The 134,712-nt window shown below is 46.9% G+C and overlaps 2 protein-coding genes across 3 annotated transcripts; both read left to right on the top strand.

Moving 5' to 3' along the window:
* Positions 1-17,021: 17,021 nt before the first annotated feature.
* Positions 17,022-111,354, top strand: dhrsx (dehydrogenase/reductase (SDR family) X-linked). Its single transcript, NM_001292561.1, is given in 7 exon segments — positions 17,022-17,176; positions 55,704-55,811; positions 61,874-61,942; positions 85,329-85,430; positions 89,096-89,303; positions 107,395-107,602; positions 110,346-111,354. Coding segments are annotated over 7 exon segments (1,026 nt in total). The 5' UTR covers positions 17,022-17,070; the 3' UTR covers positions 110,571-111,354.
* Positions 17,115-41,383, top strand: LOC103177088 (E3 SUMO-protein ligase ZBED1). 2 transcript variants are annotated; one of them, XM_042334133.1, is made up of 3 exons: positions 17,115-17,176; positions 19,756-19,803; positions 39,186-41,383. In XM_042334133.1, the coding sequence occupies exon 3, from the start codon at positions 39,224-39,226 to the stop codon at positions 41,201-41,203; it is 1,980 nt and encodes a 659-aa protein (XP_042190067.1). In that variant the 5' UTR covers positions 17,115-17,176; positions 19,756-19,803; positions 39,186-39,223; the 3' UTR covers positions 41,204-41,383. The 2 variants fall into 2 exon arrangements, with proteins under 2 accessions (XP_042190067.1, XP_042190068.1); XM_042334134.1 differs by lacking the exon at positions 19,756-19,803 and having other exon boundaries at positions 17,124-17,176.
* Positions 111,355-134,712: the final 23,358 nt, after the last annotated feature.

The raw sequence follows: 134,712 nt of genomic DNA, 5'->3' as shown, positions 1-134,712 counted from the left end.
CACAGTGCCTCCCCCCAGACTCTACCCCTCCCCCCCCCGCAGTCTCTACTCCCACCCTGTCCCCTCCTGACTCCAAGCCTACAAAGTCTGTACCCTCTCCCTCCCCCCCCCACACACAGTCTCCCCCCCCCCCCAAACACAACAACTTGCCTTTATGTCGCGCCCTTCACGCAGGTTAGCGCCCCAGAGCGCTTTAACTAATCCCCGGAGGATAGAGTTCAGAGCCCTCGCCTTGAAGGCCCTCCCTGGCTCCTGCCCCTCTGCCCCCAGTCTCTGACCCCTCCCCCCCCCCCCCCGAGGGCCCTTCCCCTTTGACCTCTGGGGTCCTGCCGCTGCCCTGCGCTCCCCGTCCGGGTTCTGGCGTATGAGGGGTTTTGTGTGAGTTGTGGATGTTATGTTGAAGAGATAACTAACTGCACTTATATACACTGAGAGATCTTAGTTACTCTCATCGATCAGGACATTGAGGTCTTTACCCAAGTGTCTGTCTGTACACGTTCCAACACGATTGGGGGCTGAATGGCCCGTTTCCATGATGTATAGCGTATATAAATCTTCTTATATATATATATATATATATATTCGGTCTGAAATTCAACCTCATCTCGACCTGTAAATCTATAGTATTTTATGAACAATTTCCGATTGTGCTGAATTGTGAACGTTCTTTAAAGTCTTAATACGGAAACCGATTTTCCTCACTGAGGGGTTTTTCTGTGCTGTAGTGTTCTTTGTGAGCTGGACAAATGGATTGAGTTTTGCTCCTCGGGGCTGTACAGCAATAGTAATACTCCTCGCATTTGATGCAGCGATTTATCGCGTCTTCGGGCGTCTCAGAGCGCTTCACAGAATATGCTGCAAAATGAATCGACTTGGACGTGTTGCCGGCGAACAGCGGCAGCGAATTGCGCACGGCAGCGTCCCACAAACGGTCGTGGATTGAGTGACCAAGTTATTCTTTTTAAAAGTTTCCTCAAAGTTTCAAATGGAAAAGGATCAATACGAGGGGGAGGTTCACGGGGGGTACTTTAGTCCTATATTTAATGGGGGTCCTGTCGCACAATGGTTGGAGCACTCGCTAGGCGAGAGACCTGGGCTCGATTCCTGGCAGGGAGAAACGTTGGACAAGTTTCCTTACTCCAACGCCTCTGCTTACCTCGAGGTAAGTGGGAAACCCGGCCGTGAGTCGATTGGCGTACACTTTTCCGGGGGTGATAATTCCTTCAAAAGAAACTTCAATCCACGACTGTTTGTGAGACACTGCTGAGCGCAGTTGGCCGCCGGTTTCACCCGTTAAAAAAAATACAGTCAATTCACTTTGCAGTGTATCCTGCGAAGCGCTTTGAGACGTCTTGAAGATGTGATAAGGCCCTGTATCAAATGTAAGGATTATTATTACTGTTATTTAGTCTTGAAAAGCAGTGTCTCAGGTGGGACCTTACAGAGGCATATACACATTTGAGTGGTATTTAAGAAGTCAGTAGAACAATATATCAGATGCACCAAGAAAGTAGAACAAGAGGATGTAGGTTTAGAGTTGCAAAGTGCAATTTCCGGACAGACACCAGGAAGTATTACCCCGAGGATAATTAACCACTGGATCAGGTTACCAGGAAGCATGGTTGAGGCCAAGACACTGAACTCATTTTAAAAATCCGGTTTGTTGCTGTGATGGAAAGACGATGGTTGGGTATTCTGGAAGATGAGATCAAATGGGCCAATGGCCTTCTTCATCTGAACTAATCTTGTGATCAGTGATCTTATATTCGCAGAGAGAAAGGACTACAGTACTTTACAGCTCAAGGGTAAAGTGCCAGTGTTAATGTTAGTGTTAGAAAAGTACGTAGTTGTGCTATTGTAGTTTGAGTTTTTCGTGCATTATGTTGGTGCAGTACTAATTATTTGTTCCACCAACCACAGTTCTTTCCCAACGCCTCAGAACGTTGTCCTGACGTGAAAGATACAAATGTAAGTTGTTGTTGCTTCTATGCACTCTTGATTTGCAAGCGAGAGACCTGAGTTCAATTCCAGGCAGAGGGCGAAACCTTGGGCAAGTTTCCTTACTCCACACAGAGCCTAATAATAATCCCTCCAAAACCAAAAACAATAATAAATTGGTCATTTTCAATCTACGACTGTTTGTGGACATTGCTGTGCGCAATTGGCTGCCGCGTTCGCCCACAAATATACAGTCAATTCACTTACAGTATATTCTGTGAAGCGCTTTGGCACGTCGAGAAGATGTGAAAAGCGCTATATCAAATGCAAGGATTATTATTATTAGTTGTACTTGTAGCTAAATGGTTATGAAGAGCATGGAGTGCTCTACCTCAGAAAAGCTGGAGGTGGGGATATTTAAACCACATTTGTATAGTGACTTTCGTGCCTTGGGACGTCCCAGCGATAGGCAGAGATATTAAGGGGAAATGGTGAAAGAGCAAAGCAAAGATTAATTTCTGTTGGTCTGACACCTGCAAAATCCATCACCACGCATAAGAGTATCCAAACCAGGTGCATACCTGGAGCACTGAAGTTTCGTATATGTGGAGATTTCTCTGTCTGAAATAAAGTGTGCCCTTATTTTCTGGAGTTACACCCTCCGCTTACCTAATTTCGGAGAGTACGCTTAAACCCCGCCTCGTCGGACTAACGGGGGAGCGGGGAAGATCTGATCCAACGAGTCGGAATTTCATTTATCGGCATTTTTCAGTGCCGAAATTATTGCCAGTACCAGCCTTGTTACTGTTTGAATCCCGCGAGCAGAAGATAGTGAATAAAATGTCTTCCGCTGGTGGGATTCAAACAATGTGAGTCAAAGGGGCAATCCGTGACCACTGCCAGCCATTCCAGTGGTTACACTGCACAAGCAGAGTTGGGAGTGAGGAGTCTACATACAGCCTTGCGGAATTTTTTAAAAACATTATCCGGCTAGGTTGGAATTCCAGACACCCGGACCCCGGTAAGCCAGGGAATGGACCAGGTTAGGTGTAGGTTGGCTTGGGAACCACAGTTTGTGTGGGATAGCGCTCCGGGACCCAACCCGGCGTGAAGGGCATTATATAACTATAAGTTGTTGCTGTTTTTGCAGCAGGTTAACCTGCTAAGATCTAATAAATCGGTGGTTCAGTCTCGATCGGCTGAATAGCTCCCTCCTTCCTATTCCCGTTTTCATATGCACCTAGGAACATTTAAGGACGGTTTGCGGGACTCTGCTGTCGCAATTGGTTGCTGCGTTTCGCCCACAAAATATAGTCAATTTGCTTTACAGTGTATCCTGTGAAGCGCTTTGAGATGTCTGAATGACGTGATAGGGCGCTACATCAAATGCAAGGATTATTATTTTTTTTAATGTTGACTTAACATGCTTGCTTGGTATCAACCTGTCGCTGTTGATGTCACTCTCAGGCCTCTAGGTCTGAGGGTTGTGAGCTTTGAGCTCGTAATCCACCTGACCCTTCAGTGCTGTGTAGTGCTGCGCTGCACTGTCAGAGGTTCGGATGAGGCATTAAACCAGGATCTTTCTGTCTCCCTATTCTTCAGGTGGATGTGAGAGATCCGATGACACTATACTTTGGCCATTCACCACATAGTTGTTGAATACTTTACTGTGAACAAAATTGGCCTGTTTGCCAACATGTCACAGCAATTACTGTGCTGTACTGTTCAGCAATATTACAGCAAATTTTATTCATTTCTTACCCAATCCACTTTGTGAACAACAAAGAATTTGCTGGTTGCTTGACAAAGAGGAAGTTCTAGGAGGCGAGCAGGCTTTAGATTACGTGGCTCGTGTGCAGAAAAACACCAGCCAAATGGTATGTAAGGATAAGGATTTATGTGCAGGGCAGATTCACATTAATTTTGTGCCCCAATGTAACTTATGAGGTTCTGCAATAAGAGCCAGGAAGGAACCTTGCATTTTATAACGTCTTTTCACATACAAACCTCTCAACCACTTTACGGTAAGCACTTTAAGCACTCCATGATGTGTAAGACGCTATATGTATATATAATAATATATATAATAGCAAGTTGTTGTTATGTCAAGTACAGTGACTGTTTGGAGGCAAATGCAGCAGTCATTTCACGCACTGCCTGTGTCCACAAACCAGCAAGAAGGGAACGATTAATTTAATCTGTGGGGAATGGTTGGCCAGGACACAAGGAGAAACTCCTTTCCCTTTTTCAAGTAGAATCAAGGGATGTTTAATGTCCACCTGAACAGGCAGATGGGATCCAGGACTCACGTCTCATCCAAAAGACGGCACCTCTTGACAATTCAGCGCTTTTCCCCTCTCTTTGCCTCCCCCACACACAGTGTGCGGTTGTTTAGCCTGATCTATCAGCTTAAGCCTAGATGGCGCGGAGCTTCAATTCACAACCTCTCCACCGATTGTATAGCGCCTTTCACATGGGAGGACGTCCCAAGGCGCTGGACGACAGAGGTTACGGACCCGAGCTGGGGGTCGGGGTGGGGGAGGGGAGGGCGGGGGGAAGCAGGGAGATGAAAGCACGGTCGAAGAGGAGGGTCTTGAGCTGGGTTTGAAGGTGGCGAGGGAGGGGGCGAGGGAGGGACTGCGGGATGGAGTTCCAGAGAGTGGGGGCAGATGGCGGAAGGCCCCCCAGCCAATAGTGGGGCGCCAGGCGGGGGACGTGAAGCAGGCCAGAGCCCGCTGAGCAGAGGGAGGCAGGACGGTAGGGGTTAGGAGGTCGGTGAGGTAAGGGGGAGCAAGACCATGGAGGGCTTTGAAGGTGAGGACCAGGATCTTGAACTGTGATCCAGAGGCAAGACCCCTCCCCTCCATGTCACGCTGACGTGCGAGTGTTTGAAGGAGCGAAGCCTTGACAGTTATCTAGGCCATGAGATTAAAGGCTGGATCTGATTGATGACTTTTCGATTGTGGAACTCACTGCCGGAATCTAAGCAAATTTAAGAGGAAATTTGATTGATGCAAAATCTTCATCCCCGCCTGAAAGCCCACCACGACCTTGCTCCTCCCTACCTACCTCTGTGACCTGCTAACTCCATACAGACCTGTCCGCTCCCTCCCTTAGCAGGCTGTGGCCCGCTATATGTCCCCCGCCCAGCCCACCCCACATCAGTAATGGGGTCTTCAGCCTCCCTGTCCCCACCCTTTGGAACTCCATCCCACACTGTTCGCCTTGCTTCCTCTCCTACCTACTTCAATGCACGTCTCAAGACCCTTCTCTTCAACCGGGTCTTCGGCCACTCTCCTGCCCCTATGCTGCACCCCTTTGATCCCAACCCCCAGCTCGGGTCCAAATATAGGAGTGTCCAACAACAACAACAGCAACAAAATTACATGTGTAAAGCGCCTTTCATGTCGTGGAGGACCTCCCAAGGTGCTGGACAGACAGAGTTAAGGACCCGAGCTGGGGGAAGGGGAGGGTGGACGGAAGGGAGAAGCAGGGAGATCGAAAGCACGGTCGGAGAGTGGGTCTTGAAGGCGCCGAAGGAGTGGGTGAGACGAAGGGACTGTGGATGGACTTCCAGAGGGTGGGTGCAGAGTGGCGGAAGTTCCACTGCCGATAGTGGGACGCGCGAGGTGGGGAATGTGAAGCAGGCCGGAGCCCGCTGAGCGGAGGGAGCGAACAGGGTGGTAGGGGGTTATGAGGTCAGAGAGGTATATGAGGGGGGCAAGAGTGTGGAGGGCTTTGAAGGTGAGGACCAGAATCTTGAACTGTATCCCCTGTGTGATGGGAAGCCAGTGGAGTTGGGCGAGGATAGGGTTGATAGGGTCGCGGAGCCTGGTGCGGGAGAGGACACGGGCTGCAGAGTTAGTTCTGGATGATCTGCAGCCTGTGGAGGGAGGAGTTGGTGAGGCCGACAAGCAATGAGTTTGCATAGTCGAGCCTCGATGTAATGAAGGCGTGTATGAGGGTTTTGGCGGCCTGTGGTGTGAGACAGTGGGTCATGGTACAGATTTGGGGTGGAAAGGATAGTTGAGGGTCAAACAAGACCCCAAGGTTCCGGACTGGCTCAGTGAGGGGGAGTGAGCCCCATGGACGGTGATGCTGTCAGCGCCTGAGGTGAGGAGGCGCTGACGGGAGTCAATCAGGATAGCCTCGGTCTTGTTGATGTTCAACTGAAGAAAGTTACCTCTCATCCAGGACTTGATGTCTGACAGACATTCTGTCAGGACAGCAGTGAGTCCTGGAGTCAAGGCTGGAGGCAGAGAGATAGAGTTGGGTGTCATGTGGAAGTTGACCCCATGTCTGCGGATGATGTCACCAAGAGGGAGATATAGATATTGAAGAGGAGGGGACCAAGGACAGAGTCCTGAGGGATGCCGCACGAGACGGTCCGGGGGCGAGAGGAGAAGCCGCTTGTGGAGATGAAGTGCAAGTGGTGTGAGAGGTACGATCTGAACTAATGAAGGACAGCGCTGTGGAGGTGGAGGTGAGAGGAGAGGCAGTGGAGGAGGATAGAGTGGTCGACAGTGTCGAATGCAACAGGGAGGTCAAGGAGGACGAGGAGGCAGAGGGAGCCCTGGTCGCAGATGGACAGAACGTCATTTGCCACTTTGACCAGGGCAGTTTCTGTGTTGTGGACTACACGGAAGCCCAATTGGAGGAGATCGAGAAGGGAGTGGCGGGAGAGGAAGGAGCGAGGCTGAGAAGCAACAACTTGTCCAGAATCTTGGGACATCATTCCGGCATGAAAGGCGCTATAGAAATGTAATCTGCTGTTGTTATTGCATACATGAAGGAGAAGGGAATAGAGGGATGGAGGCTCATGTGGGTTACAAAAATTGGTTCGGAGTAGGTGTGCCCCAATGGCCTGTTTCCATGCCTTTAACCTTGTGTAATTGTGTGCGGCACAAAGTGGTGCTGATCACGATCTGAGCCTGGCAGTGGTTGTGTAGCTCCTGCACCTGATCTCGATTAAGTGTGACTCTCCTGGGAGGAACAAGTGTGAAAAACAGTAAAAGCTGTTTAATTTGTATGCGGAGGAGGTGGGTTTGTAAATGATTTTCCGCGTGTGAGGCCAGTAACTGTAGGTCTGTTATTACTGCTCTGCCCCCGTACCATTTAATGTTGATTGTTCACCAGAGCATATTAATGCTGTTTGACTTCATTATTGCCTGTTTGTCAAGGGATAATCTACTGTTCATCGCAGGAAGGGGATCTTGTGTTAAGTATAATAATACTGTAGTTGTAATAATAATCATTGTTGATGGTAATATAGTAATAATAACCTTTAGTTGTAGTAATAATAATCCTTGCATTTGATATAGCGCCTTATCACATCTTCAAGACGTCTCAAAGCACTTCACTGAACATACTGTAAAATGAATTGACTGTGTATTTTGTGGGCGAAAAATAATATAGTAATAAAAATAATTGTGGTCACTCAATCCAAGATTGTTTGTGGGACACTGCTTGTGCAATTGGCTGCCGCATTTCGCCCACAAAATACAGCGGAATCCATTTACAATATATTCTGTGAAGCACTTTGAGACTTCAACTGACATGATAAGGTGCGCTATATCAAATGTGCAAGGATTATTATTCGTATTATAATAACCTTGCGTTTGGAATAGCACTTTTAATGGTGAATGACTTCACAACTAATTGCTGTCAAGTGTAGTGACTGTTTTTGTAAGCACACGTAAGTTAGTTTATCCCCAGCAAAGTCTAACATACAGCCGTGAGGCGAATGATCAGTTTATCTGGAAAATTGTTGGGGAGCTCCTGGAGAAAGCCAATTCTCTTTTCACTTAGTATCGCAAGTTATTTCACTTGATCAGGCAGACGGAGCTTTAGATTAATACCTCGTGTGAGGGTGTTTTTAACGGTGTCCACTCATTTCTTTTCGTGTTTGGACTTGCTACTCATGGAGTCTTTGTGCTGTCCATAATTAGTCACTTACCTTGCCAGCCAATTTACTCATGAAGTACTTTGAGAAGCACTTTTGACGTTAATAGGGCTGTGCGTTATTCTTGTGCGATGCTCTTGCTTGTGCATGCACTGCGGGTATTGATAGGAAAGCCATTTTCTTTGTGATACTTTTATTTAATGGTCCTTGAAATGGAAAAAAATCACCTTGCTCGGTGCATATTGTAAAGTTGCCAATAATTTTACTAACCTCATTTCGATGCAAGTCTGTCATCAGGTATCACTGTGGCAAGGTTCTCCTCTGTTGTGTGGAAGGCCACAGAAAGCTTTGCTGCTTACTTTGTTTAACGTATGTCTTTTACTGAGTTTTTACTTGGGTGAAAGCCTTGGTAGCATTCTTGCCTCTGGGGCGGAACATTGAGCTGATAGTCTGGGGGAGCACCGCACAGTCAGAGGTGCTGTGCTTCAAGCGAGACGTTAAGCCAAGATCCCGTTGTCTTATTAAAGTGGACATTAAAAATCGTATGGCACAATTTGAAAAGAAGAGGGAGTTTCTCCCAACATCCTGGCCTGGATAAAATTGATCACTCACTTCATGGCTCAGTGGTGAAGTGGCTTCATGGCCCGGAGTCCTGCAGCTCAGTGGTAAGTGCACTCGCCTCGCAAGCGAGAGACCTGGGTTCGAATCCTGGCAGGTCAGGGCGAAACCTTGGGCAAGTTTCCTTACTCCACACGACTGATAATAATCCCTAAGAATAAATAAAATAACAGTTTGGTCACTCAATCCACGACTGTTTGTGGGACGCTGCTGTGCGCAATTGGCTGCTGCATTTCACCCACAAATATGCCGTCCATTCGCTTTACAGAATATTCTGTGAAGCGCTTTTTGATGTCTGGAAGACGTGAAAAGCGCTATATCAAATGCAAACATTATTATTATGGCTGTTTGTGGGATGTTGCTGTGTACAGATGGGAGACGCAGTGGATTGGGGTTTGGTTTTAAAATTGCTTTTCTGGGGGTAATGATCCCTTTGTAAAAAAGAAATTTGGTCTTTCAATCCACGGCTGTCTATGGGACACTGCTGTATGGTATTGGCTGCCGCGTTTCGCTCACAAAGTACACAGTAAAATTCACTTTACAGTATATTGTGTGCGGCGCTTTGAGATGTCTCGATGTGATAAGGCACTGCATGAAATGGAAGGATTATTAACATTATAAAGTCAAATGCTAGGCATTCAAAATTAAATATTGGTCGTTGGCCAAAGCCAATGAGGTCGTTGGGAACACAATGTGTCCTGGATCAATGCAACACTTCTGGACATCTGTTCTACTGCGCTATCTGTGAAATTAGGCATGTGTGAGCCTTTCATAACCCAGGCCTGGCACTGTTATTCCCTCCCTCTCCTCACACAGATTTTAAAGCTGCTGAGATGATCTTGCACAAGTGAAATGCAGGAGATAAGATAACGGTGAGGGGTCTATTTGTGGACACTTTAACTTTCAACACTAGTCATTGGCAAGGTTCAGGCTATATCGCGTGGAACAATAATAATAAAATAATAATCCTTGCATTTCACGTCTTTGAGACGTCTCAAAGCGCTTCACAGAATATACTGCAAAGTGAATTGACTGTGTAAGCCAACAAACGTGGGTGGGGTGGGGGGGGAGTGGGTTGTCGGAAGTGCTGTTTTTCGGATGAGATATTAAACCAGATCCCGTCTGTACCTATTCAGATGGATATTAAAGAGCCAATGTTATTTAAATTAATAAATAATAATAATTTGGTCACTCAATCCACGACTGTTTGTGGGACACTGCTGTGCGCAGTTGGCTGCTGAGTTTTTACACACAAAATGTACACAAGCAACTTTATAAAGTGCCGCGGAGGTATTTACCAAGCTTTACATGACCATTTCCCAGGGAACAATAACAACAAAATTACATGTGTAAAGCGCCTTTCACATGGGAGGACGTCCCAAGGCGCTGGACAGACAGAGTTACGGACCCGAGCTGAGGGTCGGGGTGGGGGAGGGGAGAGGGCGGGGGGGGGAAGCAGGGAGATTGAAAGCACGGTCGAAGAGGAGGGTCTTGAGCTGGGTATTGAAGGTGGCGAGGGAGGGGGCGAGGCGGAGGGACTGCGGGATGGAGTTCCAGAGAGTGGGGGCAGAATGGCGGAAGGCCCGCCAGCCGATAGTGGGGCAAGCGAGGCGAGGAAATAAGATAAATTAAGAACTGGAAGAAAGAACTTGCTTTTTCATTGTGCCTCATTATGTTAAAGTGCTTCACAAGCAATTACTGTCAAGTGCACCGACTGATTTTACAGCTAAACCAGATATATTAACGTCATCGGTATTCCTAAAGCTTCCTTAGGAAGCTAGGGCACATCATGGCTGAACGTTTGACTTTATTCCTGTTCCAAGCTAGTTGATAGAGTGTCTTTCGCACGTTTCTCGTGCATCAGCCCCCTAACAACCCATCCACACCCTCCACTCCGGCCTGCTTCACGTCCCCCGCCTGGCCTGCCCCACCATTGGCGGGCGGTCCTTCAGCCTCTCTACCCCACCTTCTGGAAATCCATCCCACAATCCCTCCGCCTCGCTCCCTCCCTTGCCTCCTTCAAGACCCTTCTCTTCAACAGAGCCTTTGGTAACCCTCCTATCCCTACCATCCGACCTCCACCCCTCCTGATCCCAACCCCCAGCTCGGGTGCGGATCCCTGACTATCCAGCGCCTTGGGATGTCCTCCTGACGTGAAAGACGCTGCATAAATGTAATTTGTTGTTGTTGTTGGTGCATCTGTTTCATGAATTCCTGATAGAATTATTATTATTATTATTATTATAGAATTGCAGTGATTCTTTTTCTTAAAAGTTGAAGATATCTAAGAATTCTGGGAAGCTCCTCGAATACTGTCTTAATTTTGAAACCGTTTTTCCTCAGTTCTTAAAAAAAATGCCTTCCAAATGAGGAATTTTCCACAATTTTGCACCTTCTTAACCTTTAAGACAAAATGACTTTAAAGACTAAAAAAATCAGTGGCAAGCTACACGATTTTACCTGATTCGACTGGAGCAGTTACCCCAATGCACACTCTGGGGTCCCCAAGCCTTGGCTCTTGCCAACTTGCGCCTAATACTCTCAGGAATTAGGTAAGCAAGAGGTGTCCCTCCAGGGAGAGAGAGAGAGAGAGTGCATTCCATCCCGACAATCTATCTCTGGGATTTTTTGCGTGTAGGTGGGATGCATGGAATTCTCAGTTTGGTTTCGAGACTCTTAAGCGACGGTGATGGGTTTCCGCAATGGGAGCACGTCTCAAAGCGTTTCACAGGGTTTACTTGAAATGTAATGACTTTTTTGTTTTGTCGATGAACGCGGCAGCCAATTTGCACACAGCAATGTCCCCATCAACAGCTGTGAAGTGAACGACCAATTTCTATTCGGGGATTCAGAGACAGTGCCACAGTATTGGAGGAGAGGGGAGAGAAATTGGATAAGAATAAACCGAGAGGAGGTACTAAAAAGGCTGCCGGTGCTCAAGGGTAGATAAGTCACCCGGTCTGGACGGGATACATCCTGAGGGTTACTGAGGGAAGTACGGGTGGAAATAACGGAGGCTCTGGCCACAATCTTTCAATCCTCCTTGGACACCGGGGCGGTGCCAGAGGGCTGGAGGGCTGCAAATGTTACTCCCTGTACAAAAAAGGGCAGAAGGATAAACCCGGAACTACAGCCCAACATCAGTACTGGGGAAACTTCTAGAGACTATAATTCAGGACAAAATAAATTGTCACTTAGAAAAATATGGGTTAATAAAGGACAGTCAACACGGGTTTGTTAAAGGCAAATCATGTCTAACAAACCTGATAGAGATTTTTGATGCAGTAACGGAGAGGGTGGATGAAGGGAGTGCAGTTAATGTAGTTTATATGGATTTTCAAAAGGCATTTAATAAAGTGCCACATAAGAGACTTGTAAACAAAATAGAAGCCCCCGGTATCAAAGGGACAGTGACAGCAGATACAGAACTGTCTGCGAGACAGAAAGCAGAGAGTAATGATGAACGGATGTTTTCCTGACATAGACAGACTGGTAACATGGGCAGACACGGGGCAGATGAAGTTTAATGTGGAGAAATGCAAAGTGATGCATTTTGGCAGGAAGAATGAGGAGAGGTAATATAAACTGATGGGACAATCTTAAAGGAACAGAGAGACCTGTGGGTTCATATCAGTAAATCTTTGAAGGTGGCAGGACAGGGAGATAAAGCTGTTTAAAAAAGCATATGAAATACTAGGCTTTATAATAACAATTATTATAATAATAATCCTTACATTTGATATAGCACATTATCATGTCTACTAGACGACTCAAAGCACTTCACAGAATACACTGTAGAGTGAATTGACTGTACATTTTGTGGACGAAACGCAGCAGCCAATTGCACACAGCAATATACAAATTATTATTGTTTTTTCAAGGGATTATGATTAAAAGCGATCCGCCAATTGACTAACAACTGGGTTCCTACTTACTGCTGGTAAACAGAGGCGTGTGGAGTAAGAAAACTTGCCGAACTTTTCACCCTGCCGGGAATCATACCCAGGTCTCTCACTTGCAAGGCGAGTGCTATAACCACTGAGCTACAGGACTCCAAGAATAGATCTGATTTGACCATTAAAAAATATTACAAACTCCCCCATTTCTTGTCAATGATTTCACAGGGTGCAGAGAAGGGCATGAAGTGGAGTTAACCAAGCGGGTGCAACAGATATTGGGTACAAACAAATAAATGTATAAATAAGGGCATTTGATACAAAAATCAGAAGTTATGATGAACCTTTATATAAAACACTGGTGAGGCCTCAGCGAGAGACTGTGTTCAGTTCTGGGCCCCACACTTTAGGAAGGATGTCAAGGCATTGGAGAGGGTGTAAAGGAGATTGACCAGAATGGTACCAGGAATGAGGGACTTCAGGTATCAGGAGAGGTAGAGAAGCGAGGATTGTCCTCCTTGGACCAGAGAAGGTTAAGAGGAGACTTAATAGAAGTTTTCAAAATGATGAGGGGATTCAATAGGATGAACAAGGAGACACTATTCCCACTGGCGGGTGGGTCGGTAACCAGAGGGCACTGATTTAAAAGAGTTGTTAAAAGAAACAGAGGGGAGGGGAGGAGAAATAATAATAATAATAATCCTTGCATTTGATATAGCGCTTTTCACGTCGGGAGGACGTCCCAAAGCGCTTCACAGAACACACTGTAAAGTGAATTGACTATATTTGTGGGCAACGCGGCAGCCAATTGCACACAGCGAGTAGTTGGGATCTGGAATGGATTGTCTGAAAGGCCGGTGGGAACCGATTCCATAACAACTTGTAAGAGAGAAATAGATAATTATTTGGAGAGGACTAGTTTGCAGAGCTATGGGGAGAGAGCGGGGGAGTGGGGTTGATCAGGGCTATGGGGAGAGCGCGGGGGAGTGGGGTTGATCAGGGCTATGGGGAGAGCGCGGGGGAGTGGGGTTGATCAGGGCTATGGGGAGAGAGCGGGGGAGTGGGGTTGATCAGGGCTATGGTGAGAGAGCGGGGGAGTGGGGTTGATCAGGGCTATGGGGAGAGAGCGGGGGAGTGCGGTTGATCAGGGCTACGGGGAGAGAGCGGGGGAGTGGGGGTGAATTGGAAGCTCTTTTCAAAGAATCGACATGGACAGAATGGGCTGAATGGCCTCCTTCTGTGCTGTATAATTCTATGATTGTTGGCCAGGACATTCAAGATTGAGAGACCACAGTCAGCGCTTGATAGTAAATCCTGTGAAACACTACCAACTGATCCAAGGGCAGCCTGTCCAGGCTAAAGTGTCCTCTCTTCAAGGTCCCGGCAAAGTACAGCACTTATGGTGTTGCTTAAGTGCCAACTGCGTATTTGATTTCATTAAATTCAACAGACCACCACATTGAAGGTCAATATCACCACTGACAACAGAGGCATTTAACAAATTGGTCGCTGTTTCCTAGAATTCAATACCAAAGTGAGTGACTTTGTGACTATCCTCTTTTGGTTGAGGTAAGTGGGGTCTCCTTGAAGCTGAACTGGCCCCAAGGCGACATGTCTGACAACAGAATGTCAGAATCAAGCCCACCCTCTGTGGCTCTACAGTACTCCATGGCACTGCTGATGACAGGGCACAACTTGGTTCATCAGGCAGACCAGTCACTGGGGGCAGGGACTCTCCCCCTCAGCTCCTGTTAACCCTGCAAGCCAAAGTGCTAATGGGGAGGGTGGTCCTCGGTGGACAAGCAGCAGGAAAGCTTGCCAGACAGTGATATCAATGGCAAGCTATGTGGTTTTAGCTGGTTAGACTTCAGCAGTTACCCCAACGCACATTCTGGGCTCCCCAAGCCTTGGCTCTTGCCAACTTGTGCCCAATACTTTCCTAATAAAAGAGGGAGAGCGCGTATTTCATTCCACCAATCTATCTCTGGGATTTCTGTGTGTAGATGGGATGTATGGAATCTCAGCTTGGTTTGGAGACTCTTGAGCAACCGTGATGGGTTTCCGCACGTGGTCAGACACCCGGCTGACCCCAAAAAAGCAAGTCTCAGAACTATCTAGACTCAATATTGATATGATGGGTCGAATGGTCTCCTTCTGTACCATGTTTCTATGGTTCTTTAGAAAATATGTGTATAAATTGGCCATTGTCAGTTTGGTTGAGCAACTCTCGCCAACAAAATACACAGTCACTACACTTTTGCTCTACTTGCTGACCTCCAACTGTTGTCTACACAAGCAGCAGACTATCCAGAATTCTGTAGCCATGTCCTCTCCTACATTTGGCTCCTTGAGCCTATCACCCCCCATCCTCGCTCAGCTCCATTCGCTCCCCAACCTCCCGTGGGGATTGAGTTCAAGATCATCGTTCTGAAGTTAACATTTTAGTTCAACTTCTCTGACCTCCTTCAACCACCTGCTGCTTCATGTCCATCAACATATCCACCCCACTATTAGCAAGTGAGCTTTCAACCATGTTGCCTTCACTCTCTAGAAGTTCTTCTGACTGCCCCCCCACCCTACTTTCAAAGCCCACCTCAAAATTTTGACTGTAAATTGGGTCATCTTCCCCCCCGCCCCAACTCCCATCACGCACCCCCCCCCCCATGCACACATACAACTGTGTAAAGTGCTTGGAGATGATCTCCCAGGTGAAATATGCAAGGATTATTTGATATTATAACTCTCTCCTCCAAGTCAGATGAGATGTGAGGCCGCAAGGGGAATTTTTGGAGTTAATTATATGTGTTGGGGTTCTGCTAATCAACCGTTGTTGGCCTGTTCCAATCTCCGTCTTTTAGCTGTGGGTTTAAACTTGTGTCCTCTCCAGGTGTCAGCCTGGCTCAGTTGGTAGCACCTGTTGCCTACGAGTCAGAAGGCTGTGATCCCAACGTCAGGACTTTGAGCTCAGTCCAGGCTGACACTCCAGCGCAGTACTGGTGGGAGCACTCCATTTTCACGGATCCTGTGGCACTGTTTGAAAAGAGAAGGGAGTTTCTCTCTCCCAGTGTCCGTTTGACAAACCCCCGGATTAAATTGGTCATTTAGTTCACGGCTGTTGGCAGGATGTTGCTGTGCACAAATTTCCCCCACAAAATACACCGCCAATTCACCTTACAATATATATTGTGTGAAGTCTTTGCTGAGAGAGAGGAATAATTTTGCAATGCAATCATATTTGGATCATGGTCTCTGCGTAATCTGTAAACTGCACCGGACGGAGCAACAGAGAAATGGAAACTCTCGCTCTCTCATGTACAAGCCCGTGACTAGCAGCGGGCCCCAGTATAATAATAACTTGGCAAAACAACACACTAAACTGTCAGCTTAGCTCACTTGGTAGCACTCCCACCTCTATGTCACGTCAGGACTTTGAACTCAGTCTTGCTTGACGTTCAGCACCTTGGGAATGTCCTCCAGACGTGAAATGCGCTACACAAATGTAACTTGTTGTTGTTGTGTTGTCCTACTGGGGATGTCGGAGATGCCGTCCTTCAAATGAGACTTTAAATTGAGATCCTGTCTGTCAGGTGAATGTTAAAGGTCCTGTGGCACTGTTGGAAAAGAGGAGAGATTTTTCCCGCGTGTGTGTGGTGGGTGGGGGAAGGGGTCAGTGTGTGTTGGGTGGGTGGAGGGGGTCTGTGTGTGGGTGGGGGGGGGGGCAGGGATTGGGGTTTGTGTGTGTGTGCGTGTGGTGGAGGTGGATTGTCCGTCTGGCGCAGTGATTGTACTCTTACCGCTGAGTCAGAAGGTTGTGGGTTCAAGCCCCACGCTGGAACTTGGAATTACGCAGCAGTCTAAACTCACGGTCCGGAGCAGTGCGGGGGGCGGGGGGGGGGGGGGGCGGGGTGGGGTTAGGGGGTGTTACATTGTCGGAGGCGCCATCCTTCGGATAAGATGTTGAACCGAGGTCCCGTCTGCCTGTTCAGGTGGACGTTAAAGATCCCGCGGCGCCATTTGAAAAGCGCAAGGAGTCCTGGCCAACAATCCCCCCAAACAAAAGCTTGTGACTGTTTGGAAGGCATTTCTGTGCGCAAACCAACCTCTGCCTTTCGCCCACAAAATACACAGTGACCCCCCCCCACCCCCCACCCCCACTTTACAGTAAAATCCTGTGAAGCGCTTCGAGACGTCTCGACGACGCTATACATTGCTGTATCAATTCCAAGGATTATTATTAGTATTATTAGTATTATTATTATCATTATATACTGTATTATTATTGGGAGTGGTTTTGGTTGCAGCTGAATATGACCCAAAACAGTCTAATTACATCTTTTTTCAAATTATTTTTTTGCAAAACGTTTCGTTTCCAACCCCCCCCCCCCCCACCCCCAAAAGTATTTTTTTTTTAAAAAAAAACTTTCATCAAAAACTCCCCTGAACTGTGCCACTTGACACCCAAAAAAAAAAAAAAAAAACCCCCCCCCATCACAGGGAGAAGACGAGGGGGGAATATTGGGCTATGTTTGGGCTACATGTGGGGCTACTTTGTGCTCGTGAGCGGGGCGACTTCTGCGCGCGCGTGTCCGGGCCCTTTGGGCGTGGGGTTGGGCTATTTTTGGGCGGGTGCTCGGGCTATTCGGGCTACTTGGGCCGGTGTTTGGGCTATTCGGGGCTCCAGCCGCTGTTGGCGCCTCTGCCCCTCCCGCGGCACTGATGGCCGCCGTGTCGGTGGCGGTGGCGGCGCTGCGGGTCTACGCGGCGGGTCTGCGGCTTCTCTTCCTGCAGCTTCTCCCCCGCAACCGGAGCCCGGGCTCCGCAGGTCAGACCGCGCACCCCCCCCCCCCTCACCTCACCCCCGGCTCCTGCAGCTCCGGCCGCGGCCTCTCTCACAACTCCAGGCCCAGGCCTCACCCTCAGCCTCACCCTCGGCCCTCGGCCTCGGCCTCGGCCACGGCCACGGCCCGCGCTGCTCAGGCGGCACCGCCCCACACAGTGCCCCCACAGTGCCCCCCCACACAGTGCCCCCCCCCACACAGTGCCCCCCCCCCACAGAGTGCCCCCCCCCACACAGTGCCCCCCCCCACACAGTGCCCCCCCACACACACAGTGCCCCCCCCACACACAGTGCCCCCCACACACAGTGCCCCCCCCGTCCACACACAGTGCCCCCCCCCCACACAGTGCCCCCCCCCACACAGTGCCCCCCCCACACAGTGCCCCCCCACACAGTGCCCCCCCCCCCCACACAGTGCCCCCCCACACAGTGCCCCCACAGTGCCCCCCCCCACAGTGCCCCCCCACACAGTGCCCCCCCCACACAGTGCCCCCCACCACACACAGTGCCCCCCCCCACAGTGCCCCCCACAGTGCCCCCCCCACAGTGCCCCCCCCACACAGTGCCCCCACACACAGTGCCCCCCCCCACAGTGCCCCCACACAGTGCCCCCCCCACACAGTGCCTCCCCCCCACAGACTCTACCCCCTCCCCCCCCCCGCAGTCTCTACTCCCACCCTGTCCCCTCCTGACTCCAAGCCTACAAACAGTCTGTACCCTCCTCCCTCCCCCCTCCCCCACACACAGTCTCCCCCCCCCCCCAACAACAACAACAACTTGCCTTTATGTCGCGCCCTTCACGCAGGTTAGCGCCCCAGAGCGCTTTACTAATCCCCGGAGGATAGAGTTCAGAGCCCTCGCCTTGAAGGCCCCTCCCTGGCTCCTGCCCCTCTGCCCCCAGTCTCTGACCCCCCCCCCCCCCCCCCCCGAGGGCCCTTCCCCTTTGACCTCTGGGGTCCTGCCGCTGCCCTGCGCTCCCCGTCCGGGTTCTGGCGTATGAGGGGTTTTGTGTGAGTTGTGGATGTTATGTTGAAGAGATAACTAACGCACTTATATACACTGAGAGATCTTAGTTACTCCTCATCGATCAGGACATTGAGGTCTTTACCCCAAGTGTCTGTCTGTACACGTTCCCAACACGATTGGGGGCTGAATGGCCCGTTTCCATGATGTATAGCGTATATAAATCTACTTATATATATATATATATATATATTCGGTCTGAAATTCAACCTCATCTCGACCTGTAAATCTATAGTATTTTATGAACAATTTCCGATTGTGCTGAATTGTGAACGTTCTTTAAAGTCTTAATACGGAAACCGATTTTCCTCACTGAGGGGTTTTTCTGTGCTGTAGTGTTCTTTGTGAGCTGGACAAATGGATTGAGTTTTGCTCCTCGGGGCTGTACAGCAATAGTAATACTCCTCGCATTTGATGCAGCGATTTATCGCGTCTTCGGGACGTCTCAGAGCGCTTCACAGAATATGCTGCAAAATGAATCGACTTGGACGTGTTGCCGGCGAACAGCGGCAGCGAATTGCGCACGGCAGCGTCCCACAAACGGTCGTGGATTGAGTGACCCAAGTTATTCTTTTTAAAAGTTTCCTCAAAGTTTCAAATGGAAAAGGATCAATACGAGGGGGAGGTTCACGGGGGGTACTTTAGTCCTATATTTAATGGGGGTCCTGTCGCACAATGGTTGGAGCACTCGCCTCGCAGGCGAGAGACCTGGGCTCGATTCCTGGCAGGGAGAAACGTTGGACAAGTTTCCTTACTCCAACGCCTCTGCTTACCTCGAGGTAAGTGGGAAACCCGGCCGTGAGTCGATTGGCGTACACTTTTCCGGGGGTGATAATTCCTTCAAAAGAAACTTCAATCCATCACTGTTTGTGAGACACTGCTGAGCGCAGTTGGCCGCCGCGTTTCACCCGTTAAAAAAAATACAGTCAATTCACTTTGCAGTGTATCCTGCGAAGCGCTTTGAGACGTCTTGAAGATGTGATAAGGCCCTGTATCAAATGTAAGGATTATTATTACTGTTATTTAGTCTTGAAAAGCAGTGTCTCAGGTGGGACCTTACAGAGGCATATACACATTTGAGTGGTATTTAAGAAGTCAGTAGAACAATATTATCAGATGCACCAAGAAAGTAGAACAAGAGGATGTAGGTTTAGAGTTGCAAAGTGCAATTTCCGGACAGACACCAGGAAGTATTACCCCGAGGATAATTAACCACTGGATCAGGTTACCAGGAAGCATGGTTGAGGCCAAGACACTGAACTCATTTTAAAAATCCGGTTTGTTGCTGTGATGGAAAGACGATGGTCGGGTATTCTGGAAAATGAGATCAAATGGGCCAATGGCCTTCTTCATCTGAACTAATCTTGTGATCAGTGATCTTATATTCGCAGAGAGAAAGGACTACAGTACTTTACAGCTCAAGGGTAAAGTGCCAGTGTTAATGTTAGTGTTAGAAAAGTACGTAGTTGTGCTATTGTAGTTTGAGTTTTTCGTGCATTATGTTGGTGCAGTACTAATTATTTGTTCCACCAACTCCACAGTTCTTTCCCAACGCCTCAGAACGTTGTCCTGACGTGAAAGATACAAATGTAAGTTGTTGTTGCTTCTATGCACTCTTGATTTGCAAGCGAGAGACCTGAGTTCAATTCCAGGCAGAGGGCGAAACCTTGGGCAAGTTTCCTTACTCCACACAGAGCCTAATAATAATCCCTCCAAAACCAAAAACAATAATAAATTGGTCATTTTCAATCTACGACTGTTTGTGGGACATTGCTGTGCGCAATTGGCTGCCGCGTTCGCCCACAAATATACAGTCAATTCACTTCACAGTATATTCTGTGAAGCGCTTTGGCACGTCGAGAAGATGTGAAAAGCGCTATATCAAATGCAAGGATTATTATTATTATAGTTGTACTTGTAGCTAAATGGTTATGAAGAGCATGGAGTGCTCTACCTCAGAAAGCTGGAGGTGGGGATATTTAAACCACATTTGTATAGTGACTTTCGTGCCTTGGGACGTCCCAAGCGATAGGCAGAGATATTAAGGGGAAATGGTGAAAGAGCAAAGCAAAGATTAATTTCTGTTGGTCTGACACCTGCAAAAATCCATCACCACGCATAAGAGTATCCAAACCAGGTGCATACCTGGAGCACTGAAGTTTCGTATATGTGGAGATTTCTCTGTCTGAAATAAAGTGTGCCCTTATTTTCTGGAGTTACACCCTCCGCTTACCTAATTTCGGAGAGTACGCTTAAACCCCGCCTCGTCGGACTAACGGGGGAGCGGGGGAAGATCTGATCCAACGAGTCGGAATTTCATTTATCGGCATTTTTCAGTGCCGAAAATTATTGCCAGTACCAGCCTTGTTACTGTTTGAATCCCGCGAGCAGAAGATAGTGAATAAAATGTCTTCCGCTGGTGGGATTCAAACAATGTGAGTCAAAGGGGCAATCCGTGACCACTGCCAGCCATTCCAGTGGTACACACAAGCAGAGTTGGGAGTGAGGAGTCTACATACAGCCTTGCGGAATTTTTTAAAAACATTATCCGGCTAGGTTGGAATTCCAGACACCCGGACCCCGGTAAGCCAGGGAATGGACCAGGTTAGGTGTAGGTTGGCTTGGGAACCACAGTTTGTGTTGGGATAGCGCTCCGGGACCCAACCCGGCGTGAAGGGCATTATATAACTATAAGTTGTTGCTGTTTTTGCAGCAGGTTAACCTGCTAAGATCTAATAAATCGGTGGTTCAGTCTCGATCGGCTGAATAGCTCCCTCCTTCCTATTCCCGTTTTCATATGCACCTAGGAACATTTAAGGACGGTTTGCGGGACTCTGCTGTCGCAATTGGTTGCTGCGTTTCGCCCACAAAATATAGTCAATTTGCTTTACAGTGTATCCTGTGAAGCGCTTTGAGATGTCTGAATGACGTGATAGGGCGCTACATCAAATGCAAGGATTATTATTTTTTTTAATGTTGACTTAACATGCTTGCTTGGTATCAACCTGTCGCTGTTGATGTCACTCTCAGGCCTCTAGGTCTGAGGGTTGTGAGCTTTGAGCTCGTAATCCACCTGACCCTTCAGTGCTGTGTAGTGCTGCGCTGCACTGTCAGAGGTTCGGATGAGGCATTAAACCAGGATCTTTCTGTCTCCCTATTCTTCAGGTGGATGTGAGAGATCCGATGACACTATACTTTGGCCATTCACCACATAGTTGTTGAATACTTTACTGTGAACAAAATTGGCCTGTTTGCCAACATGTCACAGCAATTACTGTGCTGTACTGTTCAGCAATATTACAGCAAATTTTATTCATTTCTTACCCAATCCACTTTGTGAACAACAAAGAATTTGCTGGTTGCTTGACAAAGAGGAAGTTCTAGGAGGCGAGCAGGCTTTAGATTACGTGGCTCGTGTGCAGAAAAACACCAGCCAAATGGCATGTAAGGATAAGGATTTATGTGCAGGGCAGATTCACATTAATTTTGTGCCCCAATGTAACTTATGAGGTTCTGCAATAAGAGCCAGGCAGGAACAAAGAACCTTGCATTTTATAACGTCTTTTCACATACAAACCTCTCAACCACTTTACGGTAAGCACTTTAAGCACTCCATGATGTGTAAGACGCTATATGTATATATAATAATATATATAATAGCAAGTTGTTGTTATGTCAAGTACAGTGACTGTTTGGAGGCAAATGCAGCAGTCATTTCACGCACTGCCTGTGTCCACAAACCAGCAAGAAGGGAACGATTAATTTAATCTGTGGGGAATGGTTGGCCAGGACACAAGGAGAAACTCCTTTCCCTTTTTCAAGTAGAATCAAGGGATGTTTAATGTCCACCTGAACAGGCAGATGGGATCCAGGACTCACGTCTCATCCAAAAGACGGCACCTCTTGACAATTCAGCGCTTTTCCCCCTCTTTGCCTCCCCCCACACACAGTGTGCGGTTGTTTAGCCTGATCTATCAGCTTAAGCCTAGATGGCGCGGAGCTTCAATTCACAACCTCTCCACCGCATTTGTATAGCGCCTTTCATGTCGCGAGGACATCCCAAGGCTCTGGACGGACAGGGTTACGGACCCGGGGTGGGGGTCGGGGTGGGGGAGGTTGGAGGGCAAGGGGGAAGCAGGGAGATCGAAAGCACGGTCGAAGAGGAGGGTTTTGAGAGTGGGTCTTGAAGGTGGCGAGTGAGAGGGCGAGTTGGAGGGACTGCGGGATGGAGTTCCAGAGAGTGGGGGCAGAGTGGCGGAAGGCCCACCCGCCAATAGTGGGGCGACCAAGGCGGGGGACATGCAGCAGGCCGGAGTCCGCTGAGCAGAGAGAGAGCAGGATGGTAGGGGGTTAGGAGGTCGGAGACGTAGGGGGGAGCAAGACCGTAGAGAGCTTTGAAGGTGGGGACCAGGATCTTGAACTGTGATCCAGAGGCAAGACCCCTCCCCTCCATGTCACGCTGACGTGCGAGTGTTTGAAGGAGCGAAGCCTTGACAGTTATCTAGGCCATGAGATTAAAGGCTGGATCTGATTGATGACTTTTCGATTGTGGAACTCACTGCCGGAATCTAAGCAAATTTAAGAGGAAATTTGATTGATGCAAAATCTTCATCCCCGCCCTGAAAGCCCACCACGACCTTGCTCCTCCCTACCTACCTCTGTGACCTGCTAACTCCATACAGACCTGTCCGCTCCCTCCCTTAGCAGGCTGTGGCCCGCTATATGTCCCCCGCCCAGCCCACCCCACATCAGTAATGGGGTCTTCAGCCTCCCTGTCCCCACCCTTTGGAACTCCATCCCACACTGTTCGCCTTGCTTCCTCTCCTACCTACTTCAATGCACGTCTCAAGACCCTTCTCTTCAACCGGGTCTTCGGCCACTCTCCTGCCCCTATGCTGCACCCCTCTTGATCCCAACCCCCAGCTCGGGTCCAAATATAGGAGTGTCCAACAACAACAACAGCAACAAAATTACATGTGTAAAGCGCCTTTCATGTCGTGGAGGACCTCCCAAGGTGCTGGACAGACAGAGTTAAGGACCCGAGCTGGGGGAAGGGGAGGGTGGACGGAAGGGGAGAAGCAGGGAGATCGAAAGCACGGTCGGAGAGTGGGTCTTGAAGGCGCCGAAGGAGTGGGTGAGACGAAGGGACTGTGGATGGACTTCCAGAGGGTGGGTGCAGAGTGGCGGAAGTTCCACTGCCGATAGTGGGACGCGCGAGGTGGGGAATGTGAAGCAGGCCGGAGCCCGCTGAGCGGAGGGAGCGAACAGGGTGGTAGGGGGTTATGAGGTCAGAGAGGTATATGAGGGGGGCAAGAGTGTGGAGGGCTTTGAAGGTGAGGACCAGAATCTTGAACTGTATCCCCTGTGTGATGGGAAGCCAGCGGAGTTGGGTGAGGATGGGGGTGATAGGGTCGCGGAGCCTGGTGCGGGAGAGGACACGGGCTGCAGAGTTAGTTCTGGATGATCTGCAGCCTGTGGAGGGAGGAGTTGGGAGGCCGACAAGCAATGAGTTTGCATAGTCGAGCCTCGATGTAATGAAGGCGTGTATGAGGGTTTTGGCGGCCTGTGGTGTGAGACAGTGGGTCATGGTACAGATTTGGGGTGGAAAGGATAGTTGAGGGTCAAACAAGACCCCAAGGTTCCGGACTGGCTCAGTGAGGGGGAGTGAGCCCCATGGACGGTGATGCTGTCAGCGCCTGAGGTGAGGAGGCGCTGACGGGAGTCAATCAGGATAGCCTCGGTCTTGTTGATGTTCAACTGAAGAAAGTTACCTCTCATCCAGGACTTGATGTCTGACAGACATTCTGTCAGGACAGCAGTGAGTCCTGGAGTCAAGGCTGGAGGCAGAGAGATAGAGTTGGGTGTCATGTGGAAGTTGACCCCATGTCTGCGGATGATGTCACCAAGAGGGAGATATAGATATTGAAGAGGAGGGGACCAAGGACAGAGTCCTGAGGGATGCCGCACGAGACGGTCCGGGGGCGAGAGGAGAAGCCGCTTGTGGAGATGAAGTGCAAGTGGTGTGAGAGGTACGATCTGAACTAATGAAGGACAGCGCTGTGGAGGTGGAGGTGAGAGGAGAGGCAGTGGAGGAGGATAGAGTGGTCGACAGTGTCGAATGCAACAGGGAGGTCAAGGAGGACGAGGAGGCAGAGGGAGCCCTGGTCGCAGATGGACAGAACGTCATTTGCCACTTTGACCAGGGCAGTTTCTGTGTTGTGGACTACACGGAAGCCCAATTGGAGGAGATCGAGAAGGGAGTGGCGGGAGAGGAAGGAGCGAGGCTGAGAAGCAACAACTTGTCCAGAATCTTGGGACATCATTCCGGCATGAAAGGCGCTATAGAAATGTAATCTGCTGTTGTTATTGCATACATGAAGGAGAAGGGAATAGAGGGATGGAGGCTCATGTGGGTTACAAAAATTGGTTCGGAGTAGGTGTGCCCCAATGGCCTGTTTCCATGCCTTTAACCTTGTGTAATTGTGTGCGGCACAAAGTGGTGCTGATCACGATCTGAGCCTGGCAGTGGTTGTGTAGCTCCTGCACCTGATCTCGATTAAGTGTGACTCTCCTGGGAGGAACAAGTGTGAAAAACAGTAAAAGCTGTTTAATTTGTATGCGGAGGAGGTGGGTTTGTAAATGATTTTCCGCGTGTGAGGCCAGTAACTGTAGGTCTGTTATTACTGCTCTGCCCCCGTACCATTTAATGTTGATTGTTCACCAGAGCATATTAATGCTGTTTGACTTCATTATTGCCTGTTTGTCAAGGGATAATCTACTGTTCATCGCAGGAAGGGGATCTTGTGTTAAGTATAATAATACTGTAGTTGTAATAATAATCATTGTTGATGGTAATATAGTAATAATAACCTTTAGTTGTAGTAATAATAATCCTTGCATTTGATATAGCGCCTTATCACATCTTCAAGACGTCTCAAAGCACTTCACTGAACATACTGTAAAATGAATTGACTGTGTATTTTGTGGGCGAAAAATAATATAGTAATAAAATAACTGTGGTCACTCAATCCAAGACTGTTTGTGGGACACTGCTCTGTGCAATTGGCTGCCGCGTTTCGCCCACAAAATACAGGGAATCCATATTACAATATATTCTGTGAAGCACTTTGAGACGTCTCAATGACATGATAATGCGCTATATCAATTGCAAGGATTATTATTCGTATTATAATAACCTTGCGTTTGGAATAGCACTTTTAATGGTGAATGACTTCACAACTAATTGCTGTCAAGTGTAGTGACTGTTTTTGTAAGCACACGTAAGTTAGTTTATCCCCAGCAAAGTCTAACATACAGCCGTGAGGCGAATGATCAGTTTATCTGGAAAATTGTTGGGGAGCTCCTGGAGAAAGCCAATTCTCTTTTCACTTAGTATCGCAAGTTATTTCACTTGATCAGGCAGACGGAGCTTTAGATTAATACCTCGTGTGAGGGTGTTTTTTAACGGTGTCCACTCATTTCTTTTCGTGTTTGGACTTGCTACTCATGGAGTCTTTGTGCTGTCCATAATTAGTCACTTACCTTGCCAGCCAATTTACTCATGAAGTACTTTGAGAAGCACTTTTGACGTTAATAGGGCTGTGCGTTATTCTTGTGCGATGCTCTTGCTTGTGCATGCACTGCGGGTATTGATAGGAAAGCCATTTTCTTTGTGATACTTTTATTTAATGGTCCTTGAAATGGAAAAAAATCACCTTGCTCGGTGCATATTGTAAAGTTGCCAATAATTTTACTAACCTCATTTCGATGCAAGTCTGTCATCAGGTATCACTGTGGCAAGGTTCTCCTCTGTTGTGTGGAAGGCCACAGAAAGCTTTGCTGCTTACTTTGTTTAACGTATGTCTTTTACTGAGTTTTTACTTGGGTGAAAGCCTTGGTAGCATTCTTGCCTCTGGGGCGGAACATTGAGCTGATAGTCTGGGGGAGCACCGCACAGTCAGAGGTGCTGTGCTTCAAGCGAGACGTTAAGCCAAGATCCCGTTGTCTTATTAAAGTGGACATTAAAAATCGTATGGCACAATTTGAAAAGAAGAGGGAGTTTCTCCCAACATCCTGGCCTGGATAAAATTGATCACTCACTTCATGGCTCAGTGGTGAAGTGGCTTCATGGCCCGGAGTCCTGCAGCTCAGTGGTAAGTGCACTCGCCTCGCAAGCGAGAGACCTGGGTTCGAATCCTGGCAGGTCAGGGCGAAACCTTGGGCAAGTTTCCTTACTCCACACGACTGATAATAATCCCTAAGAATAAATAAAATAACAGTTTGGTCACTCAATCCACGACTGTTTGTGGGACGCTGCTGTGCGCAATTGGCTGCTGCATTTCACCCACAAATATGCCGTCCATTCGCTTTACAGAATATTCTGTGAAGCGCTTTTTGATGTCTGGAAGACGTGAAAAGCGCTATATCAAATGCAAACATTATTATTATGGCTGTTTGTGGGATGTTGCTGTGTACAGATTGATTGCCAAAGTCACCTATGGTCACTACACTTTTAGAAGTGGAAGGCAAAGGGAGAGATTTCAGGAGACCGGTGAGAGATTTTATTTGGGACAACAATTCTCCAAATAAAATTTGTTTAATTCGTTTCATTTTAGTTTCATTGGGGGGATTGGTTCTGTGGCTGTTTGTGGGACATGGCTTGTGCACAATTGGGCTGCTGCCACAATTGGGATGTGAGCTCAAAGTCTCGATCTGGGACTAGAACCCAAAGCCTTACAACTTTTGCCTTTAAAATGAAAACCCGTTACCCTAAATAATAATCCTTGCATTTAGTAAAGCGCTTTATCGCTCTTCAAGACGTCTCAAAGCGCTTCACAGTATATGCTGTAAAGTGCATTGACTGTATATTTTGTGGACGAAACGCGGAAGCGAATTGCACAGCAGTGTCCCACAGGCAGTCGTTGATTGAAGTGACCAATTCATTATTATTATTTTTTTGAAAGAATTATTACCCCCAGAAAAGCGATCCGCCAGTCGACTAATAACCAAGTTCTTACTGCTCGGTGAACAGAGGCGCGTGGAGTAAGGAAACTTGCCCAACATTTCGACCCTGCCGGGAACCTAACCCAGGTCTCTCGCTTGCGAGGCGAGTGCTGTAACCACTACAGGACTCCAACTAAAATAAGGTACTTATGTCAAGTACCCAGCGATTGCCAAATGCATCTTGATGTATTGCAATATTGTAATCTAACTGTGTGGTTCAGAACATGTCTTAAATGAGAATATTGTCTCTTTGCCTCACAGAGGTTTTCTGACTCTGTGCCTTTGAAGTCTCTACCATACCACGCTGATGTTTTTGTAAAATGCAGGCTTTGATTAACGGTTTGTGAAATGCAGTCTTTAATTAATGGCACTTTTCTGATCATTTCATTGTGCGGTGTGGCACAGGCGTTCAACAGTTGTAACAAACAGACATTTATAAATTGAAACCAGACATTGATCTGATTGCTCCACTCCCTGTCAGCTAAGCAGTCGTGAGATCAGTCAGCGTGTGGGTGTTGATGGACAACAAAGACAGGACATGGTGGAGAATTAGTGTGGATTGCTGGAGCGTAGCCTGGGGCCCAGATGCCATTCACCACAGCTTCAGTCAGAGAAGACGGTAGTTGTTTCTCCGCTCTTCCTCTGATCAAACGGAAGGTTTTTTCTCGATGAGGATACTTGATCATGTGGTAATTGGCGTTTGCTGGGCCATTGTAATCAGTGCCGCGATATCCCTTTAAAAACCGTCTTTCTAACAAGCAAGAGAACCTGGGTTCGATTCCCGGGCAGGGCGAAACCGTAGGCAAGTTTCCTTACTCCACACACCTCTGTTTACCTAGCAGTAAGTAGGAACCCAGCTATTAGTCGATTGGTAGGTAATAATCCCTTCAAAAAATATAAATAAAATATTACTAATTTGATCACTCAGTCCACGACTGTTTGTGGGACACTGCTGTTCGCAATTGACTGCTGAGTTTTGCCCCAAAATACACAGTCATTTCACTTTACAGTATATTCTGCAAATCGCTTTGAAGCGTCCAGATGTGTTAGATTCCAAGTCCCAACGTGGGCCTTGGAACCACAAGCTTCTGACTTGGAGTTGAGAGTGACACCACTGGACTTAGTTCACTGGGTAAGGGGATGGCCAGCAGCAGTCAGTCACAACAAAAGTGGAGGCGATTGCAATGTCTATCTTTGTTGTGAACAGTGTCCTTCACATATGGAGATGGAGACTCAAGAGGGTAGAGTTCTGTGCACAGGGAGAGAGTGCGGGCAGATTAGAAGAGAGATGCGAGAAGGGAGACTGGAAGGAGGACTGCTGTAGAGCCACACCGAGAGGCTTCAGACTCTTCGAAGTATAGGAGTGAACTAAGAGCCCAAGTAAGGGGCATTGCCTTTCTTTCAAACACTTGTGTCGAAGACATACTTTAAATCTGCCATCTCTGTGAGTATCTGTGAACTCTGTTAATTACAATTCAGTGGAAAAACGCTGATCGCTTCAATCTTCGTAGTTCCAATCGCCTCTGAGTTAGACTGGAACTGTGACTTCTCTCTGAGAAGGTGCTCAATCCTGTAACTTTAATATCGTCCATCCATACACACGCCTGAGCTGAGCAAGACAAGTCAGGTAGAACCACACCAGGGGACTGAGTTTGTGGCAACAGTACGAGTTTTATGATCTATTACTGGGCTATTTTGGTCAGTGCCGGAATTAATGATCCGGTAAACAATCCTGATAGCTATTGACTCAGTCAGCTAATTTATATTGATTGTATTTGGAGGTTAAGGTGCTAAACTGTTAACCTGGGTGCTACAGTGTGATATGTATCCATATTCTAGAGGCTTTCAAGAAGAACTTCACATGAGGGAGAGGGGAATAGAGGGGTAGAAGGGAGTAAGGAATAGGTGGAGACTCATGTGAAGTATAAATATCGGTATGGACGGTTGGGCCGAGTGGTTGGTTTCCATGCTGTAGATTCTTTGTGAATAATCCCTGCATTTGACATAGCGTCTATAACATTGAGAATGTCTCAAAGTGCTTCTCAGTGTTTTTCCCTAAAGTGCATTGACTGCAGCAATGTCCACACACAAGGCCATGGCCAATTTTAACTGAAGGATTGTTGGCCTGGATACTTGGAGAAGTTCCTTTCTCTTTATGAACAGTGCTGTGCGATCTTCCGCATCCACCTGAACAGGGAGACTGGTCCTCAGTTTAACACAATAATAATAATTCATACATTCACTTAATAAGCTGAAAGTTTCATACTTTGAATTAAATGTTAGACTGAAGTCCCATCCAGCAGTTCAGTTAGACTTTTAAGATCCTGTGACGTTATTTGAAAAGAGAAGGGAGTTTCTGGAGTCGTGTAGCATGGTTGACACACTCGCCTCGCAAGTGAGAGGACCCGGGTTCGATTCCCAGGCAGGGCAAAACCTTAGACAAGTTTCCTTACTCTACTCGCCTCTGTTTACTTAGCAGTAAGTAGGAAACTGGTTGCTAGTCGATTGGCAGATCACTTTCAGGGGGTAATAATCCCCTTAAAAAAATAAAATAAGAATAATTTGGTCACTCAATCCGGAACTGTTTGTGGGACATTCTGTGTAAAATTGTCTGCTGTATTTCACCCACAGAATATACAGTCAATTCACTTTACAGTATATTCTGTGAAGTACTTTGAGACGTCTCAAAGTGATGTGATAAGGCAATATATCAAATGCAAGGATTATTATTATTAAAATCTGGCAATCCTCCTCCTTGCGTTAAAATCTCATTTCTTTTTGTGGAGTTTTGAAGAAAAATCCAGACTTAGTGAAACTGCATGCACTGGGCTCCAAGTTGCTTTCAGCTTATTAAGTGAATTTATGAATTGCTATTTCACTGACTGCAATCAATTTGGATTTCCTGACAATCATTTATTTGGGTTAAATAAATTTATTGGATCGTTGAGTTTGGAAATTGAAAGTTAATGTACTGTGGTCTCTTGTTTTCTTTGATATGTAGACAGTGCAAATGTTGCACAATTTATCCGTAGCATTAAAGTTGAGTTAAGTGAAAAATTGGACTGTATGTGTGCTGTCTGTCAGGGTGCACTACATGTATGTGCCAGGTTGTCTGATGTGGAAGGCGCTATACAAATGTAATTTGGTGTTCATTTCGTCAGTACCAACCTTACAATCTTGTCTATGACTTGTACTTGGCCTGGCTCAGTTCTCAGCACACTCGCCTCTCAATCAGACGGTTATGGGTTCAAGCCCCACTTCAGGACGTTTCGTTCGTGTAGCTGACACTCCCGTGCAGTTCTGGAGGTGTGCTGCACTGATATCGAACCGAGGTCCCCAGGCAGATGCTAAAGATCTCGTGGCACTATTTGAAAAGAGAAAGGAATTTCTTCAACAAACCTCCAAATAAACTTGGGTCATTCACATCACGGTTGCGGGATATTGCTGTGCGCAAATTGACTGTCAAATCCCCGTACGTTACGGTAAATCCTTAAAGGACTTTGAGACGTCTTCCCATTTTGAAGGATGTTATATCATAAGCAAAGGTTTCTTATTTATTATAAGTTGACGCATCACGATCTTGAATGCGTGTGGTTTATGGCTGCTTCTCTGAGTCAGATTCCTTTATAGATGAGTGCGTTGTACTGTCTTTACTGTAAAAATGGTTGATTATTCTCCACTTACCTGTAAGTGAACAGCGAGTTCCCTTTGACTATAACTCTACTGACTTTTGGCAGCGGAGCCTTATTGTCCTCTTACCCCATGCTCTCTCTTCACCCCCCCCCCCCCACCACCGCCGTTTAGGCACCAGACCATAATATCTGTTCATGGCTGATGGTTGGTAAATTTTTACTGGCATTAAAACTGCTATGACTCACTCCTTAAGATATCATTGTGGAGAAGGGCATCAGGCAAGTTGCATTCAGTGCAGTAATCTGTGGTACAAGAAGCCTTGGCACGTGAATGCTTGTCCTTTTATTTTCCGTGAGAACCAATGCTTTCGTGTGTTTGAAACGTAGACATTTTCAGTGTAGAAAGGAAGCCATTAGATGTGTCCATTGTGTCTGTGCCACTGTTTTTCCAAATCACCTTTTTGTTGTTATTTATCATGCTTTTACTCCATTGCCCCTCAATTTGGTGAATTAGTTGTCAGCTTGGCTCTGTCGGTAGCACTCTCGCTTCTGAGTCAGAAGATTGTGAGTTCAAGCCCCACATGTTGGGACTTTGAACTCACAATCTAGGCTGACGTTCCAATACAGTGTTGGTTGTTGGGGGGGGAAACAGATGCATGGTCGGAGGTGCCATCCTTCGGATGAGACATTAAACCAACGTCTCGTTTGTGCCTGTTCAGGTGGATGTTAAAGATCCTTTATTGAAAAGAGAGAGTTTTTTCCCCAGGGTCCAGGCCGACATTTCCCCAAATAAATAAAATTGGCCATTCACTTCATGACTGTTCGTGGAATATTGTTGCATGAAAATTGGTTGCCTTGTTTGCCCTCAAAGTACAGTCACTACAATTTTACATCCCGGGAACTGCTTTAATATGACTTCTCAGTCTATACTGTGTCAGCCTGGCTCAGTAGCAGTAGTCTTGCCTCTGATTTACAAGGTTGTGAGACTTGGAATCATATAGTCTAAGGTGACATTCCAGTGCAGTGCTGGGGAGGGGGGTGTTACATTATCAGAGGTGCCGTCTTTCGGTTGTGATGTTAAACCAAGGTCACATCTGTCTCTTCAATGGATGATAAAAATCCCGTGGCGCTATTCAAAAAAAAAGAAGGGAATTTCTCCCAGTTTCCTGGCTGCTGTGTTCACCCACACAAAATACACAGTCAAAACAATAAGAACTTGCATTTAAATAGCGCCACTCACGCAGGGTAGCGTCTCAGAGCTCTTCAGACCACTTTATGGTATATCCTGTGAAGTGCTTTGAGACTTCTCAATGATCTGACAAGGCAATATGTCAGTTGCAGGGATTATTATTATGATATCAAATGTAAGGATTATTTTTGCCCCTCAATTTCTTTATTTAAAGTGTGAAACTAACTGCATTTCAGAACTACAACAACAAAATGACATTTTTGTTGAGTGCCTTTCCCTTCGGGAGGACGTCCCAAGGCGCTGAAAAGTCAGGGATCAGGACCCGAGCGTGGGGGCAGGGTTGGGATGAGGGAGGGCAGAGGGGGTAGGAGGGCGGCTGAAGGCACGGTCAAAAATGAGGGTCTTGAGTCGTGCCTTGAAGGAGGCGAGAGAGGGAGCGAGGGGAAGAGATTGTGAGATGGAGTTCCAAAGAGTGGGGCCAGAGAGGCTGAAAGCCTGAACAGCGATGCTAGGGCGGGTCGGGCGGGAGACCTGGAGCAGGCCGGAGCCTGCTGGGCGGAGGGAGCGGACAGCCTGATAGGGGATCAATAGGTCAGAGATGTAGGAGGGGGCAACGCCGTGGAGGGCCTTGAAAGTGAGTGAGGATTTTGAATTCTATCCTCTGAGGGATGGGGAGCCAGTGGAGTCGGGCAAGCATGGGGGGTGATGGGGTCACAGAGCCTGGTGCGGAGAAAACACGAGCTGCTGATTTCTGGATGATCTGCAGCTTGTGGAGGGAAGAGTTGGGGAGGCCGACAAGGGGGGAGTTTCCGTATTTGAGCCTTGAGGTGATGAATGCGTGTGTGAGGGTTTTGGTGGCCTGAAGGGTAAGGCAGTGGCGGAGTCAGGCAATGTTCCGGAGATGGGGGAAGGCAGAGCATGGCATGGATACGGGGGAGAAAGGACAGTTGAAGATCGAACAAGACTCCAGGTTCCTAACTGACTGGTGAGGTGGAATGTGCAACCATGGATGCTGATGCTGCCAGTGCCTGAGGTGTGGAGGCGCTGGCGCGAGCCAATCAGGGGTGCGGGGGTCTTGCTGACATTCAGCTGTAGATAGTTGGCTCTCATCCGGGACTTGACGTCAGACAGACAGTTGTCCAGGAATCGAGGGTGGAGACAGAGAGATAGAGTTGGGTGTCATCCGCGTACATGTGGAAGTTGACCTCATGTCTGCGGATGATGTTACCAAGAGGGAACATGTAGAGGTTGAAGAGGAGGGGACCAAGGACAGAGCCCCGAGGAACAACACACGACTTTGCGGCAGCTGGAAAAGAAACTGTTGGCTGAGACAAATTGGAGACAGTGTGAGAGATAAGATCTGAACCATTCAAGGATAGAATCTTGAAGGTTGAGGTGAGAGGAGAGGTGGTGAAGGAGGATGGAGTGGTCCACGGTATCGAAGGCAGCAGAGAGGTCGAGGAGGCAGAGCGAGCCCTGGTTACAGATGGACAAAATGTTGTTCGTCACCTTGACCAGAGCAATTTCCGGGCTGTGAAGCGGAAACCCGATTGGAGGTGGCTCCTGAAGGGAGTGGTAGGAGAGGAATGAGCGAAGCTGGGAAGCAACGACTCTTTCAACTAGTATAGTATAGTCTAAGCATCTAATCTAATTCTAATCAGTAAAAGTTGACATTTATCTTTTTTCAATTTTCTTTGAATCAAGGGAAATTAATTCCTGTCGTTAAACATTGTTTTTATAAAAATGTTATTAATCATGTTTTGAACAAAAAAAATTGAATTCCCGGATATAAGGTCACTTCCTGCACAATATTAAATCGAGGTAAAATAAACGTTGATATAATCCATCTAATGTCGATGTAATCCATCTATCTAAAAAATCAGGCCAATCTATTCATAAAGCTTTGGACAGGATAAATATTCCATTTGGCAGGTTACCCAACTGCAAATTTCTTATTGTTTGATAGTTAACAAAATCGACTTATTCTAATAATAATAATAATAATAATCCTTGCATCTGATATAGCACCTTGTCATGTCATCGACATCTAATAAAGCGCTTCACGGGATATACTTTACAGTGTAGTAACTGTATTTTATGAGTGAACACGGCAGCCAATGGGCGAGTAGCACTGTCATAAAATAGTCATGGGTTCAGTATTTTTTTGGTGGGGGTGTGGGGGGGTAATTGTTGGGCAGGAGACTGGGAAAACCTCTGCTGTGGCATCTTCAACGTGCTGGTAGGCAGCGGAACCTCGGTTGAACGTCTCATCCGAAGGACGGCAGAGCAACAATAACTTGTTGGAAGGTGCACTCTCTCTCCCTGAGGCGTTATATCCTGCTTCCCTAATTCCATATTCTGAATCAGAATCAGCTGGGGCTTGAAGGGATTGTCCAAGCCAGATCTTTCTTCATTTAAAGGGTAAAATTTGTGGTCTTTAGTAACTGCACTTGCTGGTTTCCAATTCTAGATTCTTCCAACAAAAGTCTAGACGTCACATTAACATGCCACCCTCCTGATCTGTTTTGATTTCCTCTTCGTGGGCTCAGTTCAGGCATCCTCGCACACCCATCCGAAGCAGAGTATCCGAAGCAGACTGAGAGTTCCCAAACAATAACCGAGAGAGCTGGGAAAACTCAGCAGGTCAGACAGCATCTATGGAGACAGGAAAGTGAGTCAACGTTTCGGGTCCACAACCCTTCGTCAGAACTGAGAGTTCCATGTGTATGCCACCCACACATGAACTCTTTCCTGGTTCCTTACTTCCCTATTCTGAGAGCATTAGGCGCAGGTGGGCAAGAGCTCAAGGTTGGGGACCCGACCGTGTGTGTTGGCGTGACTGCTGGGGTTTAACCAGCACTGGCAGCACTGTCTGGCAAGCGTCCCACTGCTTGTGAATATAGGGCTTTGGTTTGCAGGGTTAATAGGGGCTGAAGAATCCCTGCCTCAGTGGCTGTCTGTCGCACCAATAGCCAGGCTGGGCTGTGCTGTCATCGGCAGTGCCTGGGGAATGCTATGGGGCCGCCACAGAGAATTGACTCAATTCCGACATTTCATTGCCAAATACGTCACCTTGGGGGCCTGTTCAGCACCATGGAGACCCCGCTTACCCCCTCTGCGCCCCCCGTGCCTCCACAGGAAAAAAACTGATGTGGTTGATATGGTTACTCAGTGTAGGGTTAATCTTCGAAATGTAAGATATTAGCTGCGTTTCAGAATCTGTTCATTGCATTAGACAACGCTGTGATTTTGCCCTAAACCCTTGGGTGTCGTCCAGTTTGTGTCTCTTGATTGTTCTTCAGAGGTCAGCGACTGAGGTACAAATCTGGGTAACTAATCCAATGCTCAGTGGAGTGTAGGCTCTTAAAGAAAAACGAGATGACAAATTGCGTTTCCGATCCATCGTTTGCTAACTGCACCAAACGAGGCCATTAAGAGTCGGTGCAAATGTGGCAACAGCACAACTACGATGGAGGGAAAAGGCACACTGAGACTGTGTCACAGAAGAGAAAGATAAGGGAAGAGGGAAAGATTTAGAAGCTCAGGACATTTTTTAAGCCACAGCATTTAATTTAAAAGCGATCTTTATTCATTAAGTACACTTACAGTACACATTAGCATTCGCAATTTACACAGCGCCTTTCATATTGAGAAGACATCACAAAGCGTTTGAGAATCCTGGCTGGGCACCTGAGCTTTGGGGGTGTGGGGGAAGTGCTGATGAAGATGGGATGGGGTAAAGACAACTAAAAGTACAGACGAAGAGGTAATAATAATATACTGTAAAATGGATTGACTGTATTTTGTGGGGAAAACGCAGCAGTAAATTGTGCACTGCAGTGTCCAATTATTATTTTTAGGGAGTTTATTACCCCTGGAAACCGATCTGACAATCGACTAACAACCAGGTTCCCAATTACTGCTCGGTAAACAGGCACGTGGAGTAAAGAAACTTGCCTGAAGTGTTGTCCCGCCTGGGAATCGAACCCGGGTTCTCTCGCATGAGAGGCGAGTGCTCTAACCAAAATGCTACAGGTCTCCACATACGTCGTTTATCCTGTGTATGTGCTGCTATACGGCGCTCTGACACACTACCTCTTGTGAAGGATGCTGTATAAAGCCAAGTTGTTTTTGTAACACACAGTGAGCGAGAGTGTGTACATGACTTATCTTGAGTTGACTTATCTTGAGAGACCATACAAGTGAATGCTGAGTGTTCACAGACTCCACAGCAAGAGCTCGCAGAAGCATGTGTGTGGGAGAGGTCACTGGCTGTGGGTTCTGGATCTCATATTGTGTGTATCAAGAATTCTTGGACTTCCAAATCCTCTATGGCTTCTGCTTTTGTCTGCGTCCTCCTCCGCCCCCCACCCCACCCATGGCGGAACTGACACAGGGAGTTACTGAGCCTGACAACGTGAGTGGGAGGAGAACAAATCTGTCAAGATAACCGTAATTAATGTAGTGCTTTAGAGATCTTGGCGCTTTGCCTGTGTTTGATGACAATTTATCTCACCCTCACTGATGGACTCAGCAACTCCTTCCGGCCAGTGGTATCGTTAGGACTCACTCGCTGTTTCAAAGACAAACACTACAAAATATGAAATAAACTGGTGTGGATGTTTCTGAGGGGATCTTTGAAATGCTCTGAATTTAAAGATGTCATGGCATTATTGGAAAACAGAAGGGAGTTTCTTTCTCCCGGTGTCCTGGCCGACATTCCCCGATCCCCCATCGCAGTACATAAATTGGCTGCCTCGTTTGGCTGCAAATACACAGACATAATCCAGGTGTTCAAAATGATAAGCTTGATAAGGGTTGATTAAAATGATAAGGCTTTGATTAGCTTAACAATAAATAGGCCGTTTCCGCTTATCCTAATCACAAGTATACACAAGTATAAGATAGCGACTAGGATCTAAAAGAGAAATTAGGAGGAACCACTTCACATAGAGTAGAGTGAGATTGTGGAACTCACTGTCTGAAGTGGTGGTTGAATCAAAAGGTGTAGATACATTCAAAAGGAAGCTGGACCTTCGCATGGGGGAGAGGGGAATAGAAGGAGGTGGGCGGCTGTAAGAAATGGGTGAGGACTTTTGCGGAGTAAAAACACCGACAGGGACTGGTTGGACCGAGTGTCCTGTTTCCGTGTGGTATGTGAACTTTTTTGAAAAAAGCACTTAATTTAAACGTTGCTCCAAAACGATAAGGCAATGGTCTGAAGGCTAAAATCTCCGGGGAGTTCAGGACGCTGAGTCTCCTTGCTCTCTGTGGCACCGTTTCACAGTGGGTCATTGAAACCTGGCCACTGAGGGACGCCTGTCCTATTTAATTTTGTTTGCTGGTGCAGTTCGTTGACAAGGAGCTTCTGCAAGGAATGCTGCCATCGCTAGGCTGATAAAAACATTGCCCCATAACATTGGGTGCAGAAGCGTACGACCTTTAAAGGGACAGCTGTTGGTTAAATAAACAGATGCGGTCTATTTGACAATAGCAGCATCTTTACAAAGATATTTTAAATATCCTCGCACTTGGTGTAGCGCCTATGTTGTCAAAATGTCTCAAAAGTAATTGACAGGTAATTGTCGTCGAGCGCGGTGACTGTGTATTCTGTCGGCAGATGCAACAGCCTGCAACAGCTCACAGCAATGTCCCACAAACAGCCGCGAAGTGAATGGTCAATTTTAACCAGGGATTGTGGGCCAGGATACCGGAGGAGAAACCCTCTTCTCTTTATAATATATAATATTCCTTGCATTTGATACCGCGTCTTATCACGTCTTCGAGATGCTTCAAAGTGCTTCACAGAATATACTGTAAAGTGTATTGACTGCATATTTTGTGGGTGAAACGCCAATTGCACACAGCAGTGTCCCACAAACAGTCGTGGATTGAGTGACTATATTTTTTGAGGGATTATTACCCCGGGAAAAGTGATCCGCCAATTGACTAACAACCGGGTTTCTATTTACTGCTAGGTAAACAGAGGCGTGTGGAGTAAAGAAACTTGCCCAGGAAACAAACCCAGGTCCTCTCGCCTGTGAGGCACTCTATAAATATAATTTTGTATTTTGTTGTTGTTGTACTCAAAAACTGGATCAAGGAGACATAGGCAAGTTATCTAAAAAATAATAATCCTTGCATTTGATATAGTGCCTTATCGCGTCATTGAGACGTCTCAAAAGCGCTTCGCAGAATATCCTGTAATGTGGATTGATGGCGTATTTTGTGGGTGAAACACGGCAGCCAATCGCGCACGGTGGCATCCCACAAACTGTTGTTTTAAAACCGATCATTTTTATCTTCCTTTCTTTTTTGAAAGGGACACCTGTGGATTTGAAAGCTGCGTTCTTGACCAGATTTGTGGAGTCCTGTAGCTCAGTGGTTAGAGCACTCGCTTTGCAATTGAGAGACCCGGAGTTCAATTCCAGGCAGAGGGCGAAACCTCGGGCAAGTTTCCTTACTCCACACAGAGCCTAATAATAATCCCTCCAAAACAAAACAATAATAAATTGGTCATTTTCAATCTACGGCTGTTTGTGGGACATTGCTGTGCGCAATTGGCTGCCGCGTTCGCCCACAAATATACAGTCAATTCACTTTACAGTGTGTTCTGTGAAGCGCTTTGGGACGTCCTCCCGACGTGAAAAGCGCTATATCAAATGCAAGGATTATTATTATTATCGGTCATGAGTTAAGATATTGAGAGATTTTGTTTTCTTCAAGCGTGGAGACCAGCGGTGGCAGTCTTAGCATCTTGTTGCGGGAGAGGTTAGCAATGACTGTCAATATGGAAACCACACACAGCCCCAGCCCCCTTTACCCCCCCCATCTCCCTCACCCTTGCCCATGTGCTAACATGTCAGGTTTCGTATTGTGAGGCTGTCTAGATACATCAGTCTCTGAGCTTGTCTGACAAATGCGATTTCCCCATCAGCTCGGCAAGTCCTTTTATCAATTTGCTCCCCGTCTTGTGTTTGTGGTAGAATTTTATTTCTGTTGACGTGTGCGTAAAGATTCACCAGGGAGGTTAAGGACGCACAGCCCGGCCTCTATGTTCTTGAAATTAAGCCAAACGGTGTCTTTTTTTGAGGAAAGGAACCAATTTCTCTCTGTCTGTCTGTCTCTCTCTCTTTGTGTTTGGCAGCTGTGTGCCAATGGACAGAGACCAGTGAGTGAGGAACCATGGAGTTCAGGAGCCCAGAGAGTTCCACCTCGGACCTCAAGCTGGTCTGCCACCCGAGAGCCAAGAGCAAAGTGTGGAAGTACTTTGGCTTCGACACGGACGCTGAGGGCTGCATCCTGCAGTGGAAAAAGATCTACTGCCGGGTTTGCAGGGCTCAGATCGCCTATTCGGGGAACACGTCCAACTTGTCCTACCATCTGGAGAAGAACCATCCCAGTGAGTTCCATGAGGTGGTGAGGAGCAACACCGAGCCCTCCCGGGAGCCCTTCCCCTCCTCCCTCCTGAAGCTGGAACTCGACAGTCCTCACCCGAGCGCCCAGTCTAGTTACGGCCAGGACAGCAGGCGGCACCAGGAGCTGACCCTGGCCATCACGGCCTTCATCTGCGACGGGCTTCACCCGGCCGGCCTGGTGGAGGAGCCCACCTTCAGGAAGCTGCTCCGGGCGGCCGACCCCCGGTTCGAGCTGCCCGGGCGGAGGTACTTCATGGCCAGAGCCATCCCCGAGCGCTACCACTCCACGCGAGCAGCCGTGGAGAAGGAGCTGGCCGCCGCGGCCTGGTGCGGGCTGACCGCCGAACTCTGGACCTCGCACAGTAGGGGCCGGCGCTATACCTCTCTGACCGCCCACTTCCTGGGGGGGAGAGGGGGAGGCGGCGGCCCGACCAGCTTCGTCTCCAAGTGCCTCAGCACCTTCGAGGTGGCAGAGGACGGCACCCCGGAGAACCTGGCGCACAGCCTGGCCGAGCAGCTCCGCGAGTGGGGCGTCAGCCAGAAGGCACTGGGTGCCACCACCGTCGGGGGCAGCGAGGGCGTGGCGGGCGCCTGCTCCCTCCTCAGCCTGCCCGTCCACCTGCCCTGCCTTGGGCACGTCCTGAACACTGCCCTGGGCCTGGCGCTCCAGCTGCCCAAGCTCTGCTCCCTCCTGCTCAGGTTCGGCAGGCTGGCTGGGCACCTGAAGTGGGAGCCCAGGGCAATGTGCCCGCTGGGCGGGGAGAAGCCGAGGCCGCGGGGGCCGGTCAGCGACTGGACCACCTGGGGTGGGGCCGTGGCCATGCTGCGGGGGCTGGGCGAGCAGCGCCTGTCCATCGCCCACACGCTCGCTGAGGACCCACTTCACGGACACCTGGTGCCGGATCCCAGCGACTGGATCTCCGCCGATGCGCTCGTGTCGCTGCTGGAGCCGTTCGAGCAGGCGGCCGAGATGCTGGCGGGGTCGGGGAGCAAGTACCCGATGCTCAGCGCGGTCCGGCCTCTCCTCCACGTCCTGCTCGGGTCCACGCTGCGGCCGGAGGACTCGGACTCGCCGCTGCTGGGCGCCGTCAAGGAGACCGTCGCCGCGCGGCTGTCCGAGGCTTACCGCCTGCCCCAGGAGCTGGAGCTGTTCCTGGACGCAGCCACGTTCCTGGACCCCCGGTACAAGAAGGTGCCGTTCCTCTCGCCCGCCCGCCAACAGCAATTGGAGACCCGGCTCCTGGAGGAGGCCTTGACGCTCTCGGAGAAGGCGAGCCGTGAGGGGGACTGGGCGCCCGAGGAACCCCCGCTCAAAAAGATGGCCCCGGCCCCCAGCCCCCGCCCCTGGGCCCGCTGCAAGGCGGGGAACATTGGCTTGTTGTTGGCTGAGATGTTCGGGCAGGCGGCCGGGGCAGGGGGCGATGAGGACGAGGATGCCCAGGACGGCTGGCACGCCCGGGTGGTGGAGGAGCTGAACAATTACAAGTGGCAGAAGGTGCCCGACCTGAGCCAGGACCCGCTCCGGTGGTGGTGGGACCGGGCCGCGCTTTTCCCCACCCTGAGCCGCCTGCTGCCGCGCTACTGGTGCGTGCCAGCCACCAGCGTCCCCGCCGAGCGGCTCTTCACTGGGGCCGGAGAGCTGCTGGACGCCAAGAGGAATCAGCTGGTGCCGGCGGAGGTGGACCAGCTGCTGTTCCTGTACGAGAACAGCCGGGCAGACAGGGAGGCCACGGGCGAGGATGAGTAGCGGCGACAGCAGACGCACAACGACCGACAGGCCTTCACTGTGGAGGCGCCCTGAGGCTCGTGTGTTGAACCCCAGCGACCAAAGCCACGGGAGGGAGAGACACTGACTCCGGATAAAGCGCTTTGAGTCACGGGCTTCCGCAACTGGCGCCATCTCCGTTACCGCAACTCTTCTTTTCTTCCCCGCCCCCCCCCCCCAAAAAAAAACCCCTGCAAGGAATCGCGCCTTCCTACTGCGTCCCAGGCCGCTTGGTGTTTGGTGTTTTGTGTCTGTCTGTGTTTGTGTTAAATTCCTCTTCCCAGAGAACAGACCCGAGGGATTGATGCCAGTCCGCGACTCTGCTGTGTGGGGGTGGGGTGGGGGGGGTTGGGGGGGACAGGGGCTCTGGACCTGAGAGCCAACCGGGCATTTCACCAACTAATCCAGCAGTAGGTTGGTACCACATGTAGGAGGAGGCCGTTTGGCTGACTGCTTCACGTTGGTATTTGTTCCTCTTGGAAGCCATCCATCCTCACCACCCCAATTCCATACTATTTCCCTGTGTTCTTTTGCAAATACCCCCCCCACCACCCATTCTTTCTTAAAATGCCCAATACTTTGGATAACCTTAATTATCCTTATTATATGATCTAACAGCATGGCGAGACAGACTTGAGGGGCTGAATGGCCTACTTCTCGTCCTATGTTCCTGTATATTAAGCACTCTGATGGGTTTCCACATGTGTCAAGGCACCAGACTGACAGAACCCTCCCCCACCGAAAGAGTGAAGATCAGAAGGGATGGTCAGATCAAGAAGGTCCTTTGGCCCATTTGACCTGTTCCTTCCACAATCCCCATTCTGCCGTCCTCCCATCACAGCATCGAGGTGTTATTTAGAAGCGTTCCAGTGTCCTGGCCCCAGCCCCCCTGCTGGTGACTAACCTCGTTCCACTTGCTGTTTATTCTCTGGGTAAAATAAATGTTTCCTCGTATCTCCTGAAATTGCCCTTCGCAGCTCTGTACCTGTGCCCTCTTGTGCTGCAAATATAGTGTTCTGGGTTTACTTTCTCAGTCCTGTTAGTCTCTTACATACAGTACCTCTATAAGGTCCCCTCTGAGATGTTTTTTCTTCAAGGCTGAAGAGCTCCAACTTGTCTAATCGTTGCTCCTGGCTCATTCCTCTTAACACTGAGGATCATCCTCATTGCTCTCTTCTACGCTGCGTCTAAGTTTCCCCCTCCCCCACTGTTGTATAATAATCGCACTGATTCATAAAAATTGCCTTTTTTAAAAAAAACTGAGAATCATAAGAATAATCGTCTTTTGACTGAAATGATCGTTTTGTTGGAGTTGCCCTTTGTGATGGGAGCGAGTTGTGTGTTGCATTCCTGAAAGAGATTCCCAAATAAGATTGTGAATTTAAAATGCGTAGACAGTATTGAGAACGTATAATCTTATTTTTTGAGGGGAGGGGAGGGGTGTGTGTGGTGGGCGGGGGGGTGGGAGTCTGGGAAAGAAGAGAGAAGTTACTGTATATCAGATACACAGATATTTTGCCCGTAAGGTATACAGGCGATTCACTTTACAGGATATTCTGTGAAGCGCTTTGAGACGTCTTGAAGACGCAGTGGGGCACTATATCAAATGCAAGGATTATTATTATTAAAAACAGATGACCAGCTGTACACTGTAAAGTCAGAAACTCGTTAAAGTAACCGGGTGTTTAATTTTTAACGTTGCCGTAATTCATACCTTTGACTTTGTAAAAAAAAATACAGATTATAACGTGGCTGTGTGTAGCCCCGAAGTGAAAGTGTTTCAAAAACGTTTATATTTCTAGTTCCTAGGGTAAGGGTGAGTTATTGAGTGTTCCTTAGGTGTTCGCTAACCGCACTCATGTGCTCAAGGGTTTGTTCATAGCAGGACAGGGATGGGGTGGGGGAGAGAGGGGACAAAAAANTAAATTGTTCCAAACAATGTGTGACGGACTATATGCCTTTACTGATGAGAGGTGCCAAGGTGCCGATCACTTTAAAGAGCGAGTTGAGATATCCAAGCAGAAAAAACAACTAAGGTGGCTTGGTTGAAGCCGTAATCCGTCAAATACTGTACACAATAAAGTCTTCTAAAAATGATCATTGTTTGTTTGCGGTGTTGCATTATTTAAAGACGAGAAGGGGAGTTGGGAGGGAGGGTGTGGGGGGCAGGAAAAGGGAGGAGGAGGGTTTCGACCGCTCTGGTTTATTTAAAATGGTCTCTTAAGGGTGGTGTTTCCACATGCTGTGGGATGTCCAACTTGTGTCTGTTCTTGAGACGGACAGAGGAAGAAACGGTAGAATGTTAATTGAGTGGAGATCCGAGCAGATCCACAGTACTCCAGGGCACTGCTGATGGCTCATCAGTAGAACTTGAAGGCAGACCAGTCACTGGGAGAAGGGATTCTTCCCACTCATCCCCAGATAAGCTTTCATTCCTAAACCATAATGGGCGGGTGGTCAGTGGTGGACAAACAGGAGGAAGCTTACTCGTGCTTGGCGATTGTAGGCTACAGGGTTAAACTCCAGTAGTATTCCAGTTCGCACTCCGGCCCCAAATCTTGCCAACCTGCGTCTAAACGCTCTTGAATTAGGTAATCAGAGCGCGTCCCTCTGGGAGAGAGACTGCACTGTGTACCGGAAAAATGTGAAACTTGAATATGTCAAATTGGGGAGGCGTTGTGTTGGCGTAGATACTGTCTTACAATATTGTCTGTCTATTCAGATGGATGTTAAAGATCCTGTGACATTATTAGAAAAGAGAGTTTCTCATGGTATCCTGCCCTGACAATTTTCCCGATGAAATTGGTTATCCACAAGTTGACGGCTGTGTTTACTGCAAAAACAGTCATCATCACTTGATGGTAATTACCTGTGAAGCTTTTTGACATGTCTCAAATATGCTGTGGAGTTTTGTAGCATATTGGTTAGAGCACTTGCCTCGCAAGCGAGAGAGAGGACTTGGGTTTGATTCCTGGGCAGGGCGAAACGTTAGGCAAGTTTCCTTACTCCACACTCGGTTTACCTAGTAATAATAATAATAATAGCAATAAGTAGGAAACCGATTTTTAATCGATTGGCGGATCCCTTTTCCGGTTGTAACGATCCCTTTAAAAAACAAATACTAATTTTGTAACTCAACCCACGGCTGTTTGTGGGACAGACGCCGCTGTGCGCAATTGGCTGTGGCATTTCGTCCACAAAATATACAGTCAATTCACTTTACAGTGTATCCTGTGAAGCGCTTTGAGACGTCTCAAGGACATAATAAGGCGCTATGTCAAATGCCAGGATTATTATAAATGCGAGGATTATTGTTAAAAGTGGAAGTCCTGTTTATAAGGTGGTTGTTGAGGAATGGGGAGGGAATCCATGAAATTCCAACCTGCATTGTAATGGGATGCGACGAAGAGCTGCTGTTGGCCGTCTGGCTTCCTGCGTTAAAGGATGGCCAATTTCTGGGTAATCGATTCACGCCGGGAACACTTCCTGTTCACTGGCACATACCCTCTACGCAGGAAGCAAAAATCATGATATCTTCTAATTAGCGCAAACAGCAGGTGTTGGTCGAGAGTCAATAACAGATGGTTACTGATGCAGTACTTGGGACATTAGTTTAGAATCAGGGCTGTGGAAATCAACTAAATGTGTGCAACTTAAGTGGCAATCGTGAATGAGTGAGTGCCATTTGGAGGCACTTAAGACTGCACGTTGTACGCCAGGAGCTTCTGTTGCTGTTACCTTTCAAGCTGTTAGGAACAGCAATGGGACCAACGTTGGGCAACATGGTGCTTGCACCACCCTGTAAATGTGCAAACATCATTGCTCCCTGATCGTCCTTTCTGCACCTTTGCATTTGAGAGGACTTGAATTCAGTGCTTCTCCTCCAGCACAACAACAACAACAACAAGATTCCATTTATAGAGCGCCTTTCACGTCAGGAGGACGTCCCAAGGCGCTGCACAGTTGGGTCATGACCCGAGCAGGGGGGAAATGGTCAGGGTGAGGGGAGGGAAGGGAGGGAGCGAGGAGGGGGGAAATGGTCAGGGTGAGGGGAGGGATGGGAGGGAGCGAGGAGGGAGAAGAGAGTCGAGAGGGGAGCTGAAGGCTCGGTCAAAGAGAAAGGTTTTGAGACCGGCCTTGAAGGAGGAAAGGGAGGAGGCGGCGAAGGCACTGGGGGATGGAGTTCCAGAGCCTCGGGGCTGAGAGGCTGAAGGCCCGACCACCGATGGTAGGGCGGTTGGGGCGGGGGACGTGGAGCAGACCGAGCCAGAGGAACGGAGGGTACGGGCAGGTAGGGAGGGGGATAGTAGGTCAGAGAGGTAGGAGGGAGCGAGGCCGTGAATGGCCTTGTAGGTGAGGATGAGGATCTTGAAATCAATCCTCTGGGTGATGGGGAGCCAGTGGAGGGGAGCGAGGGTGGGAGTGATGTGGCCCGAAGCCTGGTGCGGGACAGTACACGAGCTGCAGAGTGTAGGTAGTGGTTTGTCCTGTATTCTGTGCCTTTGTGTGTTATTCGGCTTTAGACTAAGTAATTATGGGTTCAAACCCCATGTCAGGGCTTTGACATTGTATAGTTTAGGCTGGTGCTCCAACGGAGTGTTGGGGGAGTGCTGCACTGATGTAGGTCCTGTCTGCCTGTTCAGGTGGACGTTAAAGATCCCATGGCACTATTCGAAAAGGAAAGGGAGTCTCTCTCTCTCCCCCGTGTCCTGGCTGACAATCCCCCAAATAAAATACTCACTTTATGTCTGTTTGTGAGGCTTTGCCGTGCACAAATTGGTGCTGTGTTCGCCTACAAAATAAGTCGCCACACTTTACAGCGTGTGAAGCACTTCGAGACATCCTTTCGATGTGACAGGTAAAAATTATACCAAATGCAAGGATTGTTACTTATTATTGTTTACTTCTGTACTACCTGTATTTTTGAGGAGTCCTGGATCATATTGGTTAGGCACTCACCTCACAAGCGAGAGGACTTAGGTTTGATTCCCGGGCAGGACAAAATGTTAGGCAAGTTTCCTTACTCCACACGCCTCTGTTTACTCAGCATTAAGTAGGAACCCGGTTGTTAGTCGATTGGCGGATCGCGTTCCGGGGGTAATAATCCCTTTTAAAAAAAAATTGATTTGGTCACTCAATCCACGACTGTTTGTGGGACGCTGCTGTGCGCAATTGGCTGCCGCGTTTCGCCCACAAAATGTACAGTCAATTCATTTTGCAGTAATATTCTGTGAAGCGCTTTGAGACTTCTTGAAGACGCGATAAGGCGCTGGATCAAATGCAAGGATTATTATTATCTTATTGTGAAAGTATTCTCAGTCGGTCATATTGTTTGCTGATGCAGTGCCATTGGTTTATCTTGAAGAGATTTTTTGTTCTACACTGACCAAGTCTAGGAAAATGTTAACAGTAAAAAGGTCAATGCAAATAGGCGCACAGTACAGAAATGTGTTTGTGGAAATCTGTCCTGTGTCTTCACTGAGCAGTAAATGCCAGATTTTATATTAGATTTATCAATGAAAGCTAAACGTTTTCTTATTCCTTTTTCATATCTTCATGACTGTTTGGAACTCCACTCCATCTGCTTCGCGCCCCCCCACCCTCTCCAACCCCCACCCACACTTGCCTCCTTCAAGCCCATCTCAAGACCCTCCTCTTCAACCGCGCCTTCAGTGCCTACCCTCCCCGCCTTCCAAATCCCCCTGACCCCAACCCTCAGTCCAAATCCCTGACTGTCCAAGGCCTTGGGACATCCTCCCGACATGCCGTGTAAATATCATTTGTTGTTGTTTGTGGGACTTTGCATTTGCCTAACAAAACACATTCAGTACATTTGCAGAAACACATTGAGACGTCCTTTTTGACACGAAAATCTCTACATCAAATGCAAGGATCATTATGAGCCCAGCTTGGAATTTCACAACGGCCGAGAGCGCTTGATGCTGTTTAAGAATACTATTCTGTAAAGAGCCTTAAGCCAAGATTTCACTTCAGTCGGAAATCAGCTCTCGTTGTGCGATTAATCTCACAGTAGAAAATAAGTGAAGTGCAACATGAATCAGCTCACAGTATTGTATTTTTATGATCTATATTGTCATGTGCAATATTTCTCCCTTAACTTTTCTTCTCTGCGAATGCAAAACTATCCTTAAGGGGGTGTAACCGGGGTACACTTCAGCTGAGCTGGCTCCAAGGTGACCTGTCCACTGGCATAGGTCAGAATATTGGAATCTACTTGCTAAACCTTTATAAGTCACTGGTTAGGCCTCAGCTGGAGTAGTGTGTCCAATTCTTGGCACCACACTTTAGGAAGGATATCGAGGCCTTGGAGAGGGTGCGGAGGAGATTTACCAGTATGGGACTTTAGTTATACAGAGAGACTAAAGAAGCTGAGATTGTTCTCCTTAGAGCAGGAAAGATTTAATAGAAGTGTTCAAAATTATGAGAAGTTTTGATAGAGTAGGTAGGGAGAAACTATTCCCACTGGCTGGTGGGTTGGTAAACAGAGCACATAGATTCAAGATAATTGGGAAAAGAATCAGAGGGGAGACGAGGAGAGTTGTTGGGGTCTGGAGCACGGCCTGACAGGGTCAGTGGAAACCGATTCAATACAACTTTCAAAAGGGAATTGGACAGATAGTCGAAGAGGAAAAATTTGCAAGGATATGGGAAGAGCACGGGGGAGGGGGACTGATTGGGAAGCTCTTCCAAAGAGCCGGCACAGACACAGTGGGTCAAATGGCCTCCCTCTGTGCTGTGATATTCTATGATTCTATGATCCCTCTGTGAGCGCTTTGTAGTGCGTTTCCTGAGCCAGACAGATCTGCAATACTCCACAACACCGCAGGAAGTTTGCCAGAGAGTAGTTGTAATGGTAAACGATGTGGTACCATTACATGATGAGCTACCCCAACGCTCCGGCCATTCCTTGGACATCCTGTGATTAGCTGAGCAGGGTGCGTCCTTCCAAGGAGAGGTTCCACACCTGGGGATTTCCATGCGAAGATGGTATACATACGTGGAACTCTATCTGGTTTGGGTACTCTTAAACTTGGAGATGGGTTTCCCTGTGTGTCGGACATCCGACTAACCAAAAAAAATAGAAGTTTTTAGTATTGTAAAGTGATTCGTTATTACATTCCAGGCTATAATATAATGTTATATTCAATAAAAACATGTCCTTGCATTTGATACAGCACCTCTCAGTTCAGGAGGAGGTCTCACAGCGCTTCACAGGATTGACTTTAAAGTGTAGTAAATATGTGTTCTGCAGGGGAATGAATTTGGATACACCTTTACTGCTTTGATCCTGATATTTCACGATTTGTGATTCCAAAAATATAACTTGGTCACTTCAATCTACGACTGTTTGTGGGACGCTGCTGTGCGCAATTGGCTGCCGTGTTTCGCCCACAAAATATAAGTCAATCCACTGTTCAGTATATTCTGTGAAGCGCTTTGAGATGTCTCGAAGATGTGATAAGGTGCTGTATCAAATGGAATTATTACTATTATGCTTCTCTGAGGACTGGAACATCAAAGGGAAATTTGAATGAAGAATCAGAACTCTATCCAGCACTGAGGACTTCCTGCCAATTCCCCCGGCATCTGTTAGGCTAAGAAACATCTCCTGTTTGCTTCCTGTTTGCAGCCCTCTGATATCTCTCCGTCTCACAGGGATTTGGGGTCCGATTCCTTGTGTGCCTTCTGCTCATCAAGTTCCTCTGTCAATCTTACAAGAACTTTGCTGTTTCCTCACATAACCCCAAGTGAGGCTCAGATGTTCACCGAATGCTGAAGAGAATGTTATAACATAAAGGAATCCTTGCAACCTTATTACATCGTTGAAAAGTCTCAAAAGTGCATCACAGGACCCTGTGACTGTGTATTTGCAAGCGAACATGGCAGTCAATTTGCGCACTGCAAAGTCCAGCGAACAGCCAAGACGTGAATGGCCAAATATACCTGAAGGACTGTAGGCCAGGACATCCGAAGAAACTCTGCTTTTCTGGGGGAATTTAACATCGGCCTGAACCGCACACACATGGGACCTCGGTTTAGTGTCAGAGTTCTCCAGCGCAGTGGTTAGAGAGAGGACCCAGGTTCGTTCCCGGGCGGGACAAAGCATTAAGCAAATTTCCTTAGTTCACACACGCCTCTTTACCTAATAAATAGATAGGAACCCAGTTGTTGGTTGATTGGCATAGATCGCTTTGCAAGCAAGAGACCTGAGTTCAATTCCAGGCAGGTCAGGGCGAAACCTTGGGCAAGTTTCCTTACTCCACACAGAGCCTAATAATAATCCTCCAAAACCAAAAACAATAATAAATTGGTCATTTTCAATCTACGACTGTTTGTGGGACATTGCTGTGCGCAATTGGCTGCCACGTTCGCCCACAAATATACAGTCAATTCACTTTACAGTGTGTTCTGTGAAGCGCTTTGGGACGTCCTCCCAATGTGAAAAGCGCTATATCAAATTCAAGGATTATTATTATTTCCATGGGTAATAATTCCGTAAAAAATATTTGGTCACTCAATCCATGACAGTGGAACACTGCTGTGCGCAATCGGCTGCCCCGAGTTTCGCCCACAAAATACAGTCAATCCACTTTACAATATATAACATGAAACTCTCAACGAAGCTATATCAAACGTAAGGATTATTATTAATAGTGTTTCATTGAATGTTGGTATCTGTAACTCCTGTCAGCCTAGACAGTCAGCCACAACCTCCTAACTCGAGAAGCGAGTGGTCTAACAGACTGAGCCGTTGCAGCTAATTGCGCAGTTTCTGAATCGCAGTGGCATATATCTGGTGCAGATTGTGAATGTTTTGGGCCAAAACTTTGAGTACTGTGAGTCTAATCATGAATAATAATAATAAACATGAGCAAATCTGTTTCAGCCCCCACCCCAAAAAGTTTTTAAATCGTTTGTTTTCAGATGTGACTGCCAATCTGTGCCAACCTGCTCACCACTTAATAATAATATTCCTCGCATTTGATACAGTGCCTTATCACATTGTTGAAACAACAACAGCAACGTGCATTTATATAGTGTCCTTCGCAAGGAGTTGTGTCCCGGAGCACTTCACAGAATATACTGCGTGTGGAATAAGGAAACTTGCCTAAGGTTTTGCCCTGAACGGGAATCAAACCCGGGACCTCTCGCTTGTGAGGCGAGCGCTCTAACCCCTGAGCTACAGGACTCCTTTGGGAGGATTGGAGGGGTTGTGACTACCCATCCCTTCCCGCGTTTGAGAGATCAGATCATATCTAATCTCCTCTCTCTCTCTCTTTATGAAGAAGAAGATGTAACAACATTCACAGCTCACAAGGCATTGAGACACAGTCTTATCCATGGATCAGAGGGAATGCGTTATCACGTAGCCATCAGCAGTATAATCCATTTCTCTCCTTTAATTTCCTGTATTGTTTTGTCTGGAGGGTGCAGGGGGTCTGATTAATAGATAGCAAAGAGGTGGATAAGTACAGTTTGAATTGGCGGTGCTAATTACTTTTTCTGCTGCTAACACCAGCCTGTTTGCCTGCCAGATGGCACATCTTCTGCTCTGCAGTTTGTTTTTCATCCTGTTTTTTTGGCTGGAGAGAAAGCTTGTGTTTTTATAGTGCCTTGTCACTGAATTACTGAGTGTTCCACATGTGCATGGAAATTTCCATCTGTCTGGAATGGAGTGTGCTTCCTCTCTCTCTCTTTCCCCCCACCCCACCACCCCCTGGGGAAGGATGGACCTTACATGTTTGGCCCAAGAGACGAAGCACTTCTACTGCTTAATCTAATAATAATAGTGATAATAATAATCAAGTGCTCTGGGACACTACCCAGCACAAGGGGTGCTATATAAATGCAAGTTGTTGTTGTAATAATACAGTACTTGCATTTGATATAGTACCTTATCACACTAGAAGGATGTCTCAAAGCGCTTTGCCAGATTTACTGTGAAATGTAGTGACTGTGTATCTGTAGGAAAATGCAGCAATGCACATATCAATATCCCAAAAACAGCCATGAAACGAGTGATCAATTGTGTTTGGGGGATAATTGGCCAGGCCACTTGCTTCTCTTTTTGAATAGTGCCACGGGATATTTAACATCCACCTAAACAGACACAGAAAGGGTGAAGGTTTAAGGTGTCATATCTGAAGGACAGATACATCCAGCCTCCCCTTTCCTGTCACTGTCCTGATTAACATCACGGTTCCATTTAAGTCCTCTCTCTGTTTTCTAATTACATTACACTTTATCCAGATTGAAGCCTGATGCTCAGCTAAGCAGAAGATCAAACTTCTCAATCAGATTGTGTGCATCCTCCTCACTGTTTCCTCTTCTTCCTATTGTTGATATCATCTGCGAACAAGGATGATTTCCAGTTGATTGGGATGTGCCTAGACTACCCTCCTGCACCTCAAGTGGATCCGTCCCAAGATTCTTGTTCAGACCTTCAAATCCCTTCACCATTTGAACCAGTTCATTAGCAATCTTCTCCAGCCCTATTTTCTCGCTAATGCCTCTGACTTTTTGGTCTATTGCATGACCCTCCTTCCCTCCCTCCCTTCCTTCCTCCCTCCATCTCCCTCTCGAGTCTTCAGCAATTGTCCCCATTTTCTGGAACTCTCTCCCCAAATCCTTTTGGATTGTGCCTTTCTCTCTTTGCCTTCAAACCCTCTTAAAAACATCACTTTGGTTAACAGCTCTCAAACCCCCCCCCTTTCTGACTTGCTCAAAATCCATCATTGTCTGTGTAATGCTTCAAGAGATTAATTGCACGTGAAAGATTTCAAGGAAGTTTCCTATTACCTACCATCCACCTAGCGGGGGCTCAAACCCGTCAGATGTCAAATGACCAACTAATAATCCAACTAATAATCCCTCCAAAAACAACAAAAAATAATAAATTGGTCATTTTCAATCTATGACTGTTTGTGGGACATTGCTGTGTGCAATTGGCTGCCGCGTTCACCCACAAATATACAGTCAATTCACTTTACAGTATATTCTGTGAAGCGCTTTGGGACGTCGAGAAGATGTGAAAAGCGCTATATCAAATGCAAGGATTATTATTATTATTATTATAATGACTGTCCTCCTGAGGGGGTGGGTGGGGAGCGGGGTGGGGGGTGTTGTCTTGGAGCTGAACTGGCTCCAGGGTGACCATGTTTGACAACAGAATGTCAGAATCGAGCCAGTCCTCTATGGCGGACTCGGGAATCCGGTCTGGTTTTACCCCACACAGAGCCAGCAACATGCCAGCAATGTGTTCTGAGTGCTTTTCCGCCCTCGTTTATTAGAGCAAGTGAGCGGAGCAATAAAATTTGACAATAACAACTCGTCTTGAAAAGAGGGATCGACAAAGGTTTTTGCAAAAGAACTTTCATGTCTCTTTCTCTCTCTCTCTCACCGGTTGTGGCGTTTTTCTGGCACTCTGGTCTTATTTCCAAATGCAAATTCATTTCAATCTTTTGTCGATGCATCTCACCTCCATGCTGCTCCCTGGCCTCTACTGCAATCACCATTATAGAGCTGCTGAAATGAAATAGAGAGCGGATAAATGAATGATGGCCGGACGGACGCTTTTTAACACACGTTTGGGATTAGATTGTGGATGTGAACAAAACCTTCAGCTCAGAGTCAATGGGTGAATGGCCTGTTTCCAAGCGGTAATATTCTTCGATTCCACGCACATGTGTTGGGGGGAATGGGAGAGAAAGAGGGCGTGAATTTAACATCATAAAGATTTCCAAGTAAAGTAAAGGGAGAATCATAGAATTATGCAGCAGAGAAGGAGGCCATTCGGCCCGTTGTGTTTGTGTCGGTTCTTTGAAAAGAGCTTCCAACTCAGTCCCACTCCCCCCTCTCACCCCATAGCCCTGCAAACTTGTCCTCCCCAAATAATTATCTATTACAGTCTGATTTTTTACCTATATAGGAGAGGGCTACTAGACATGGGATAGCTACCCTGCCAAAAATGATTCATTCATAATTCATAATCAGCTTGTATTAATATAGCGCCTTTTGCCACATCAGCAAAGTGTCCCAAAGTGCTTGCTGGGACTTACTGTTGTGTGGTGACCGGGTGTCTTGTAGACCAAAGTTTTGTGCACAGCATTGTGAACAACAACAATAACTTGCATTTATATAGCGCCCTTCACAAGGGGTTATGTCTTAGAGCGCTTGAAATGAATGACCAGTTTTATCTGAGGGATTAACAGCGAGGACACCTGGAGAGAAACGCTCTTCTCTTTTTGAACCATGCTATGGGATCTTTTACATCCACCGCAAGAGGCAGACGGCATCTCAGTTTAATGTCTCATCCGAAGGACGGCACCTGCAACACTGCAGCGCTCCCCCAGCATTGCACTGGAGCGTAGACTGCGAGCTCACAATCTCGACGTGGGGCTGTTTGTCTTGAATGCATATCTTTCTGACTCTGAAGCGCGAGTGCTGCCAGGCTGACATTCTTGAATCAATGACAGGAATTTGCATTAGAACATTAGACACATCAGGTTAACAGCAAAGCAGCTCTTAATATCCAGCCCTTCATGTTGCTAGAAGTCAAACCTATTTCACGCTGAGCTTTTGTGCCTGACCCCTGTAAGGCACATAGAATAGTTGGCATTTGGTAGGAGCATGCGACTGAATCACTGGTGTCTGGTACGTGACATTATTAGCGCTCAAAATACCCAGTTTCACCTTTTTTGTTTGTCCCCATGTTAAATTCATGATGAGTCCTTTACGCTTAAAGCATTTGGCAGCGACCAGACCAGTGTACGGTCTCTCCGTCAGCTTCCCCCTTTGTCAGGCTTTATTGTTCTTCGCCGGGCACCCTCTCACCTTTAGCGAGAGGCTTTGCTCCAGCACAGACACAAAGCTCATCTCTTCAGAAGGTCCAAGTGCCTTTGGAATTCTGTGAGCGTCCAAGTCTATTTCAGCAGCTGCTCATCTGCTGTGACACGATAAGACTCTCTCTCTCTCTCTCTCTCTCGCCATCCCATCCCATTCCACAGCAGCGACTGTAAACCTCGCTTCTGGCCACTGTTTGCCGTGCACCTATGACACACAGCGTCTGTTATGAGTGACGTAGAAGGGGCGAGAGGGAAAATAATGTACAATAATAACCCTTGCATTTGATATAGAGCCTTATCACGTCTTCGAGACGTCTCAAAGCGCTTCACAGGATATACCGTAAAGTGTATTTGACTGTATATTTGGTGGGCGACAAATGGCAGCCAATTGTGCACAGCAGCGTCCCCACAAACAGTCGTGCATTAAGTGACCAACTTATGATTTTTTTTTGGAAGGAATTATTACCCCCAGAAAAGTGATCCGCCAATCGACTAACAACTGGGTTCCTACTCACTGCGGGTAAACAGGCGTGTGGAGTAAGGAAACTTGCCTAAGGTTTTGCCCTGAACGGGAATCAAACCCGGGTCTCTCGCTTGTGAGGCGAGTGTCTAACCCCTGAGCTACAGGACTCCACAATGTTTCTTAAATAGGGCAACTGGTCCTCAGCAGCCAAAAGATTAGACCACCGCAGTCTAGACTGACGCTTCGGTGCGGTACTTAGTGAGCAGGAAATTGTCAGAGGTACTGTCCATCGGATGAGGTGTTAAACTGAGGAGTTTAACTGAGTGCTGTTCAGGTAGACATTAAAATAGCCCATGGAACCCTTCAAACAGAGAAGAGGGTTTCTCTCGGTGTCCTGGCCAACAATTTCCTGGATAAAATTAGTTGTTTGGTGATTCACAAAGATTTACCCAATGGCTGTGTTTATGGGATGTTGCCGCGTGCAAATCGGCTACTGGGTTTGGCTAAAAAAGAAGCACATAGTCACTACACTTGACAGTAAATCCCGTGAAACACTCTGAAACGACGTGACAAAGCACTGTGTCAAACGCCAGCATTATTATGATTAAAGTCGGACGAATCTTCCGAAGCGTTTTCTATCTAAATGCTAATGCGAGCTGCTGGTTTTATTTGATATCAGCTTTTGTGATTACATTCGTTAACGAAGTTGTGGGTCGGCCCGGTTTGTTTGAGGTTCCTGTCTTGCTTGTCGAGACCAGTAGAAATTGAAGAATCTGCACTGCATTCGCCAGACGCACGACCTGAAGATCGCGAGAGAGATGGGGTTTGATCACCTCTTTCTCCCCCTCCTCTCACGATGATTCTCCCCGCAGAGTGAGCCCGCACATTGTCCCCTTCCTTCCCCATCTTCAGGTCGCGCCTGAGGACCTTCCGTGCCTACGGTCACCCCCCGACGCCCCCTCCCCAGCTCAGAGTCATGCTCCACCACTGTCAAGCGCTCTGGGACTCTACCCTGCGTGTGTAAATGCAAGTTGTTGTGGTTGGAGTGACCCCCGAACAGGGAGTCCCCTATCCGACGGGCAGGGCAAGGCCTCGACGGTTGGTTTGCTGGGAGGCCGATGGTGTCTGACCAGACTTGTGTTTCTTCTTGCAGCTTATCCACCACAAAATGGGAAAGTTGCCATAGTGACTGGAGGTGCCAAAGGGATCGGTTATGAGACTGCCAAGCAGCTATCGAGGCTGGGAATGCGTGTGATAATAGGTAATTTTTTTTCACGTAGCAATATTTCATACTTAGTCATACTTAAAGCAGGAAGCTCATCCCCTCAGACGGGATACTGTGCGCAATCGGCTGCCGCGTTTTGCCCACAAAATAGCGTCAATTCACTTTAGAGTATATTCTCAATGATGTGATAAGGCGCTGTATCAAATGCGAAGATTATTATTGTTGTTATCTGTAAACTAACCTCCCGCGTTACGCGAACCACACAAAATGACTGCCTTTGTCCGCCAATGTAACTTCCTGCGTGTTGTGTTCCAATGCCCAGGAAGCGCTGGTGACATGATTTGCGTGCTAGTGCTGGGAACATGATCACTACTTGCAGCAAGTGATGACGGGTGATCTGACGAAGAAAGTGACCATATTTAGCATGAGGAAACCAGCTGGTCAGTGTGGGAAGCCATGTGAGCCATGAGCTTATGGTACTTATGCATTATAAGCGTAGCTCAGTGGTTAGAGCCCTCACCTGGCAAGCGAGAGACCTGGGTTCGATTCCCAGCAAGGCAAAACATTGGGGAAGTTTCCTTGCTCTACACACCTCTGTTCACCTAGCAGTGAGTAGGAACCCGGTTGTTAGTCGATTGGCAGATCGCTTTCCTGGGTAATAATCCCTTAAAAAAATAATAAATTGGTCAATCAATCAACGACTGTTTGTGGGCCGCTGCTGTGCGCAATTGGCTGCCACATTTCGCCCACAAAAATATAGTCAATTCACTTTACAGTATATTCTGGGAAGCGCTTTGAGAGGTCTCGATGACATGATGAGGAGCTATATAAAAAGAGGATTATTATTATATCAAATACAAGGATTATTCCTGAGGTCGGAATTTTTAAGTATCGGCAATTGTTAGATATTTTATTCCAGGTGTGATGTAAATGCTTAGCAATTTTTCTCCATTGTATTTTGGGATGATATATTGTGTTGTTATGATAACTTTTGCTTTGTTTAACACGTATGGAAACGCATGACCAAGCATAATTATAATAACTTGCATTTACATAGCTCCTTTCCCGTCAACTAAGCACCTCGAGGCACTTTACAAACTAGAATTGAATAGAAATGAAAATGTTGTGATAAAGGCAAACGCGACAACCAATCTGCGACCTCAACAATGAGACGAGCAGCAACAACAACAAGATGACCTTTATAGAGCACCTTTCACGTCGGGAGGACATCCCAAAGCGCTGAACAGTCAGGTGTCGGGGCCCGAGCCTGGGGGAGGGGTGGTGTAGGGGTGAGGGAAGGCAGAGAGGTGGGAGGGAGACCAAAGGCAAGTCCATTGATCTGAACTCAAGGTGAGTGAGTGACCAAATTGAATATAATAATAATAATAATTATTATCCTTGCACTTGATCCACATGCTTTCAAGTCAGGAGAATCTTTCAAAGCGCTTCACAAAGTGCAGTAACTGTGTTTGAGGGCTCTGGGAAGTTACCCTACGTGAGGAGTGCTATATAAGTGCAACTTGTTGTTGTTTGTGTATTTTGTGGGCGAATGCAGCAGCTAATTTGCACGCAGCAATATCCCACAAACAGCCCTGAAGTGAATGACCACAAGTGGACTAGACAAGCGTCTTTGCACAGAGGATGGTGAGAATGTGGGACTCACTGCCAGAAGCTGTGGTTGAAGGAAAAAACAACAATATACGTAAGAGGAAATTAAATACAAACAGGAGGAAGATAATAATAATAATCACATCTTCGAGACGTCTCAAAGCGCTTCACAGAATATACTGTAAAGTGAATTGACTACATCTTGTGGGTGAAACATAGCAGCCAATTGGGCACAGCAGCGTCTCACAACCAGTCGTGGATTGAACGACCCAATTATTATTATTATTTATTGATTTATTTTGAAGGAATTATATGTGAAGTCCTGTAGCTCAGTGGTTAGAGCACACACCTCACAAGCAAGAGACCTGGGTTCGATTCCCAACAGGGCGAAATGTTGGGCGAGTTTCCTTACTCCACACACCTCTGTTTACCTATCAGTAAGTAGGAACCCAGTTGTTAGTCGATTGGCGGATTGCTTTTCCAGGCATAATAAACCCTTAAAAAAAAATTGGGTGGGACACTGCTGTGCGCAATTAGCTGCTGCGATTCTCCCACAAATATACAGTCAATTCAGTTTACGGTCTATTCTGTGAAGCGCTTTGAGAGGTTGAGAAGACGTGAAAAGCGCTATATCAAATGCAAGGATTATTATTGTTGTTATTAACCCCGGAAAAGCAATCCACAATCGACTGCTAGACGAACAGAGACATGTGGAGTAAGGAAACTCGCCAACATTTCGCCCTGCCCAGATCCTTGCTTCAGAGGCGAATGCTCTAACCACTGAGCTACAGGACTCCACAAAATGGGAATATAGGGCACATAAGAGAGGAGATTAGGAGGGATAGAGGCTCGTGTGGAGTATAAACGCTGGCACAGACTGGTTGGACCGAATGGAAGGCTGCAACGTTGAATGTATTTCAGAGGTACTCAGGAGCAAGGATAATAATAATAATAATAATAATAATAATAATGTGTATAAAGGACAAATCAACAAGGTTTGAACATAGCCCAGTAAGTTGGCAAAAATTCTCCTTGGGCGGGTGGTTCAAACAGGGCCCTTTGTGCAATAGATTTGAACAGTAACAGCTTGCATTTATATATAGCAGCTTTCACATAGGATGGAAGTCTCAAAGCTACTTTGGATGAAGTCTTTGCTCAATGTCTCCTGGGTGTAAACCCAGCAGAACAAAGCTACCCCTTATCTTGACGTGAAATTGGCAGACAGACTGGCTAAGATTAAAGTGACCAGGGGGATTGTCGGTGCTGGAATTGGAAATCAGTCCCTCTCTCAAGTTTATTTACTCCTTTTATTTGTTCTAAAGTCAAAGCACCAAACTGTCAAGTGACTGTGACTGTGAGTTCTATATTCTCAGCACCTCCTACATGAACAAGTTTCTCTTCAACTCCCTGGAGTTCAGTGGTTAGAGCCCTCGCCTCGTAAGTGAGAGGACCAGGGTTCGATTCCCGGCAGGGTGAAATGTTGGGCAAGTTTCCTTATTCCACACGCCTCTGGTAACCTAGCAGTAAGTAGGAACCTGTTTGTTAGTCAATTGGTGGATAGTTTTATGATGGTAATAATCAATCGCTTAAAAAAATAATAATTTGGTCACTCAATCCACAATTGTTTGTTTGACGCTGCTGTGGGCAATTAGTTACCGTCTTTCACCCACAAAATATACAGTCAATTCACTTTACGGTATATGCTATGAAGCGCTTTGAGACGTCTCGAAGAGTTGATAAGGCGCAATATCAAATTCAAGGATTATTATTATATTAGATCTATCACCACCTTTGTTACATTTATGCCCTCACGTTTGGACTCGCCAACAAGTGAAAATATCCAATCAATTGTCCATCTTATTGAACCCTTTCATAATCTTAAACAGCTGGACTGGCTCAAATGGTAGCAGTTTCGCCTCTGGGTCAGAAGGTTGTGGGTACAAGCCCCATGTCGAGTCTTGGAAACCCACTTAGTCTATGCTTAGTCTTGTGTTTGATACAGTGCCCTTATCATGTTGTCAAAACATCTCAGTGCTTCCCAGGATTTACGGTAAGGTGCATTGACTGTGTATTTTTGGTAGATAAATGCTACAGCAAATGTCCCACAAACAGACCTGCAGCGAACAACCGATTTTGTGGAGACCTATAGCATAGAACATTCGCCTCGCAAGCGAGAGGACCTGGGTTTAATTCCCCAGCAGAGCGAAACTTTAAGTTTCCTTACTCCTCTTCACTTAGCAATAAGTAGGAACCCGGTTGTTAGTAGATTGGCCGATCACTTTTCCGGGGGGAATAATCCCTTCAAAAAAAAAATAATTTGTTCACTCAATCCACGACTGTTTGTGGGACACTGCTGTGCGCAATTGACTGCTGCGTTTCGCCCTCAAAATATACAGTCAATTCACTTTACAGTATATTCTGTGAAGCGCTTTGAGACGTCTCGAAGACGTGATGAAGTGCTATATCAAATTCAAGGATTATTATTATTATTTTTATTATTATTTTATCCAGGGAATTGTTGGCCAGGTCAACTCCCTGATCATCGGGGAAATAAATAAACACACATGACCACCCACACAAAAAAAACTTTACAAAAGAGCTGGGTATGTGATATGGAACCGAACACTAAAGATTGTGGTTCCAATGGCAACTGTGTAGGTGAAGGAATTGAGAGCTTGATGTCAGCTGGAGGCCCCATTAATGGGTTATTTCACTGCCGTGGGATGCGATAAGGGAACCTCAAGGCTTTGATCTGTCTTTTCAAACAGATTCTAAAGGAAAAGTACTAAGAATGTGGAGATTTCATTTCTTCCCCCATCTCCCACGCACTCCAGAAAAAGAGAATAAAAAGTCACAGAGGTGACATTTGTTAAATACGGTACAAAGGAGAATTAAATCTCAATGAAAGAGATCATAAGGCATCGTTTTATGTTTTATATTCAAATGTTCATTCATTTTCCTGCTGTCTGGCTCAGACCTCGCTCCTTATTGGCGTCAGTCTGGTTCAGTTTGCAATCTTATCTATCAGCTGGAAGGTTTTGGGTTGAAGATCCACTTTGGGGACGTTGAGCTCAAAGTCTAGGCTGTTACTGCAATGCATTGCTTAAGGTCCTCTGCATCGTTGGAAGTGCCATCTGTACCTGTTCAGCTGTATGTTAATATCCCAGGCGCTATTTGAAACGCCAATGAGTTTCTCTCTCCCGGTTTCCTGGCCAACAAACCCCCAAATAAAATTGGTCACTCACTTCAAGGCTGTTTGTGGGACACTGCTGAGTGAATGGTGGTTGCCACATTCACCCACAAATACACAGTAAAAACAGTAAAAATCCAGTGAGCGTTTTGAGATTCTTCCCACTCAACCCCTGCAAGCCCAAACCCTAGGGTGGTCCTAGCTGGACAAGCAGAGGGAAAGCTTGCCAGACAGTGCTCTCAATTGCAAGCTATCCACATAACACATACTCTGCAGTCCCCAAGTCTTGGCTCTTGCCATCCTGGATCCAAAACTCTCCCGAATTAGGCAAGCAGAGTGCGTTCCTCTGGGAGAAAGTAAATATTCAATTCCAGGCGTGTGTAGTTCATATACTTTGAAATGTCAGGCTGGTCGGATACTCTTTAAGCATGCTGATGGATCTTTACATGTGTCAGACACTCGGCTGACCAAATCATTGTTTCCAAAGCTTGCACATATTATTTGATCAAATGTGATTTTATTTGGATTTATTTGGATTTAACTCGGATGCTCCAGGGGGCTTATAGTTATGAGCAGACTCTTGAAAAATTGGTGTTGTTTTCGCTGCAACAGAGAATGTTCAGTGGGGATGTTAGAGAGTTGTTGAAAATTCTGAACAGTTTCGAGAGGATAAATCGTGAAAGATTATTCGCAGTGGTTGGTGAATCAGTAACAAGGGGACTTGAGCTCAGGATTATCACAAGGAGAATTAAGGGTTGGGAGAAATGTATTTATGCAGAGGCTTTTTAGGACATGGAATAAATTGCTGAATGTGGCGAGAGAAGTTAAAATCACGATCACATTGGGGAACAGGAGCTTGGACTTGGGATCTTGGACTTGGGATCACTCAGGACTTGGGATCACACAGTCTAAGCTGACTCTCCAATGCAGTGCTGGGGGGTGGGGTGTTGCATGGTCGGAGGTGCTGCCCTCTGGCGTTAAATCGCGGGTGGACGTTAAAGATCCTGGTTGCTATTCAAAACAAGAAGGGAGTTTGTCCCTCTCTCCCAGTGTCCTGGCCAACAATCCCCCAAATAAAATGGGTCCCTCTGTCCATGGCTGTTTGTTGGACACTGCTGTGTGCAAACTGGCTGCCACATTCCACCCACAAAATACACAGTCAATCAATCCACTTTACTATATATTCTGTGAAGCGCCTTGAGGAGTGTCAGCGGCGTGATATGGCGCTGTGTCAATTGCAAGGATTGTTATTGATAGTGGTATTAGTATTAAAATTAAAAAGCATTTTCTCTTGTTGCAGCTGTCAACGACGAAAGGAGCGGCCAGGAATCCGTGAAGAGGATCGTGCAGGAGACTGGGAATCAGAAAGGTACAGGCTGCTTCAGGTCCCCCCGCATTTCCCACCCCACCATTGACGGCTGGGCATTCAGCATCCCTGCCCCCGCACTCTGGAACTCTATCCCACAATCCCTCCGCCTCACTTACTTCCTTCAAGTTCCATCTAAAGACCTTCCTCTTCGATCGAGCATTCGGCCACGATCCCACCGCCCCCCTGCCCTCCACCCCTCCTGACCCCAACTCCCAGCTCGGGTCCAAAAGCCCCTGACTGTCCAGCGCCCTGGGACATCTTTCCAACGTGAAGGGCTGCTAACAAGTGTAATTTGTTCTTGTTGTTGTCTTGTGATAAAAACCTGGGGATTGTCTGTAACACTTTCTAATGTATTGCTTTGCCAGTCGATGGAGTGAAGTAATGTTTGCTAACGTTCCTGTTCATTACTGTATTGCTATGATCTGAAGTGGCCCTGTCTTTGCTGCTCAGTTGGATAGGGCTGGTGTTAAACAGCAGTCGCTTCTTCTCATGCGCCAGTAAATCTATTGCTAATGGACTCATCCATTTAGGAGACATTTTTTCTTCAAAGTAAGCTTACTGAGCAGGAGTGAGCTGCTTTCTGGCATTCGTAATAATAATCCTTGCATTTGATAGAGTGTCTTTCACATCCAGAGGACACCACAACATGCTTCACAGGATTTTACTGCAAAATCTAGTAACCATGCGTTCTTGCAAGCAAATGCATCAGGCAATCGGAGTCTAGCAAAGTCCCACAAACAGACATGAAGTGAAGGAACGTTTTTACCTCAGAGATTGTCGGCCAGGACACTGGGAGAGAGAAACCCCCTTCTCATTTCAAACAGCACCACAAGATCTTTAATGTCCTCTTGAACAGGCAACAAACAGCACTTCAGTTTAATACCTCACCCATAGGAAGGCATCTCCGACAACAACAATAATAATATTCCTGGTATTTGATACAAGGCCTTATCACGTCTTCGAGACGTCTCAAAGCGCTTCACAGGATATACCGTAAAGTGAATTGACTATATTTTGTGGACGAAACACGGCAGCCAATTGCGCACAGCAGCGTCCCACAAACAGCCGTGGATTGAGTGGCCAAGTTATTATTATTAGTTTTTAAAGCAGGGAATAAAGCAGGGAAGAGCTTTCCTTCAGAGAAAGCCCTTTCTCTCTCCCCCCACCCCTTTGAAGCAACGAATGCGTTACAGATCACTGTCAACTCAATTACAGCGCCTGGTCTGCGGTTCAGCAGAACCGTCTGAAGGATTTGCTGCTTTGAAGAGCATCATCTCTTTGGTCTCCGGCCGCCTTCTTGCCATTCATCTCATCTGCAGGGGCTGACGAGATGTCATGGATTTGCATACAGAATGTGAGACTGCACTGAGCCAAATTGTCATCTACATGATCTGCTGTCAGCCACTGTGCACGTCAGTGAATGATTCCTTTATTTTTTTCAAATTAGCCATTTTATTTTATTTTCTCCTGCCCCCCCTCCACCCCCCCGGCCTCCAAGAAACCCTCCGAATATATTTCCGCTGAGGCATTAAAATAGGACCTTTGCTCATCCGACTGGTTGCCCGATTCTAAATAGTTTAAAGCGAATCATTGCTGTGTTTACCGCTGTCTCTTCTTGTTTGTTTGTGTGCTTTCAGACGTTATGCTGCTCAAGAGGACATAGGCTTTAGGGTAGGCGAAGGGCGATATCAGGACAGACATGGACCAGGAATTATTGCTTTACCCAGTGGGTAATTAACGACTGGAATAAGTTGTCAGGAAGCCAGGACACTGGGACTCATTTAGAAATCAGCTTGATGCTGTGATGGGAAGACTTTGGAGCAATGAGATCAAATATCTTGTTTATCTGGAATGATCTTTTTATGATCTATCCTCTGAACTGCCTTCCTAAATCCCTGCTCCTCCACATCTCTCTCTCTCTCTCTCTCTCTCTGGCTTTAAAAGCCTCCCGATAACCTGCCATTTTGACTGTGCCTACCTCCCCCCTCTCCTACCCTCTCTGCTCAGTGACTTGCGGTGTCCCCGTGATTGAGAATGTTAGGCGATGTGAAAGGCGCTATTTTAACGTATATCATTGCTTCATGGTCAAAACTGATGGTGAAAAAGCAGCCTTTGTTTTAATGGGTCTGTAATACGATGTGTATAAAATGTATACAAATGTTAGTTAGTTCATTATGCACTTTGTGTTTGAGCTCACAGTCTTGTTTGATGCTCCAGTGCAGTGCTGGGTGTGTGTGCGGTTGGGGTGCGGAGAGGGATAGGGTATTGTTGGAGGTGCCGTCCTTCGGATGAGACATTGAACCAAGGTTCCCTCTGCCTTGTCAAAGATCCTGTGACTCTATTCAAGATAAGGAAGGGAATTTCTTTGCCAGAGAGCCGGTCCAACAATCCTCCAAATAAAATGGGTTGAGACCTCCCGGCTGTTTGTGTGACATTACTGTGCACAAATTGGTCGTTACATATAACAGTAATCACTGTGCAGCGCTTTGAGATGTTTCGGTGGTTATGCATGCTGTGTCAAGTGTGAGGATTCACAATTAAAATAAAAAAATTGGTCACTTAATCCACGACTGTTTGTGGGACGCTGCTGTGCGCAATTGGCTGCCGCATTTCTCCCACAAAACACACAGTCAATTCACTTTACAGTATATGCTGTGAAGCGCTTTGAGATGTCTCGAAGATGTGATAAATCGCTATGTCAAATGCCAGGATTATTATTATTATAAATGCATGTGAGGATCATGCAAATTTCTTTTAGAAAATAATATTTGGGGATACAGTGTATGAGTAATTTGAGACGTGACACATAGTAAGGGTAATATGACTTGGAAGAACTAGGCAACTTTGGATCTAAAGTTCCCAAAGCTTTCACTGTGTTGTAGACTAATCCATACAGAATCAACTGCTATCAACATAGAATCATAGAATCTTACAGCAAAGAAGGAGGCCATTAGGCCCATCTATGTAAGAGCCACCAAATAGTCCCACTCTCCCGCTCTTACCCCGTAGCCCTGCACATTTTTCCTTTTCAACATCTCCATTATTCTAACACATGACCACCAGGAGAGTAGAAGACAGACTAGATGGATCTTGGTCAATTCCTGTGTTTCTATATACCGATTTGAGAAGATTGAGTGAGAACAGAAAGGTTATAAACCTATAATAATAATCTGTGCATTTGATATAGCGCCTAACCAGGTCTTCGAGACGTCTCAAAGCGCTTCACAGAATACACTGTAAAGAGAATTGACTGTATATTTTGTGGGTGAAAGGCGGCAGCCGATTGCGCACAGAAGTCTCACACAAACAGTCGTGGATTGAGTGACCATATTATTATTGTTTTATTTCTTGAAGGATTATTATCAGGCGTGTGGAGTAAGGAAACTTGCCCAAAGTTTTGCCCTGACCGGCCGGGAATCAAACCCAGGTCTCTCGCTTGCGAGGCGAGTGCTGTAACAACTGAGCTACAGGACTCCACAGGGTACAGGGTTATGCGAATGAGGGGACTTCAGTGAAGCCAACATAAAGTGGGAATGCTCTGGTGGGAAGCAGCCCGTGCGTGTCAGTGCACAGTGCTTGGTTGCTTCCTGAAGCCGTGAGTCACGGAGCCCACAAGGGACAGCTCCCTCCTGACCTTGGTTTCCATGAGTCACTCGGATGTTATCTACGGAGCAGATTTTCTGGGCTGACACAGTGGCATTCAATCTGATCGAGGAACCAAGGCAAGCGCGCAGACGTGCCCCAGTAACAGATATACGGGGCCCAGCCTCAGTCTGTATCAGTGCTGAGCTCAGCAATAATAATAATAATCCTTGCATTTGATACAGCGCCTTATCACATCAACCCACTTCACAGTATATTTTGTGGGTGAAACCGGGCAGCCGATTTCATACAGCAGAGTCCCACAAACAATTGTGGATTGAGTAACCAGATTACTATTATTACTGTTTTTTTAAGAGGTTATTACCCCAATTCAGTTACTAACAACAGAGGGTGTGTGGAGTAAAGTAACTTGCCTAAGGTTTTGTCCTGCCCAGGTTTTGAGAACCCAGGTCTCTCGCTTGCGAGACGAGTGCTCTAACAACTACGCTAAGGGACTCCACAAATAGTGAGAAAATAGTAGGGAGTTTATCCAAGTGTCTGAGCCAATAATCCCGTGCGATCCAAGAATTGATCCTTTACTTCATAGCTGCTTGTGAGGCATTCGCTGTGTGCAATTTGTCTTTTACGTTGGCCTGCAGATACACAGTCACTGCACTTTACTGATACCTTTGAGATGTTCTGACGACGAGATAAAGCACTGTATCAAAAGCAATAATTCTCCTTTTTTATTATAATTATTATTAATGATAATAATCCTTACATTTGATATAACATTGTCTACATATCTCAAAGCACTTCACAGGATTTAACTATGAAACGTAGCAACTGTGATGTGTGAGCAGCCAATTTGCACACAACAACATCCCACAAACAGTCTTGGAGTGAGTGATCAGTTTTTATCTGGGGGATTGTTGTCCAGGACCCTGGAAGAAACTCCCTTCTCTTTTTGAGTAGTGCCATGGGATGATTAACATCTATCTGAATAGATGTGACCTCTGACAATCCAAGGCTTCCCCCAGCACTGCACTGGTGCATCAGCTTAGACGAGTGCAGAAGGTGCAAATGAAACAAAAAATGCTCTGAAATGGATCAACAGGTACATGAAAAGGAGATTCAAACAACAAAATGGAGATTTGCAAAACATTCAGGGAGACACTTAACCACTGAACCGAGAATTAGTAATAATCCTTGCCTTCAATATCACGCTGTTGAGACATCTCAAATCGCTTCACAAAATATATTTTAGACTATTTTAAAAAGGAAAAATTCTGATCTTAAAGGGAAAATCTTTACAGGGTTATGGAGTAAGAGCGGGGGACTGGGACTAGTTGGTAGCTCTTTCAGAGAGCCGGTACAGGCACGATGGGCCGAATGGCCTCCTCTGTCCTTTAAAATTCTATGATACTTTTCTTAAATAACTGTATTTTGTGGAAAGACACATCAGCCAACTACAGACCGCAGTGTCCCACAAACAGTTGTCGTTCGAGTGACCAGGAAATTTATTTTTTCCTCCAGTGCAGTGCTGGGAGGGGTGTTACATTGTCGGCGGTGCTGTCCTTCAGATGAGAATTTAAACAGAGGTCCCACCTCCCTGTTAAAGTGGACCTTAATGATCCCAGGGACTATTTGAAAAGAGAATGTGTTTCCCGGTGTCCTTGGCCAACAATCCCTCAAATAAAATTGGTCACTCACTCCATGGCTGTTTGTGCGACATTGCTGTGTGCAAACTGACTGCCGCTATACTTTACAATATAATCCTGTGAAGCACATTGAGGTGTCTCAATGGCGCTATATCAAACGCAAGGATTATTATAATTATCACCGCAGAAAATGAAGATGCGAGGGGAACTGGAGAGGAACAGAGGAACTTAGCAACATGATGCCAAAAATATTTTAGCAGGAAGAGAGCGGTCAGGGAGCAAGTTTGAAAACTACAAACGACCCATTGGGAGTTGAAAATGAGGACAAAAAGAAGCTAACAAACACATTTATTTCTCGCTCTCTTTCTCTCTCTCTCTCTACTTCTTTGGAGTATTTGCAAACTGTGTATAAAAAGTAAAAGTAGCATTTTTGCAGAGTCCTGTAGCTCAGTGGTTAGCGCCCTCGCCTCGCAAGCGAGAGGACCTGGGTTTGATTTCCGGGCAGGGCGGAACGTTGGGCAAGTTTCTCACTCCACACACCTCTGTTTACCAGCAGTCAGTCGGAAAACTGGTTGTTGGTCGATTGGCGGATTGCATTTTCCTTCAAAAATCAATCAATAAATAAATAATTTAGTCACTCAGTCCACGACTGTTTGTCGGACACCGCTGTGCGCAATTGGCTGCCGTGTTTCGCCACAAACACAGTCAATCCACTTTATAATATATTCTGTGAAGCGCTTTGGAAACGTCTCAAACTCTTGGAAACATGATCAGGCGCTATATCAAATGCAAGGATTATTATTAAATAGTTTGCAAATCGCAGAGCCTTATTACTTGGGAGGACGTCTGAAAGCGCTTCACGGCACTTAACTGGACAGTGTAGTGACTGTGCAATATGGAGGATAAGTGAATTTGGCAGCCAGTTGTGCACAACAATGTCCCACAAATAGCCTTAAAGTGAGTGACCAATTTTATCTGGGGGATTATTGGCCAGGACACTGGAGAGAGAAACTCCCTTCTTTCGAATAGTGCCATGGGATCTTTAACGTCCACATGAAACAGACATAGACGGGACCTTGGTTTAACAATAATTTGGTCACTCAATCCACGGCTGTTTGTGGGACGCTGCTGTGCGCAATTGGCTGCTGCGTTTCGCCCACAAATTATGCAGTGAATTCACTTTACAGCATATTCTGTGAAGCGTTTTGAGACATCTTGAGGATTATTATTATTCGAGGGACTGTGGTTCCCTCAACTCAGGGCTCTCACAGAACTGCATTGGAGGGTCAGCCTGGACTATATCAGTTCAAAATCCCAATGTAGGGGATTGAACCCACACTTCTCCGACTCAGTGGTGAGTCAGGCTGACGTAAATAGATAAATAAATTTTAAGTTCGGACGTTCATCTGAAGGATGAAACAATTATCCGAGCAGAAATGGGACAAGTGACGGGTAACATTGCAGCTTACGATCCAATCGTAATAATTAGAACTGCAATAAATCCTCAGTGCTTTGTAACTTCTTAATCTTTATTAATAATAGAAACATTTTATGATCTGGCTTCCCTGATAAATGGTCACTAATTAACTGTGTCCATCCTCTCCTTACTCTTTTTTAGTTATATAATGTGCTCTGCGCAAATTGGCTGTCACGTTGGCCTGTATAATACAGTCACTGCACTTTACAATTAATCCTGTGAAGCGTTTTGAGACGTGTCTCAGCGCTACATCATTTATTATTTTTTACGTTATTATTAATAATCCCTAATAATAATTTGGTCACTCAATCCACCACTGTTTGTGAGACGCTGCTGTGCGCAATCGGCTGCCGCCTTTCACCCACAAGGTATGCAGTCAATTCACTTCACAGTCCATCCTATGAAGTGCTTTGAGACGTCTCGAAGACATGATAAGGCGCTGTATCAAATGCCAGGCTGTGGAGGGGTGGACTGGGGGCAGGATTCCTTTCACTCGGCTTTTGTTGGCACTGCGTTCCAAAGCCCTAACAGGTAAGGCGGTCTTAGCTGGACAAGCAGCGGAAAGCTTGCCAGGTCATAATGGTAATAGCTTGCACTTGTATAGCCTTTCACGTAAGCTAAGCATCTCGAAGCTCTTTACTATCAATATAATTGATTAGAAGTTAAGTGAATATTGTTACGGAGGCAAAGTGAGATCCTGTCAGGAGCAATGAGCTGACCAGGCTAACGCATTTGAATTTGGGGTAAATTTAGATTAGGATAAAACCCAGACACACCACACAGCGTCCCAGCGATGCGAACTGCGGATTATTTTGCATTAAATCTGCAAAAAGTTTTGCAGTGCAAATTCATGGCAACTCACTCAATAATACGTAATCCTTTCCTCTGATACAGCGCCTTATCACGTAGTCGAGTTGTTTCAAAGCGCTTCACAGGATGTACTGTAAAGTGAATTGACTGTATTTTGTGGGTGAAACGCGGCAGCCAATTGCGCACAGCAACGTCCCCACAAACAGCCGTGGAGTCCGTGACCAATTATATATTCGTCAAAGCAACGGATATTAACTTTTGATTCCTTTTCGAAAAGGATCCAAATTAGGAGAGTTGGGGGAGGAGGGAGTTGCCCTCTTTTTCCTCAACTCTCACCCACAAAACATACAGTCAATTCACTTTATAGTAGATTCTGTGAAGCGCTTTGAGATGTCTCGAAGGCGTGATAAGGCGCTGTATCAAATGCAAGGATTATTATTATTATTAGATGTGTACACCACCCACACGTAGGGATTTCCCTGCGTCTGGAACGGAATGCGTACTCTCTCCCTTGGAGCAACGCCCCCTGCTTACCTAATTCTGGAGAGTATTAGGCGCAGGTTGGCAAGAGCCAAGGCTTGGGGACCCCAGAGTGTGTGTTGGGGTAACTACTGGTGTCTAACCAGATAAACCCACATAGCTTGCCACTGAGAGCGCTGCCTGGCCAAGCTTTCCCGCTGTTTGCCCAGCTAGGACAACCCTACCCTTCAGGGCTTCGGTTTGCAGGACTCGTTAATATGAGATTGAACCATAATAATCCGCCCTTTCATTTGCTGCAATTGCACACGTAAAGTTTAAAATCTCTTGTCAGCAAAAACATATGGGTTGGGAGCTTTATATCTTAACCACAAGGTTATTGAATGCTTTCCCAGTCCTGTATCAGGCTTCCTAAGCACTCGCTTTATATGCTGTAGATTAGTTTTATCGCCCAGCTATACCCGACTATACTTAGCTTGAACTTCTTTGGGAAAACACTTTGCTATTGTGTCAGTTTGATAGCCAGGACCTTACAGGCAGCCCCTTTTAAGGCAGAGCGTGCTATTACTCCTGCCAGCACACAAGTCTCTCTTTCCTGTCTGTGTTTCGTAACACAGCGTCCCATTCACTCTTCAACTGGGGCTGACCATACTGCCCATTAACGAGAGCCTGGTAATGATGATGATGTGTTTGTGTGAATGTTTGAGCAGCGAGGGTCATCCTTATTATGCCTGACCTTTGACGAAAGCATTTGCACCTACCAGTTCTTGCTATTGTCAAACCACTTCCTCCCCAGAGACGAAAGCTTTATGTAATACTAATAATCTTTCCGTTTGACACAGCGCTTTTCGTTCCGGGAGGATGTCTCACAGCATGTCAAAGGATTCACTGTAAAGTGTAGTGACTGTGTTTGTTGGGCAGCTGTAGCAACGTCCCACAAACAGCCAAGAGAGTGAATCACCAGTTTTATTGGGCAACTGTTGGCAGGACAAACCAAGTTCGGGGTGTAGTGGCTGAAGGCACGGCCACCGATGGTGGAGCGGAGGGGGCGAGTGACGAACAGAAGCCGGAGCCAACCGAGCGGAGGCAGCGGGTGAGGGGGTGAGCAGGTGGGTGAGGTAGGGAGGTGCGAGGGCATGAAGGGATTTGAAAACAAGTGAGAGGATCTTGAAATCGATCGTTTCGGTAATTGGGAGCCAGTGGAGCCTGGCGAGGACCGGTGTGATGGGGGTACGGAGTTTTGTGCGGGTGAGAGTCCAGGCGGCGGAGTTTTGTGTTCAGGCGGTGTTATAAAGATCCCGTGGTACCATTTGAAAATATGAATGTAGTTTCTCCCAGCGTCCTGGCCAACAATAGCACCAGATGTAATTGATCATCAGCTTCATGGCTATTTGTGGGGTATTGTGCTTGCAAACTGGCTGTCGCATTTGCTTATAAAATAGACAGTCGCTATCCTTTACAGTAAATTATTTGATGCACTTTGAGATGTTTTGGTGACGTGATGAGGCTCCATATCAAATGCAAGTGTCACCACCGTGTTATCATTACTGCGACGGCATCAGGTCACAGCACGGAAATGTGCTTAAACATTAATTGCAGCCGAGATGGTATCTTTTCAGAAGAAGTGACATTAAGTGGGACATTGCGTGTCAGTCTGACAATAAAGAGTTCCATTATTCCAGTGTTGTTTGCTGCCGCTTCCTACATCGCCTTGCGCTTGCCTTCACCCTGAACCTATGAAGGTCTCTCAGAATGAGATATTTTTCCGATTGTTTCAACAGAAAATGACGGCGCAATTCAAACGCTTTTCTGCTCCTCTCGGCAGTTATACAAACCCATTGGAGCTTTTCGTTCATCTCGAGATAATAATCCTAGGTAATAAACCTTGTGTTTGGTCCAGCGCCTTTCGTGTTGTGAGGATCATTATTACTACCCTCGCATTTGATTTTTGATTTTTTTATTCTATTTCTTTTTTTTAAATTTTGTTCTTTTTTTTTATTTGAGACTTGAGGATGTCTCAAAGTGTTTCGCAGGATTTACCTTGAAGTGAGGGGTGATTTGATTGAGGTATTTAAGATGATGAAGGGATTTGATAGAGTAGATACAGAGAAGCTATTTTCTCTGGTGGAGAAATCCAAAACAAGGGGCATAGATTTAAATTAGAACCAGGCCATTTAAGAGTAAATCAGGAGCATTTTTTCACTCAAAGGGGGGTAGAAATCTGGAACTCTCCACCAAAAGGCCGCAGATACTGGATCCATCCACACCTTCAAGAGTGAGGTTGATAGATTGTTGGTAGGTCAGCGGATTAAGGGATATGGGAATAAAGTGGGAAATTGAAATTGAAACGATTAGTTGAGCTACAGATCAGCCATGATCTAATTAAATGGCGGAACCGGCTCGATGGGCTGAATGGCCTCCTGTTCCTATGTTCCTAAGTGGATCGGCGGCTAAATTGTGCACAACAGTGTCCCACAAACAGCCGTAAAACGAACAAGCAATTTTAAATTTGGGGGCGTTCTTGGTAGTTCTCTTTTCGAGAAGTGCTCTGAAATCTTTAACATCCACTCGAAAACGGTTTAAATGTTTGATCCAAAGGTTACGAGGAGAACCTAATAGAGGTCTTCAAAATCATGAGGGTATTTGATAGGTTAGAAAGGGAAAAACTGTCTCCACTGGTGGGTGTGTCGGTGACTCGAGGTCACAGATTCAAAATAGTCTGTAAAAGAAGCCGAGGGGAGGGGAGAAGAAATGTTTTCACGCAGCGAGTTGTTCGAATCTGGAACGCATCGCCTGAAAGGGCGGTCGAGGCCGATTCCATAACTACTTTTAAAAACGCAGTGGACTGGTATTGGAGGAGAACGGGTTTAGGTTATGGGGAAAGGGCCGGGGAGTGGGATTGACATTGCAATTGCTCTATTCAAAGAGCCGCACAGACTCGATGGGCCGAATGGCCTCTTTTTGTGCTGTATAAATCTATAATTCTATGATTCTATGAAATACTGCAGCTCCAACTAATGCACTGCTCCCACATTATTGCATTGAGATTGTCCGCCTAGACTTATGTGAGTTCAAGTACCGAAGGGAGTCTTGAACTCACAACCCTCCGACTCAGAGGTGAGAGTGCGGCCAACTTGTAACTTGAACACTTTAACGTTTAACACTTAACTTTTCCTCATTTTCACTTTTCTTTTCATCCCTTCGTTCTTCCTTTTCGTTTTGTCCCTCTTGTCAACTGGTGAGGATTTCCGTGTACATTTTCGACGCAGTGTTCTCCCCAACTCATTTGACTCCTCAACCCGTTGTGTGCCAGCCTGGCTCAGTCAATCCCTCTCTCGCCCTCGATCAGAAGCTTGTGGGTTCAAGCTCCCACATCAGGATTTTAATAATAATACCGATTGATACCGATTTTGTGACGCTATTCAAAAAGAGAAGGGGAGGGGGTTCTCCAGGTGTCCTACACAACTGAGCTGGTGTGAGAGGAAAGACATCCCAAGGCGCTGGACAGATTTGTACCCAAGCTGGGGGTTAGGATCAGGAAGGGTGGAGGGCGGGGAGGGTAGGGGTAGGAGGGTGACCAAAGGCGCGGTCAAACAAGAGGTCTTGAGATGAGCCTTGAAGGAGGTGAGGGAGGGAGCGAGTTGCAAGTTCTGTGGGATATAGTTCCAAAGAGTGTGGGCAGAGAGGCTGATCTTATAATAATAATAATAATAATCCTTGCATTTGATATAGCGCTTTTCACGTCGGGAGGATGTCCCAAAGCGCTTCACAGAACACACTGTAAAGTGAATTGACTGTATATTTGCGGGCGAACGCGGCAGCCAATTGCACACAGCAATGTCCCACAAACAGTCGTAGATTGAAAATGACCAATTTATTATTGTTTTTGGTTTTGGAGGATTATTATTAGGCTCTGTGTGGAGTAAGGAAACTTGCCCAAGGTTTGGCCCTCTGCCTGGAATTGAACTCAGGTCTCTCACTTGCAAAGCGAGTGCTCTAACCACTGAGCCACAGGACTCATAAAAGAAGGTGGGAAGGCAGGAAGGCGGAGGGGCTGTGGGCTGGAATTCCAAAGAACGGGAGCAGATGACATGCTTTCAAAAGCAGAGCACAACGCACGATCCATTCCATTTTTCAAGACACAAAGTTCGCCTTTAAGAGAAATGGCAATAAGCCGTGACTGTACATAAATCAAATATGGAAAGTGGAAGCATATAAATCATTCTTATTATTCTGTTCAGGGCGCAAGGCATCAAACCGGCTGTGAGGAAGAAACTAATTAAAAGTGTAATAAAGAGGACAGAAATGTACTTGAATTTTTAATTGACTTCTGGATGGGAAAGCTCCCAAGGCTGCACTGTTTGCAACATGTACTGTTTGGCAAATCTTGACTTTGAGCCTCTGTTGGCAGTTCGTTTGTGGGTCAGGTGAGGCCTGTCTCTCAGTTACAATACTAATAATCCTTGCACTTGATACAGCCCCACAGTAAAACCTACATAAGTCTTATCTTTAGAAATCCTATACTCTACACGCCTAAGCCATATGTAATAATGACAATAATAATATCTCTTGCATTTGTCACGTCGTTGAGACATCTCAAAGCGCTTAACAGAATACACTGTAAACAACAACAACAAGATTCCATTTATAAAGCGCCTTTCACGTCAGGAGGACGTCCCAAGGCGCTGCACAGTTGGGTCAGGACCCGAGCAGGGGGGAAATGGTCAGGGTGAGGGGAGGGAGGGAGCGAGGAGGGGGGAAATGGTCAGGGTGAGGGGAGGGATGGGAGGGAGCGAGGAGGGGGAAGAGAGTCGAGAGGAGAGCTGAAGGCTCGGTCAAAGAGAAAGGTCTTGAGACCGGCCTTGAAGGAGGAAAGGGAGGAAGCGGCGAAGGCACTGGGGGATGGAGTTCCAGAGCCTCGGGGCTGAGAGGCTGAAGGCCCGACCACCAATGGTCGGGCGGTTGGGGCGGGGGACGTGGAGCAGACCAGAGCCAGAGGAACGGAGGGTACGGGCAGGTAGGGGGATAGTAGGTCGGAGAGGTAGGAGGGAGCAAGGCCGTGAATGGCCTTGTAGGTGAGAATGAGGATCTTGAAATCAATCCTCTGGGGGATGGGGAGCCAGTGGAGGCGAGCGAGGGTGGGAGTGATGGTGAGGGTGAGGGCGAGGGTGGGAGTGATGGTGAGGGTGAGGGCGAGGGCGAGGGCGAGGGTGGGAGTGATGTGGTTGCGGTGTCTGGTGCGGGACAGTACACGAGCTGCAGAGTTCTGAATGACCTGCAGTGTGGAGGGAGGTGGCGGGAAGGCCGACGAGGAGAGAGTTCCCATAGTCCAGCCTTGAGGTGATAAAGGTGTGGACCAGAGTTTCAGCCGCGTGAGGGGTGAAGTAGTGCCGTAGTCTGGCGATGTTCCGGAGGTGATGGAAGGCGGTGCCAGTTGTGGTGCGGATGTGAGGGAGAAAGGACAGCTCAGGGTCGAACAGAACCCCGAGGTTCCTGATGGCTTTGAGAGGTGGAGAGTGCAGCCTTGGATGCTGAATTGACTATGTATTTTGTGGGCGAAACGCGACAGCCGATTGCGCACAGCAGCGTCCCACAAACAGACGTGGATCGAGTGACCAAATTGTCATTTATTGTTATGTAGGGTTTATTACTCCCGGAAAAGTGATCCGCCGATCGACTAACAACCAGGTTCCTACTTACTGCTGGTAAACACAGGTTTGTGGTGTAAGGAAAATTGTCTAAGATTTTGTCCTGCCCGGGAATTGAACCCAGGTCCTCTTGGTTGTGAGGCGAGTGCTCTAACCAATACCCTACAGGACCTCAGATTGGGGTCAGAATGGCTGAAAGCTCACCCGTTTGAGGTGTGGATGTGAAGCAGTGCTCACTTCACTGTGCTGGAAAGCAAAGAAGCAATAAAGAAATGAATAAAGCCGTAGCGGGAGCCGGTTTGATGCGATGAAGCTGCGCTCAAGGCAAGGATTATTATAACAGAATTAGACAAGCACATGCAGAGGCAAGTGTGGTAGAGAGTCTGGGACAGAGCAGGAGGTTGAGGGTGAGTGTGTGTGTGTGTGTGTGAGTGTGAGTGTGTGAGAGTGGGTGTGTGAGAGAGTGTGTTGTGAACCCCCCGCCATTTGTTTAACGGCTCTGTATTGTGTGACATTGTAAATTGGCTCCGCTGTTCCCGCGCACACACAGTGCCGTTGGTAAGGATGAATGGCGGAGTCTTTCCGCATGTAAATCCGGACTTGTGGAGAGTTTGACGGAAACACGACTGATCTTGTGTTCTGCTCCTGAACGAACATCATTGATCTGTTTGTTGTGCACAAAGTATCTGGTTATAATTACCACGTTCAACTTGCCCTGAAACCACAGCAGCCGGGCTCAGTCGCTAACACTCTCACCTCTCGAGTCAGAAGTTTGAGGGTTCATATCCCCACTCTGGGACTTTGAACCCATGTATAATAATAATAATAATCCTTACATTTGATACAGCCCCTTATCACGTCTTCGAGACATCTCAAAGCGCTTCACAGAATATACTGTGAAGTTAATTGACTATATATTTTGTGGATGAAACACAGCAGCCGGCCGGCGTGGAGGGCATTATATAAATCCGAGTTGTTGTTGTTGTTGTAGCAGCCAATTGCGCACAGCAGTGTCCCACAAAGAGTCGTGGATTGAAGGGATTATTAGCCCCGGAAAAGTGATCCGCCAATCGACTGACAACCGGGTTCCTACTCACTGCTGGTAAACAGAGGCGTGTGGAGTAAGGAAACTTGCCCAACGTTTCTCCCTGCCCAGGAATCAAACCCAAACTCTCACTCTAACCATTAAACTACAGACCTCGAATATATAGACTAGTGTCACTCTCCATTGAAATGCTGGAGGGAGTGTCACATTGACAGAGGTACTGTCCTTTGGATGAGGTGTTAAACCGAGGTCTTGACTGCGTCTTTTCTCATTAAAGAGCCCAAGGCACTACTTCAAAAGAGAAGGGAGTTTCTCTCTCCCGATGTTCTGGCCAACAATCCCCCAAATAAAAGTGGTTAGTAACTTTGTGGCTCATCTCCAACCTCCCCTTCCTGACAAAGGTCCTTGAAAGAGTTGTGGCCTCCCAGCTGCGCTCTTTCCTCTCCACCCATTCATTATTCGAACCCCTTCAGTCGGGTTTCTGTGCTGCCCATAGCACAGAAACTGCCCTGGTCAAGGTCACCAATGGCATCCTGACCATCTGTGACCAGGGCTCCCTCTGCCTCCTCGTCCTCCTCGACCTCTCTGCAGCATTCGATACGGTCGACCATGCTATCCTCCTCCACCGCTTGTCCTCCCACCTCAACCTTCAAGGCCCTGTCCTTGAGTGGTTTAGGTCGTACCTCTCCCACCGTCTTCATTTTATGTCCACAAACGGCTTTTCCTCCACCCCCCGCACTGTCTCATGCGGTGTCCCTCAGGGCTCTGTCCTCGGTCCCCTCCTCTTCACCCTCTATATGCTCCCCCTGTGGTGACATCATCCGCAGACATGGGGTTAACTCCCACATGTATGCGGATGACACCCAACTCTACCTTTCCTCCTCTACTCTCAACTCCACGACCACCGATGTCCTGACAGCTGTCTGTCCGACATCGAGTCCTGGACGAGAGACAACTTTCTTCAGCTCAACGTACGCAAAACTGAGGCCCTCCTGATTGGCTCACGTCAGCGCCTCCGCACCTCAGGCGCTGACACCATCAGCATCCAAGGCTGCACTCTCCACCTCTCAAAGCCATCAGGAACCTCGGGGTTCTGTTCGACCCTGAGCTGTCCTTTCTTCCTCATATCCGCACCACAACTGGCACCGCCTTCCATCACCTCCGGAATGTCGCCAGACTACGGCACTACCTCACCCCTCACGCGGCTGAAACTCTGGTCCACACCTTTATCACCTCAAGGCTGGACTATGGGAACTCTCTCCTCTCCGGCCTTCCCGGCCCTCCCTCCACACTGCAGGTCATTCAGAACTCTGCAGCTCGTGTACTGTCCCACACCAGACACCGCGACCACATCACTCCCACCCTCGCCCTCACCCTCGCTCTCACCCTCGCCCTCACCCTCACTCGCCTCCACTGCTCCCCATCCCCCAGAGGATCGAATTCAAGATCCTCATCCTCACCTACAAGGCCATTCACGGCCTCACTCCCTCCTACCTCAGTGGCCGGGCCTTCAGCCTCGAGGCTCTGGACCTCCATCCCCCAGTGCCTTCGCCGCTTCCTCCCTTTCCTCCTCCAAGGCCGGTCTCAAGACCTTTCTCTTTGACCTTCAGCCTTCAGCTCCCCTCTCGACTCTCTACCCCCTCCTCGCTCCCTCCCTTCCCTCCCCTCACCCTGACCATTTCCCCCCTCCTCGCTCCCTCCCTTCCCTCCCCTCACCCTGACCATTTCCCCCCTCCTCGCTCCCTCCCTTCCCTCCCCTCACCCTGACCATTTCCTCCTTGCTCGGGTCCTGACCTGACTGTGCAGCGCCTTGGGACGTCCTCCCGACGTGAAAGGCGCTTTATAAATGGAATCTTGTTGTTGTTGTTGTTTGTGGGATTTTGCGGTGTGCACACTGGCTGCCTTATTTGCCTATGAATTACACAGTCACTACGCTTTACACTTTATCCCATGAGATTTGAGATGACTTCCCGACGTGAAAGGTGCTGTATCAAGGATTATTATATCGACTGAGCTTACGATCATCTCTGAAATTCCATCTGCTCCAGGCTCCGTGAAAGACCTTTTTGTCTTAAAATTTAAGATGGGGGCAGAATTGTGGAAAATGCTTGAACTCCCTCCTTCCCTCCCCCGACATGAAAGGTGCTTTACCTCACTATACATTGGTGTCGCGTGGCACAGAACTGCATTAAGTTGTAAACTTTTTTTAAAAAACTGGCACCCAAACAAGGAGGAGTGATTTGAGGCATTCCTGGGGTTCTGCCTCCACGATGTTAATAATAAAAAGGACTTACATTTGATACAAGCTCTTGGTTTCGGGAGGACGTCTTACAGAGCCTCACAGTGTGTAGGGTGAAGTGAGTAAAAGACTGGGTTGGATTCCAAGGCCTCAGAAAGTGACATTGCTTCTTCAAGGGCATGTCTTCCTCATTGCCCAGTCTGTTGTTTGCGTTCTAATTGTGATGCATTGGCCTCCATTAGTACCAAGATAAAGCAATTGCTCGGAATCTGAAATACTATTATCTCCCGGCCGCGACGTCTACTGTCTCCCAGTTGTGAACATATCGCAGCCATTCATCAGGGCTCTCTGCCAGTCCCTGCCATTTCTCTTCATTTTCAAAGCGTTACAGCAATGCGCCCATCCACCACCCAGCAGATGATGCAGCTATGGCAAGCTGCAGTAGGTAAATCGGTCACTCACTTCACTGTGTGGGGACATTGCTGTGCGCAGTTTGGCTGCCGTGTTCCCTTACCAATTTCCAGTCACTACACTTTGCAGTAAAATCCCATGAAGCGCTTTTCAGACGTCCTCCTGATGTGAAAGGCGCTGTATCAAATGTAATAATTATTATTTCTTTAGCTTACTTGAATCAAAATCTGTTTTAGATGCCCAATTGGAGTTTATGTGCAAAGGATGAATCGAGCGGGCTCAGGAAACAACGTGTGTGTTTGTGTGTCAGAAAGTCATTGAATGGGGCGGTATAAATCGTATAATAACTGTTGCATTTTTGATATAGCGCTTTTCACGTCGGGAGGACGTCCCAAAGCGCTTCACAGAATATACTGTAAAGTGAATTGACTGTATATTTGTGGGCGAACGCGGCAGCCAATTGCGCACAGCAATGTCCCACAAACAGTCGTAGATTGAAAATGACCAATTTATTATGGTTTTGTTTTGGAGGGATTATTATTAGGCTCTGTGTGGAGTAAGGAAACTTGCCCAAGGTTTCGCCCTCTGCGGGAATTGAACTCAGGGCTCTCGTTTGCAAAGCGAGTGCTCCAACCACTGAGCTACAGGACTCCGTATATTATATATATTGATATATTATCCAGTGTATTAGAATCCTGAGCTCATAGTCCCAATTGACACTGCCATACTCTACTGCTAGAGAGGTGGGGGGATGGGAAGAGCCCTACATTGTCGGAAGTGACATCGTTAAAAAGATTTAGGAAGAATATACAGCGTGGAAACAGGCCACTCGGCCCAACCAGTCTATTCCAATGTTTATACTCCACACAGGTCTCCCCTCATTCCTCCCTCCCTCCCTCCCACGGGATCCGTTACTGTGAAGCGCTCTGAGACGTCGTCCGGCGTGGAGGGCGCTATATAAATCCAAGTTGTTGTTGTTGTTATTCCCCTTTTCCTCATGTGAAGGTCTAGCTTCCTCTTGAATGTATCTACACTCTCTGATTCAACCACCAGTTCAAGCAGCAAGTCCTAGAATCTCATTACCCTCTGCGTGAAGTGGGTCCTCCTAATTTCTCTTTTAGATCCTAGTCACTATCCTATGCCTGTGTCTCCTGGTTACAGATTCCCCAACCAGTGTGAATGGCCTAGTTATGTTAACCTTATCAAACCCTTTTATAATTTTAAACACTTCTATTAGGTCCCCACCTTAAATGTCTCTTCTCCAGCAAAAAAAAACGGCCCAAACTCTCCAATCTATCCCGATAGCATAACCTGCCAGCTTCGGTATCATTGTAAGCCAGCATTAAGCACCCTGTGCCAGGGTGGGGCACTTTATTGAGCAGTGGGCTTTCAAGTCCATGACTCTGTTGTATAAACAATGTAACTTAACTGAGGTTGTAGCTTGTCCTGTTGCGTCCAATGATCTGACTTTGATCCTGTCATGACAGTGTGGGTTCCAGGCCAAAGGGACCTTATCAATCGACCTGTGTTCATGTGAGAACTAATGGTCTTAAATGTGAAACCTGAATGGTCTGGTCCATGGAATAATTGGTGACAGATCAGATACAAGCAAACACAGTTATGGGACTACTACAGAATGTATTGGACTGGAGTCTGTATTGGTTATGGAGAGAGGGTTTGCCACATGAGATTGATTTTTTAAATCAATGTCATTGTCCATAACACACGAACAATCTATTCCATCAAAGCCTGACATATCTGTGGTACCAGTGAATATTGGAATGGATTGGAGGTTGATTAAAACGCTGCAAGGTTCTCCCTTGAGTGCAAGATGTGTTAAAGGCACCAGGATTATGTGTGAATTGTTTTTTTTTCACGTGGTGCAGTGTGTGGCTACCACTTCTGGATAGAGGAATAAAGGAATGGTTGGATAAGGGATTGGATTGTTGGTATTGAAGGAATATCCCTTGAATATCATAAATTGTGGAGTCCTGGAGCGTATTGGTTAGAGCACTGATCGCGCAAGCGAGAGGACCTGAGTTCAATTCCTGGGCAAGGCGAAATGTTTGACAAGTTTCCTTACTCCACATGCCTCTGCTTACCTGGTCGTAACTAGGAACCCGGTTGTTAGTCGATCAGTGGATCACTTTAAAAAATAATCTCTTTGAAAAAAAATTTGCTCATTCAATCCACGACTGTTTGTGGGACACTGCTGCGCGCAATTGGCTATCGCGTTTCGCCCACAAATACACAGTCAATCCACTTAACAATATATTCTGTTGAATATACGGAAGACATCTCAAACCGTTCTCTGGAATATGTACTGTAAAGTGGTGACTGTGTATTTTGTGGATGAACACGGCAGTCAATTTGAGCCCAACACAAACAGCCATGGAGCAAGTGACCAATTTTGTGGGGCAGAACTATGGCAGATGGAGTTTAACATCACAAAGTGTGAGGAAGTACACTGTACACTGGAAGAATAGCAAGTGGGAAAAGCAACAACAACAACATCTTATAATATAATAATCCTTGCACTTGATATAGCGCCTTATCATGTCTTCGAGACGTCTCAAAGCGCTTTACGGAATATATATATTTTGTGGACGAAACGTGGCAGCCAATTGGGCATAGCAGTGATCCACTTTAGTTGTGGATTGAGTGACCAAATTTTTATTTTTTCTTCTTTTGAAGGGATTATTACCCGGAAAAATGATCCGCTAACAACCAGGTTCCTACTTACTGCTAGACATGTGGAGTAAGGAAACTTGGCCAGTGTTTGCCCTACTGGGAATCGAACCCAGGTCTTGCATGCGAGGCGAGTGCTATGAAGAAAAAGCTACTTGCAGTTATATAGTGCCTATCACGTCAGGAGAATGTCTGAAGGCACTGAACAGTTGAGGGTTTCATTAGGAGGGGTAGAGAAGCCAAGACTTCTAAACCGTTCAACTCCATAGATCACAAACATCTAGTTCGCAGGTGCAGAAAGCAGTCAATAAGGTAAATAAGATATCAGTTTTCTGATGAATCCTAGAATCCGATGGAAGGAGGCCATTCGGCCCATCGTGCCTGTGCTGGTTCTTTGAAATAGCTATCCAACGAGTCCCCAGCTAGGCTTCCTCCATAGCCTTACCAATTTTGTTTCTTTTCAAGAATAGTTATTAAAAATGCTTCAAAGTTAAGGTTGTGCTGTGCTTAAGAATTTGCCAAATTCCAGATACTGCGTAGAGTCAATCTGGAGCAAAGTACAATATGTCCCCATCCACCATGGGAGTGTTTAGTGAGATGTTTGTGATATGTATTGCAACTCATTTGAGAGGAGGGCTGATGCATTATGTGGTAAATAAATAAAGCTGCCTGCATTTATTACGGCTATTTCTGGCTCTCGCACACGCACTTGAGTCTTAACGCTGCTCGTTTCCATCAGCTTTACTGTCCAGAGCTTCGTACTACTGCATTACTTCATCAGAGTGAAAAGGAAGAAAGAATTTGCAACTTTTATGGGCTCAATATACTAAGCTGACACTTTTTGTTTGCTCTGACTTATACGGATAGAGTGTCTAAACCGGACTGAGTTCCACATATACATGCCACCCACGTGATAGGCACTATATTAATAATAATATTAATCCTTGCACTTGATGTATGTTCAAGACGTCTCAAGGCGCTTCAGAGAATATACTGTAAAGTGAATTGATTGTATGTTTTGTGGGCGAAACATAGCAGCCAATTGCGCACAACAGCGTCCCACAAACTGTCGTGAATTGAGTGACCAAATTAATATTTTTTTTAAAGAAATTTTGAAGCAGTTATTACCCCTGGAAAAGCGAACCAACAATCGACTAACAACCGGGTTCCTGCTTACTGCTGGGTAAACAGAGGTTTGTGGAGTAAGAAAACTTGCCCAATGTTTTGCCCTGCCCGGGAATCAAACCCAGGTCTCGCTTGAGAGGTGATTGCTCAAACCACTGAGCTACAGGACTCCACAAATCTCCCTATGTCTGAGATGGAATGTACACGCTCTCCCCGTAGAGATGAACAGAGATATGCGCTGCTTACCTAATTCCTTTGATTCTTAGGTGCTGAACCTGCAGAGCTTGCCATTCAGAGCACTGTCTGGGAAGCTTCCCACTGCTTGTCCAGCTTGGAGACACCTGTAGCTTAGTGGTTAGAGCATTCGCCTCGCAAGCGAGAGGACCTGGGTTTTATTCCCGGGCAGGGCGAAATGTTGGGCAAGTATCCTTACTCCACACACCTCTGTTTACCGAGCAACAACAACAACAACAAGATTCCATTTACAGAGCGCCTTTCATGTCGGGAGGACGTCCCAAGGCGCTGAGCAGTAAGTAGGAACAAGCAAATAGGTCTGACACCAGACCAGGGATTAGAAGATTTGTTTCCCCACTGAGAGTGTCTGACTCCGTTGGCATGGACTCACCACCATATTAATTAAAATTATTAATTTTAATCTGGTGTGAAGGGAGCTATATAAATGCAAGTTATTGTTGTTAATATTCCTTGAGTTTAATATAACACCTTTCATATCAGGAGCATGTCTCAAGTTCACTGTAAATTGTCACTGTTTATTTCTGTAGGAAAATAAGCTAACTTTTATAAAAATACTGGTTAGGCCTCAGCTAGAGACTGTGTTCAGTTCTAGGAAACACACTCCATTCCGGTCCCTTTGCTTCCCTCCCCCACTTCTCCGCCCCTCCTTGCCTCCTTCAAAACCCATCTTAAGACTGAAGACATCTTAAGACTTTCCTCTTTGACCGTGCCTTCAGTCATCTTCCCATCTCTTGCTCCTCCACCTCTCTTGAATCCAACCCCCAGCTCAGCTGCAAACCCTTGACCGCCAAGCACCTTGGGATGTCCTCTCAGCGTGAAGGGCGCTATACAAATAAAATTTGTTGTTGTTGTTGCGCAGTGGCAGGAATGCCCATATTGGTGCTACAGGATATAGTTGGTGTGGCAATGTCATGGCAATCAGTTACCCAGATGGTGCAGGGAGGGATTGCACAGGCAGAGAGAGATACTGTGCGTATCTCTGGGACTTCAGGCAACTTCCAGCCCCAGGTAGGAAGCCAGTTTTTCTCTGTCGAGCATATGCCAACCCACCTGTTGTCTTCAGTTATTCGAAAAAGACGTCCCAGTAGTTTGTGCAATAAACAATAGATAACACTCAATGGCAATATTCCCTGTGTTTAGCCAGCTATGACTACCCTACACGTCAGGGTTTTGGCTTGCAAGGTTAGCAGGAGGCGGTTGGGAATGATCCCAGCCTGTCCTTCAAAGTCTGTCCCTTTGGCTAGTCTGTCACCAGCAGTGCTTGATGGAATACATATAATTAACATTCATACAGCACTTTCCCATCGGGAGGATGTCTCAAAGCGCTTGAAGCAGTCTGGCGGGGCACCCGATATTAGGTAATAACACAGAAATAGGCCATACGGTTCATTGGGTCTGCAATCTGCACTTCTGTCTATGTGAAGCGTTTTGAGACATCATAAGGCGCTATATCAAATGCAAGGATTATTATTCTTATTATTATCATTATCTCCGCCTGAGCCACCTAATTGAATCCCATTCTCCTGCTCAAATCTCTTCACACCCTGGCACCTCCCTATCTCTCTGATCTGCTTACCACCCCCCCACTCCACTACCCGCTGTCTCCACTCGGCTGGCTCTGACCTCCTGCTTATCCCTCGTCCCGTCCACTCCACCATCGGTGGTCGAGCTTTCAGCCACTATGCCCCGAAGCTTTGGAACTCTCTCCCCCAATCCCTCTGCCTTGCCCCCTCTTTCCCCACTTTTAGAACATGACTGATGACCTTCCTCTTTGGCCGTGCTTACGGTCACCTCCTGTCTCCCCACCCCCCAGCTTGGAGTCTGGCTCCGCCTCTGTTAAGCGCTCCGAGACGTTACCTGGATGGAAGGGTGCTTGATAAATGCAAGTTGTTGTTGTGATCTTGTGAGGCTTGTGCTAATGAAAGTGTATCTTTTTTGTGACTGACGTGCCTTTCTCTTACGTTGCAGTGGAATGTATGGGCCTTGATCTGGCTTCTCTGCGATCCGTCAGGCAGTTTGTTCAGCGTTTCAAGGCAAAGAATCTTCCTCTTCACGTCTTGGTGAATAATGGTGAGTCACGGCAACTCCCTCACCTCCAAAACTCCTTCCCTGCACTCCCACTGCCCCAGTCCTTGCCGGGCTCTACTCTCTGTCACCCATTGGATCAATTTCAACCACCTTGCCCTCACATAACAACCTAATACCTCACTATGCCTCTGATCTTCTCCTACCCCAACCATCTGCTCATCCTCCCTCAAGCTGAGCTTTCACAACTGTGACCATAACCTCTGGAACTCTCTCTTTCTCCCCTCTGTCCTGCACCCTTCTCTATCTGTCTTTAAGACTTTTCTTAAAACCTGCCTCACCTCCCGCTTCTCCTCACCTCTCCTCACTTGGAGACCAAAAATATGTAATACATCTCAACAGATTCCACAACGCATTGAAAATTCCAATTTACTCAATGCATTTTTCACCTCCTTCACTTGGTGTCTACAATGGTAACTTCCCAGATCACACCAAGATATTAATCCTTCCACTTGATCAGTTGAGGCAGAATCACGTTTTAAGTATTATTTTACGATGAACTAAAGTATATTTTTAAAGGTAATCCTTGTGCAAATCATTCCCCGTGATGCCCAGATATGATAGAAGTGAGCATTGTGCAATTCAGAGAGGAGGAAAAATAGAATAATAATGATAATAATCCTTGGATTTGATACAGCCCCTTATCACATCTTCGAGACGTCTCAAAGCACTTCACAGAATATACTGTAAAGTGAATTGACTATTTTGTGAGCAAAACACACGGCAACCAATTGCACACAGCAGCGTCCCACGAACATCATGGATTGCCTGCCCAAATTATTATTGTTTTTTTTTCAATGGGGCTATGTTCCACTGGAGCAGACGAGACTGGAGGGAAGGGGCTTGGGTGGTAGAGATTCCCCCAGAGGATTGAGTTTAAGAGCCTCGTCCTCACCTTTGAAGCCCTCCACGGACTTGCTCCTCCCTACCTCTGTAACCTAAACTTCACCAACCTGTCCCTCCACTCGGTGGGCACTGGCCTGCTTCAAGTCCCCCACACCGCTGTTCCACTGTCAGCAGTCAGACCTTCTGCCTTTCTGGCCCCACCCTCTGGACCTGATTCCTGGAGCCCCTACACCTCGCCCCCTTCCTTGCCTCCTTCAAGGCCCGAATTTATACCTTCCTTTTCGACTGTGTCTTCAGTGATCTTCCCTCCTTCACCCTCCTCTTGCCCTCCACCACTCTCTGATCCCAACTCGGGTCCAAATCCCTGACTGTCCAGCGCCTGGGGACGTCCTCCCGACATGAAAGGCACCGTATAAATGCAATTTGTTGTTATACGGTCAAAGTTTCACCAAAGAGCGAGCGTTCGAACGTTAGACAGGGAAATAAAACTGTGCCCAAGGAAGCTGCCAAACCTCAAGCCTTCTCGATAATGAATCATCCACACTTTGCTATAATTTGCAAATAATATTTTAATACGTTAATATTTCATGCTTCTGAAGAGTATTCTGCTTGCTGTTAAATACTGAGCACCCCATTAGCCTGGCGTTAAAGGGCGATTGATTGCTCCACATCACAGAGTGCTTCATTGTGGTTTCCCTATCGCAGGTGGATTTTAAGATGTGTAATCACAGGCAGCCATGGGCTGAGGCACTATTGATGGTAAAGCAGTTAACAGCAAAGGTTGTGTTCACCATTCCTTAGACAATAGGGCCATAAAATTCAAGGCTGCGGAGAATTGAGGAGAGGTCATTAACTGAATGTTAATTTGGCCGCTGCCCTTTATGAACTGCGGACAATCAGGTGGAGTGCTGAGGGCTGCATCCTTAGTGGCGCTGTCTTTGGGAAGAGATGTTCAAGTGAAGTTTCACAGGATTTATCATAAAGTTTAGTGACTGTGTATTCTGATAATAAGCTTTGCATTTGATATAGCTCCTTATCATGTCGTTGAGAAGTCTTGAGATGTCGTTGAGATGCTTCACAGAATATCCTGTAAAGAATATATAGCAATAGTGTCCCACAAACAGCTATGGACAGAGTGACTACATTATTTTTTTGAAGGGACATTACCCCTGGAAAGCAATCCTCCAATCGACTGTAAAGTGAATTGAGTATATTTTGTGGGCGAAACACATCAGACAAGTGTCCCACAAACAGTCGTGGATTGAGTGACCCAATTTTTTTTAAAAAGGGATTATCCCCGGAAAGTGATCAACCAATCGACTAACAACCAGGTTCCTACATACTGCTGGTAAGCAGGCGTGTGGAGTAATGAAACTTACCTCAGGGTTTGCCCTGCCTGGGAATTGAATCCAGGTCCTCTTGCTTGTGAGGTAAGTACTCTAACCACTACACCACAGGACTTCACCTGTGTAGGAGATAGGACAGCACTCCCTCAACACTGCATTGAAGTGACATCTTAGACTATGAGTTCAAAGTCCCAATTTGGGGCTTGAACCCAGACCCTTCTGACTCAGAGGCGAGAACACTACCAACTGAACCAGGTTGAGATCTGCAGTTCCGACCAACTCCCTTAATTCAGTCCGAACATCAGACCACTGATCTGTGAGAATATACTCCACTCAACAGCTACTGTAATGATGAGAGATGTTACAGTATTGCTTGTGTTTCTGGTATAAGCTCCTTGTGAAGTGCGGGCAGGAATGTGCTACGGAATTTAATTTACAGTTGAGCAATTGAAAGGAATTGTCGGTTAATTTGCTTTGCTCTTTAAGAAGCACCAGAGGACTCGCAGGCAGATAGTTTGATTCATTACCCAACGGCCTTGTTAATTCAACGTCACACGTAATGAGATTATGGTCTCTGTACACAAGATGCAGCACCACAGGTACGTTGCCACGGGTAATAATCCTCTAATGAAATATAAGAGCGACAGCCTGGCTCAGTCGGTAGCGCTCTCCCCTCTGAGTCAGAAGGTTGTGGGTTCAAGCCCCCAAGTCAACGCTTTTAGCTCCCGGTCTCAGTTGACACTCCACTGCAGTGTTGGAAGAGCACTTCTTTGTTGGAGTTTGGATGAGATGTTAAACTGAGGTCCCATCAGCCAGTTCAGGTGGATGCTACAGAACACTGTTCAACCAAGAGAAGGGAGCTCAGTATTTACAGAACTCATCTAGCAAGCGAGAGATCTGGGTTCGATTCCCGGCAGGACAAAACTTTGGACAAGGTTCCTTACACCACAAGCCTCTGTTTACCTAGTAGAGTAAGTAGGAACTCGGTTGTTAGTCTTGACAGATTGCTTTCTGGGGATAATAATTCCTCCAAATTTCTTTTTAATAAAATAATAATTTTGCCAGGACACCCAGGAGAAACGCCCTTCTCTTAATAATGATCCTTGTGTTTGACATAGTGCCTTATCAACATGGCAGTCAATTGCGAACAGTGTTCCACAAACAGTTGTGGATTGAGTAACCAAATTATTATTGCTTCATTTTTTTTTGAAGGGATTATTACCCTTAGAAAAGTGATCCACCAATCAACGAACAACCGGGTCCCTACTTACTGCTGGTAAACAGGCGTGTCAAGTAAGGAAACTTGCCCAAAGTTTCGCCCTGCCCGGGAATCGAACACAGGTCCTCTCGCTTGCGAGGCGAATGCTCTAACCACTGAGCTACAGGACCAGTCCTGCTTGTAGTTTACTCAAATGATCAAATTACGTTATATAAATCTAAATTGTATTTAAATTTCAGCGGCTGTGATGCTGGTACCTCAGAGCAGTACAGAGGATGGCTTTGAAGAGCACTTTGGTGTGAACTACCTTGGGCACTTTCTGTTGACGTATCTGCTGCTGGACATACTCAGGCAGTCTGGCAAGGAGGACTGCAACGCTCGAGTTGTCACTCTCTCTTCCACCACACATTACGTCGGGGAGCTCAATCTGAACGACTTGCAGAGCAGGTGAGAAGTGTAGTGACTGTGATCTCCAGGCTCCGCACACCCATCATCTCCATCGACAGAGATTTACAAAGACTGTACAACGTGAAAAAAGGTCACTCGGCCCAACTAGTTTATACCAGTGTTATACTCCACACCAGTCTCCCCCCATTCCTCACTCCCTCCCACATTCTTCTATTCCCCTCTCCCTCATGTGAAGGTCCAGCTTCCTCTTGATTGTATCTACACTCTCTGATTCAATAACCACTTCAGGCAGCGAGTTCTACAATCTCACTACCCTCTGTGTGAAGTGGTTCCTCCTAAATTATCTTGTAGATCCTATTCCCTATCTTGTACTGTGCCTCTTGGTTACATATTCCCAACCAGTGGGAACAGCCTATTATGATCCCGTTTATACTTTTAAATACAGTGGAAACCGCTTTAGCCGGACCCTGGTTAACCTCGGACCACGAGTAACTGGACAAAACTCCTGGCCCCGAATCATTTGTATTTGTGTTTTTAATATGCCTGTTAATTCAGACAACAATCTGGTTAATCCGGACAGAATGTCGGGTTTGTTGCCGCTGTGTGTACCCACTCTGTGTCTCGAGCGGCTCCAGGATGGAGATGGGAGGAGTCAAATTGCAATTGATTGACAGCAGACTCCAGCCCATTCACATGCGGCTCCGGGGCTAACACAGTAAAGGGGCGGAGGAACGGAGAAGGGGAAGGAACCACAGAGGGAATGGGAGGAGTCAAATCGTGATTGATTGACAAGCCTGGAGCTGCTCATGATTGGGTGGAGGGCCCAACCATTCACAAGTGGCTCCAGGCTGTCAGTCACCAGGGAGCCTCCGCTAATTGGTCCCCTTCCCCTATATTGGGAATGGCAATGGGGGAGAGGAGGCATCACCTCTCCTCTGCTGGGCGGGCAGGGAAGAGGTAAGGTAACTTTGGTTAGCTAGGACGCCACTTAAGCCGGACAAAACATCTGGCCCTGATGTGGTTTCCACTGTATCTCTCTATTCTGTCCCCTCTTAAGTGTCTCCTTCTGAGCGAAAAAACCTGTCCAGTCTCACCTGACAGCAGTAACCTGCCAGCCCTGGTATCATCCTCATAGTCTGCGCTGAACTCTTTCCATCACTTCTATGTCCTGACCAAAAGACTGGACAGAAAGTTTGAAAAGCAGGACTAAACTTTGTATAAGGGGTTGATTGGAGGTTGCTGTGTGTCACATTGTGTTATGATGAAGGCTGTTCAAAGTGCTTGTGACAGCCGTTTCAGGGCAGGAACAAGGCAAAATAGCCGGGACTCATCTCAGATATTTAGCAGAGAGGGTTGATGAGCACAAGGGTCTGTTGCTGCGAGCCAGATCTGTGGCTAATCATGTGTCAGCCTGGCTCAGTTGGTAGCACTCTGAGGCAGAAGGTTGGTGTCCACTGGTTTGTTGGAAATACCGTTCTTTGGATGAGACGTTGATCCGAGGCCCTGTCTGTGCCTGTTTCTGAGAAGGTTAAAGATCCTGTGGCACTACTCGACAAGAGAAGGGAATCTTTTCCTCCCCCACCATCTCCAGTTAATATCAATCATTCACTTCATGGCTGTTTGTAGGACATTGTAGGACTGTGTGCAAATTGGCTACAAAAATACATGGTCACTACACTTTGCAGCAAAATCTGTGGAGCACTTAGAGACGTCATTGTGACATGAAAGGCACTATAACAATAATAATCCTTGTATTTCATATAGTGCCTCATCATGTTGTTGAGATGCCTCAAAGGTCTTGACAGAAAATACTTTAAAGTGAATTGACTGTATATTTTGTGGGTGAAACGCAGCAGCCAATTAGAGTACAGTCATGGATTGAGTGACCAAAATATTTTTTTTAAGGGATTTTTGCGATCCACCAATCAACTAACAAACAGGTTCCAGCCAGGTAAACAGGCGTGTGGAGTAAGGAATTGGCCAACGTTTCGCCCTGCCTGGCATCGAACCCAAGTCCTCTTGCTTGTGAGGCGAATGCTCTAACCTCTACACTACAGGACTCCAGTAAATTCACACCGTCCGGTGTGAGGGGCGCTATATAAATACAAGTTGCAAATATATAATGCAAAAATATAAATGCAAAATGCACATAATAATAATAATAAACCTCGCATTTATTAGAGTGATCGTCAGGATGTCTCAGGATGACCTGCACCTCGCAGGTCCTCTCGCGTGCGAGGCGAGCGCTCTAACCAATACCCTACAGGGCTCCACAATGCAAGTATCATAACTTATATCATAGATTGCAAGTATGAATCGATTAACCCTATCGCTGCAGGAAGCGAAAGGAAAGGCATTGATTTAATAATTAAACTGTCTGCTTTGTTCGAATCACTGAGTCACAACGCTGAATGGAAGAGCGCTTTCCGTAGCAGTTAGAGCACTTGCCTCATAAGCGAGAGGACCTGGGTTCGATTCCCTGGCAGGGCGGAACGTTAGGTAAGTTTCCTTACTCCACACGCGCTTGTTAATCGATTGTTGGATCGCTTTTCCGGGGGTAATAATTCCTTCAAAAAAGTAATAATAATAATAAATTGGTCACTTCAATCCATGATGTTTATGGGACACTGCTGCACAAAATGCACAGTCAATCACTTCAAAGTGTATCCTGTGAAGCGTTTTGCGTCGTCTCAACGATTTAATTAGGAGCTATATCAAGTGCAAGTATTATTAATATTATTAAAGCCACAGAGTAAGACCAGCCAAGCGGAGATAACACAGCCTCCCCCGAGCTGTTGTTTTGTAGGCAACTCGTTTGATGCAGTGACAAACATTGGCTGACAGACAGACGGGCAGAGCTGGTGATGGCTTCCTGCTGGCTTTCTTCCAACGAAAACCCATTGTCAGAGAGAAGTTGGCTTCAGGGAACAGAGCTGATCCAATTTGATTGGAACCCATCCCTCATCTGCCAGGTGTCCAGTATAATACTACACTGTCCTGATCTTCAGACATTGAAAAGGTTTGAGAAGATAAATGATGAGGAATTGTTTCTGCTGGTGGTTGGTTCAGGGACATGGGGCCATTGTATTAGATTGTAATATACTGTAATTATAATCTTCACACATCAGGACATGGAATAAGATCATCTGAGATGATGCTCCAATGCAGGACTGGGGGGGTGTTGCACTGTTGGAGTTTCCGTCCTTAGGATGAGATGTTAAACCGAGGTCCCGTCTGTCTGTTCAGGTGGATGTTAAAGATCTCCCGCAGCGCTATTTGAAAATAGAAGAGAGTTTTTCTCTCCCGGTGTCCTGGGCAACAATCCTTCAGATAACAATTGGTCACTCACTCCATCCCTGCATTCCTCTGCACCCCCCGACCTCTCTGACCTCCTCTCTCCTCAAAACAGTACCCATTCCCTTCGTTCCTCCGGGTCTGGCCTCCTCCGAGTCCTCCGCTCCTCCCTCGGTGGCCGTGCCTTCAGCCACTATGCCCCGAGGCTCTGGAACTGCCTTCCTCACTGCCTTTGTCTCACTCCCTCCCTTCCCATTTTCAGGTCTCTGCTGAAGACCTTTCTTTTCGACATCACCTTTTCCCCACCCCCTGGCTCCCCCCACCTCCCCCTGGCAGCTCCCTCCCCCTGCCTCCCCCCCTCGGCACCCCCCGGCTCCCCCCTCCCCCTGGCTCCCCCCCCTCCCCTGGCCCCCCCTCCCCCTGGCCCCCCCTCCCCTTGGCTCCCCCCCTGGCTCCCCCCCTCCCCCTGGCTCCCCTCCCCCTCCCCCTGGCTCCCCTCCCCCTCCCCCTGGCTCCCCCCCCCTCCCCCTGGCTCAGTCCCGGGATCCATTACTGTAAAGCTTTGAGACGCCGTCCAGCGTGGAGGGCAATATATAAATCCAAGTTGTTGTTGTTGTTTTTGTTGTGAGACACTACTGTGCACAACTGGCTATCGCATTTCACCAACAAAATATACAGTCACTCCACTTTACAGTATATTCTGTGAAATGCTTTGAGACGTCTCGATGTGAGAACTGCTATGTCAAATGCAACTATTATTATATTAATATTCCTTGCATTTGACGTAGTGCCTTTCACGTTAGGAAGAAATCCTAATGGACTTCACAGCATTTAGGATTTACTGTGAAGCGTAGTGACTGTGTATTTTGTAAGCAAATACAGCAAGCAATTTGCACCCAACAATGTCCCACAAATAGCCATGAAGCGATCAACCGTTTATTTTTCTCTGGGGGGTTTTTGGCCAGGACTTTGGGGGAGAAACTCCCTTCTCTTTTCGAATAGGATCTTTAACGTTCTCCTGAACAGGCCGACGAGACCTCAGTTTATTTTTATATGTCTCATTTGAAGGACGGCACCTCTGACAATGCAAAGCTCCCCCCAGGGCTGCATTGGAGTGTCAGCCTAGACTGCGTTGGTTCAAAGTCCCGATGTGGTGGATAGAACCCACGATCTTGTGATGTGGAAGCGAGAGTGCTACCAATTCAGCCAGGCTGACAACTCGGAGATTGAAAGGGGAAGTTAAGGACAAAGGATATTTATTTCAGAGGATTTATTAAAATATGAAATTATTGTGTTCAGGGGTAGCTGTTGGAATAAAGCCAACTGGGGAGAATTTAATCTGCTGTCTGAAGGGAGCAATGGGAATTTAATATTTTTTTTGGCCCAAAACGTTGTTTATTTTTATTCGAATCACTGATCACCATCCTGTGCCAGGAATTGAAAGCAAGTGCGCTCCACGTAAAGCACCGCAGCCTGGAATTAAAGCAAAATCCTTGCATTTCGTACAGCATCATTCATTCACAATCAGGAGGAGGTCTCCAAGCTGTAAAGTGCAGTGACTGTTTGGTTTTGTGGGCGAAACGCGGCAGCCAATCTGTGCACAGCAAGGTTGTGGAGTCCTGTAGCTTAGTGGTTGGAGCCCTCGCCTCACAAGCAAGAGGACCTTGGTTCGATTCCCGGGCGGAGAGAAACGTTGGCCAAGTTTCCTTATTCCATAGACCTCTCCCTGCTGAGCAGTAAGTTAGGAATCCAGCTGTTAGTCGATTGGCAGATCGCTTTCTGGGAGTAATAATCGCTTCACAAATAATAATTATAATAATTTGGTCACTTAATCCACGGCTGTTTGTGGGACGCTGCTGTGCGCAATTGCCTGCCATGTTTCACTCACAAAATATCTAGTCAATTCACTTTACAGTGTATTCTGTGAAGCGCTTTGAGACGTCTCAACGACATGTTAAGGCGCTGTATCAAATGCGAGGATTATTATTGTATTATTATAGCAATGTCCCACAAGCAGCCATGGAGTGAATGGTCAATTTTATCTGGGGGGATTGTGGACCAGGATACGGGGGGAGAGGGAAACTCCCTTCTCTTTTCCAATAGCACCGCAGGATCTTTAACATCCACCTAAACAGGCACAGGTGGGACTTCCGTTTAATGTCTCATCTGAGGGGCTGCACCTCCAACGATATAGCTGTCCTCCAGCACTGCACTGGAGAGACTGTCTGCCGAGTCAATGTGGGCTCAAAGTCCTCGATCTGAGTCAGAGGCGAGAGTTCTAACAACTGAGCTAAAGGCTGATAATCTGGTTATAATAAGAGTCCTGTAGCTCAGTGGTTAGAGCACTCGCTTTGCAAGCGAGAGACCTGAGTTCAATTCCAGGCAGAGGGCGAAACCTTGGGCAAGTTTCCTTACTCCACACAGAGCCTAATAATAATCCCTCCAAAACCAAACAATAATAAATTGGTCATTTTCAATCTACAACTGTTTGTGGGACATTGCTGTGCGCAATTGGCTGCCGCGTTCGCCCACAAATATACAGTCAATTCACTTTTCAGTATATTCTGTGAAGCGCTTTGGGACGTCCTCCCGACGTGAAAAGCGCTATATCAAATGCAAGGATTATTATTATTATTATTAATAATTTGGGAGGACGTCCCAAAGCGCTTCACAGAACACATTGTAAAGTGAATTGACTGTATATTTTGTGGGCGAAACACGGCAGCCAATTGCGCACAGCAATGTCCCACAAACAGTCGTGGATTGAGTGACCACATTATTTATTTATTTATCTAAAATAAGTAAATAAAATGTTATAGAACAGCGGCTAATTTTAATAGGGTGGGGTGGGGGCGCCGTGAAATATGTGGCCAGAAAATTGAGGACACGGACTAGAGGTCTTAAAAGGGAATGTAAATAGATGTTAATTACTTTATACAACTATAGCTGCCGACATAGGGGTTGGAGTGGCCCCGGGAGGAAGATTGCTTCACGAAATTGAAGAGGGTATCAGGTAGCCATCTGGTGTGGACAATAATTACATGGCCTAAGACAGAGTAAGATGTTATTATTGTCACTGTGTCAGTCTTTAGTTATTCATGGTCTATAGAGAGTTTTTGACAGTATTTCATTATCGACAGTGGAATTATAATGATAATCCTTGAATTTAATATAGCACCTTACCATGACGTTGAGACGTCTTAAAATGCTTCACAGAATATATTGTAAAGTGGATTGACTATAAATTTTGTGGGTGAAACACAGCAGCCAATTATGCACAGCAGCGTCCCACAAACAGTCAAGGATTGAGTGACCAAATTATTGTTATTTTTGTAGGGATTATTACCCCGGAAAGTGACTAACCACTGGGTTCTTACTTACTGCCAGGTAAACAGAAGCATGTGGGATAAGGAAACTTGCCTAATATTTTGCCTCTGCCCGGGAATCGAACCTCGATTCCTCCCGCTTGCGAGGCGAGTGCAGGTTCATCCAGATAAACATTGGGAGTCAGGGGTCTGTTGCTGACACCAATGCCATAAGGAGCTTAACTATCCCCAACCCCACTCCCCAATTCCAGCACAGCTTTCTTTGCCAAAACAGAGACCCGAGTTGAAGCCTTTTAAAATGCTCACTGAGCAGACGGCCTGCGATTCAAGTGGAGTAAATTCAGAAGAAATCTGCGGAAACACTAGTTCAGTGAGTAAGTATTAAGCGTGTGGGACAGGCTTCCCAGAGAGACAGACGGTGGCAACAGAAAGTGTTGATTCTTTCAAGAACAGTTAGATTTCTGTTAGGAACTAATCCCTCGGGATATAGTATATTATGGAGCCGGCAGCTCAGTGGTCAGAGCGCTTGTCTTGCGTGAGGACCTGGGTTTGATTCCCGGGCAGGCGAAACGTTGGGCAGTTTTCCTAATTCACGCGCCTCTGTTTACCACCAGTAACTGGAAACCCGGTTGTTAGTCGATCGGTGGATCGCTTTCTGGGGGTAATAATCCCTTGGAAAGAATTTCGAAAAATAATTATAATTTGGTCACTCAATCCACGACTGTTTGTGGGACGCTGCAGTGCACAATTGGCTGCCACGTTTCGCCCACAAAATATACAGTCACTACGCTTTAAAGTGTATTCTGTGAATTCTGAGACGTGTAAATAAGTGATAAGGCACTGTATCAAATGCAACGATTATTATTATTATAGTTTGGGACACGACATGTGCAAGCGATTGCCTGGAAGGTGAAGTGGATGGATTTTGGTCTTCTTTGGCCTGGCAAATTCTTATGTTGTGAGCATTTAGATGTTGATTGCAGAGCGCGCTGTTGTGGGTGTTTAAGGGCACTGTGGGACACTGAGGTCTCTTGAGCAGAGGCGCCAGATTGGAACACTTAGGAGGAAATATATTTTAGGCATAAATAGAGAAAGCACAGCAGAGTCCTGCAGGGCTGTGAGAGAGTTCCTTATTGATACCCTTGAGTACAGGTTGCAATGATCCGTGATTTAATATCCAGCAAAATGGACCTTTCTAAGCTTCTTAAGTACTGTTTACAGTTGTTCAGTGTGGCTAGCTGTGCTGTCTGGGGGATTCTAATAGTAATTGAACAAAGACACACAGCATGGCTTTCCAATGCTCCCTCCAATTACCTTTCTCGTCTTTAAGTAAGCAATGCTCTGGTGTCAGCCTGGCTCAGGCAGTAGGTAGCGCTCTCGCCTCTTGAGTCAGAAGGTTGTGGGTTTGAGCCCCCACGTCAGGACTTTGAGCTCACATAGTCCAGGCTGAGATGTTAAACGTAGTGAGGTCCTGCCCGGTGGACGTTTAAAGTCCTGCGTTGAAGAGCGATGGGAGCTTCTCCCAGTGTCCTGGCTGAAACCCTCGTCCACGCCTTCGTCACTTCCCGGTTGGACTTTTCCAACGCCCTCCTCGCTGGTCTCCCCAGCTCCACCGCACACAAAATTCAACTGATTCAAAACTCTGCCGCCCGGATACTCACCCCCACGAAACTCCGTCCTCCCATCACCCCAGTCCTCGCCAGGCTCCACTGGCTCACAATCACTGAACTGATCCATTTCAAGATCCTGTCACTCGTTTTTAAATCCCTTCTTGCCCTCCCACCTCCCTCCCTCCCTCTCTCACCTGCTCTCCCCCGCACTCCACACCGCTGCCCCCGCTCGGCTGGCTCCAGCCTCCTGTTTGCCCCTCGTCCCCTCCGCTCCCCCATCGGTGGCCGTGCCTTCAGCCACTGCGCCCCGAAACTCTGGAACTCTCTCCCTCAAACCCTCCGCCTTCCCCCTCCCTCCCCACCTTCAAATCCCACCTAAAGACCTTCCTTTTTGATGGTGTTTACGGTCACCTCTCCCCTCCCTCTTCCCCCGGCTCGGGATCAAACTCCGCCACTGTCAAGCGCTCCGGGACACTACCTCACGTGATGGGCGCTGTGTAAATGCAAGTTGTTGTTGTGGTAAACAGCTCTGTGTGTGTGTGTCTCTCTCGGACACTGATTTTCTATCTCGTTCTGTGCGGGTGTGTGTGTATGTTCGCGCGTGCCTTTGTGTGTGTGTGTGCATTGCGTGCGTGTGTTTATATGTATGCGTGTGCTTATGTGTGTGCGTGTGTTTATGTGTATGCGTGTGTTTATGTGTGTGTCGTACAGTGACTCCCAACTTGCGTTCATAACAGGGTCTTTAATGTAGGGTAACAGGTTGTAGCCTTTCACAACGATGTACTGGAGAGGGAGCAGGGAGGGTGGGAGAGGAGGGAGGTGACCCTGGGCAGGTCAGAGAGGTATGTTTTCAGGAGACTTTTAACGACAGATAGAAAGGAGGCTGGTGCTTATCTCCACGCGAGCCTCCTAACCCAGTCCCGCTGTCCAGCTGTCTCTCTGCACCCTTTAACATTGCTCTTATTCAAACAACTGCTTAAAAAAAGTCGGTCATTCACTCCGTGGCTGTTTATACGATATCGCTGCACTTAAATTGGCTGCCACATTCACCTACAAAATACACATTACAGTGAGGCGCTTTGAGACAATCCTGCCCTCCACTATAATGAATGCAAAGCTTATAGTTATTATCAATTGCTACTTGCAATATAGTGGAGTTCTGTACCGTATTGGTTAGACCACTCGCCTCGCACGCGAGAGGCCCTGGGTTCGATCCCTGGGCAGGGCGAAACCTTAGGCAAGTTTTTTTTTTACTCCTCACACCACACGCCGAGCAGTAAGTGGGAACCTGGTTGTTAGTCGATTGGTGGATCGCTTTTACTCATCCCTTTTTTTTAAAAAAAGGGGACTCAATCCACAACTGTTTGTGGGACACTTGTCTGATGCGTTTCGCCCACAAAATATAGTCTGAGAGTATATTGTGTTTAAGCGCTTCGAGCCGTCTCAACTACCTGATAGGGCGCTATATCAAATGCAAGGATTATTATGAATTTGACTCCCACAAGCCCGTTCCCCAAATTGCTGCCAAGCAATTCATTGTTAGGCTACCAGTCGCATCATTTAATCCCTGGGTTTTTATTGTTCTTTGTTTCAATGAAGTGAAAGAGACAGTGGAGAGAGAAAACGTTTTGTGTTTGCAGAACGCTGTTATTTATTCCTCCTTATCGCTCCCTTCCCCTCCCACTCTCCCTCTCTCCCCGATCAATCGACAGTGCAGTTGAAATGATTTCAGGACGGCTATTGTCACACGGATTTAGATTGTAAGGACCTAGGAAAGCAAAACAAAGTCACCTTGTCCCGAAGTTTTGCAGTTAAAAACCTTTTGAGATTTCCAGGGCGACATGAAAAGCGAAGACAGGCAATTATCTGCAGCCTCTACTCAGTGAAATTGGGAGATGTGCCACCAATACGTTGGAAGCTCAAAGCTGACATCAGGTGTGAAGGGAATTGAGAATCTAGAGAGTGGATGATGCTATCTGTCCTTCGCTAGAAAGAAACAAGGCCATACAAATAACAATAATTGAATTTAGTTTAAAGGGTAATAATCCCTCAGAAGAAAATGCGGTCACTCAATCCATGACTGTTTGTGGGACGCTGCTGTGCGTAATTGGCTACCGCATTTCGCCCACAAAATATACAGTCAATTCACTTATAATACAATATATTCTGTGAAGCATTTTGAGACGTCTCAACTATGTGATAAGGGGCTATACACACACACACACAACACAAGATTCCATTTATAAAGCGCCTTTCACGTCAGGAGGACGTCCCAAGGCGCTGCACAGTTGGGTTATGACCCGAGCAGGGAGAAATGGTCAGGGTGAGGGGAGGGATGGAGGAGCGAGGAGGGGGAAATGGTCAGGGTGAGGGGAGGGAAGGGAGGGAGCGAGGAGTGGGGAAATGGTCAGGGTGAGGGGAGGGAGGGAGCGAGGAGGGGGTAGAGAGTCGAGAGGGGAGCTGAAGGCTCGGTCAAAGAGAAAGGTTTTGAGACCGGCCTTGAAGGAGGAGAGGGAGGAAGCGGCGAAGGCACTGGGGGATAGAGTTCCAGAGCCTTGGGGCTGAGAGGCTGAAGGCCCGACCACCGATGGTAGGGCGGTTGGGGCGGGGGACGTGGAGCAGACCGGAGCCGGAGGAACGGAGGGTACGGGCAGGTAGGTAGGGGATAGTAGGTTGGAGAGGTAGGAGGGAGCAAGGCCGTGAATGGCCTTGTAGGTGAGGATGAGGATCTTGAAATCAATCCTCTGGGGGATGGGGAGCCAGTGGAGGCGAGCGAGGGTGGGAGTGATGTGGTCGCGGTGTCTGGTGCGGGACAGTACACGAGCTGCAGAGTTCTGAATGACCTGCAGTGTGGAGGGAGGTGGCGGGAAGGCCGGCGAGGAGAGAGTTCCCATAGTCCAGCCTTGAGGTGACAAAGGCGTGGACCAGGGTTTCAGCAGCGTGAGGGGTGAGGTAGTGCCGTAGTCTGGCGATGTTCCAGAGGTGATGGAAGGCGGTGCCAGTTGTGGTGCGGATGTGAGGGAGAAAGGACAGCTCAGGGTCGAACAAAACGCCGAGGTTCCTGACTGGCTTTGAGAGGTGGAGAGTGCAGCCTTGGATGCTGATGGTGTCAGCGCCTGAGGTGCGGAGGCGCTGACGTGAGCCAATCAGGAGGGCCTCGGTTTTTCGCACGTTGAGCTGAAGAAAGTTGTCTCTCGTCCAGGACTCGATGTCGGACAGACAGCTGTCAGGACATCGGTGGTCGTGGAGTTGAGAGTAGAGGAGGAAAGGTAGAGTTGGGTGTCATCCGCATACATGTGGGAGTTAACTCCATATCTGCGGATGATGTCACCACAGGGGGAGCATATAGAGGGTGAAGAGGAGGGGACCGAGGACAGAGCCCTGAGGGACACCACATGAGACAGTGCGGGGGGTGGAGGAGAAACCATTCGTCGAGACAAAGTGAAGACGGTGAGAAAGGTACGACCTAAACCACTCAAGGACAGTGCCTTGAAGGTTGAGGTGGGAGGACAAGCGGTGGAGTAGGATAGTGTGGTCGACCGTATCGAATGCTGCCGATAGGACGAGGAGGACGAGGAGACAGAGGGAGCCCTGGTCACAGATGGTCAGGATATCATTGGTGACCTTGACCAGGGCAGTTTCTGTGCTATGGGCAGCACGGAAACCTGACTGAAGGGGTTCAAAAAGAGAATGGGTGGAAAGGAAAGAGCGCAGTTGGGAGGCGACAACTCTTTCCAGGACCTTGGAGAGAAAGGGGAGGTTGGAGATGGGCCGGTAGCTTGATAGCTGCGACGCATCAAGGGAGGGTTTTTTCAGGGTGGGAGTGATGGTGGCAGTTTTTACCAACTGCAAGGATGATTAATATTATTATTATTAACAACAATAATAGTTTAGCGCTCTGAGACGCTACCCTGTGTGGAGGGTGTTATCTAAGTGCAAGTTGTTGTTCATAGAATCATAGAATTATATAAGACAGAGGGAGGCCATTCGGCCCATCGTGTCTGTGCCGGCTCTTTGGAAAGAGCTATCCAATTCAATCCACTCCCCCGCTCTCTCCCCATAGCCCTGCAAACTTGTTCTCCCCAAATAATTACCTACTTCTCTCTTAAAAGTTGTTATCAAATTGACTTCCACCAGCCTTTCAGGCAATGCATTCCAGATCCCAACAACTCGCTGTGTTTCTCCTCACCTCCCCTCTGTTTCTTTTGCAACTATTTTAGTTGGTGGATCGCTTTTACTCATCCCTTTTTTTTAAAAAAAAAGGGGACTCAATCCACAACTGTTTGTGGGACACTTGTCTGATGCGTTTCGCCAACAAAATATAGTCTGAGAGTATATTGTGTTTAATATAACTATATAACTATAGTTACCGACCCACCCACCAGTGGAAATAGCGTCTCCTTGTTCAATCCCTTCATAATTTTGAAAACTTCTATCAAGTCTTCTCTTAACCTTCTCTGTTCCAAGGAGAATGATCCGAGCTTCTCCAGCCTCTCCTGATAACTTGTTATGGGATCTTGAACATCCACCTGAACATGCAGTCAGGACCACGATTTAATGTCTGATCTGAAGGACAGCATCTCCAACAATGCAGCGCTCCCCTAATATTGTGCTGGAGTGTTAGCTTAGTTGCAAGTCCCGATGTGGTGAACTTGTACTGAACAGGAGAACCAGAGGACACGGCCTGTGATCGAAGGGGGTAAATACAGAACAAGTCTGCAGAAACACTACTTCAGGGAGTGAGTAGCAAAGTTATGGAACAGACTCCCTGGGGAGACGGTGAAAGCAGAAAGTCTTGTTTGTTTCAAGAACAAAATAGATAGATTTCTGTTATGAAACAATATCTGGGGAGACAGTGTATAGTTCGGGACACGACATGTCAAGCGACTGCCAGGATAATGGAAGGCAGACGCGATCGACCTTTTTGACCTTTTTACGTCTAGATCCCTAAGATCCTCTGAAGATCTGTGTGCAAAATGGACTCCGGGTTCGCCTTCCATAAAACATAGTTGCCACAGATCACAGCAAATGCTCTGAAGCACTTGGAGACGTCCTTGTGACGTGAAGGGCTCGACGTCAGATGAAAGCATAATTATTATTATTATTAATTATCTCACAGACATTGAGCTGCACTGCTGGTTCCTCTGACTAAATGCACGGAGTTAAAGGGTAGAAGGTGTTTTTACTGTTTCTGCATGGTTTAAAGGGTAATGTAACAACAGGCACTGGGATGTGATGGACAGCTTGCTGGCACTTAGCCATTTGGAAGGATATCAGATAGTGACTTAAAGTACCCATCGCTTCCTCTTATTCCAAGCACGTACGTACTGCAGTGACATTTGCACACATTTTAAGCCTCCTTTCACCCTGTCAGCACCGTTTCTCCTCGCACTGACCTCCCCGGCTCTCCACAGACGGGAAGGAATAGTCTGGGGCACTGCTGCCAGGAAGGTTGTGGGTTCAAGCCCCCAAGTCAGGACTCTGAGCTCACGCTCTTGGCTCACGCTCTAATGCAGCGCTGCGGGAATAGGGAGGGGGTGGGGAGCATTGCATTATCGGAGGCACCGTCTTTTAGATCAAATGTCAAAACCGAGGTCCCATCTGCCCTCTTTTATAATAATAATAACAATCCTTGTAATAATCTTATTATCTCCCCACCGTCTTATTAATAATAAATTATCCTTTTATAATAATAACAACAATAATAACAACAATAATAATAAGGGCAGGAAATGGAGCTGAATATTCCTAGTTACCATGTATTCAGGAGGGATAAGGAAGGGAAAAAGGGAGGGGGGCTGGCAATATTGATTAAAGACACGATTTTGGCCCTGGAAAGGGATGATGTGCTGGAGGGTCCCAAAACAGAATTTATTTGGTTACAGTTAAGGAGCAGAAAAGGAGCTGTTACGCTGTTAGGTGTGACTATAGACCACCAAATGGTGGGAAGAAGAGATCTGAGCAAATCTGCAGCAGATTTCAGAACGATGCAAAACCAATAGAGTAGTGATAACGGGGACTTCAATTATCCTGACACAGACTGGCAAAATAACAGCGTAAAGGGGGAAGGATTCCTGAAATGTGTGTGGGATAACTTTCTGGATCAGTGTGTTTCCAGCCCAACGAGGAAGGAAGCCGTGCTGGATCGACTTCTGGGGAATGAAGTGGAGCAGGTCTCAGTAGGAGAACATCTGGACAACAGTGATCACAACATCATTAGGTTTAGAGTATATATGGAAAGGGACAAGGAACAAAAAGGTGAAGATACTCAACTGCAAGAGGCTAATTTCAGTGAGTTAAAAAGGGACCTGGCCAAGGTGGACTGGAAAGAAAGATTGCAGGTAAAACAGCTCACGAGCAATGGGAAGCCTTCAGGAGGAGACAGATCAGGGACAGAACAAATACATTCCCACAAAGGGGAACGGAGGGCATCCAAACCTCCCTGGATGAATAAGGAAATTGGGATTAAAATAAAACAGAAAAAGGCTTATGATAAATGTCAGGTCCAAAATACAGAAGTTAATCAAATAAAATATAGAAAACATAGAGAACTGAAAAAGGAAGTAAGAGGGGCAAAGAGATTGTATGAGAAAAGATTAGCGGGTAACAGAAACGGGAACCCTAAGGTACTTTAGAAGCATATCAAGAATAAAAGGTTAGTCAAACATAGGGTGAGTCCAATTAGGGACCAAAGAGGATCCCTTCTTGTGGAGGCAGAGGGCACGGCTGATGTACTGAATGAGGACTTTGCATCTGTCTTCACAAAAGAAGAGGATACAGCCAATGCCACAGTATTGGAGGAGAGGGGAGAGAAATCGGATAAGAATCAACTGAGAGGAGGTACTTTAAAGGCTGCTGGTGCTCAAGGGTAGATAAGTCACCCGGTCTGGACGGGATGCATCCTGAGGGTTACTGAGGGAAGTACGGGTGGAAATAACGGAGGCTCTGGCCACAATCTTTCAATTCTCTTTGGACACCGGGGCAGTGCCAGAGGGCTGGAGGGCTGCAAATGTTACTCCCTGTACAAAAAGGGGCAGAAGGATAAACCCGGGAACTACAGCCTAACGTCAGTAGTGGGGAAACTTCTGGAGACTATAATTCAGGACAAAATAAATTGTCACTTAGAAAAATATGGGTTAATAAAGGATGGTCAACACGGGTTTGTTAAAGGCAAATCATGTCTAACAAACCTGATAGAGATTTTTGATGCAGTAACGGAGAGGGTGGATGAAGGGAGTGCAGTTGATGTAGTTTATATGGATTTTCAAAAGGCATTTAATAAAGTGCCACATAAGAGACTTGTAAACAAAATAGAAGCCCCCGGTATTAAAGGGACAGTGACCGCGGATACAGAATAATAATCATAATAATAATCCTTGCATTTGATATAGCGCTTTTCACGTCAGGAGGATGTCCCAAAGCGCTTCACAGAACACACACTGTAAAGTGAATTGACTGTATATTTGTGGGCGAACGCGGCAGCCAATTGCGCACAGCAATGTCCCACAAACAGCCGTGGATTGAAAATGACCAATTTATGATTGTTTTTGGTTTTGGAGGATTATTATTAGGCTCTGTGTGGAGTAAGGAAACTTGCCCAAGGTTTCGCCCTCTGCCTGGAATTGAACTCAGGTCTCTCGCTTGCAAAGCGAGTGCTCTAACCACTGAGCTACAGGACTGTCTGCGACAGAACTGTCTGCGAGACAGAAAGCAGAGAGTAATGGTGAATGGATGTTTTCCTGATGGAGGGAAGTGGGCAGTGGTGACCTCAGGGTTCAGTATTGGGACCACTGCTATTTGTGATCTATACAAATGACCTGGACTCGGGTACAGGGAGGACAATTTCCAAGTTTGCTGATGATACTCAGCGAGGAATAGCGGTAAATGGTGAGGAGGATAGTAACAGACTGCAAATGGACATAGACAGACTGATAAAGTGGGCAGACACGGGGCAGGTGAAGTTTAATGTGGAGAAATGTAAAGTGATGCATTTTGGCAGGAAGAATGAGGAGAGGTAATATAAGCTGATGGGACAATCTTAAAGGAACACAGAGTTCATGTAAGTAAATGTTTGAGGGTGGCAGGACAGGCAGATAAAGCTGTTAAAAAAGCATACGAGGCTTTATAAATAAGGGCATAGAATACACAACTCAGGAAGTTATGATGAAACATCATAAAGCACAGTTTAGGCCTCAGCTCGAGACTGTGTTCAGTTCTGGGCCCCACACTTTAGGAAGGATGTCAAGGCATTGGAGAGGGAGCAAAGGAGATTGACCAGAATGGTACCAGGAATGAGGGACTTCAGTTATCAGGAGAGACCGGAGACACTAGGATTAAGCTCCTTACATTAGAATACATTGGAATATACAGCACAGAAACAGGCCATTCGGCCCAACTGGTCTATGCCGGTGCCTATGCTCCACCTGAGCCTCCTCCTGCCCTTCCTCAGCTAAGCCTTCTTGCGTAACCTTGGAGCAGACAAAATTAAGAGGAGACTAAATAGAAGTTTTCAAAATTATGAGTGGATTCGAACAAGAAGAAACTATTCCCACTGGTGGGTGGGTCGGTAATCCGAGGGCACCGGTTTAAAAGAGTTGTTAAAAGAAACAGAGGGGAGGTGAGGAGAAATGTTTTCACACAGCGAGTTGTTGGGATCTGGAAAGTGTTGCCTGAAAGGCCGGTGGGAACCGATTTGATAACAACTTTTAAGAGAGGAGTAGATAATTATTTGGGGAGGACAAGTTTGCAGGGGTATGGGGAGAGAGTGGGAGAGAGTGGGGTTGATCAGGGCTATGGGGAGAGTGGGGTTGATCAGGGCTATGGGGAGAGTGGGGTTGATCAGGGCTATGGGGAGAGTGGGGTTGATCAGGGCTATGGGGAGAGGGGGGGAGTGGGGTTGATCGGGGCTATGGGGAGAGAGCGGGGGAGTGGGGTTGATCAGGGCTATGGGGAGAGAGCGGGGGAGTGGGGTTGATTTGGAAGCTCTTTTCAAAGAGCGGCACAGACACGATGGGCCGAATGGCCTCCTTCTGTGCTGTATAAATCTATGATTCTGTGCAACCGTCTGCTTTTATCAGTGCAGCAGTTAGCCACGTTAGAGAAGAAAATTGATTTTTTTTTCCAACGTAAACTCTGAAAGCTGCTGCACAAACAGTGAAAGCCAAACAATATGCCATAAAATTAATGGCGGAGAAAATGCCATTAACGTCTCCGAGATGGGCCCCAGTCATTGATTTTGGCTGAAGATGTTTTATTTTTGTTGGAGAAGCGAGAGTAAGTAGGTCAACGGGTCAGAAGATAGAAATTCCTTCTCTCTCTAAATGGACAGCAAACTGGAGATCCCTTTTCACGCAAGATCGGTTCGGGTGATCTCAACCTTCCAGAAGGCCCGTTCTCAAGATGTTTTGTGACACAAATCCCAGTGTCCTTGTCCCAACCACCTTCCCCACTTGTCTATCAAGCGCTTCAAAGACAACTGTAAGAACATAAGAATTTGCTGGCAAAAGAAGGTGGTTCACCTTCCACCATCCTGGCATTTGCTTGACATGTCGTGTCCCAAACCGTACACTGAAAACGAAATAGATTCAGTTGGAATGGAATTGTTTGGTAGATGGATCAGTTGTTCCACATATTTTTTTGAAGGGATAATTACCCCTGGAAAGCGATCCGCCAATTGACTAACAACTGGGTTCCTACTTACTGCTGGTAAACAGAGGTGTGTGGAGTAAGGCCTAGCGTTTCTCTCTGCCCGGGAATCAAATCCAGGTCCTCTTGCTTGTGAGGCGAGTGCTCTGACCACTGAGCTACAGGACTCCACGATAATACAAATTACATTTGCATAGCGCCTTTCACGTTGATATAGTGTAATGATACGAACATTCGCTGTGTTTCTATCTGCAGGTCCTGTTACTCACCCCATGGAGCCTACGCCCAGAGCAAGCTTGCCCTTGTCCTCTTCACGTACCAACTGCAGCAACACCTCACAGCCGAGAGGAGCCACATCACAGCTAATGCAGTGGACCCAGGAATCGTGAACACTGACCTGTACCGGCACACCAACTGGCTCTTCAAGCTGTGCAAGTGGTTATCTGCTTGGCTGCTCTTCAAGGTCAGGTCTTTCACTCAGTGACCAAAAAATATCCCTGCATTTTATACCCCAGTGACTGGTCGGCCCTTCCAGGTCCTGCCGATGAGCCAGGCCGGGCTGCGCTGTCATCAGCAGTGAGTGCCCTGGAATACTGCAGCCCCTCCTGGCTCAGGAACTGGACTACCATTTCCCTTTGGATCTCCATCCCACATTCCCATCACCTCACTCCCTCCCTTGCCTCCTTCAAGGCAAGTCTCTAGACACTCCTCTTCGACTGTGCCTTCGGCACCATCCTACCCCTTCCCTCCCTGCCCTCCACCCTCCCCAATTCCAACTCCCACCCAGCTCGGGTCCAAATCCCTAAATTCCTGACTGTCCAGCTCCTTGGGAATTCCTCCCGACGTGAAAGGCGCTGTACAAATAATGTATATTACTAAATGTTAATATTATTAAATGACAAGACCTCCACAGAGGGCTCGATTCCAACATTCCATTGCTAAACGTGTGACCTTGGAGCCCCTGGATAGGTGAGATGGATAGAACTCTGGTTTGTATACCTGTGTCGGACACCCAGACAACCAAAAGAAATAATAATTTACCGCACAAAGGACATTCGGCCCATTGTATCTGACGGTTCTTTTAAGAACATTCCTTTCACCACTCTTTCCCCAAACCCCTCGAGTTGACTCTTTTTTAGATACTTGTCTAGTTCTTTTTTGCAAAGCCAATATGGATGCTGCCTCAACCACTACTCCCAGCAGGGAATTCCATACACTAACAGCTCTGTGTCTAAACATTTCTCTTAACCTCTCCAGTTGCTCCTTTACTAACTATCTTAAATTGATGTCCTCTAGTCACTGACTCACCGACCAGTGGAAATGATGTCTCCATATTGACTATCAAACTCCCTCATCGTTTTTAAAGACCTCAATCAGGTCAACCCTCAACCTTTTTGTTCCAATCAACTGCTATGTGCAATTGGCTGCCGTGTCTCCCCCACAAAATATACAGTCAATTCACTTCACAGTATATTCTGTGAAATGCTTTGAGAAATTTTGAAGATGTGATAAGGCGCTGTATCAAATGCAAGGATTATTATTATTATCTTGGTCTCTTTTTTTGTTCTGACCACCAGAGCATGTAGATAGGACCTTGTCTTGAAATGCTTTAATCCTCGCATTTGACATGACGTCTTATCACATCTTTGAAACGTCTCAAAGCGATTCGCGGAATATACTGTAAAGTGAATTGACTATATTTTGTGGGTGAAACGCGGCAGAAGGTTACACACAGCAGCCCCACAAACAGTCGTGGATTGAGTGACCGAATTATTTTTTTTTTTGCAGGGAGCATTTAATGTTGGGTAAACAGGGGCGTGTGGAGTAAAAAAAACTTGCCCAACATTTCGCTGCCTGGAAATCGAACCTCGCGAGCACTGAGCTCCAGGACTCCACCCAGCTGACCAAAATAAATATAGAAATTTACTATTTATCTAATTCCTTTGTGAAGCGCTGCAAAGAGGAGTCGTAACCAAAGAGGTTAACATGTCCCTCGGGGTGGGGGGGGGGGGGGGGGAGGTTGAGTTATCATGTTATTGTGATATTTATTAGCTGGAGGTATTAATTAGGTTTCTAATTACAGGATGTTCAGTAATGCGATGATCTATCGTTCCAGTGTGTGGCACATTTGTTATTCGTCATTGTCAGCTTTACAAAGGGATACCAGGAATCCCCACAGTTATCATATCCTCCCCACAGAGAGGAATTCAAGGAGCTCTTCACTGAGCGGCACAAAGAGCTGGAGATGTGCCGCGTGGCAGCGGATCAGATGATCTCCTGCATGTCAAGTGATGGGCACCCTTTCACCACGTTTCTCAACGGTGCCACCCGCAGCACCAGTCTCTCAATAACAGCCACATTGCCATGGCAAACTGTGGTTGCCAGAGAGGGAGAGAGGGAGGGAGAGAGAGAGAGAAGGAAGAGATAAAAAGGATAAAGGGAGGGAAAGAGAGGAAAGAGAGGAAGAAAGGAAGGAAGTTGCAGTTTTATCATTGGAACATCTCATAAACTCTCACAAGGGTTTGCTTTCAAATGTAGTGACTGTTTTTGTAGGCCAAAGCAGCTGGCTTTCTGTGCTCAGCGATGTCCCTCAAAAGCAACAGTGCAGCCAAATGACCAAAAAGGTGGTGAGAACTCCCTTCTCTTTTCAATTAGTCTCATGGGATCTGGTCCAAAATTCAATGTGTTTTCATTCTGTTTGGATGGATTGGCTTTTATTAAACGCAGTAAAAGTTTGGAGATTCGTCGGATGGTTTCCAAATAGTGGATGTACAACACCGAGTAAATCGTGGAGTCCTTGAGCTAAATGGTGAGAGCACTTGCCTCGCAAACCAGAGGACCTGGGTTCGATGCCCAGGCAGGGTGAAACGTTCAGCAACTTTCCTTACTCCACACGCCTCTGTTTACCAGCAGTAAGGAGGAACCCGGTTGTTCGTCAATTGGTGGATCTCTTTTCCGGGGGTAATAATCCCTTCAATTTTTTTTAAAAAAAATAATCATTTGGTCACTCAAATTTGCGACTGTTTGTGGGACGCTGCTGTGTGTAATTGGCTGCCACGTTTCGCCCACAGTCACTACCCTTTACAGTGTATCTTGTGAAGCGCTTTGAGCCGTCGCAAAGACGTGATAAGGCGCTGTATCAAATGCAAGGGTTTATATCATAATGTCGCAGGATCTAACGGGAATCTATTATTATGTTGCTCCAGACTCCAGCCCAGGGAGCTACCACAGTGGTCCACGCAGCCCTCGCCCCCGAGCTGGAGGGAGTGGGGAGTTGCTATCTCGCTAACGGACAGAAGACCAACTCCTCTGACGTGTCGTACGACGCAGAGCTCCAAAGCCAACTCTGGACACTGAGCTGTAAACTACTCAGTATTCCTGGGACAGGCGGCCTCACCTCCCAAACATCGGAATCCATCCATCCCACATGAGGTCCAGCTGGATTGGGGTTCCCTATTATAGGCTCAGAAGCACTCAGTATCACACACAAACACAACCACACACACAACCACACACACACACACACAAACACACGACAAACACACATACAGCTACACACACACACAACCACAGGATAATTGGAATGAGTGAAGTGATTTAATGGTCTGTTGGTGTGAATTGGAAAATTGTATGTGTGCGCTGTGTTTGACAGGCTCTGGGTTGCCTTGTTTATCAGGTGTTGAAAGGAGAAGGAGTCAAGGATTTTTAAATAAATATATAAATAATATGTGGACAATCGCAGCCAACCGAACGCATTTGAGGTCTGAGGCTTTTAAAATACTGACTCACGCACATGCACACACGTACCACGTCTGAGGCACTAAAGCACTAAATCGCTGTAGAGGAATCCTGTAGCTCAGGGGTTAGAGCGCTCGCCTCACAAGTGAGAGACCTGGGTTCGATTCCCGGGCAGGGCGAGACCTCAGGCAACTTTCTATACTCCACACTCCCCTGTTTACCAGCAGTAAGTAGGAACCCGGTTGTTAGTCAATTGACGGATTGCTTTTCCCTTCAAAAGAAAACAAATTGATAACTCAATCCACGACTGATTGTGGGACGCTGGTGTGCACAATTGGATGCTGTGTTTCGCCCACAAAATATACAGTCAATTTACTTTACAGAATATTCTGTGAAGCGCTTTGAGACATCTCAATGACTTAATAAGGCACTGTATGAAATGCACAGATTATAATAATTAAAAATTGTTACAAGAACACAATTACATTTGCACAGTGTCTTTCACGTCAGGAGGACGTCAGTGTTTCGGACCTGAGCTGGGGGTCGGGATCAGGGAGGGTGGAGGGTAGGGGGGGGGAAAGGAGGGTGATCAAGAGCATGGTTGAAGAGGAGGGTCTTGAAGGAGGAGGACTGCGCGATGGAGATCCAGAGGGTGGGGGCAGAATGGTGGAAGGCCCGCATGCCAAGGGTGGGGCGAGTGAAGCGGGGGACGTGAAGCAGACCAGAGCTCACTGAGGGGTGGGAGTGAACAGGATGGTAGGGGGTTTAGGAGGTCACAGAGGTGGGAGAGCAAGGCCGTGGAGGGCTTTGAAGGTGAGGACCAGGATCCTGAACTGTATCCTCTGTGTGATGGAAAGCCAGTGAAGTCGGACGAGGATGGGGGAGATGGGGTCACGGAGTTTGGTGCGGGAGAGGACATGGGCTGCAGAGTTCTGTATGATCTGCAGCCTGTGGAGGGAGGAGTTGGGGAGGCCGACAACAGGGAGTTTGGTAGTCGAGCCTCGATGTTATGAATGGGTGTATGAGGGTCTCAGCGGCCTGCGGTGTGAGACAGGGTCGGAGCCGGGCGACGTTGTGGAGGTGGGGGAAGGCAGAGCGGATCATGGCACAGATGTGGGGTTAAAAATAATAATAATTCTCGCATTTTGATTTAGCGACTAATCACGTTGAATACTTCTTCACAGGATTTACTGTGAAGTGAAGTGACTGTGTATTTTCCAGGCAGACGCAGCAGCCAATTTGCACACAGCCCCTCCCTCCTGCACAGTCAGCCACGAAGAGAGTGAATCGATTATCCTGTGGTGAGTGGGGGGGTTGAGAGGGTTTAGATTGAGATTGAGAGAAGCAAAAACATAGAGAGCAAACATGCACAGGACCAGGAACAACAGCAGCAACAACTTGCATTTATTCAGTGCCCTTCACACCCGGAGCGCTTGACAGTGGCGGAGTCTGACGCCCGAGCCGGGGGGAGAGGGAGGGGGGAGGTGACCATCAGCACCATCAAAACGGAAGGTCTTTAGGCGGAATTTGAAGGTGGGATTGAGGAAGAGAGTTCCAGAGCTTCGGGGTGTAGTGGCTGAAGGCACGGCCACCGATGGTGGAGCGGAGGGAACGAGGGACAAACGGGGGTGGAGGCAGCCGAGCGGAGGCAGCGGGTGGTGGAGTGGGGGTGGGGGGGTTGAGCAAGTCAGGGAGGTAGGGACGTGTGAGGGTATGAAGGAACTCGTCGCATACAGAGCTGTGAAGGGCAATTTGAGAGCACACAGCAGAGTAATTAACAGCTGGAAGTGTTGCCAGGAAGGGTTGTTGAGGCTAAGCTTCATTTAAGATGTTGTGTTGGACATTCTGGAAGGACGTGATAAAATCGTTCAAAAGGCCACCTTCATCTGAGTCATCTCTTGTGACAAGGCTGCTGTTTTGCTGTGTGAGTGCACGACTCTTAATGATTTCTCAGGTTCCCACTCCGTCTCTGTAAAGCGTACAAACCATCTTACAAATCACTTCACGCCCTGGCACCTCCCAACCTCTCCGACCTTCTCACACCCTACAATTTCCTCTGATAAAGTTGGTCATTTCTGCATCATACAGACATTAACAACCTCATTCGGTGCCGAAAATAGCTGTGTTTGTCTAAGGTGATTTGAAAATGTGCAACTCTTTGTTCTTTTAGTGCTGAAGTGAAGTCCAGGTGTCATCCTGGCTCAGTCGGTGGCCCTCTCACCTCTAAATCAGATAGAGTCCTAACAAATGGCTTCTCCTTTAGCCCCAACTCTGTCACATGCAGCGTTCCCCAGGGCTCTGTCCTCTCCTTTTTAATACCTACATGCTCCCACTTGGAGATATCTGCAGGCACGGGATTAACTTCCGCATGTATGCGGATGACATTTCAAAGCAGTTTTTTTGTGGGGGTGGTTCAAGGACGGGCGGGCGATCCATTGTCAGTTGTTCAGATAAGACGTTAAACCAAGTGCCATAAGTGCCTCTTCGAGTGGATGTCAAATAACCCACGGCGTTATCCCTATTCAAACAGAGATTTTCTCTCCCAGTGTCCTGGCCGACAATAAAACTTCATCCATTAACTCATCGGCTGTTAGTGGGGACGTTGCTCTGGGCAATATCGTGTCCACCTACAAAATACACAGTCACTACATTTTACAGTAAATGCTGTAAAAAAAAAGTGCTTTGAGACATCCTCCCAACATGAAAGGCGTCAGACCAAACAATAATAATCCTTGCATTTGATATCACGTCTTATCATGTCATTGAGACGTCTCAAAGCGCTTCACAGAATATACTGTAAAGTGAATTGACTTTATTTTGTGGGCGAAACACAGATATGGGGCAAAGGCGGGTAATTGGAGTTGAGCTACAGATCAGCCATGATCTAGTAGCGTGGCGGAACAGGCTTGAGGGGCTGAATGGCCTCCTCTTATTCCTATGTAATTATTATTCCACTGTGATATGTTCCTCCTGACCAGAAAAGACTCGGATACTTATAAGTCACATCCGATTCTGACACAGCAGTGTTTGACCTAACTCGGCTGCTTTGTTTGCAGTGAATTATTCATTGAGGACTCAGTACCTTCAAAGTCACGCTATTCATTTCCTATTTGTTATTTCCTTTGTTCCAGCACAGGATCTAAACTACAGATGTCCATTGTGGGTAAAATTATGGAGACTCTTATTAAGGATAAAATCATGGAGCATCGGGACAGAAATAAAATCATGAATAATAGCCAGTATGGGTCCATGAAGGGTAATGAACGAACTTGGAATACTGTGTGCAGTTCTGGTCCCCATATTATAGAAAGGACATAGAGGCACTGGAGAGGGTGCAAAGGAGATTCACAAGGATGATCCCAGAACTGAGAGGTTATACCTATTAGGAAAGGCTGAACATACTTGGACTCTTTTCTCTTAAAGAGGAGGGTAAGGGGTGACCTGATAGAGGTCTTTAAAATGATGAAAGGTTTTGATAGGGTCGACATAGGGACGATGTTTCCACTTGTGGGGGAGACCAAAACCGGGGGCCATCAATATAAAATAGACACAAATAGATCAAATAGGGAAGTTAGAAGAAATTTCTTCACACAGAGAGTAGTGGGAATGTGGAACATGCTGCCACGAGGAGTTATTGAGGCAAACAGCAGAGATGTATTTAAGGGGAAGCGAGATAGGTACATGAGGGAGAAAGGAATAGAAGGTTATGCTTGAAGGCTTAGTTGAGGAAGGGCAGGAGGAGACTCACGTGGAGCATAAACACCGCATAGACCAGTTGGGCCGAATGGCCTGTTTCTGGGCTATACTATGTAATTTTGTGGGCGAAACGCGGCAGCCAATCGCCACAGCAGCGTCCCACAAACAGTCATGGATTGAGTGACTACATTTTTATTATTACTATTATGGTCGGGAGGGATCATTACCTCCAGAAAAACGATCCGCCAATCGACTAACAACCGGGTTCCTACTTACTGCTGGTAAACAGAGGCGTGTGGGGTAAGGAAACTTGTGTCACCCTGACTAGGTGTTTAAAATTAAAAATTTCAGGGCAGATTTTAAGATAAAAATCATTTAATGCTGTAGTTTTGTGGTGCGTTGACATCTAAACGTTAGTTTTGGAAATGTACTGTGTACTCGCCCAATTGCTATCCCCCCCCCCCCCCACACACACACATTAACAAATCATTGTGGCAGACAATCTAGTCATCATATTTGATGGCTCCACCTCCTAACTACCCTGAATGAGTATAATTTGGATGTACGGGATTAACATTTTATGGAGACAGGTTCAGAGATATTAAACACTCTCCAGTGCTTCATCTCTTAATGTTTTAAATTGCCCAGCTGGTGTCAGGTTAAACATGCAGAGCAATTTATTGCGAAAAATTAGCAGCTGCTCAAGGCCACGGAACTGTTTACAATCCTTGCGTTTACATTGGGAGGACATCCCAAGGCTCTGGATGGTCAGGGATTTGGACTCAAGCTGAAGTTAGGATCACGGGGGGTGGGGGAGAAATTGATTGACCCTGTGTTTTGTAGGCAGAGGCATGTGGCAGCGGGTTTGTGCACAGCAACATCCCACAAACAGTAAAAATGTCCAATTTATATCTGCTAAACTGCGCTACGAGTATCCAAACTACACATATATTCTCCATGTATTGGATTGTAATCTTCATTCCCTCTCGCTGGAGGGATGCACCCTGCTTACCTAATTCCACAGAGTCTTAGGCGGAGGATAGCAAGAGCCAAGGCTTGGGGACCCTGGAGTGCGTGTTGGGGAAATTGCTGGAGTCTAACCAACTAAAGCCACATAGCTTGTCATTGATATCGCTGTCTGGCCAAGCTTTCCTGCTGCTTGTCCAGCTGGCACCTTGGGACGTCCTCCCAACATGAAAGGCGCCGTGCAAACGTCATTTTGGATTGGATTGGATTGTACATCAAACGCAAAGGATTAGTATTATTATAAGTGTTAGGATTTTTCTTGCAATTGAAGTGATCTGATAGCTGATGTATTTTGGACGTTTCTCAGCGAATTTAATGCAGAAAAGGCATGAAAATCCAGTCTAAGTCAGATCAATCTCTGGAGAGTTTTTCTGCTACAGCTTATGACGTAGCTGCACCCTTTGGTCGGCCTATTTGTAAGTCACTAACAAGCGGCCCTTATCCTCTGGAGCTTAAGGGAGGCTTTCACACCTACTGCACATTATTGCTTGTGAATTTCAGCTGGATTGGGTGGCTGATTACATTTTCCACTGTTTCATACACTCACCGGCTTTCTGTTACAATCACGTTGAGATATCTCGCTGAATCCCTCTAATCGTTGGCTGAGCAGTGGTCACCCACCCAGCGCTTATATAAAGCCTCATCTCGGGCAACGAGGGGGAGAGAGAGAGAGAGAGATACATCTGAGTTTCCTTTGTGGAGTCCTGTAACTTAGTGGTTAGAGCACTCGCCTCGCAAACCAAAGGACCCAGGTTTGATTCCCAGGCAGGGCGAAACTTTAAGCAAGTTGCCTTATTCTACACGCCTCTGTTTACCTATCAATGAGTAGAAACCCGGTTGTTAGTCAATTGCAGGTTCGTTTCCATGGATAATAATCCCTTAAAAAAATAGTAAAGGTAATAAATAATAATAATTTGGTCACTCGATTCCACGACTGTTTGTGGGACGCTGCTGTGAGCAATTGGCTGCTGCATATGCCTATAAAATATAACAAACAACAACAAAATTACATTTGTAGAGCGCCTTTCACATTGGGAGGATGTTCCAATACACAGTCATGATGCTTAACCATGTGTTTTGAGATGTTTCGATGTAATATGTCAATTGCAAGGAATATTTTTATTTCACTAAGTCAGTAGTACTCTCATCTAAGGGCGAAACCTTGGGCAAGTTTCCTTACTCCACACAGAGCCTAATAATAATCCCTCCAAAACAAAAAACAATAATAAATTGGTCATTTTCAATCTACGACTGTTTGTGGGACATTGCTGTGCGCAATTGGCTGCCGCGTTCGCCCACAAATATACAGTCAATTCACTTTACAGTGTGTTCTGTGAAGCGCTTTGGGACGTCCTCCTGACGTGAAAAGCGCTATATGAAATGCAAGGATTATTACTGTTATATTATTATTATTATCTCTAAGTCGAACATTGGTGGGTTCATTCCCCAAATTGGGAAGTTTGAGCTCATTATCCTAGGATATTGCTCCAGTGCGGTGCTGGGGCAGTGCTGATTTGTCAGAGGTCCTGTCCTTCAAATGAGATGGCGATGAAGGGCTGCAGCTCAGTGGTTAGAGCACTCGCCTTGCAAGCGAGAGGACCTGGGTTCGATTCCCTAGCAGAGCGAAACCTTAGGCAAGTTTCCTAACTCCACACTCCACTGTTCACAGCAGTAGGTAGTAGCCAAGTTTATTATTAAGAATTATTATTATTTATAAGTATCAGCCATAAGATTGTTGTTGTTATTGTTCTTTACGGCTGTTTGTGTGGGGCTTTGCTGTGTGCAAATTGGCTGCCACCTTCGCCCACAAAATGCACAGTCACAACATTTTACAGGATATCCTGTGAAGCAATTTAATAAAACATCCATCCTCCTGACATGAAAGGCGAGACTTCAAATGTAAGGATTATCATCATTATTATTATCGCTAATATTTTCAGCGTCGAGTTGAGAGCTCTTGTGAGCGCATTAATTCGATGCCTGGTTTTTACATAAGCTTCTAAACCTGACTCATTTATATATAGGTTAGCAGAGCTGCAATCACAGGCGTTGGGATGCTGAGCAGGAGAGCTAGGCTGCAGCTGTTCCACTGCTGTGCGCCATTGGCCTTTGCGTTTCGCCCACAAAACACACAGTCATTTCAATTTCACAGTATATTCTGTGAAGTGCTTTGAGATGTCTCAGAGCTTCTATATCGTAAAGTGAATTGACTGTATATTTTGTGGGTGAAACGTGGCAGCCAATTGCGCACAGCAGCGTCCCACAAATAGTCGTGGATTGAGGGACAAACTATTATTTAAAAAAATTTTTTGAAGGGGTTATTACCCCTGGAAAAACAATCCTCTAATCAACTAACAACCAGGTTCCTATTCCCTACTCAGCAAACAGAGGGGTGTGGAGTAAGGAAACTTGCCAAAGGTTTTGCCCTGCCCGGGAATCGAACCCGGGTCATGTCACTTGCAACATGAGTGCTCTAACCCCTGAGCTACAGGACTCTGATTTACCCACAAAACACACAGTCACTGCAGTTTACAGTACACTTGAACTGTATCAAATATAAGGCTTATTATTATGATTACTGCAAAGGTGAGCCAGGCAGGTACTTGTAAACAGCAAAAGAACCAAGTGCAGTTTATCAGCCGTATTTGGCTTGTCAGCTTCTGTACGTGTTAAAGAAGTCTCGGTGCAGTTCGCTGAGCACAGGAGCTGCCCTGTGTATTCCCGCAAGATAAAAGAGAGACGAGGAGAATAGATGGCACGAGACAGATTGGGATCAGATCAGGCGAGCACTGGGATAGTGTAAAGCTTCCATATGTCATGTGTTATAAAGCAGAGACCTAACACCGGAGGATCAGTCCGCTATCTGCCTGAATGTCTGCAATAATGTTCAGGATTCCAAAAGACAAGGTAACTCTTTAGGTTGTGAAGGAGAAAGAGCGTGACCAATCTATCTTTATAATTAATAGTAATAATCCTTCTAATTGTTGCAGCACTTTATCAAGAGTCCTGTAGCTCAGTGGTTAGAGCACTCGCCTCTCAAGCGAGAGGACCTGGGTTTGATTCCCGGGTAGAGAGAAACGTTGGGCAAGTTTCCTTACTCCATAAACCTCTGTTTACCAGCAGTGAGTAAAAGTCTGGTTGTTAGTTGATTGGCAGATTGCTTTCCGGGCAGAATAATCCCTCAAAAAAAAATAGTCACTCAATCTACAACTGCGTAGAATTGGCTGCCATGTTTTGCCCACAAAATATAGTCACTCCACTTTACATGTTCCGTGAAGCGCTTTGGGACGTCTCGATGACGTGATAAGGCGCTGTATCAAATACAAGGGTTATTATCATTAGTTATCACATCGCCAATCGTCTGTTTCAAAGAGCTTCACAGGATTTTACTATGAAGTTACTGATTTTAATCGGTGGGGGGGTGGTGTGGGAGAATTCTTGGACCGGGCACCAGAAAGACCCCCTTCTCTATTCGAATTGCGCTGTGGGGTCTTTTATGTCCATCTAAACAGGGCACAGACAGGACCTCAGTTTAATGTCTTGTCCGAAGGATGTAGTCTCCAATAATAATAGTCCTGGCATTTGATAATGCGCCTTATCAGATCATTGAGACGTCTCAAAGCGCTTCACAGGATACACTGTAAAGTGAATTGACTGTATATTTTGTGGGCAAAACGCAGCAGCCGATTGCGCAGAGCAGCGTCCCACAAACAGTCGTGGATTGAGTGAACAAATTATTTTTTNAAGGGATTATTACCCCCAAATAAGCGATCCGCCAACCGACTAACAACCGGGTTCCTATTCACTACTGGTAAACAGAGGCGTGTGGAGTAGGGAAACTTGCCTCAGCTTACACCCTGCCCGGGAATCGAACCCGGGTCCTCTCGCATGCGACGTCACTGAGTTACAGGACTCCACAATGTGACGCTTCACCCCGGCACTGCACTGCTAACAAGCTGAAAATCCTGACGTGGGAGCTTGAACCAACAAACCCCTGATTCAGAGGCGAGAGTGCTGCCAACTAATAACGATTCATCCTGTGCGTTTGCTAGTTAGGTGTTCAAAGATCCTGTAACAATCTCAAGAGAAACGCAATGCCTCCAGGTGTCCTGGCCAACAATCCTCCACATTATTCAGTCTCTCTATGGTGGGAACTTGCTGCTGAAAGTGGCTGTCACGTTTGTCTACAAACAGAAACAGTTGACAGTAATTCCGTGGGGCTGTTTTGATGTGATAAGGTGCTTAGAGAAAAGAGAAAAAAAACCAAAGCACTTTGTTTACTGCAGAATGTGACAAGGATAAGCAAATTCTGGAGCTTTTTTTTTAATGTAATGTTCGAGTAGGTCTTGTCTGCGCCTGGTCAGGTGAGAGTTAAAGATCCTACGCAAGAAGAGAAAGGCGTTTCTCTCTCCTGGAGTCCTGGCCAACAAACCCCAAAATACAACAACAAAATTACACGTGTAAAGCCCCTTTCACGTCGGGACGACGTCCCAAGGCTCTGGACAGACAGAACCAATTGTTGGGCGAGCGAGGCGGGGGATGTGAAGCCGGCCGGAGCCCGCTGAGCGGAGGGAGCGAACAGGATGGTAGGGGGTTAGGAGCGGCAGAGGTCAGGGTGAGCAAGGCTGTGGAGGGCTTTGAAGGTGAGGACCAGGATCTTGAACTGTATCCTCTGTGTGATGGGAAGCCAGCGGAGTCGGACGAGGATGGGGGTGACGGGGTCACGGAGTTTGGTGCGGGAAAGGACGTGGGCTGCAGAGTTCTGTGTGATCTGCAGCCTGTGGAGGGAGCAGTTGGGGAGGCCGACAACAGGGAGTTGGTATAGTCGAGCCTGGATGCGAAATTAAATTGGGTCACTCACTTCATGGCTGTTTGTGGGATGTTGCTGTGCGCAAAATTGTCTGCCCATGAAACACAGTCGCTGCACTTTACGGTATATTCCGTGAAACACTTTGAGACGTCCTCCTGACGTGAAAGGCGCTATATAAAATATTTGAGCCACATAAAACAATGTGTTCACTTGATCCAGGACAGTTTGGGGGTCAATGCTGTGTGCAATTGGCTGCATTTCGCCAATCAATAAAATGTACAGTTGATCCACTTTACAATATGTTCGGTGAAGCGCTTTGAGCCGTGATAAGGCACTGTATCAAATGCAAGGATTATTATTATTATTATTACATTAAATGTAAGTCTTAGTATTGTAATTCTTCGAAGTCCCATCTGCTCTGTGATTCAGGTTAATGCCGTCCGCACTTTTCCGGGGTTAATAATCCCTTAAAAAATAAAATAAATGTAAATAATAATTAAGTCACTTCAGTCCACGACTGTTTGTGGGACACTGCTGTGCACAATTGGCTGACTCGTTTCGCCCACAAATATACACAGTCACTCCACTTTACAGCATATCCTGTGAAGTCCTTTGAGACATCTCAATGACAGGTTAATGCAAGAATTATTATTATTATCTTATATGTGTGTCCGCTCATTACGGACCTCCGCCCAGTGGAAACAGCCCTGCTTGTGCGCTGACTATTTAAATACAACTTGTTATACTTCCTCCCCATCTAAATTCGCTATCTTGTTAACTCCTCATCTCACTGTCATTTGCTAGACATTAGCTGCGACTTTTGCCTCCGCAACAACTTTCACTTCATTTCCAATTAGTGTCATTCCGCAGATTTGCTTCCAGACATTTCCTTAACATGAACGGCTCTGATATAAATAATAATCCTTATAATCTGACTGTTCTGTCAACCACAGGGACTTGGTATTTGTCAAGAAAAGCACCAGCATGAGGAAGCAGCTGGTGCTTTTGTAGGATCAATTTATTTTTATTAATAATCTTAATATTATTAATAATAATAATCCTTGCATTTGATATAACGCCTTATCATGTCTTTGAGGCGTCTCAAAGTGCTTCAGAGAATATAATGAAAAGTGAATTGACTGTATATTTTGGGGGCGAATGCCAATTGCGCACAGCAGCGTCCCACAAACAGTCGTGAATTGAGTGAGCAAAATTATTTTTCAAGGGATTATTACTCCCGGAAAGCGATCCACTAATCGACTAACAACAGGGTTCCTACTTGTTGCTCGGCAAACAGAGGCGTGTGTAAGGAAACTTGCCTGAGGTTTCGCCCTGCCCGGGAATCGAACCCGCGTCCTCTCGCTTGCGAGGCGAGTGCCCTGACCACCCAACAGGACTCCATTTTCCCTTTTGCATTTAATATAACTGTGTAGGTGGAGGAGAAAGATAACTGAATATGCGGTCTGACTCTGGCTGTGAGGAGACTGGGAACGCTAGTGGAGTGGGGGGGAAGAGGAGCGGAGCGGAGGAGGGAAGAGAGATGACAAGAGAGGACCATTAAACATCAAAACAAGTGGAACCGTGAGCTTTATGAATATTGATTGTTTTGGTCCGAGGGGAAAAGAGCCTGTGTTTTGTACAGGTGACGTTAAGTGGTTGTGACTCCGAGTTTGTTCTCCGAGCCGCCTTTAGCTTCGTGCCATCATAGACTGCAGCTCAGCTTCTCAGGCTCATGGGAAAGGTTACGGGAAAATATGGGACAATGTCACAGGAGACCTTGAATGTTTTACACTTTGTTTTGCCCGGCCGGGTGTCTGACACAAGCGGAAAACCCATCCCTGTGCTTGAGAGTCTCCAAACCAAACTGAGAATTCGATGCCTCCCACCTACACAAGCAAATCCCAGAGATTTTATTTTATTTTATTTGTTTTATTTTATTTTATATTATTTTATTGAACAATTTTATTTGTTGGAATGGAATGCGCTCTCTCTCCCTCTCTCTCTCTCTCCCTCTCTCTCTCTCCATGGATGGACTTATCCCACTTACCTAATTCCGTGGATTATTAGGCGCAGGTTGGCAAGAGCCAAGGTTTTGGGGAGCCCAGAGAGTGTGTTTCCAGTGCCTTGGGACGTCCTCCCGACGTGAAAGGCGCTATACAAATGTCATCATTATTAATATAAAAACATCTGAAAGAGAAAGCGAGGATAATGTTCCTGGACAAGAGTCAGAGCAAGGGTGTAACCTCATTCAAAGCATTAACCTGCCTATTACCCCCAGACACTGTTCAAAAGAACGGTGTGTTTCCATCCAATTTTATTTGATCTTTCCACTTTTTATAGCTCAACTTATTTCCGCTGATAAGATGGAGCTAAGGGATAAAGCTTCGATGCTTTTATCCTAATGGAAGGCACATTAGGAGTAAGCTCTTGCAATCAGACCTACAGACGAAAGTGTATTCTGTCACTATGTGCGTCACGAGAAACGAGAGCACTGGGCAAAAAGCGACGGCCGGCAATTTTTTTTTAACGATTCTGCTTTTTTGGGGGGGGTTCAGCCGGGCGGGTGTCTGATACCCACCGAAATCTGTGGCCGTGCTTAAGAGTCTGCAAATGAGACTCAGAGTTCCACACATGTCGTATACCTCCTACACGTCCGGTGATTTCACTGGAATGGAAGCTCTCTCTCTTTCTCTACAGATCAGCCATGATCTTGCAGAATGGCGGAACTGGATCGAGGGGCTGAATGGCCTCCTCCTGTTCCTATGTTTCTACGATTATTGGCCAGGATACATTTCAAGTTATGTCATGGGCCTTTCAACTGATTCCATCTGAACCAGACTTCGAATTTTCATCTCACACGAAGGGTGGCATCTCCAATAATTCAGTCCCCCCCCATCTCTATCATTGGAGCATCAGCCTGAGCTATAAACTCAAGTGAACTCATTGCCTTCTTACCCAGTGGTGATGTCCCTGTGTTTCCAGCTGCCAACAGCAATCAATATTTACCTGTTGGTTCCCCCGTTTGTGTTTGTAAACATCTTTCACTATTCACCTCTTCACTGGAGTAAACAGTGTTGGGCTCTGTGGTTATGTTGATCACAGTGGGTCTGACTGCCCTCGTGGGGAACAAAGCAGATGGCAATGTAATTTCAGAATCAAGTCCACTCTCTGTCGTGGTCTCCATAGTCCACAGTACGTCAGGGCACTGCTGATGACAGCATAGCCACAAAACACACCGTCATTACACTCTCTGTGAAGCGCTTTGAAACGTCTCAACGACGTGAGAAGGCGCTATATCAAATGTAAGGATTATTATGGTTTATTGTTATTGATTTACTGTGTTTGTCAAGTTGTAATGGTTCTCCCAACCTTCAAAAAGCACTCGTGACTATTCAGTACATTGAAAACATTCAATGTAATATCTGTCAAAGTCGCAATGTGCATCACAGGGTTTTCACAGTGAACTGCAGTACTTTGCAAGCAAAACAGCACCAACTAAGCATCAACTTACATACAAGATGAAGCAAAATAGAATCAATGAATCACAGAACATTGCAGCACAGAAGGAGACCATTCTGCCCATCGTGCCTGTGGCGGCTGTTTGAAAGAACCACCCAATCAGTCCCAATCTCCCGCTCTTTCCCTATAGCACTGCAATTTTTCCTTTTCAAGTAAAACCTAATTCCCTTTTGAAAGCCACTATTGAATCTGTTTCCACACCCTTTCAGGCGGTGTGTTCCAGATCATAACTCTGTGTAAAAAAAAATCTCCTTATCTGGTCTCTGGTTGTTTTGCCAATTATGTTAAACCTGTGTCCTCCAGATAATGACCCACCCGCCAGTGGAAACAGTTTCTCCCTCTCCACCCTATCAAAACCCCTCCTAATTTTGATCACCTCTGTTAAATCTCCCCTCAACCTTCTCTGTTCTTCTAAGGAGAACAATCCTAGTCTCTCAACTGTTTGTCCTGGTTTCCTTGGTTTTGTACTCTCTGCCTCTATTTATAAAGTCAAGGATCCCATATACTTTTTTAAGAGCTTTGTCTACTTGTCCTGCCACCTTCAAAGAGTTGTGTGTGTGAACCCCCAGGTCTCTCTGTTCCCGCAACCCCTTTAAAACTACCAATTACCTTAAACAAAAACTGAGAGAGCTGAGAAAACTCAGCAGGTCAGGCAGCACCTATGAAGAAAGGAAAGTGAGTCAACGGTTCGGGTCCACAACCCTTCGTCAGACCCTTTGCCAATTACCTTATGTATAAGATGAAACAAAATACATTGGTTTACTGTGTAATTGTGAAGGAATTAGCCTTGGAGATCTTCTGAGGTATTAAATAATTTCAACAACAACTTGCATTTATACAGCGCCCTCCACGTGGGGTAGTGTCCCAAATCACTTGACAGTGACGGAGTCTGACCCTGAGCCAGGGGGAGAGGGAGGGAGGGAGGGGGGGGGGGGGGGTGACCGCAAGCACAATTAAAAAGAAAGATCTTGTTTGACCCTCAACTATCCTTTCTGCCCCATATCCGTGCCATGACCCGCTCAGCCTTCGCCCACCTCTGCCACATCACCCGGCTCTGCCGCTGTCTCACACCCCAGACTGCTGAAATCCTCATACATGCTTAATAATATAATAAAATAATCCTTGCATTTGATATAGCGCTTTACACGTCTTCTAGACGTTTCAAAGCGCTTCACAGAATATTGTGTAGAATGAATTGCCTGCTTATTTTGTGGGCGAAATATGCTTTCATTACATCCTCACCTTCAAAGCCCTCCATGGCCTCGCTTCCCCCTACCTCTGTGACCTCCTAACTCCCTACCAACCTGTCCATGTCCTCCACTCAGCGGGCTCCGGCCTGCTTCACATCCCCTGCCTCGCTCGTCCCACTATTGGTGGGCTGGCTTTCAGCCAAGCTCGGGTCCAAAACACTGTCTGTCCAGCACCTTGGGACGTCTCCATGACATGAAAGTCGCTATGCAAATCTAATCTTGTTGTTGGTCTCTTTAGGGCGGGGGTTTGAAGGTGGGGAGGGAAGGGGCAAGATGGAGGGACTGAGGGAGAGAATTCCAGAGTTTCGAGACGTACAGGTGGTCAAACCGGAGGCCGGAGCCAGCCAAGTAGAGGGGGTGGGTGGTGGAGTGGAGGGGTAAGCAGGTCGAATAGACAGGGAGGTGCGAGGGCAGGAAGGGATATAAAAAACAGTGCGAGTGAACAAGCCACCACCATGGAAAGCATTGATACCTGGCTGAGCAGCCCTGGGCTGTGGTTCCTGTCAGGCCGGGCACAGCACGAGAGGCAGAGAGAGACCTAATTAGTCAAATGCATTCAGCTCCACAATAGGATCTGCCCCGGGCTACAGGCTGCACATTGGTCATTAGTAGCCATTACTCACAGTGCTGCTGTGCTTTCAGATTCAAATGGCATTCATTCAGCGAACACACAACCACACTGAGCACACCACAGAGCCTTAGGGTACACGTCGGGAGCACGAAGGAGACAGGCATAACGTGTTGAGCAAACTGTTGAGTGCCCATTGTCAGCCGGTCCCCTCCACTCTGCTCTTTCCCACCAGCTTGGCTCATCAGCAGGACAGCACAGCAATGTCCTCCGCCTCACCCCCTCCTCCCCCATCTCCAAGTCGCACCTGAAGACCTTACTCTTCGGCCGTGCCTACAGTCACCTCCCCGCTCCCTCCCCCCGGCTCGGTGTCATGCTCCACCACTGTCAAGCGCTCTGGAACACTGTCCTGCGTGAGGGGGGCGCTGTGTAATAATAATAATAATAATAATAATAATCCGTGCATTTGATATAGCGCTTTTCATGTCTTCTCGGCGTCTCAAAGCGCTTCACAGAATATGCTGTAAAGTGAATTGACTGTATATTGTGGGTAAAACGCGGCAGCCAATTGCCCACAGCAATGTCACACAAACAGTCGTGGATTGAAAATGACCAATTTATTATTGTTTTGGAGGGATTATTATTAGGCGCTGTGTGGAGTAAGGAAACTTGCCCAAAGTTTCGCCCTCTGCCTGGAATTGAACTCAGGTCTCTCACTTGCAAAGCGAGTGCTCTAATCACTGAGCTACAGGACTCCAACTGTAAATGCAAGTTGTTGTCGTCCTAAAACAACCATGAAACAAATGGCCAAATTTACGATGATAATAATCCTGGCATTTGGTGTGACGCCTTTCACGTCAGAAGGACATCTCAAAGCGCTTCACAGGGGACAGAACAATTGTACGCGGAAATGTCCCACAAACAGTCGTGGATCGAGTGACCAATTTTGGGGGGGAATGTTGGCCAGAAAACTGGGAGAGACGAACTCCTTTCTCATTCCAAATAGATCTTTAACACCCAGCTGACAGGCAGAGGCACCTTGGTTTAACGTCTCATCTGAAAGATGGCACTTCTGACAATGCAACACACCTCCCATCCCCCAGCACTGCATTGTCGTGTCAGCTTAGACTATGTGAGCTCAAATCCCGATGTGGGGAAGGAATACAATAATAATAATAATAATAATAATAATCCTTGCACATCTCAAAGTGCTTCAATGAGAATTCGAGGAGGGAGGTGATGAAAATGTAGATAAATCTGATTTTACACCCTTGTCTGTGCACCGATGATGGCGGTGGTATCGTTGAGGTTCCTGCAAATCTTTTTGGTAATTGAAAAAATGCAGATGAGCAGCAGAAGAATGGACAGAAGATCATCTTTCTTGTCTTTCAGAGGAGCTGTGACAGACTGGTGACCATTGAATGGAGAGGCCCTGTATTCAGCCTACCTCTGCTCCTCATCTCGGGGCTCAGTCCTACAGCTCAGCATCATAATGATGATAATCCTTGCATTTGATATAGGGCCTTATCATGTCCTCGAGATGTCTCAAAGCGCCGAACAGGACACTATAACGTGTAGTGACTGTGTATATTGTGAGCGAAATATGGCAGCCAATTACGAACAGCAGTGTCCCACAAACAGCCGTGGATTGAGTGACCAAATTATTATTTTGTGTGCAATTATTCCCTGAAAGTGATCTGCCAATTGACTAACAACCGGGTTCCTACTCACTGCTGGTAAACAGAGGGGTGTGGAGTAAGGAAACTTACCTAATGTCTCGCGCTGCCCGGGAATCAAACCCGGGTCCTCTCGCTTGCGAGGCGAACGTCCTAACCACTGAGCTACAGGACTCCAGAGTATTAACAAGTTTCTCTAATAAAAGGCACCTGTTAACCCATATCTTAAGGGGTGCCACATTTGTTAACCCCCCATTGTAAACTAGTTTCATTAACACGTATTATTTGATGTGGGGATATCATTGGGAAAACAAGATGGGAAGGACAGGAATGAAATTTGCTCTGTATTTGTTGGTCTTTTACAATATGTTGTATGTCTGAGATCAATGTTTTTTTTGATCAACCGAGCGTCGAACACACGGAAACTCTTCACCATCTAAAGAGTATCCAAACCAGACTGAGAGTTCCATGTATGCCATCTACACATGGACATTTCCCTGTGTGTGTATGTCTGTGGGTATTGTGTATGTTGTGTAATTGTGTGTAGTGTGTATATGTGTACTATGTATGTATGTATGTATGTATGTATGTGTGTGTGCATTGTGTATGTGTGTGTTAGTGTGTATGTGTGTTGTGTGTATATGTGTTGTGTGTGCTCTGTATGTGTGTGTAGTGTGTGTGTGTATGTGTGTTGTGTGTATATGTGTGTGTAGTGTGTATGTGTGTGTGCTCTGTGTGTGTGCATGTATGTTACAGACCTCAGCCATGCAGTAACTGCTTCAATCTCCAGTTTGTTGCATTATGAATACATATCACATTGTGGTGCCCGGGTTAATACTTTAGCACTTTAACCTCCGAATACAGTCAATATAAATTAGCTGACTGAGTCAATAGCTATCAGGATTGTTTTCCAGATAATTAATCCTGCACTGACCAAAATAGCCCGGTGTACGTGTCTGTGTATGTTGTATGTACGTGATATAAGCACGCACATTATTGTTGTACTTGCAGATCTGGTGTGAATGTAAAAACCAGAGCAAACAGGCAGCTCAAGATCATCGCAGTCCACACTCTCAGTGTGATGTGATCAGTAATCTAAGCACTAGTTCCTCTGGGTGCGAGGGTAAGCAAACAATCTGCTTACTGCTGTGTCTAAATAAATAAATGTCACCTCACCCAAAGATTTTTAAATAAAAATGACCCGAGCAGGTCTCTGGACTATGTAACGAGTTTCTGAGTAAATTACACCATTGGCTGGTTACAGACGAACAAGAACAACAACAACTTTACATTTGTAAAGCGCCTTTCACGTCAGGAGGACATCCCAAGGGATCAGGACCCGAGCGTGGGGAGCAGGGTTGGGATGAGGGAGGGCAGAGGGGGTAGGAGGGCGGCTGAAGGCACGGTCAAAAAGGAGGGTCTTGAGTCGCACCTTGAAGGAGGCGAGAGAGGGAGCGAGGGGAAGGGATTGTGAGATGGAGTTCCAAAGAGTGGGGCCAGAGAGGCTGAAAGCCTGACCGGCGATGCTAGGGCGGGTCGGGCGGGAGACCTGGAGCACGTCGGAGCAGAGACATAGGAGGGGGCAAGGCTGTGGAGTGTCTTGAAACAGGACGAGGATTTAGAATTCTATCCTCTGAGGGTGGGGGTGATGGGGTCACGGAGACTGGTGCGGGAGAGGACATGAGCTGCAGAGTGCTGGATGATCTGCAGCTTGTGGAGGGAAGAGTTGAGGAGGCCGACAAGGAGGGAGTTTTCATGGTCAAACCTTGAGGTGATGAATGCGTGTATGAATGCGGTGGCCTGAGGCGTGAGGCAGTAGCGGAGTCGGGCAATGTTGCGGAGGTGGAGGAAGACAGAGCGGGTCATGGCACAGATACGGGAGAGAAAGGATAGTTGAGGGTCGAACAAGGTGCCCAGGTTCCTGACTGGCTCAGTGAGGTGGAGTGTGCAACTTCTGATGCTGCCAGTACCTGAGACAAACAGCAACAAATTACATTTACATGGTGCCCTTCACATCGGGAGGATGTTCCAGTGTTGGACAGAGATGGATTTGGATCCGAGCTGTGGGTTGGTGTCAGGGAGGGGTGGAGGGTGGGGAGGGTAAGGGTAGGGGGGTGGACAAAGGCAAGATCAAAGAGGAGAGTCCTGAGATGTGCCTTGTAGGAGACAAGGGAGGGGGAGAGGTGAAGGGACTGTGGGATGGAGTTCCAAAGGGTGAGGGCAGAGAGGCTGAAAGCCCGACCGCAGATGGTGGAGTGTTCCAGACGGAGGACGTGGAGCGGGCCGGAGTCCACTGAGCGGAGGGAGGCATAGTGTTTGGTGACTGATCTCTGGGAGGGGCGAAGGGGAGGAGGAGAGGACAGTGGGGTGCAGGAGGCAGGAGAGAGGAGCGGGAAGAGGAGGGATGAGTGGGGAGAATTAAGTGGGGGGGAGAGAGGAAGGATGAGTTGGCGGGACTGTATTTGGTGTTGCACACAACGATGACACAATTACATGTGTAAAGCACCTTTCACGTCGGGAGGACGTCCCAAGGCGCTGGACAGACAGAGTTGTCGGACCCGAGCTGGGGGTCGGGATCAGGGAGGGGGAGGGCAGGGGGGAAGCAGGGAGATCGAAAGCCCGGTCGAAGAGGAGAGACTTGAGATGGGTCTTGAAGGAGGCGAGGGAGGGGGCCAGGCGGAAGGACTTCCAGAGGGTGGGGGCAGAAGAGTGAGCTTGTGGCCTAGGTTGGGGAAGGGGTAGTAGGAGTGTGTGTGTGTGTGTGTGTTTGTACACGAGAGAGTAGATTTATTGTAATGTCTGGAGGGAGTGGGATTGATGAGTGCGGCTCAGTCGATAGCACTCTCATCTCTGAGACAGTGGCTGTGGGCTGGAGACTTAGAACTCACACAGTCTAGGCTGACACTCCAATAAATCATAATAATAATAATAATCCCTGCATTTGATATAACATCTCATCACGTCTTTGAGACATCTCAAAGTGCTTCACAGAATATATCGAAATGCAAGGATTATTATTGTTATTTAAAGTGAATTGACTGTTTAATTAGTTAGTGAAACGCAGCAGTCAATTGCATATTGCAGTGACCCACAAACTGTCAGTCAGTGAGTAACCAAATTATAAATTTTATTGTATTTATTATTATCTCCAGAAAGCCATCTGCCGATTGACTGACAAGCGAATTGCTGGTGCGGGCGGGGAGGGGAATGCTGCATTTTGGAGGTGCCGTCTTTCGCATAAGACTGTGCCTGTTCAGGTGGATGTCAAAGGTCCCGCGGCGCTATTCGAATAGAGCAGAGAGTTTCTCTCTCCCTGTGTCCTGGCTGACAAACCCCCAGACACAATCAGTCGTTCACCTCACGGCTGTTTGTGGGGACTTTGCAGTGGGAAAAATTGGCTGCTGAGTTTGCCTACAAAATACACAGTCACTGCACTTTACAGTGAAATCCTGTGAAGCGCTTTGGGATGATCGAAGGCGCTGTATCTAATGCAAGGACTATTACTGTTGTAAGAAACCCCTTTAAATGTAATGCAGAATATGTACAGTTAGTGTACTTGTTAACATTGTAATAGGTTTGAGAGTCAAATCGATTATTAAAAACAAACGGAGTTCTGATTTCCTGCAGTGCCCCTGTGCTCACTGCGCATCAGAAGTGCTCACAGGTCTTGTAGTTTTTCGCAGCTCAAAGACCTTCACAGATTATAGTGGCAATGGCTGTGTGTTTGTAGGCAAACGCCGCAGTCAGTTTGTGTACAGCGATGGCCCACAAACAGTCTTGCAGTTAGTGGGCAGTATTTTGTCTGGGGATTGTTGTCCAGGACGTTTGGTGTGTGGGGAGTGAGTGAATGAGTGGGCGAGAGAGTGAATGGGTTAGGGAGTGAGTGGACGAGAGAGTGAGTGGGTTAGGGAGTGAGTGGGCGAGTGAGTGAGTGAGGGAGTAACTGAGTGAGTGAGCGAGCGAGTGAGTGAGTGAGTGAGTAACTGAGTGAGTGAGTGAGCGAGTGAGTGAGTAACTGAGTGAGTGAGTGAGAGAGAGTGAGCGAGTGAGTGAGTGAGTGAGCGAGCGAGTGAGTGAGTGAGCGAGTGAGTGAGTGAGCGAGCGAGCGAGTGAGTGAGCGAGTGAGTGAGTGAGTGAGTAACTGAGTGAGCGAGTGAGTGAGTGAGTGAGCGAGTGAGTGAGTGAGCGAGCGAGTGAGTGAGCGAGTGAGTGAGTGAGTGAGTAACTGAGTGAGCGAGTGAGTGAGTGAGTGAGTGAGCGAGTGAGCGAGTGAGTGGGGGAGTGAGTAACTGAGTGAGTGAGTGAGTGAGTGAGCGAGTGAGTGGGGGAGTGAGTAACTGAGTGAGTGAGTGAGTGAGGGAGCGAGTGAGTGAGTGAGTGAGTGAGTGAGTGAGTAACTGAGTGAGCGAGTGAGTGAGTGAGTGAGTGAGCGAGTGAGCGAGTGAGTGGGGGAGTGAGTAACTGAGTGAGTGAGTGAGTGAGTGAGTGAGTGAGTGAGTGAGTGAGTGAGAGTGAGTGAGTGAGTGAGCGAGTGAGTGGGGGAGTGAGTAACTGAGTGAGTGAGTGAGTGAGTGAGCGAGTGAGTGAGTGAGTGAGTAACTGAGTGAGTGAGAGTGAGTGAGTGAGTGAGTGAGTGAGTGAGTGAGCGAGTGAGTGAGCGAGTGAGTGAGCGAGTGAGCGAGCGAGCGAGCGAGCGACCGAGCGAGTGAGTGAGTGAGTGAGTGAGTGAGTGAGCGAGCGAGCGAGTGAGTGAGTGAGTGAGTGAGTGAGTGAGTGAGCGAGTGAGTGAGTGAGTGAGTGAGTGAGCGAGCGAGTGAGTGAGTGAGTGAGTGAGTGAGTGAGTGAGCGAGTGAGTGAGTGAGTGAGTGAGTGAGTGAGCGAGTGAGTGAGCGAGTGAGTGAGTGAGTGAGTGAGTGAGTAACTGAGTGAGTGAGTGAGTGAGTAACTGAGTGAGTGAGTGAGTGAGTAACTGAGTGAGTGAGTGAGTGAGCGAGTGAGTGAGCGAGCGAGCGAGCGAGTGAGTGAGTGAGTAACTGAGTGAGTGAGAGTGAGTGAGTGAGTGAGTGAGTAACTGAGTGAGTGAGTGAGTGAGTAACTGAGTGAGTGAGTAACTGAGTGAGTGAGTGAGTGAGTAACTGAGTGAGTGAGTGAGTGAGCGAGTGAGTGAGCGAGCGAGCGAGTGAGTGAGTGAGTGAGTAACTGAGTGAGTGAGAGTGAGTGAGTGAGTGAGTGAGTGAGTGAGCGAGCGAGTGAGTGAGTGAGTGAGCGAGTGAGTGAGCGAGTGAGTGGGGGAGTGAGCGAGTGAGTGGGGGAGTGAGCGAGTGAGTGGGGGAGTGAGCGAGTGAGTGGGGGAGTGAGCGAGTGAGTGGGGGAGGGCAGGTGAGCAAGTGAGAGAATGAACTTTTTAACCACCTCCCAATAAATCAGAATGAGATACATCCTATAAAAGGGGAAGCTGAGAGGTCGCCGACAGATTTAAGCCGCAGCTTTGGGCTGAGAAGACATTTTATAGCCAGATGTCAGGTGTGAGTTTTATGGGACGATCAGAATCCAACCATCAATTTGCAGCCGTGACATACATGATCACAATTACAGTATTTACAGCAAAATCTCAGCCTCAGGCTCTCCCGACTCACACACCATCTCCCCACCGCTCTGCCTTTCACTCTGTTCTTCCTCAATGATAACTTTGTTTTTCCTTTCTCTCTTCACTGCCGTGTTTTGCCTCCAGATATCATTGTGGAGTCCTTAGCGATTGGTTAGAGCACTCGCCTCGCAAGTGAGAGGACCTGGGTTTGATTCCCAGAGGGCGAAACTTTGCCCCGTTTCCTCACTCCACCCAACTCTGTCTACCGAGCAGTAAGTAGGAACCCGGTTGTTAGTGATTGGCGGATTGCTTTCCGCAGGTAATAATCCCTTCAAAAAATAATAATAATAAATCGGTCACTTCAACCCACGGCTGTTTGTGGGACGCTGCTGTCAGCAATTGGCTGCCGCATTTCGCCCAAAACATATGCAGCCAATTCACTTTACAGTATATTCTGTGAAGCGCTTTGAGACGTCTCGAAGACGTGATAAGGCGTTATATCAAATGTAAGGGTACAATCAAATGTAATAATGCGCGAGTTTTTCACTGAGGTGTCAGCCTGGCTCAGTCAGCAGCTCTCTCACCCCCAAGTCAGAAGGTTGTGTGTCGAAGTCCCCACATCAGGACATTGAGCTCAGTGTACAGACTGACGCTCGGGAGCGGCTGGTGGGGGGGAGTTGAATTATCAGAGGTGCCGTCCTTCAGATGAGACATTAAACTGAGGTCCCGTCTGTCTGTTGCGGTTGATGTAAGGATCTTGCGGTGCTATTCGGAAAGAGAAGAGAGTTTCTCTCTCCCGGTGTCCTGGCCTACAATCACCCAGATAAAATTGGCCGCTCACTTTGCGGCTGTTTGTGGGACAGTTCTGTGATTGGGGAAGGCTACGCGCAAATTGGCTGCCGGGTTTCACCTATAAAACACACAGTCACTCCACTTCAATAAAAAAATCCCAGGCAGCATTTTGAGACATTTGGACAACATGATAAGGCCCGGTATCAAATGCAAAGATTATAATTATTAATATTAATGAATTTAGCTCCCAATCCCATTTTTGCTGTGTGAAAATCCAGGGGTTGCTATATATTACTTGCTGCTGCCCCCCCAGGGGCAGGGAACAGAGCTGACAACCCCCCAAATAAATAATAATGCTCCTTGCATTTGATATAGCGCCTTATCACGTCTTCGAGACGTCTACAGAGTGTACTGTAAGGAGAATTGATTGCGTATTTTGTGGGCAAAATAAAATCGGTTGTTCACTTCATGGCTGTTTGTGGGACATTTCGTGGAATCATAGAATGTTACAGCACAGAAGGAGGCCATTCGGCCCATCATGCCTGTGCCAGCTCTTGGAAAGAGCTGCCAATCATTCCCACTCTTACCCCATAGCCCTACAAATGTTTCCTTTTCAAGGACCTATCCAGTTTCCTTTTGAAAGCTATCATCAAATCTGTTTCCACCGACCCTTTCAGGCAATGCATTCCAGACCGTAACAATTCTCTGGATAAAAAAAATTCTCCTCATCTCCCCTCTGGTTCTTTTGCCAATTATCTTAAATCTGATTTGCTGTATGCAAACTGGCTGCCGTGTTCGCCCACGGACCACTTACAATTGAAATTGCTTTCCGCTTCAATTCCTTGCAACTGCATGCCTGAAGATTAGACTTTGTTAAAATGCAATCCGATCTTTCAATCGTGTTTCAACGC

The sequence above is a fragment of the Callorhinchus milii genome, unplaced genomic scaffold, assembly GCF_018977255.1.
Source record: "Callorhinchus milii isolate IMCB2004 unplaced genomic scaffold, IMCB_Cmil_1.0 Scaffold4, whole genome shotgun sequence".
NCBI lineage: Eukaryota > Metazoa > Chordata > Chondrichthyes > Chimaeriformes > Callorhinchidae > Callorhinchus > Callorhinchus milii.
This window is presented reverse-complemented; position numbering and strand designations above follow the sequence as displayed.

Excerpts from the sequence above, each read along its gene's own strand:
- LOC103177088 (XM_042334133.1), top strand. The coding sequence starts at position 39,224 with ATGGAGTTCAGGAGCCCAGAGAGTTCCACCTCGGACCTCAAGCTGGTC.